The sequence below is a fragment of the Pelodiscus sinensis genome, chromosome 15 (assembly GCF_052426305.1).
Source record: "Pelodiscus sinensis isolate ZL-2025 chromosome 15, ASM5242630v1, whole genome shotgun sequence".
Taxonomy (NCBI): Eukaryota; Metazoa; Chordata; order Testudines; family Trionychidae; genus Pelodiscus; species Pelodiscus sinensis.
Window position 1 is genome coordinate 27,299,600 of NC_143066.1, and position 144,179 is coordinate 27,443,778.

General features: G+C 43.0%; 1 protein-coding gene across 2 annotated transcripts; it reads left to right on the forward strand.

Moving 5' to 3' along the window:
* Positions 1–8,063: 8,063 nt before the first annotated feature.
* Positions 8,064–112,636, forward strand: FAM20C (FAM20C golgi associated secretory pathway kinase). 2 transcript variants are annotated; one of them, XM_006112825.5, is made up of 11 exons: positions 8,064–8,759; positions 8,882–9,777; positions 12,054–12,232; positions 32,880–32,958; positions 89,723–89,815; positions 93,741–93,856; positions 105,598–105,778; positions 106,432–106,541; positions 108,648–108,729; positions 109,996–110,055; positions 111,511–112,636. In XM_006112825.5, the coding sequence occupies exons 2-11, from the start codon at positions 9,221–9,223 to the stop codon at positions 111,761–111,763; spliced, it is 1,710 nt and encodes a 569-aa protein (XP_006112887.1). In that variant the 5' UTR covers positions 8,064–8,759; positions 8,882–9,220; the 3' UTR covers positions 111,764–112,636. The 2 variants fall into 2 exon arrangements, with proteins under 2 accessions (XP_006112887.1, XP_075755645.1); XM_075899530.2 differs by having other exon boundaries at positions 8,064–9,777.
* The last annotated feature ends 31,543 nt before the right edge of the window (positions 112,637–144,179 follow it).

The following is a 144,179-nucleotide window of genomic DNA, read 5'->3' on the forward strand; positions in this document are numbered from 1 at the left end:
TTTAACCTCCCTGGACATTCAGTAATTGACTTAAAAGTAGCCATCCTCCTGAAAAAAATTTCAAAACCCAATTACAAAAGGAAACAGCTGAACTGCAATTCATTTTCAAATTCAATACAATCAAATTAGGACTGAATAAAGATTTAAACCAGTTAACACAGTACAAAGGCAATTTCCCCTCTCTTGATATTCACATCTCCCCATCAACTGCTGTGAGTAAGTCACATCTACCCTGACCTGATTAGTCTCTCTAAAGGTACATCTACACTGCAGAGCTATTTTGGGATACCAGAAGTATCCCGAAATAGCTATTACATATCTATTGAAGCAGCCTGTTATTTTGAAATAAATTTCGAAAAAATGGGCAGCTTATTCTGACATACGGGTAAACCTCATTCCATGAGGATTAAGGGGAATTTCAGAATAGCAAGTTATTTTGAAATGCAGTGTTGTGTAAACAGTGCCAAATTATGAAATAAACTATTTGGAAATAGCATCTAAATAAGCTGAGCAATTTGCGCAATAAACTAACAGGGCTACCCCACTGAGACTTTTCTGTTCATATTGCCGAAAACTTTAATTCCCAGTTTAAAAAAAAAAGTTGTAGATAGAAAATTTTCTACCAACCACCTTAGCTTGCAATCTTTCCCACTATGTTTGACATTGCAAGCTTGTAAAGAAGCCAGCAAAAAATCAAAACAGGCTTGATCCTCAAAGGTATTTAGGCACCTAACTCCTATTGAATCCAAAGGGAGTTAGGAGCCTAAATACCTTTGAGAATTGAAAACTTTGTGACTCAGTCTGTGTACTCTCAAAAAACTGTGCTTAACTATATTGCAGCCATTCTCATAGCTTAGTAATGGAAACAGATAAATGAGATGGATCAAGTTTCCCCTTCGACTTTATCAGCAACTGTTAATTCAGTCTCCAAACAAGAAGGAGGAAAATGCTATGATTTATGAAGATGATAGACCCCTGAATTTTAAATAAGAGCTGTTTGGTATTCATTCATGATAGATGATGCAAAACATATTGTATGCAAATCAATTGAACATCGCGATGTTAGGTATTTCATGTGACATTTCAATACAAATCAAACAATACTTCAGAGAAAGTAGAGGACTTCTCTTATTGAGAAATTCCCCCCACCCTAAAAAAAATTAAATGAAGATAATGGAAGGATGGAAGGGGACTCCAGTTCATTGAAATGATCTGCATGCAATAATGTATTAATGTCATAATATTCCATTAACAGCTCGTTATTTCCGTGTTTACATAATGCTAGGAATTATCCAGGGTAATGTTCCTCTAACAAGCAATACAGCAGAAATGAAGAGCTGCTGGCCCCGTACTAAAGTTCCATCTGCAGTCTTGGAGTTTAGACAGGGAGAAACATAAACAATTTTTTTGTACTGAGCTTTGCACCTCCAAAGTAAAATAAAAAAAATCAAGCCGCCCCGAAACAAACAATCTTAACAAATTTCTGATTTAAATTAGATTGGTCCTGTGGCTGTACATGGACCAGCTGTTTGCGCAAAGCCTGTTTGATGCATGAGTTTGAATGAGAGAACAGTAAATGCAATCTTAGTTTTCTCTCAGGCTATGTCTACACTACAAGTTTTCTCGGCAAAAAATATGCTAATGAGGGACTCATTTGCATGACAATCTCATTTCCATATTTTCTGCCAATCATTTTGCACTAGGAGTTTTTGCATGAAAACAAGTAGCGTGGACATTTTCTTTTTGCGCAAAACCCCTTTTTTCTGCAAAATTGGTATACCTCCTTTTTCAGCAGAAAATATACAAATCAGATCGCGACTCATGCAAATGAATCCCTCATTAGCATATTTTTGCCGAGAAAACTCGTAGTGTAGATGTAGCCTCAGTCCCATAGGCACAGGTATAGCAGACGCTTGGAATACAAACATAAGCCAAAGCCATACCTAGCCCTACACACCCACAGTGGACAGTGAGTGAGTGTAGGCAGCCCCCTCCGTGCCCAGCATAAGCTATTCACCCAAGAGGTTCCAGCTGTAGGGGGAAAGCAGCCCCTGGAAGAGCCGTTATGCTACCTCCTATGCATGGGAGGATGTTTCCCCATTGAATTAGAGCCTGCTGGACAAAGCCCAGGCAGAAAAGTAGGCAAGGGGCTTTTGGCTCCTTGGGTTTTCCAAGGAGTCTGGCCCTTAGCTGGTGCAGAGGGGGATTCATACTGTGTCCCTTTGAATAGCCCCTCCCTTTCCATGTAATAGAAAACGGCTCTTTTCCCAGGTCTTCCAGGTATCCTGTAACAACCAAACCCTGACCTTGTCTTAAGTTAGGAGAAGAGGAAGCTGATACCAAATTGGGTGGCCCTAGCTCTTACCGTATAATAGGAGTTCTTGAACAAATGGACTCACAGACAGACAGACGCAGACAGGTGCACTCTAAAATATAGAGATTAGAGACTACTTGAATACTAAGATATAATTTTGGAGTAAGAAAAGAGACCTGGAGAGAACTGTAACCCAGAGAGTCACAATTCCCCATTTGATCTGCTCCTGGGCAGGCCCAGCTAGGGACTGACTCTTACTCAGCCCAAAAGCCATCATTTAGCCCATAGAGTATTTGCTGATCACATTATTTGCCAGTCCTGTGTATTTAGTAGATAACCGTTTTGTTGGATCTATCAATCAACAACAGCCATCCATCTTGAACAACAAAGGCATAAACACCAAAGCAGTTCAGCTATCGTGTACCATGCTGCAGCTAGAAAGATCAATTTGCAAACAACAGTCCTTACTCCCTGTAATGCAATGTAGGCTACAGGCATGGAGCCAGAGGATGAAGCCAGCTCATGACATGTCCTTGAGACCTGCTGAGCTTCCTCTTTTCCTTTCCTCCCTCTCAGCCACCTCTCTTCAGTTCTTTACCTCCCCAGTGCAATACAGCCCCCTCAGCATGGCCTGTTCTAGCTGCATCTTCTTTCCAGCTTGTGACCTAAACCTAGGTTGGCTCATTGACCTTGGAACATCTTGAAGTTCTCTGTATACAAAACCCTTCAGAATGCATCCATCATCCATCCAGTGCATTGACTAACCTGGTGGAGAGGCCTGTATTTAAGAATAGTGGTCAGACTTGGCAATTTTGCTTTCTGAACTACTTTGGTGTCAGGCACTTTGGTTTCCCATGTGATGTTTAGAACGTGGCGAAGAACATGAGTGTGAAAGGTGCTTACACTTTTCTTGTACTTGCTGTTGGTGGTCCATGTCTTCTCACCTCAGTGCAGCGTGCTCACAATGCATGTTTGGTAGACCCGTATCTTTGTGTTCAGCATTAGTTTCCTCTTATTCCACATTTCTGGTCATTGTCCAAATGCAGAAGGCTGCCTGGCCCATCCAAGAATCCAGCCCATCTGCTAGAGATAAATGATTGTGATATAGATGATCCAAAGTAGCATAATTTGTGCACAACTTCTTGCAAGGTACTAGCTATGAAAACTTCTGATACTGCCCACACAACCTGTGCCATAATCATGGTCTCCTTTGAACAGATGGTGCATGCAAATGCATCACAAAGGTAAAGTTATTACAAAGTTGCTAGAGTTCCTTGCACTGTGTACAACAAGCATGACATCACTGGCTGCAAGAAGTTCGCTTAGCGTCAGGTGTTTAACTTTGATTAACTTTAGATGGACAATATTTAAGAGTTTTCCATCTGATCTCATAAGCATATGTACACTCTTGACACTAAATGAAAAACATGACCAAGCAGCAGAGAGAAAAATATACTAAAGACTGTTGGTGGCAAAATACATCCCTGTTTGCAACACTATGTATTTCAAAGCTATCACATAGGTCACCATCATAGTGGACTGTTATCTTCATGCTCTCTTGGAAGGATTGAATCAGACTGAGAAGTGGTGTTCTCTGTAAGCTGGGCGTTTGGGCGGCCACCTAGGAGAGACTGAAATGCTGCCCAGCTGACTAACAGAGTACCGTTAGCCACCCACAGCCAGGTGCATGTGTTTCTATTGGTGATACACATCTGTGCATACCTTGGTGCACATAACAAAATATATTCCACACATGGGTAAAAAATAGAGGGAACATTGCAGATAAGGCTTTGGGTGTAACCAGTTTTCTTAACAACTGGGAGAAACGCTTTCTGCTGACCAGGTCTGATCTGCGGAGAGAGGTTTTATTTGTTCTTGACACTTTTCTTGCAGTTGCCTTAGTGCAGGGGTGGGGAACCTTTCTTGGGTTGGGGGCTGCTGACCCACAGAAAAATCAGTCAAGGGCAGCACACAGAAAACCCTCACTGATGTGGTCCCCAAATGAGGAGAAAGACACTCCCCACATTCCCCTCACACACCAGAGCCTGGGAAGGGGGGGGGGGGCACAACCTAGTATATTTTATGTGCTCCAGCCCCATGGTGGGAAGCAGGGGGGTTGGAGTGCTAGCACAGACTCCCCAATGCAGGGGGGGCTCTGAGCCTCCGGGGTCAGATCCAAGCAAGCCCGGGGTCATCTGGCCCATGGACCTGAGGTTCCCCACCCCTGCCTTAGAGCAAAGACTATCTCAATAGTTCATCTATTAGCACAGATACCGCCCTGTTGTCTTTTGAGAATGACATCGACAAATGCCTTGTGAGTAACACAAAGGAGATGGGTTCCTCTCTGGATAGACAGGGTTCTGAGTATCATTGCCTGGGAACACCAAGAAACCCTTGACTTTTTTATCCATTTTATTCCATGGACTAAAGATACGAATTAAAGATCTCCTTTGGACAGCCCTGCTGAGTCATCCCAAAGATGAAAGATCTAAGCACGAAAGGCACAGAGCAGCTCAAAGGGGAAATGAGTGCACTCGGAGCCTATAGACTCCAAAAGGTGAAGGCGTAGTCCAGCACGTAGAATGGGGCCATGAACCAAGAGGAAGTAGTAGGTCCCCTAAAGGTCAGATGAAGCTGAGAAAGGCATGATGTCAGGGATGACGGATATCCTCCTTCCCTCATAAGAACAGCCCAGGACATACAGAAGTGAGTGAGATAAGCAGTAACTATCGGTATTTCCTTGTTCCTGAGGACAGCATTCCCTTTACTCTACCTCAGAATGAGCAGAAGCAGGGCTAAGCTACAACCATAAGGGACCTGAAGAATAGTGTTTAAAGAATCCCACCTCTCTGTTCTTATTCAAACCCATTAAAAGCGCCCACATTTAATTAGGAGTCTAAGATGAAGAGACTGTTGTCCATAGTGGGAACTCTCTTAAAGCAATTAGCAGTGGATTTAGTAAAATACAACCCTGCTGGAAGTTGCATCAGAAAGCTTCAAAGCAGAGGCTGCTTATGTTGGTGAAAATATTGATATCTCGATGGACCTGAGTCAACAAACACTTACACGTGGGTGTAATTTCAAGCATGTGGGATCTCACATAACTCACTACAGAACCGGGGCCTGTAACTGAAAGGTGATGAAAGAATTAAAACAGCTCTCTTTTTACTAATGACTCCAGAGAACGCTGGGCCTGTCAAGATCAGACTGAAATCAGAGGACTGCTGGAAACCTCAGTGAGTATTTAAAATAAAAGGAGTTCTGGCCCTAAACCGCTAAGTGGCAACAGATCACTTGAAAATCTTTTCCACTGAAGAGCAAAACACCCATGGCGGGAGATGATGAGCTGTCTAAGAGGAGCCCAAATGGAGCACCTCTGGGGCACTGGTGCCTTGAGTCACATTCTGGCACCTGCAGGCTGCAGAGACTAGAGAAGCCCATGGTGCTGAAGAGTCTGTTGCAGCTCATGATAGAGCTAAGGGAGAAGGGGAATCTTCATGCCCCACCATCCTCTGCAGGGTTGCACTCACGAGAAACACAAACCTTTCAAAGTATGGACATTCATATTCAGAGGCTGAGATAGCTCCGTTACCCTAACTCTCCTGCCATCGTGCTCCTGCCCTCCCCCTGCTCCCCAGTGCCTTTACTTACACCATGGGCTACAAATCACCAGATACTCATTTCAAAACATGATTTGCCATCATGGTCTGAGGGTGACAGACTCCACTGAATATCATGGAGATAATGTGATCCAGCTGGGCTTGTGGAGGGCAGCCTAAGGCAAGCCGTGGGCAGTGCCAGTGGAACTGTGGCTTAGCAGATCTAAAAGTAAATCCCAGGAGGTATAACCTGGATTCAGTTATTTAAACCCCATTACATCCCTGTGAGATAGGTAAGTACTATTTGTCCCCAGATGGCTAAATGAAGCATTGAGAGGTCTACGTGCTTTGCCCAACATCTCTGTGGCAAAGTTCAGGAATTCCAACTCTCAGTGGGAATTCTGCCTGAATGAGGACAGCACAGCAGGATGTAACCCAGAATGTATATCCCGTTTGTATTGTACTCGCTGTGTCAACTCCCCCCCACCCCCACACACACACCATGGCTTTAGGTATTGTTCTTTGAAAACTGATAATGCCCAGTTCCCAGCCTGAGTTCAATACGCTTGACTTCAATAAGATTTTCTGAAAGACCGATCTACCCTTGCCCGCATTTTGTAGCAACGGGGTGAACTGTCTACCAAACATTATGCTCCATACTCCACATGCAAAGTGAGAAATTGTCACGGCACAGCTGGTGATGTGGCAGCAAGGCATTAAAAACGTTCTATGCAAATGACGACTCCAGTTCTGCAAGAGGGTGCATGAGGCCAGACCACTGCCCTCACTCCAAGCCCACTGGCGTCAACAGGGTGATGCAAAAGCAGAGCAGCATGCCTGCCTTGAACAGCTTGCAGGATCAGGGCCTATATAGCCTTGCATTTTTCAGGGTCATTTACCACTTTTGAAAACAAAAGTGGCCATGTTGTGAAAGCACAGGTGTAAGTTTAATGCAAGCACAAAACATGACTGCAATATATCGTGACGGCTTAACAGTCTTACAATGAGGGTTCAGAGTGTGATGCATTTGTAGCACACATTGCAGGTCCAAATATGTAGGTACTGCTTTTATGCGTTCCTTGTAAAGACAATAAATGGGGGATATGGGTTTTAACTTATTACTATATTCATTACTTTTCAGTATCACCAGGAGCCTTCGACTAATATCAAGGCCCTGTTGTTCAACCCCGATTAAGAAACAGCCCCTACCCCCAAGACAAGGCAAGAAGAATATGATTATTTCCAGTTTATGCATGGAGAATAGAGGCAAAGAGAGAATGAAGACCCAGATCCTCCCAGGAACTTAAGCTAACTCCTAATGTTAATGGGATCTAAATGCCTGCATCAAAGTACTTGTCCTAATTGGCCTGCTAAAGCCAGGGTTGTGAGTTCAATCCTTGAGGGGGCTGTTTAGGCAAATCTGTCAGGGCTGGTACTTGGTCCTACTATGAGGGCAGGGGACTGGACTCCATGACCTTTCAAGGTCCTTTTCAGCTCTATGAGATGGTATGGTATATCTCCATATTAAAAGATATGAACAAAATCCACAGCAGAGCCATCAAGGGATCCCAAGTCTCAATCCAGTGCTTTAACCACTCTCCATCTCCTCTGAATTATCTGATTGGAAACTCTGGGTCAGTTTTCAGAATCTCTCCTGGCTGGAGGACAATATTGGCAGCCTAATCTCCTTTTTCATCCGGCTATATTGTAAGCATGTGCAGCTAATGTAACCAGACGGGTGGATTGTTACACTGCAACACCTTTAAAGATTGTTACGGTCGGCAGCATCCAGATTCAAAATCAAGATTATTCATCTGTTTCTTAGAAGGAAGAGAAGCCGAGTTTTACGTTTTGACCTTGTTATACACGGGTGACATGGGGAGGGAAAGCAGTAGATTTGCTTCCGAAAATGATCTCTCCTCTCCAGACAATGACATAGCAGAAATCATGTCCCTAAGCCTAGACAGCCAGACTGTACTAATACTTTGCAATGTTATTAGCATAGATTCCAACCCCCCCCCCCAAAAAAAACCCTTTGAGAAACAGACGCCCTCTCCTTGCCCCAGTTGGAGCTGCAGCCGAATGGGGAGGGGGTGGGAGGAAAGGGGAGACCGAAAGAAAGAAAAGCTTGTGGCTGAGGTTTTCCTGTTACTATCATTGTAACGTTTATTTAGCCAATCTCTTAACTATGACGTCTGGATCCATGGCTTGCTCATAATATTTAACACACCCACTAAAGGCTGGAGTTGCAGCGCTACTAGTCCAACCAGTCAGTGTAGCTGAAAGGGGTTTTCACTCTGCACCTGCCAAAGACCTTTCTCCCTCTTTCTCTGCCTCTCCCTTTCTCTCGCAAGGCAGATCTGTACGACCCCGCAGAGATCAAAGACAGCACCTCCCTCGCTAAGAAGAACCGCTGCTGTTTTGTGCTAGTTTCTTTCCTCTTCTCTCTCTCCTTCGGTGCGTGCTTTACCTTGCCGTAGCGCCATCGGGCAGTTTTGCAACCCCAAAACAAAACAAAATAACAAAAAGCCAAACCAAAACAACTCTCCCCTCCCCTCCCAAAAAAACCCCGCGGAGCCCCAGCCTGGATCCAGCCAGCACACTGAGTTGGACCCTAGTTGACTACTCATCTCTCCCCAGCGCTGGATGCGATGGATGAAGACTCTGGACACAGGCTAAGAAAAGCATTTTCCAGCCCATGTTTTTAAACAGTCTGGCGGAGGAGCGCGTGTGTCCCACGGCTGCATCACTGGTCAATTTCAAAGGATGGGGGGCAGCGTTTCCAGCACCTCGAAATATGATGGATGATTTTTGCTGCCGCTGAACGCCTTTCTCTCTTTAAACAGGTTTTATTATAATTTTTATTCCCCATCTTAATGCCCCCCCCCTTTCCCCATCAGAGCTTCAGAGGTTGGTTTCTCTTCAATCATCCCTTTTTCTTTCCCCTTGTGCTCCCTGTCATCATCAGCCTCAAGGAAAAGACCGGGGCAATTGGGCAGACGGGTTTAGACGCTGAACTGCTGCTGGCTTTGTGTTCCCATTGATGTGCAAAGCCTTGACTCCGTGCGGTGGGGATTTTCGTCTGGCCGAGTCCTGGATGAGACTCGACCAAGAGGAACGAGGACCGAGCGCTTGCAGAATATTTACTTTCTTCGCTTGCCGGGTTGATTTGTTCTCCGAGCAGGGGGGCAAAAAAGACAAAACACATCGAGACTCGAGCTTTTTCTGTGAAAGGGCTCCTTTAAATATTTAAATCACCCCTTTGCTTCCCCCCCCCCTTTATAATTTATTAGAAGCCCCCTTGACAATGAAGATGATTTTAGTGCGGAGATTCAGGGTGCTGATCCTGATGGTGTTTTTGATCGCCTGCACCATGCACATCATGATCGATCTGCTCCCCAAGCTGGAGAAGCGAGCGGCCAGGACCGAGGGCCAGGCGGGCTGCTCGTGCGCTCAGCCCCCGAGCGAGGAGGCGCAGGGCTGGGGGAAGCCGCGAGCGAAGGGCGGCTCGGAAGCCGGCTGGCCTAACAAGCACACGCTGCGGATCCTGCAGGATTTCAGCAGCGACCCCGGCTCCAACCTCACCTCGCACTCGCTGGAGAAGCTCGGCGCGGCCTCGGAGAAAGCCGAAGCTTTTAAGAGGCTGGAACAAAGCGCCAGGAGCCAGGATCTGGGGCACAAGCCGCTCATCCAAGATGGGAGCCCGGGCGCCCAGCCCCTGGGGAAGGGGTACTCCAAGCTGGCGGCTCTCTTCGAGCAGCCCCTGTACAAGATCGCCACGCCGGAGCTGGCGGAGGAGGATGTCTTGTTCAATGTCAACAGCGACATCCGATTTAACCCGAAAGCGGCCGAGAACCAGGACTGGTAAGTAGGGCAGGCGGGGGGAGGGGAGGCAGGGTGTGAGCCTCCACTCTGGGCCCCCAACGGGCTGTCACTGAGAGCAAAGGGGAGTCATGCCACCGGCCGCGCCCGCGACGAAACACAGCACCCCCGGAGAGCACGTTTCTCTCCCCAGACCCAGCAGCAAGGGGATTTGGGTTATGCTCATGTGGCATTCCCGTGAAGACTGGCAACACTGCTCTGGGTCTGGAGAGAGGTAACTAGCGAAGCGATGGATGCAGGAGCCACTGGCGTGGGACCAGTGGATCTGGGTTCTTCTTCTTAATTACAGTACATTTAAAAATATTATACAGTCTGCAGGAAACAGTGTGGCTGCTGCTTGCACACCGGGTTTGAAAAGGCACTGCAGCTCACTTTACATTTCAGCGTTAAAAAAGGAAATGACAGCTCTTGCCTGGATGCAGAATTATAAGTGAGATAAGCAGCTGTTATAAATAGTAGCCAATGTGTATGTTAAGACTTGGATTTTGGTGGTGGTTGTTTTTTAAATGACCACATATAGTTTAAGAAGCACCGCTGTTTCTTATTAAAACCCTGAAGAGAGTAGAAAGATCATTACATAGAAAACAAGAGATTATATGTGTCAATGGTGGTATGTCAAAGCCGGTAGCTGGAAATAAAATTAATATGTTTATGTCGGTAGAGGAATATAGGTTCTAACAAGTCATTTACAAGACTGGAGTAAGAGCTATGTTAGATTAAATGAAAGCTTCCGTGATATAATTCAGGTGTCACCAAGACAATAACAAAATAACATGTTTAAACTAGGCTTGTTATTTTCCCCCAAGCCAACAAAATAAAGAACACAAGACAGAGCAGTAAAATATTAACTTCTCTCAGAAGCAGAGAGATTGACTTCAAAGGTCATAAAACCGTCCATAATATACAGATATAAATGGGATTTCAACCTTCAGGGTCTGACTTTTGACACAGCATTTTCTGCTCTGAATTATTTTTTGACATTCTAAAGCCCAGTGCTTCTATCCTTAACTTTTAATGCATTTGGTTTCATCTATGAATTGCCTGCCCCCACTGCTTAGAAACTTGAATGGATGAAAAATCAAAAGGCTTGTCTCTAATACAACAGCACCCTCTTTCAAACACAGTGACACTGTAATGTTTAAACAGCTTCATTGTACCATGCAAAAACTCTGTCAAGCGATAGAGCAGCCAGCCTGGATTTGAATCTTTAATGATGTTGTATAAATGTTTTCATTTTCAACCTCAAGTTTCTATGAATCACAAAGACCCTTAATGTAGCATAATTAAAATCAAACTTAAAACTCACTAGCTTAGAAAACTTCCAATTTCTCTGGAAAATCTGTCATCAGTATATGTCAGTAACGTAGGGAATATACTCCAGAAATGGCTAAAGATACAATTGACTCCTGCAATCAAGGCATGTGATGGCAATGTGATCTACAATAGAACTGCTGATCTACTTGTTTCTACTAGTTACTGCCCACAAGATTTAAATAATTAAAATCAAATTTAGCAGTTTACATTAATTCATACAATTCTTTGTTATAACAATAGCTTAAAGCTAAGCAAACTTTCTTGCACACATGGGAAATAGAATTTCCATTTAGAAAGTAGTCAAAAGTTATTTCACTTCCTTTTGATCCCGTAGGAATAATAAAACAAACAGATTCTGAATGTAACATCACAATTATTAAATAATTTCAGGATCTGTTCATTGTTAAATAAAGATGTGGGGAACATTTTATTTTTGTTTCAAAATTGTCTAAGTTGTTTTTGACAACTCTAAAATAAATCTTAAAGACTGAGTTTTCTGAACATTGTACTCTGGATTTAAAAAAAAAAACAAAAAACAAAATGTGCACAGCTACCTTGAATTAAACCAACTTTTTTGGAGTTTTAGAACAGTGCTATGCAATGTAACACCGAGTTCAACATTTTTTTATATTTTATAAGGGTCAGATCCAATGTCTGTTGCAGTCAATGGGAGCTTTGCCACTGACTTTAGTGGTCTTTGGATCAAGTACTAATAATTTAGGTCACAATTCTGCTCCCATTGAGATCAACAGCAAAGCTACCAATGGCTTCTCTAGAAATGGAAGCAGGCCTTTAATCCACAGCAGGGACAAATGGAAAGCCTTCTCTCACATCTGTATTGTTTGCTTTTCATATCATTGCATTTCAAAGCCCTCTTTTAAGTTGCTTTGTGGAGAACCAGCAGAAAAAATATTAATACTTCTCTCTCTCTACTTTTGTGGTAGGCAAAATGAAGGTAATGAAGATGAGGAATTTTTACCCACTGGAGAAACATCTGTAGATTCCTACCCAAACTGGTTAAAATTCCACATTGGTATTAATCGCTATGAGTTGTATTCCAGACACAATCCTGTAATTGAGGCTTTGCTACAAGACCTGGTCTCCCAGAAGATAACCAGTGTTGGTAGGTTCAGATACATATTTTTATGACTATTTACTTATTCAAGTCCTCATTGCTGTTTTAATATTAATGACTATTTCCCATTACTTCTATCTGATGTTCCTAAAGCATTGCTTCCTGGCTACATTCAAGTCTGCATTTATTTTCCTTGTTAAATATGAAAGAGGGTTTATAAAGATACTTTGCCAGTTTCATGGTGCATGCATGTTTGAAAAGCCGTTTATATTTCTGTGGATGCTAGCAAGATTCTAGCAGCAAAAGCATATTAGGTCAGATTTATCCCTGAGGTAAATCTACTGACTTCTGAGGGGTTACAGTGACAACACACTAGAGTATTGCTTGTTAAAATGTAAAAAAAAAAATGATTTTTTCAAAAGTCTGATTTTTTGTATTTTAATTTTCTCAACAAAGAGTTTGCTGTTAAAAAAAAATCCAGAGTGGGGGGAGGGAATGAAGAGCAACATCTTCATCTGCAGAAGACATTTAAAGCATGAAGCCACACAATGCAGTGTCTCTATACATCTTATCAGACTGCACTGTGCTCCAGTACTGCTGTAGCTTTCAGCCCCAAAGCTGCAGTGGCTGTATTTGCAGGTCTACCACTGATTTCAAAGAGAGTGAAACAAGTATCAGGGTAGCAGGATAGGGTCCATAGTTCAACTCTGTTTATTCTGTTTATAAACCCATGATTGAGATGATACCATGTTGACCCCTCAGTACATGTAATGATCTGGAACACATGGAAGTATTTTCTACGAAGTCGATTTATGATAGTTTTAGGTACCCTTGCCTCTGGCTTTATAGTTACCAACAAAAGAAACCAAAAACAGGGCCCTGATGTTCTAAACCAGTTAATGTAATTTTATTTTGAGTGGCTGGCAACTGTAATTTGTCAGGACGTTTTTATGTGCCTTGAGGCACATACAGAATTAGGCAATTTCTATTACACCAACTTCCTAAGTAGTCTTCACCTTTTCACAAAGATGAAATCATAGAAGCTCTACAAAAGGGTTGATAATCAGTATCTCTATGAGCAGATTAGGTCTCCGGGCTTTGGCTCTGCAACTTTATTCAGTAAAAGCTTCAATGGGAATTTTGTCCAAGTAAATCAGCATCAATGGGCATAATGATTATATTTTCCAGCCTGTGAACCATAGATTTCTCCAAGCAGTGCTAGGATTAAGGGGTATTCTTGACCAGAAAGGATGGATTGATTCAGCTGGTCAAAACAGCAGGAGCCATGATTTGGGGAATGAATATTGGATGAAATTCAGCCCTATGCAGAGAAACATAAGTGGAACTTAAATGAGGCTTAGATATTGTGCTCTGCTTAGAGGGGAGTTTCACCTCAAGAGAACAGTTTTCAAACCATGTTGCTTTAACAAGCTGTCCAGATCCAATGTACTGGATGATCAAATTGAAGGTTAGGTGCATAAATGAATGCCAGTGGCATGAGCCTGTGTGCTGCTTTTCTGTTCCACCCCTAAACTGAGATGCTTTATTAAGGAGCCTAGATTGAGAATTGTGCTGTATATATGCCCACTTTAGATAACATCTAACATAATAGGAATCATGGTCATTGTCTTTAGACAATCACAAATGCTTTTCATCTGCCTGCAGTCTAGGCTTCAGAGAACAAGGATAATCTACAGTCAGTGGAACAGATTCTAGATGATTTTCATTATTTTGGGGTGGGAAATAAAAGTCCTCTTTCCTGATGCACTCACTCCGTCAAAAATGGCGTACGGAATATTCATCTTGCTATTGGACTGTGGAATGGAAACAGCTCTTTATTACGTTAATTTTAAGCACACTTCATTTATCTATCAGGAGATGGAAGAGAAAGAGATGTAAACTGTGCCCTCTCCTAGTCCTCCCACTTTGCATATGGACCATAGTGCCTTTTATATTGCACTGTTGAATAGCCACACTTCAAAATTTACTGAACTACTTTTATTTCTCCAAGATCAAACTACAGTGTATGTTGCTAATGCAGAGGAAAACCATTGCTTGCAGCATGCTCAGATGTGAACATTATGTAATGCTTATCAAATAGATGGTATAATAACATCTTAATAAGTTTGTCATAGTCTGTGGGCTAGTGGATGAAGGAGGGGAATGAGAATCAGAAGTACCCAGCCATGGACTTGTCCTGTACTCTTGGATATGTTGCTTTCTCTCAGCAAAATGGTTATACAAAATTCTGAGTGAAAAATCTCAGCTCCAGTGGAGCCAGTGGAAATTTTGCCATTGACTTCATGGAGGCCTTGATTTCCCCCTGTATATCTTAGAGATGTCTTGTAAAGCCTTAATTAATTAAGGTTTTGCTAAGGCTTTGGGATCCTCAGGGAAAAGTGCTAGAGAGGCACAACACCATATTTATTGTATTACGCATTTCATTTGAGATATTCTGTTTTATGCTTTTATAGTGTTTTCCACAATGGCGTTGGGGGCCTCTGGGTGAGGCTGCAGTAAAATTCTAAATAAGAGCAATTTACATCAATGATACCTTGCAATTTGAATGTACACACATGCTAAACAATGCATCTCATTAGATGTTCCTTAATCAAAGGGCTGTCTAAAAAGATAAATAAAGCTCAATTCCTAGAAATGAATTCAAGCTAGCCACTTAAAATGAGCTAATAAAAATCAGAGAGCCTGATCCTAGTTAGAGGATTGTCTGCATCAAAATGCCCAAACCACTGCCAATACAAGCCATGTTTGCTCCTCTGTGAACAGAGTTTTAGCAAAGTTTGACAAACTTTATATTATGTTATTAATTTTTTTGTAGAGTACAGTAGGTTTTGTTTTACACTGCAAACACTAAAGGCTTTTTTAAAAAATGAACATCTGCTCATTTTTCATGTGTAGTGTATAGGAGTAATAGGGACTTTAGAACTTTTAAATGGATGAATAAAGTCTGGCATGTATTATCAAAGGACACATGAATGATCACTACCTTGCCTCATATAATCCTGCCCATCTTCCAAGTTAATTGCCATGAGTCTTTTGCTGGTTTGCTTTTGAAAGGCAGTTATGGAGATGACTACAAGGTTAGAAATGTAAAACAAATTGAAATCTTCATACTGCCTGAGAATGATCATTTTATTTTGACACTCAGTGCAATTAAATATACAGAATCCTAGAAGTTAAATGGAAAAGACCCCTTCACTTGTCCAGTCCTTTTAATGCAAGGAATATTGTCTACAAGTTTTCTAATATTTTGGTATCTTCAGTATAGGTTTTAATAGGCTTGTATAGTTTTGATATGCAAGTTTTGATATCTGGAAGTGGAACTGTAGCTAAACCATCTTCCTAACTAGGTCAGATTTATCTTCTTAATTTTATTATTAATTGGTAAGTGTCACATCCAAAAAGACCACCCTTGATCAATCAAAACTGCTTTCAAGATTCTGTAACCCAGACAGTTACCTTACATGAAAATAGCGAGAGAAGCAATTACTGCTAAGTTCATAAGAGCAGAGGGCATTAAGGTGACATTTTCTTGAGGTTAAAGTTTAAATGGAACAAATCCATTGATGATGGCACTATGGAAAAGGGAACATGAACATTACAATTAGTTCCCACAGCGACACCCAGAGGTGGCCTTGAAAAGGACAGGGTTAAGAATAACTAAGCCAAATACACGTCCAAACTCCTGTGATTGATATTTTTTCAATTCAGTGCAAAGGGCTCAATCCTGTTCTCATTGAATTCAATGCAAAATGTATGATGCCTTAAAAGGGAGCAGGACTGGTTAATGTTTTCTAATGAATATTGAAGCCCATTTTTCAGAAAAGGTGGGTGCACGTATGCATGCGTAACTACACACCTGCCTTGCATTCAGAATTACCCTCACTTCCTGCACCAATTACCGTAATTAGCCTTTCTCTTGAACATTTAGGTATGTGCATAATCACAGCAGCAGCGTGAGCAGTTTAACTAGAAGTGCTGTATGGCATAGAGCAGTTAGATACATCAGTTCAGTAGCGGTGAGCCTAATCCCACTTTCAACAGGAATTTTGCCACTGGCTTGCATGTGAGCAAATCAAGCTTCTGTGGCTTTTTTTTTTTTTTTTTTTTTTTTTAATTCCCTGGCTGAAAGGCCCTGGGAACATTACCTGATTCAGTTCATTTCTAAAGTCTATGATGCATTCAATTTGTGCAGGCAATAATTAGAAAGCTAGAGCACAAAATTACTGATGTGGTAGATAAATGGTACAATTAACGAAGGTAGACACTGGCTAAACAGCAAAATAAAAGACAGTGCTCTGAATACTGAACTGAGATGCTGGTTCTCAATAAAATGATAAATATCTTGTCAAAAAGCAAGGACAGAAGGTGTGAGTAACATGATGTAATGTAGCACCACTGATTTACTTTATAAGAAAACAGTGAATCTGCCAAGAATCAACAGATTGATTAAATTTATGGGCCTAAATGGGGCTGAGGGACAGGGTGGCTGGGGGGAAGCGGGGAGGGAGGCGAAGACCTTAAAAATATACAACAAAGATTTTGGATGTTTTAACAGATCTCTTCACCTTTTAAAATTGCATTTATCATCTTGAAGACCTTCAAAAATGAGTTAGCAGCAGTGGGTGAGCAAGAAAAATTTAGTAAGTGATTGGGGCTTGCATTTGTTTTGACATTTGTTCTGAATGACAGCTTGTATGGAAACAAGCATCTAGGTTATGCAGACTAGTATCTGCTCATGAAATTGAGGTGTTTATGTCAGACTTAGGTCTGATTTACAAGTTGGAATCTAGATCTGGATTTGAACTTACCCTAGTTCTGATATCCTATAACAGATTTTTGCTCAGTCTCAACTCTCTCCTATATCAGCAGCACATAGGTATATGGTGTATTGTATGTCAGACCAGGGGAGCTGACAGGATTGCTAATCCCCTAGGCAGCATAGGGAACCGATTCTGGCTCCGTCTTCCTGGGAGGGGTGGGGCTTCAGACAGAAGGGTGGAGCTAAGACAGCCAGTGCACAGCACCACCTGGAAAGCATTGCCTCTCCCTCTTCCCCATCCTCTCGCCAGCCCTCAGGGCCAGCTGGAGTGCCTGGTGTGGGGCTCTGCAGCACATGGTGTGGCGTTCCCATAGTGATTCTAAAGGCCCTGAGGTTCTGGCTGCCAGAGCCTTTAGAATTGCTGGGCTCCAGGATAATTGCCCCTTTTCCCCTCCTGTCAGCAAGCCTGTGTCAGATATTGTCAAAAGAAAGGAAGTTCAGACATAATGCTAACACTCTGCCCTTTTTACAGAGGGGTTGCTCTGTTAGACTGTTTCAGCAAAAACAACAAGGAGCCCTGTGGCACCTTAAAGAAAAATTTAGTCTTTAAAGTGCCCATGAAAGCTTATGTCCAAATAAATGTGTTAGTCTTTAAAGTGCTAAAGAGCTCCTCATTGTTTTTATTCTGTCCTATTGCTATTACAAAAGATTATGGAAAATATCTTAACTTGATATTCAGGGACCTGCCATTCTCATTGTTTAAAATAGTCATGATGATTATTATTATTTAAAACAGGGGTGCGGAACTGGTTTTTGATCGGGGGTCACTGACCCACAGAAAAATCACTCGAGAGCCACACAGAAGTGAGAAGCAAAAAAACCCTAAAAAAAACACCTGTAACCCTCACTGATGTGGCCCCCCCGACTGGGAAGGAGAAAACCACTCCCCACAGTCCCCTCACACATAAGAGTCTAGGGGGGCCCAGGCTAGTTCCCCATCCCTGATTTAAAAAATCACCAGTAGTACACACTTTACAAAGACAAGTACCCCCAACAGAAGATCTTACAGTCTAAGGGTATGTCTATACCACAGGACAAAGTAGAATAAGATACACAACTTGCACTACATAATAGCTTAACTCAGCTTTTGGCACTGTCTACACTCTTCCTTCAACTTCCCTTAGTCCTCATAAAAGCAGGACTACAGACATTGACTGGAGTGTCCGTCTCACTTCGAATTAGCTGTCTTAACTAGACTAATAATTTGAACCCTGGAAGATTGACAGCAGAAGTTTCTCTCTTCCTCTGTAGTGTAGACATGCCCTAAGTGGGTTGGAAGGCTAAAGGCTAGTTTGCAACGAAAGCTAGGAAATTATATATTAGGTCACATCTGCTGTTCATCCAGTTTAATTGCCCTTAGAGGATGGTAAAACAAACCAATATGGACAGCTATAAAAATCATAGACTCATAGAACACTAGAACTGGAAGAGACCTCAAGAGGTCATTGAGTCCAGTCCCCTGCCCTCATGGCAGGACCCAGTACTGTCTAGACCATCCCTGATATAGGTCTGTCTAACCTGCTCTTAAATATCTCCAGAGATGGGGATTCCACAGCCTCCGTAGGCAACTTATTCCAGTGATTAACCACCCTGACAGTTACGAAGTTTTTCCTAATGTTCAACCTAAACCTCCCTTACTGCAGTTTAAGCCCATTGCTTCTTGTCCTATTCTCAGGGGCTAAGGAGAACAATTTTTCTCTCTCCTCCTTGTGACACCCTTTTAGATATCTGAACTGCTATTATGTCCGTGCTCAGTCTTCTCCTTTCCAAACTTAACAAGCCCAATTCTTTCAGTCTGACTTCATAGGTCATGTTCTCTAGACCTTTAATCATTCTTGGTGCTCTTTTCTGGACCTTCTCCAGTTTCTCCACATTTTTCTTCATATGTGGTGCCCAGAACTGAAGCCTAATCAGCGCAGAGTAGGGCAGAAGAATGATAGAGTGATCATGGTGACTTACATCTCACAAGTTCCATAGAGGGGTTCACTATTTTAACTCTTCAGAGGGATGGTGTAGGGTTTGCAGAAAACATGGACATGTGTTTTCAGAACGCACTAGCAGAGGAGAGGTTGGAGGCATTGCTGACTGGGGACACCAGAGGCACATGGGAGAGAGATGACTGGTGAGCATGGGAGAAGATCATTGCAAGCTTAATCCAAAGCCTACAAGAATCAGTGGAAAGATGCTCATGGATCAGGCTCTGAGTCACCAAATGCCAACAGTAAAGTCAACCTCACTGAGCCTCTTGAAATTTTGAAAGTGAGGCCTTAAAAATCTAGTAATACCTTAGATCAGGGATGGGCAAATTATGTCCCATGAGTCACGTCTACCTCAGGATTATCAGTCTATCAGCCCAATGGGGCAAAACTAGGCTTCCCCCTGGCTCTGGCCCCATTCTGCTCTTAGAGGCAGCTGGTACATCCCTGCAGCCCCAGAGAGGGGAGGAGAAGAGGGCTCTGCACACTGCCCTCACTGGCAGGTACCATCCCCACAGCTCCCTTTGGCCGGGAATGAGGAACCCAGCAACGGATGCTGCAGGGGCATTGCCTGCAGGCAAGGGCATAGCATGGAACCGCCTATCCCTCCTCCCACCAGGAGGATACTTCGAATTAGCTTCAAACTCCTGCCCCAGTCGCACATTCATAATGTACCCACCCCCCAGCTCCCTGCCATATAGTTTCCCTATCCAAATGTGGCCCTCAGGTCCAAAAGTTTGACCACCACTGTCTTAGATGAAAGAGGATGTTAAGGATGGAATGTATTAAAATAGAGCTTTCAATTTCTTTCTTTGATAATTTGAATTGCCTAAATATTACATGAAATCTTGGTATTAGAATTTACTTTTACCATTATATAAATATCCCTAAGAACTGTTGAACTTAAGACGTATTATATGACTTAAGATGTGTTATATGGTGTCAGCAAGTTTTTAAGAACTTTTCCAGAGCTGCTCATCATCTGTAACTTATTCAGACACTTTAAAAATGTGGATTCTGACCCTGGCTGAAAGACACCTTTGGAGTTAGAACAGCCTTATACTTTAAGGCCTTCTTAGGACTGTCTTAGTATGCTCATCATAGACGTGGCAGCCTGTAATGGCTTAGTGTCATTACATGTTCTTCTCTCAATACTGTATCTTCTAATCCAGTGTATTATAAATCCTTATGAAATTTTTATTTGGGTAGCAGCTAAAGTCTCAAGGGCATCGCCAAACAAGCAAACAAGGCTTTAGAACATGATTGGACTCTTATTCTTTGGCATCATAGAAAGAGAAACATGTCTGAACTGAGAAACGTAAGTGGAAAGGAGAATTTTGCTTGTCAGATTCATATGTGTCAGAAAATGAAAAGAAGCCAGCAAGCAGGCTTGAGATTAAAGGGAGGAAAAAAACCTCTAGGTCTAATGTTCAGACAGAATCACCATGCATTTGGGAGTCCTGCTTTAGACATACACTACCACATAGGTACATGCAAATCAAGGCTTTTTCATATGCACCCGATGCCAGAGTTAGGCTCATATGTCACTAAGTGCCAGGTCAAGATCTTTGACTGAAGTGCACTCTCACCTGTGCCATGTCATACACAACTACCACATTGTACCATTAATGCTCAGGAGCCTCACTTTTGCATATGAAGGTGGGCTCCTGGACGTACAGCCTTTGGGTTAAAAGTGTTGGGTGCTGTAGTCAGGGACAGTGTGGAGCTGCATAGCTTCTGAAGCACCTAGGCAGATTATTCGCTGGCAAGGCACAGTGCCTCCAAAAGCAAGGGGGAAGTGTGGTTGCTGGACCACCCTCCCTATGTGTAGCATGTGTCTATCCAGCCTGCCCCCCTCATGGGAGGCATAAAGTCCTACATCTAAACCCAAGAATGGCACAAAACTCCAAACATCCATCTGCTCCAGAGTGTTACTGCAACCAATTCAGCTTGTACTGACAATAATCTGAGTGTGACCTGGCTAGAGGGATCCTTTAATTTTCTCAGGGGTGGGATGGACAGGTTCTGTCTTGTATGTGTAACTAATCCAAGCAATTTTTCACAAACCTTTCATAAAGTTTTCCCCTTTCCAGTTGCTAAAGTCATTGTCCAGTGAGATAGCTAGCCAAATAACAATCTGTTGTGCTGCTTTCACATACTGTGCATCCTAGTAAATTTAGATTAATCCAAGGTGTGAATTTAGAAACTGGTGTGAGGGAAACACCTCTTTTTCTGCCATCTCCGCACCCTTTTGGTCTTGAACAATCTCCCTTTCCCAATCAATATAGGCTCTCCTGATCCTGTAGCTGCACAATGTAACCCACATGCCTTCTGGGTGTGGTGCACTGTCCCAATCGGTGGCACCAAAACCACTTACAGAGAGACTAATGAGTCTGCTCTATAGCCTTAGCTGAGCACCAGCTGGCTTTCAGCTCATGCAGTAGAGGTTCATGTATGAAGCTCCAGAGGTTCCCAGGTTCAGTTCTGCCTGCCAGTGTTACAAGTGCTAAGGGTGTAGAGTGTACTCATTACTCTCTTCGGGTATGTCTACACTACCCCCCTAGTTCGAACTAGGGGGGGTAATGTAGTCATACGGAGTTGCAAATGAAGCCCGGGATTTGAATTTCCCGGGCTTCATTTGCATAAAGCCGGCCGGCGCCATTTTTAAATGCCGGCTAGGTCGGACCCCGTGCCGCGCGGCTACACGCGGCACGGACTAGCTAGTTCGGATAGCTAGTTCGGATAGGCGTACTAGCTAGTTCGTGCCGCGTGTAGCCACGTGGCACGGGGTCCAACCTAGCCGGCATTTAAAAATGGCGCCGGCCAGCTTTATGCAAATGAAGCCCGGGAAATTCAAATCCCGGGCTTCATTTGCAACTCCGTATGACTACATTACCCCCCCAGTTCGAACTAGGGGGGTAGTGTAGACATACCCTTAGTAAGTGGCCTCAGTGACGCTAGATGGGACACGAAACCACACACAAAGGTGTATTGTTTACAAATGAAATTATTGGTTGTATGAGCTCCAGGTCATGCCAGTGTCGAACCCTGAATTTTTTAAAAAAGGGAATGTTCTGTTGAAATAGTGCAAAATCAGCTTTATGTGGAGGACTATGAAACTAGACACTGATTTTAATAGGTAGCAGGTTTAAAACAAACAAAAGGAAGTATTTCTTTATGCGATGCACAGCCAACCTGTGGAACTCCTCGCCAGAGGATTTTGTGAAGGCCAGGACTTTAACAGCATTCAAAAAAGAGCTAGATAAATTCATGGTGGATAGTTCAATCAAATGACTATTAGCCAGGATGTCCCTAGTCTCTGTTTGTCAGAGGCTGGGAATGGGTGACAGACGTGGGATCGCTTGATGATTCCCTGTTCTGTTCATTACCTCTGGGGACACCTGGCATTGGCCACTGTTGGAAGACAGGATACTGGGCTAAATGGACCTTTGGTCTGACCCAGTATGGCCGTTGGTATGTGTTCAAACACTGATTTTGCTTTGTGCGTAACATTTCCATATTGTATTTGATGCCTTGTCCACAGCCTCTTTTGGCTAAAGAATTTTTAATATGTCCTGTATGCCAATTAAATCAATATTTTTTAGATAAAGTTGGGAACAAGTGGTGGGGTAGTTTCTTTTATTGTTTGTTTTTGTTTTTGTTTTGGAGGGGGGTTGTTGATTGTTTGGTTGTGTTTTTTTGTTTGTTTGGGGCGGGTTGGGTTTTTATTTTTTTTTTTTTTTTGAAAATACATTGTTGTATGACAACCTCATTAAAATCAACAGGGAGTAATTAGTCTCAACACTGCTGATGTCTCAACACTGCTCCTAGAGTGAAAGTCTAAATCCTACCAAAATTAATTGGAGAACACTCTCATTGATTATAATAGAAATGAAGAGTGAGTAGAGCTGCAGCAATTGTCCCCACATTTGTATGTGTAGGAAGAAGACAAATGTTGAAAATTTTAGCAGCTAGGGGCCAGCTCCTCCATGAGTGTAAATCCATGTAGCTTTGCTGATGACAAAGGCACTAGGCTGATTTACAGCAGCTGAGGATCCAAGTTTAATGAGGCAATTCTGATCTTTGTTGCTCAAAGCAAGGCCATTGGCTTCAATGGAGAGACTGAATGGAAAGAATACTTAGTCCCTGCCATGAATGCAGGGGTCTGGGCTTGCTGACCTCCTGAGGGTCCTTCCAGTCCTATCACTCCATGATTCTGGATTTAAACCCATGTATGTGTTGAATCAAAGGCCTCTCTCTGTTTTGGCAGCTAACAAACAGCTTTATTGATCAATGAGGCAAAGTGAGTCAAACGTGACCCCAGCAGAGCCGGGCCCAGTAAGGCTGGCTAATACAATCAGTCCTAGTATTTTATACCCTTAACCAAACAAGTCTGACGTCAGGACAAGAAATCAAAGCGAACTTCAAAGAAGAATTATTATCAGCAAAGAAAGAAACAGGTTTTTAGGAAGTATGAGCTTCAGCTCAAAATAATTCATTAACACATTCCAATAGCCCATCCTCCTGGCCTTTCTCACATTGGTGAAGGCCAGTTCACTCCCTCTAGTATACGTGCAGACACAAGAAACTGAAATGGCTTTTGTTATACAGAATGGCTTCTAGCTATATATGAAATGGTTTCCACAACTCCCCCCTTTTAGCTTTTTAAAGGGTAACTTTGAAGCCATTTCATGCTTCCATTTTTAGCAGAGTATATATGTAAATTTTTTTGTTCCTTTCTTTGTTCATCATATTTTAACATCATTACTTCCACATTCACTTTAGTAAGGGTCTGTCTTGTGTTTTCCAAAATACAAGAAATACAGCATTCGATTAACAAGAAACAGCAATAAGCACAAAAGAATTTAGCCAATACTAGAACTACACCTTGCAAAATCCAAGTTCCCAAATGTACAAACGAGCCTCCCAACCAACCCCAGAGGGTCCAGCTTCCTCCTGTCTTAGGATCTCCACAGTTCTTTCAATCTCTGAGGCATCTTCCTCTACTTCCTTGCTGGTATCAGTAATATACACACAGCATTCTCTTTCCACTAAGGCACAAACCCCACCCTTACTTGCTAGGACATAGTCTAGGGCCTTTCGGTTTTGGCTTTTTCCCACCCTGTCTCCTGAACCATTACATGTCCAGCAGTACTCTCCAATTGGGGTCAGGGCTAGCCGGATATACCCTAGGTTAGTGAACCCTTTATCCTGCCAAGTAACATTTGGCTTTAGTTCACTAAACAGTGCGCCATTCATTTGAGTGTTGTTTAGTGGGACTGGAATCATTGGGATGTCTCCTTCTGAATGTACAGGACTGTGAGCACATAGCCAGCAACCTGTGGAATTAAATTCTTGGGAAACTTGGTTCATTAAAAGCATAAACACATTTGAACCATATAGGTTGTAACAGCAAGGTATTAAAAACAAAATTAAGCATAAGTTTAACATGAATTGTTTGTCCAGCCTCATGCTGGCTGTTCTTCAGGACTTCATAGTTTGCTTCACCTATCGCTGGCAGGTTCTTCTGGGCCGCAGCTGGTACCTTGGCCTCGGTCTCTCAGGATTGTCTGCTTCTGGGCCTGGATTGCCAGTACCAGGCCTGCGCTGATCCCTGTCTACTTCTGGAATTGGGTTTCTGGTACCAGGTCTGCGGTGATCCCCGTCTGCTTCTGGACCTGGGTCTCTGGTACCAGGTCTGCGGTGCTCCTGGGTGGGGCCAACCACTGTAGGCGCTAGAACCGGTTTGCAGTGGGACACGTGAATCCAGTTGGGAAATCCCTCGCACTTTACAGCAGTATGGGTGGTCAGAAGGACTTGGTAGGGACCCTTCCACCTGGGTTCCAGGGCAGTCTTCTGCTGGTGAACCTTCATGCAAACCCAGTCTCCTGGTTGTAGTTTATGGCACAGCCCAGTCGGGGACTCCTGGAAGGCGTCCTTAACCTGTGAATGATAGGAATGTACACAACTCATAAGTTCCTGACAATACTTAACTATGCTTCCTTTAACAAGTGTGGCATCAGCCAGGTCAATTTCTGGGCTGCTCAACAGTCTCATAGGCTGGCCACATGCAATTTCATGTGAACTAAGTCCAGTTTTCCAATTAGGAGTGGCTCTCATGCTCATTAGGACAATCGGGAGTGCTTCTACCCATATTAAGCCAAAGTCCTCACATATTTTAGCAAGTTTGTTCTTTAAAATCCCGTTTCGTCTCTCTACTGCTTCTGCACTCTCCGGGTGTCGCGGGCAGTGCAGTGCTTATCTGATAGAGTAGTACTTTGCCAGTTTTTGAACAATTTGTCCAATAAAGTGGGTACCTCTATCACTGGAGATCACAAGGTGTATTCCACATAACAGGATGTAATGATTTAGAATTCTTTGCCACTGTGATGGCATCAGCTTTCCTGCAGGGATGAGCTTCTACCCATCCTGAAAACAAAGAAACAATAACCAGCACATATTCAAAGGATTGACATTTAGGCACTTGAATAAAGTCCATCTGTAAATTCAGAAATGGTCCCAAAGGCGGAGGCCTGGTTGCTGGAACTGTCTTTCCAGGTTTACACATTGTGAGCTTGGCAGACAGGGCAAGCCAGACAGTAATCTTTGGCTGCTTGGGAGAATTTGGGAGCAAACCAATTTTGTTTACGGTTTCTACCATCCCCCCTTTGCCAACGTGCGACAATCCATGAAGCACGGAGGCAAGGTGAAGTAGCAAGACCACTGGGGCAACAATGCGGCCGTCAGAGCTGCACCACAAGTGGTCTGGGTGCAAGATGCACCCTGCCAGTCTCCACTCTTGCATTTCCGATTCTGGGGCTTGGTTTTGCAGGAGCACCAGTTCCAAAAGAGACGGCATAGGAGATTGCAAACAGTCATGAGGCTCCCCTTACTCCAACAGCCGTCCGTCACTCCAATTCCCAAGCCTTCACCAGGAGATTTCATAACAGGTATCCCCTTGCCTTCTATTGAGCTCTCTGAGAGGTTTGGAGGTGGAGTGGCGGTCCGTCCATATGGGCAAGTGGCGCGTTAGGAATCTCGGTGGAACCTCCAAATTGAAGCAAAGGCCTCTCTCTGTTTTGGCAGCTAACAAACAGCTTTATTGATCAATGAGGCAAAGTGAGCCAAATGTGACCCCAGCAGAACTGGGCCCAGTAAGGCTGGCTAATACAATCAATCCTAGTATTTTATACCCATACATAAGAACATAAGAACGGCCGTACTGGGGCAGATCAACGGTCCATCTAGCCCAATATCCTGTCTACCGACAGTGGCCAGCACCAGGTGCCCCAGAGAGGGTGGACCAAAGACAATGATCAAGCGATTTGTCTCATGCCATCCCTCTCCAGCCTCTGACAAACAGAAGCCAAGGACACCATTTTATCCCCTGGCTAAAAGCCTTTTATGGACCTAACCTCCATGAAATTATCTAGCTTCTCTTTAAACTCTGTTATAGTCCTAGCCTTCACAGCCTCCTCTGGCAAGGAGTTTCACAGGTTGACTACATGCTGTGTGAAGAAGAACTTTCTTTTATTCGTTTTAAACCTGCTACCCATTAATTTCATTTGGTGTCCTCTAGTTCTTCTATTATAGGAACTAATAAATAACTTTTCTTTATCGGCCCTCTCCACACCACTCATGATTTTATAGACCTCTATCATATCCCCCCTTGGTCTCCTCTTTTCTAAACTGAAAAGTCCCAGTCGCTTTAACCTCTCCTCATATGGGACCCGTTCCAAACCCCTAATCATTTTAGTTGCCCTTTTCTGGACCCTTTCCAAGGTCAAAATATCTTTTTTGAGGTGAGGAGACCACATCTGTACACAATATTCAAGATGTGGGCATACCATTGTTTTATACAGGGGCAGTAAGATATTCTGGGTCTTTTCTATCCCTTTCTTAATAATTCCTAGCATCCTATTTGCCTTTTTGACCGCCGCTGCACACTGTGTGGAAGTTTTCAGAAAACTGTCCACGATAACTCCAAGATCTCTTTCCTGATTTGTCGTAGCCAAATTAGCCCCCATCATACTGTACATATAGTTGGGGTTATTTTTCCCGATGTGCATTACTTTACACTTATCCACATTATATTTAATTTGCCATTTTGTTGCCCAGTCACTCAGTTTGGTGAGATCTTCTTGGAGTCCCTCACAGTCTGCTTCTGTCTTGACTATCCTAAACAGTTTGGTATCATCTGCAAACTTTACCACCTCACTGCTTACCCCTTTCTCCAGATCATTTATGAATAAGTTGAACAGGACTGGTCCTAGGACTGACCCTTGGGGGACACCACTAGTTACCCCTCTCCAGTCTGAAAATTTACCATTTATTCCTACCCTTTGTTTCCTGTCTTTTAACCAGTTCTCAATCCATGAAAGGACCTTCCCTCTTATCCCATGGCCATGTAATTTACACAAGAGCCTTTGGTGAGAGACCTTGTCAAAGGCTTTCTGAAAATCTAAGTATACTATATCTACTGGATCCCCCTTGTCCGCATGTTTGTTAACCCCTTCAAAGAACTCTCAGGGTATGTCTACACTACAAAGTTAATTCGAACTAACGGACGTTAGTTCGAATTAACTTTGATAGGCGCTACACTAGTGCTCCGCTAGTTCGAACTTAATTCGAACTAGCGGAGCACTTACTTCAAACTAGGTAAACCTCATTCTACGAGGACTAAGCCTAGTTCGAACTTACTAGTTTGAATTGAGGGGTGTGTAGCCCCTTAATTCGAACTAGTAGGAGGCTAGACCTCCCCAGCTTTCCCTGGTGGCCACTCTGGCCAACACCAGGGAAACTCTACTGCCCCCCTCCCGGACCCGGACCCCTTAAAGGGGAACGGGCTGGCTACGATGCCCGTGCCAGGTGCAAGCCTGCCAGCACCCAGCTAGCAGACCCTGCACCTGGCACGGCTCGAGCAGCCACCCGATGCCCCCCAGCACTCCCCCTCTTCCTGGGACCAGGCTGGTGGCTCCTGGGAGCTTGCCCAGGACCGCAAGAGGTGGGCATCCGCCTGGTCTAGTGCGGACATTGTGGACCTCGTCCACGATCTCCGCACTAGGCACAGGAAAGCGGCCGGCTAGGGCAGGAGAGCTGCCAGCCTGGCCACCCAGGAGCAGGTGTGCATGAAAATCAAGGTGGTCCACTGAAACCCCCGACCCTGAGCCCTGAGCTTATAATGGCCGTACTGGGTCAGACGAAAGGTCCATCTAGCCCAGTAGCCTGTCTGCCGACAGTGGCCAACCCTAGGGACCCTTGAGGGGATGGACCGAAGACAGTGACCAAGCCATTTGTCTCGTGCCACCCCTCTCCAGTCTTCCACAAACTTTGGGCAGGGACACCACTCCTACCCCCTGGCTAATACCACTCCATGGAACCAATCTCCATCACTTTATCTCACTTCTCTTTAAACTCTATTCTAGTTCTAGCCTTCACAGCCTCCTGCAGCAAGGAATTCCACAGGTTGACTCTTTGCTTTGTGAAGAAGAACTTTCTGTTACTAGTTTGAAGCCTGCTACCCATTCCTTTCCTTTGGTGTCCTCTAGTCCTTCTATTATGGGAACTAATGAAGAACTTTTCCTGATGCACGCTCTCCGCACCACTCATGCTTTTATAGACCTCTATCATATCCCCCCTCAGTCTCCTCTTTTCTAAGCTGAAAAGTCCCAGTCTCTTTAGCCTCTCTTCATATGGGATGTGTTATGTCGTGGGGAGTTTCAGAGTATAGGAAGAAATCAGTGGAAAGGCAGAGAGCTGGAGTAGGTGCAAGTGTCCATTTTATTGCATAGCACAGAACTCACCAGAACAAGCCCAGACTAGCTGGGCTGACCCCAGTGACCTACTCAGTTACCATAACAACAAGATCTATATCTACAACCCAATATACAACAGGACCTGTTCCCAACCCCTGATCATTTTAGTTGCCCTCCCCTCTCCCAGCCTCTCTCTTCACCTCTCCCACCTCCTTTTCCCAGTCTCCCCGAGTTTTGTTCAATAAAGGGAGATTCTATTTTTGACCACACGTTTTCTTTATTTTGTACATCAGGAAGGGGGGCTAGGGAGGGGTAAGTGGAAGGAGGTGAGGGAGGAATGGGGTACGAGCCCCCGATGGGGAGGACTGGGCTGGCTCTGCTGGCTTCTGGGGGTGGAAGCTCTCCTGCAGCCCCCCAATTGCCCCCTCTCCCAAGATGGCAGCCTGCAGCAAGTGCAGCCGGTCTGATGGCCGAGTGCTGTGATGTGCCCAGTGTGGGCACTCAGGGCACTCCAAGCCAGGACTGCTTTGCAAGCGGGGCACCCTTGAGAACTGTCTGTCCGGGGTGTGGGTTGGGTCCCTTTAAGCACAGCCCTCGGCTAGCCTGAGGCAGCAGCTCCACGCTCTAAGTCCTCATCTGATGCCCTGCCGGCACTGCTTCCGGCCATCCTTAACCCCGGTTCAGGGTCCACTTAATGTGGACATGCTAGTTCGAATTAGCAAAACGCTAATTCGAACTAGTTTTTTAGTCTGGCTCCGTTAGTTCGAATTAGCTTAGCTCGAATTAACTAATTTGAACTGAGTTAGTTCGAATTTGCGCTGTAGTGTAGACATACCCTAATAGATTAGTAAGACAGGATTTCCCTTTACAGAAACCATGTTGACTTTTGTCCAGCCAATTATGTTCTTCTACATGCTTCACAATTTTATTCTTTACTATTGTTTCAACTAATTTGCTCGGTACTGAAGTTAGACTTACCTGTCTGTAATTGCCAGGATCGCCTCTAGAGCCCTTTTTAAATATTGGTGTCATGTTGGCTACCTTCCAGTCATTAGGTACGGAAGCCGATTTAAAGGATAGGTTACAAACCACAGATAATAGTTCAGCAATTTCCCATTTGAGTTCTTTTAGAACTTAACCAAACAAGTCTGACGTCAGGACAAGAAATCAAAGCGAACTTCAAAGAAGAATTATTATCAGCAAAGAAAGAAACAGGTTTTTAGGGAGTATGAGCTTCAGCTCAAAATAGTTCATTAACACATTCCAACAGCCCATCCTCCTGGCCTTTCTCATATTGATTAAGGCTAGTTCACTCCCTCTAGTATACGTGCAGACACAAGAAACTGAAATGGCTTTTGTTATACAGAATGGCTTCTAGCTAAATATGAAATGGTTTCCACATATGTGACAACAGAACTTGGCCAATGAGAGTCACAGCCTTGACCCATTCTGTGTTCGTGACACTATTCTGGCAGTGAAAATGTGATGGAAGGCTAGTGTAAACAGCTCTGTGGGGATTCCTAGTTGCTAGGTGAACTCCTGGGTGGAGTAAAGGTGGGGTGGTTAATTATCTACCATCTGCTTTTAGCCACTCAGTATAGATGACAATCTAGGTGTGTAGCAGAGCTATTCCCAGGGCAAGGTGTGCGCCAGTGACCCTGCAATGTTACTGACAACAAATATTACAGTAGCCTGAGGTTGCTCTAATTTATGCTGGGGGCTGAACGGCTGCCATTGTCCCCAGGATTCAAGGCGTTTGTGGGTGGAAAACCATTCCTTCGGGTGTACAGGAGGTTCTGACCTACTCCGTGCAGCAGAATGAGCCTAATATATGAAAACCCCATGTTTCTGATATACCTGTTCTGTGTGTGTTGTTTAATGCCCCTTAATTTCTAATTATTTATTTGTTCCATTGGGATAGCCGAGTAATGCAATAAAAAGCAGGGGTCAGCAAAGTAGCAATGCAGGAGGGATTTTCTTCCAGAGGAAGAATAATTAAACTGACCAGATTTGCATAGCATTTTGTTGCAAAAATATATGGATTACAGGTACTGAAAGAGAGCTGGTGACCCATCGGTAATATGGCACAGAGAAGAATAATTAATAGGACTTGTAGCTCATGGTATTGGTTAGAGAAGGCAAATGTAGATATTGGGCAGGTCAAACAAGCCTAGCTCTGAGGCAAAATTTATGAAAAAGATAACATGACATTTTACGTAGTTCTTAAATTTATACCTTTTTTGTCTGATTTCTAAAGAAGGGGATTATCTGATCAGTCAAAGGAAGCATTAAAAAGACTAAATTGCACACACTGAGATGACTGACATGACCATCATCACACAATGCAGAAGTGAATTAAAAAGCTTGGGTGTAGGACATTTCATTTACTCAAAGTGTTTTTGGCTGGTGTAAGTGAGCAGATGGTTTGCAGAAGCATATATTTACCTCCCTTGACTAACCATATCATCAGATAAGATGCACTCTTTGAGACCTCCTCTACTCATGTTAATGCTTGTTTTTTAAGTGGCATTTTTCCCCACTTTTACACACACACACATATACACACACACATATACACACACACACACACACACAATTAGTCCCGGTTCATAAAAACAATAATCTGCCTGTTAAAGTGATATTGTACAAATGGTGCAGTTTGCTAGGAATAAATGTCAGTTTAACAGTAATTCACCATCACAGAGTATTTGAGAGTCAAGCAAAAATGGTCTGCAATGTGCAGCATGAGTTGAATTTCAGTCCCTACTCAGTCCTCTTGCTTCTGTACTTTTCGCCTAAAGCAGGGCCTGATCCAAAGCCCAGTGAAATCAATGCATAGACAGCCATTGACGTCAATGACTTTGGATCATACCCATGGCCACTGGAGAAATGGAGAATAGATTTTATATTTCCCATGGGATCAATGGATGTCTATGCATTAGTTTAAGTATTTATTATTCCATATCACATGTGTACAGGACACTCCTAAACAGGGAGCAAGCACAAAAACACCACGGGCTTCAGGGCTGGCCTTACCATGAGACAAACTGAGGCGGCCACCCAGGGGCGGCTCGAAATGAGCTGCCAGCAACTGGCACCCCAGGCGGAATGCGCGATCAGCGCCTCCGCCTCTGAGATAAGCTGACGGCATCTGAAGTTCTAGGCGGAATGCGCAATCGGTGTTCCCGCATCCAAAGCCCTCAACGGCGGTGCGTCATCATTGGGCTCTCTGTTTAACGTGGTGCCCTAGGCGACTGCCTAGTCTGCCTATATGCACAGGCCGCCCCTGCAGCCACCTCAGGTACCAGACTGTGGGGGGGAGGCACCACCAGGACCAGAGTGTAGAAAATTGTGTCTGCTGTTGATGCATATGTAGGTAGCAGAGCAGTACCATAAGAGGAGTAGAACAGGAAGAAGGCAGAATTGAGACTTTTCAAAGTTTTGACCCAAGCCAGGGGAATGGGGGCATCATTTGAGCTCCCAGCCTCAGGTGCCAAAGTGTTGTGGGCCGGCCCTGATGGGCTTATATATACACACACTGTATATGGAATAATAACTACTTAAACTAATCACAGCACAGTATAGGAGTTGCAATTGTATCTGTTCATGGCTTTATTACTGGCAGCAACTCACCCATTTGTCCAGCCAACGTTCTGGTATTCTCCAAGACACACTCAATCCCTTTTTCCATCATGCACCCTTTTCATGGTTGCAAGTCGAAAGAACATAAGGAATAAAGTAAATGAGAATTTAGGGGACCTGTACTAACATATGCTTAGCATTCCCAACTCCCACTGAAGCCAGTGGTGTTTCTGTGCTTGTGGGAATGGGCCAGTTGTGGAGAAGCTGACGCAGGATGCATGATTTCCTTTCTAATCCAGTTCAATGAGTTTGAGCAGCTACTCTAGACTGCATTTCCCCTGTGCATCCACTAATTCATTCTTTATCCCTGTTTCAAAGTGCCTTGTACACATATATGTAGATGCTCAGAGCCTGCCATGTTGAGCACTTTATAAAAGCTCAGATAGAGAGACAGAGAGAAATGTGCTCTTTCTGTTTAAGACTGCTGATTGGATGTACAAATGCACACAGTGATTTTGAATTGTTTTATTTTTCTCCCACAGCAATGAAATCAGGAGGCACCCAGCTAAAGCTGATCATGACATTCCAAAATTATGGACAAGCACTTTTTAAACCAATGAAGTAAGTAAGAAATGTTTTGGTACATTTTAAAGCTGAATTACACAGCCTTGGCATGTTACCTTCTTGACAGCTATTAAAAAATCACTTCAAAGTTTGTGGTGCTTATTTATCTGAGCTTCCCACTAAAAGTAAATTGTAGACATAGTAAGAGGAGGAGGCATATTAAAGCATGAGGAGTTTAAGCCGTATTCGAGCCTGATCCACATGAAATCAATGGAAGTCTTTGAATTGCTACAGTGGGATTTGGATTAGATCCTTAGATGACACCAGATATATTGTGGTTTTATAAGAAATGTCATGCAAACAGTTCCCGGTGAATTCTTCCACTCACAAAAATACAGTATGTGCACAAAGTTCCTTTCTTATGTGGACCTTTATTCAAAACAAACTTGCTCCAACATTTTGTATTTTATGTTGCATAACTTGTTTTGGAAATGTTACCAGACAAGAGATGTGGTCAGGTTTTCAGAATAGATTTATTAGAGAGAAAGACATTAATAGTGTTTGTCTGATGACTTATAACTTCATCCTTTCACTTATTGCTCCTGGTATTAGAGTTGTATTCTGATGTATCTTAGCTACGTCTGCATTACAGCATTGAAAAGAAGTTTCTTTGAGAAGATTATATCAGGAAAATGAAGGATGAATGAGGAGAATGACTTTGGTGGAACAGGAATGATTTTGTTCTAACGTACACCTGCATAAATCAGGAATTGAGGTCAGCTGGAGTTACACAGGTTTAAAACTGATATAAGGGCATGTCTACACTCGGAAATTATTTCAAAATAAGTTATTTTGAAATAATAACTCCCAAAATAACTATGTTGAAATAGTGTGTCCACACTACAGGGAAGCCTTGAAATTAGCCTGAGACAGGTTCCCTTAATATGGACACCATACCTCAATGTAGAGCCCCACGAAGCACTGGGGAGTAATTACTTTGAATGACTCTGGGGAGTAGTTATTTTGAAATAGCAGCAGTGGAGCATCCACATTACCGTTATTTTGAAATAACTATTTCAAAATAAGTGTTATTCCTCATGGAAAGCAGGAGTTATTATTTTGAAATAACCAGCCCCTTATTTTGAACTAACGGGTTTGGTAGTGTGCACATTCCACTTGTTTTTTTTTTAATAAGTGTAGACAGGGCTAAGTGAGCTCTGAACCAGACCCAATATGTGTACTATAATAACAAAAATCATAGTGTGCTTAGTGTACAGGGTTTAGTAAAATCCTTTGAGGCTGTAGAATGTTTAATGAAGCTACTCACTGACTGTGTCAGGGTATCACTGGAATAATAAACTCATTTCCTTTCTTTGTTCCCCATATAAGGATGTTCACTTGTTTTCCTTTAAGGTGGTCTGTAAACAAATATCATCGAATAAGTGCCATTTGTTTTGTATTGTACATGCGAACAGGAAGGAGGTTCCAGTGGGTTCAATTTCCTGCTCTGTTACAGACTTCCTATGTGACCTTGGGCATTTCAGTTAATATCTCTGTGCCTCTGTTCCCCATTTGTAACATGGGGATAATAAAGGAAGGTACCTTACCTCACAGGGATATTGGGATAATACATATATTAGAGACTGTGAAATGCTCAGATTACTACAATAACAGAGGGCAGATAAGTGCCTAAGGCAGATCAGGCCTTACAGGGACTTCAGAAAGAAGAGGTAACCGAGTATCCTTCACATCAACCTCTTTGTTCACACATGTACTGAGGAAATCCCATGGATCTCAGAGCACAGAAACCCAAGGGGTTTGTACAAAGGCCTGGCCCTCCAAAGGGGGGTGGGTGGGAAAGGGAGCAATTGCACCAGGGAGTTCCAAAGGGCCTGGGGTTTCCGGCTGACCGATACTATGGCAGTGGTGGTGGCTGAAGCCTTGGGTCCTTTGAATCACTGCCAGGGCACTGGATGGGAAGCACCATGCAGTATGGTATTTGGTCCTGCTGTGAAGGCAGGCGACTGGACTTAATGACCTTTCAAGGTCCCTTCCAGTTCTAGGAGATAGGCATCTCCATTATAGTATTAAAGGGTTGGCTGGGGGAGGCTCGTCCCCCATCCCACCCCTTCTGCCCAAGGCCCCACCCCTTCTGTGAGCACAGAGCTGGCCCCCCAACTTGCCTAGGGGCCCAGTAAATTGTGTCAGCCCCCATGGTCCAATGTTATTCTCAAATTCCTCCCATTCAGGCTGGCTTCCTCTGGATTCACATTCTTCTTAGTTCCCTTGTGGGGGTGGGAAGCTCAGCTCTCTCAGAGCACATCTAAACTACGGGCTTTTTTCAACAGAGGATATGCAAATCCGATCGCTTTTCAAAAGCAGGTCTTCCCAAAGTGAAAGTAGTTTGGATGTGTTTTTTTCGGGGGGAAAAAAAAACCCTTTTTCGAAAAATCGCTCTTCCTTTAAAAAGGAGGTTTATGTGGTTTTTCATAAAAGGGGTTTTTCTTCCAAAAAACCCCACGTCCAGACTACTTTCACTTTCGAAAGACCCGCTTTCGAAAAAGCAGTCGGAAGAAGATATGTAAATTCCTGCGGAATTTGCATTTCCTCTTTCAAAAAACCCCTGTAGTTTAGACGTACCCTGAGAGGGAGTCTACGTAAGATTATGTAGACAATTCTGGAGGGAGATGTTGCTAAAGAATGCTGTAAATGGACCATCCCCAAACCACCAGAACTAGAAAAGCAATGACCACTGGTTTGGATGATACCACAGAGGCTCAACTCCTTCCTCCTCTTCCTTTCCTGCACATTTTATCGGACCCAGGTTATCCCTATTCCAAATCATTCTGACCCTCCCTGGGAAATTTCTGAGACCGTGACAGGGCCTAGCTGTCTTTAATTACTAGGTAAAAGAGTGATGGACTTGGTGGCTTTCCACATTGCATAAAATTCCCTTTGTCTCTATTCAGGCTGCCAAGAGAGAGGGAGTGGGAGAGGGCAACTGCCCCAGGGCCAGGCAATTCAAAAGGGCCTGGGGCTGCCAGCCACCACTGCTGCTACTGCCTCAGCGGTGGTGGCCAGAGGCCTGGGCCCTTTAAATTGTCACTGGAGCTCAGGGCAGCACTGAAGAGCTGGCTGGGGGGAAGCTAGCTCCCAGCCTTACCTCTTCCACCCAAGGCCCCACCCCATTCCAGAGCCATCCATCCACTTTGCCCAGGGTCCTGACAATTCTATCGCCTCCCCCCCTCCCCCGCCTCCATTTAGCTACGTGTAAGTATTTAAAATCATTATCGTTGCTGTACCATTGTAGTTCTGGGCATGCTAATGAGGTTAAATCAAAAGTTTACCATGTGTACTGCTTTATATACACCACTGGCAAGATGATGGATGGCAATGGATCAGTTTCCTATACAGAAGCAATTACCGCCATCTACGGGGACAGTCACAGAAAATAACTCTATCTTATTCATCCCTTCAGCTTGATTTTGAGGGTGTTAAAATGCAATTTTCTAACTGATTTTGCATTAAATACATGTTTAGAAAAAGAACCACTACAGCATTCCTCAACTGTGTTCCCAAATCCTGCCTCTTATAGCAGCTACGCTACAGATGATCACTGCAGAATATGTTAATATTTTTATTAGGGACATTTGTGAATATTTGATTTCGTTATGAACAGGGAGCCAGATGCTAACCTGGTGTAAATTAGTGTAGCACTATTGAGTTCAATGGGATTCTATTCATTTCCTCCAGTTTATGATCTATTTCCCATGAGTTGTTTGGTGAACTGCGCAGAGAAATTTCTTTCCAAAGAATTGAACATTCTAAAATTGTAAAAATACAAGTAGTTAAATCTCCTGGATTCCCAGGGAAAGGCCTTATCCTGTGAAAAGGAGCCATCTTTACATTTAAGCTGCACACCCTTTTGGGAAGATATCACTTTGAGTTCAATTTTATGGAGCCACCCAATCCTGACACCTTCCCTGGAAAGGGCATCGTATGGCAATGATACTCATGTGGATAATGTCAAAGGATGTCCATCATGTTCTCAGGGCATGCTAAGGCTAATGCAGTGGGCGGATTCCTCCCCACCTTAGGCACAGCCAGGGAAGACCTTGAAAGACGTCTTATGGACCTTAAAAAATCTCCCTAGCTCTCAGCTCTGGACTGGCAAGCTGAAGAGGCTCTCACTTGACCAGTCAGGAAAGTCACCTGCACTGTGGGCCCTAGCTCTCTTCTTCCATGATTGTAGTACCAACTCCATGCCAGCACAACACGTAGGAGGCATATGAACTACACAAGAAGTCCCATAGGTCATCCAGGACCCTTTCTTCTTCTATTTGTGGAGTTTTTTTAGCCTCTAGGAAATCCTGTGGGATGCATATTCCCAGCAGCAGAGATGGAACACAGGAAGGGCCATTGACACATTTGTCTCCATCTGAGCGGCTATGTTTTTCCCTATGGAACAGCCTTGCTTCTAGCCCAGTGTGAACCACAGCTCAGTAATGGAGCATTTCTGTCTTGTGAATTCATATTACGACCTCAATTCAAGCCGTCCAGTAAAAAGATGAAGTCAGTGAAGTTGCAGCTCCTTATCTGAAATTTGAACTGAGCTACTCTTGAACCTGCTAGAGGGGACTGGAGCCAGCAGGATAATGAACTTGATTCTTTAAAAAAAAAAATCATGCTCAAAAGTGTCCCTATCTATCCATTATTCTAGTTGGTTTAAAACAAAATCCCTTATTTCTGTAGGACTCAGATTCAGGTAGTGTGAGGGAATAATCCCCAGCCAGCACTTGATTCCATTTGTCACAGAAGTGAACCTTTCTTGACACATGTACACTCACTCAGTATTCTTCAGAGTTGCAATTATATTGGTGCAAATAAGGAGGAAGGAAAAGAACATGCTAACTCTTTACTGATGCAGACAGTTATCTGTTAACTAAATGGATATTCCATAGCACTTCAGAGATGGCTTCTGCAGCGGCGTTACAGTGAAATGTATTCTCTGGCAAATTGTTCTAACTCCTGGAGAATTCATGAGCAGGACTTGGTTAGTTCTCATTTCACAACTGAAGAATTCTTTGTTGATTAAATCTATAAAGTGAGCCAGCTCATGAAAGAATCCTTCAGCACAACCACTATTTGGAAATGGAGAAACCAGAATCTCTTCTTGGCGGTCCCCTGTGCTAAATGTTTGACATTGCCTTACAAATCTTATACCATTGGGTCATTTATTTAGGCAAGCAGAGCAAAATCAGAAAAGAGGAATTTAATTGCCAAGAGAATGTTATTGTGATAAATAAAGTCTGATCGTTTACAATTATTTTATTCATTTGGGGCTCTGCATCTTCTACTGTGAAATAATTGCACATAAAGCGGTACAAGGTGAGCCAATTCTATGTATAAATCCCATGGCCAAATGTAAGTTCCAAAGCTAATTCCAAAGGAATCAGTGAAGTCATAGAAATGAATCACAGTGCCTACTAAAACATAAGGGAAGTGTGAATGTGCTTGTAATGTGTCTAGAAGTTAATATGTAACTTTGTTCAGCCTCTTACTTATTTGTACTATACAATATACTGTATTACAGCCATTGTCACAAAACCTCAAAATGGCACCAGTCTGCTAATTTGTGTTACGATATTAGCTCTCTGTAAGCAATGCTAATTTGTGTTACGATATTAGCTCTCTGTAAACAAAATTTATTGAGATGCCCAACAATGTCTCAAGTCAAAATTATTTATATCCTTTATTCTGATAGAGAGAAGGAGCAGTCATAAATGTAAAAGTTTTGGGTTTTTTTGCTTATCTCGCTAAAACTACCCTTTTTATATTTGTATTTATTTATTTTATTTTTGCTATTGTTAACGGGGGTGGAGTGAAACAGCTGGCTTAGCAATGAAAGGGTGAGGTTTTTTCTCTTGCAAGCGCTTTTTTTTTTTTTTTGAAGGGCGAAATCCTGCTTTATCAAAGTCAATGGCAAAATTCTCAGATACAACGGAACATAAAATATCTTTTCTATAGTTTTTGGAGCCATCCTATAGAATTTAATAGAGAATTATATCTTTCCTGTACAATTTTACAGGTAGTTTCTACAATACCTATACAAAGGGCATGTGACAGATTTCACCGGGCCCTCAGCAATGTTGGGGGGAGCTCAGCTCTGGGACCCCCAGAAGGGGTGGGGCACTGGGTAGAAAGGTGGAGCTAGGGCAGCCATCCCTCTGTACCATAAGGACAGCGTTGCCCCTTCCCTAACCAGCCCTGAGCACCGTCGGGACCATGCAGGACTCTGGCGGCAATTTAAAGGGCTCAGCACCCCACACCCTTTTAAATCACCCAGCCTCGGGACAACTGCCCCCTTTGCTCTGTCCCTGTCATCAGCCCCCATTCACTATGAAATCTATGAATTTTAGAATAAAATCAGTAAAACTCTATTCTTTGGTTTCATCCAGAGAAATGCTTTAGAAATCAGTAGTCACTCTGGTTTTAAACTTGGATAAAACCAGAATCTTATTCCAGATTTACAGTGGTGCAAGGAAGTTGAAATCAAGCCTTTTATGCTTTTTATACATATTTTTCTTATAAGTAGATCATTTTGTAAGAACTAATGCAGGATAGATAAAAAGTGCATTGTTTTTGTAAGTACCAGTACAGTACAGTCATCCATAAAACGGAGGAGTTAATCAGCGTCCATTACTCTCATTTTCTCCAAGTGCAAGGATTTTATTATTTTTAATTATTTACTTATTCCAATTTGACAACTTAAATAGCAGTCCTGGAGTCTAAGCATTTTTTTCTTTACTGGAAAAATTGTGCCAGGTTAGAGATCTGTAAAGTAACATAATTTAACTAGCACTTTAACATAATTCATTTTCTCATTTTAGACAAGCGCTAAGCCCTGGTCTACAAAATAACTCCCCTTATTTCAAAATAACAAGTGGAGTGTCCACACCACCAAGCCTATTATTTTGAAATAAGGGGCTGGTTATTTCCAAATAATAACTCCTGCTTTCCACTCGCAAAAATGCTTATTTTGAAATTGTTATTTCGAAATAGCGGTAGTGTGGACGCTCCAGTGCTGCTATTTTGAAATAAGTACTCCCCAAAGTCATTCAGAGTAATTTCCCTCCAGTGCTTCCTGGGGCTCTAAGTTGAGGTAGCACATCCACATTAAGGGAGTCTGCCTTAGACTAGTTTTGAGGCTACCCTGTAGTGTGGACACACTATTTCAAAACAGTTATTTCGGGAGTTATTATTTTGAAATAAGTTATTCTGAAATAATTTCCTAGTGTAGACATGCCCCAAATAACTTTGCATTAATTAAAGAAACTATCTGTAACAACAGATGAAATAAAATGATGGGAGCTCCCACAGAAGAAAAAAATAACCAGGTAGAAATAATAAAATAAAATAAAATAAAATAAAATAAAATAAAATAAAATAAATGCATATTCATATTCCTTAGAAAGGCTACCTTATCAGACCTCCTCTGTTTCCTTTCATTGAATGGGGGTTTGCACCATTGTCTGATGGTCACTAAATTTAGGTTATTTCAGACAAAGTAGTAGAGAAATGAATATTTTTGTTGTAGCTGGCAAAGGACAGCTATTTTACTGGTTTCTAAATTGCATACAAGTAGCAATAAACAATTAGCAACATTCTTTAAATTTCTCTTTCATCTGCCCTTTGAGAGTTCTGTATGAATACCGAATTTTATGATAGTGGCATTATATAGGACATAAAAACACTCTAACCAAAATAACTGTTTATTGCTTTAATTTTCTTCAATTATGTCCAGTTTTTGAAGTTGCAGTGTGACTACTTACCTGTGAAATACAGCCTTTAGGCTTGATTATGTTTTCATTTACGCTGGTGTAACTCTATTGATTTCACTGTCATTACTTCTGCTTTACACTGGCATATGTGAACTTCAGAATTAGGGCCAATTGTTGATACACACCTCATGATTGGTTTGGCTTACTACATTGCACATATTGCTGTTGCAAACCTGTTGTGTTTCAGCTGGCAGGCATCCAATATAAGCATAGTGTTACAGGGGCTTGTCTACCCACTGCAATTGTTGTGAACACAGACCTTCTTGGCCCCAGGACCAAGGTGGCAGAGGGTGAGGTGGGAAGGAAAGTAAGCTCCAGGAGTAATGGAGAGCAAGCAAGCTCCTCCTGGCTGGAGGCTGCAGGAGGGGCAGAGAAGAAGCCCCTCCAAAAGGTGTCAAATTTAAAATCCTGTGCATGTCCCTGTATTATTATAAATCAACATAGCAATTAGATCAAATTGCAGTAGGGTTTTTTTTCTTAGCAGCTACATAAGTAAAATATGCATGCAGTAGCTGCTTTCCTCTCTGCCTATCAGGATTATCACTCTGGCAGATTGGAATGCATCCCATAAAGACCTACTAAGCAATCCATGACCTAGGCACAAACAAACCACGCTGCTTGGTGAATCTGCTCAGAGCAATTTTTACTGTGGCTGTCACTGTAGAAATCCAGCATCACGTAAGGTGGTGTTGCTTCAGATGGAAAGAGTGACAAAGTGATATGAAAGGTTGAAACTGATAATCACAATATGCAACACTCATCTACCTACTTCGAATAAACAGGCATCACATCTCACACCGTTATGAAAAGGAAGCACCTCTTTTTGTGCATACAAGTATCAGATAATAAACTGATATTTCAAGGGCCTCATACAGGTTATTACTGGCTCTCTGGTGACAAATCCTACTGTTCTTACCTCTCCAGTCCCTGGTGGGACTTTTACCTGAGTATGGACTGATATGACTGTGGACTGATTCTAATCTCACTTGCACCAGTGTAAATCTAGAGGCATCTAAGGGGGTTATGCTAAATTTACACTAGTGCAAGGGGGATGTGACTATGACTTTGAGTAAGGACAGCAGGATTTGGCCCCTGGCTTGTCAATTTTCCAACACTCGTAATAGCATAAAACAAAGCTTCTACCTGTACAGCCTGCATACCATATATCAAGGGCATGTCTACACTAGGGAGAAGATCAGTCCTCTGGAGGTTGATCTTCTAGTGCAGGCCTGCACAGCATATGGCCTGTGGGCTGCATGTGGCCCATAGGGGCTCACTGTGCAGCCCGTGCTGACTACGGGCAGCGCAGCCCCATCCGATCCGCTGTCCGGGCAGAGGAGCGGAGCGCCAGCAGAGAGGGGGAAGTGTCATGATTCTCGCTGCTGGGCTGCCTGCATGCAGCTGCAGCGCGAGGAGGCAGGGCGCGAGCCAGAGGGTGGGATGCCAGCAGACGCCAGGACGCTGGTGTGATGTGGCGTTGTGACATCACGGCCGGCAACCGCCAGATTAAAAAAGGCTCCGGCAGCCCTGCAAACTGGAAGGCAGAAGCTTTCCGAGTTGTGCAGGCCTGTTGTAGTGTTTGATTTAGCAGGTCTAATGTAGACCTGTAAATCGAATACAGAGGGCAACTTCTGTCAGCGTCCGTTACTCCTCATTCTGCAAGGAGTAAGGGAAGCTGACAGGAGTGTGTGCTCCCATCAGCCACCTGCTGTGTGGATGCCACCACAGCTCGGTTTATGGTAAGCTGACTCCAGCCACATATTTTGCGTAGCTGGAGTTGCACACTTAAAATAGACACGCCTGGTGTTGTGTAGAACAGGCCTTAAGTTACTTTCTCTCTCTATGATATCTTCATCAGATTGTACTTGTTCCATATAAAACATCATCTGAGAACAAATTTTAAATGGATTTAGCAATCATGAGGGAACCCAATCCAAGGACCATAAAAGCCAACTGGGGAATTTCCAATATTTTCAGTGGAACTGGAGAATATCCATCATTTTCAATGAGAGTTTGATGACTACCCAAGTTGACAGCCCCGTTCAGACAAAATTCTTCTCACTCAGAGTACGCATAGCATTGCAGAGAGGAATGTAGTGTCCTCCATATTGTCCATTTAGTGTATCCATATTGTTCATTTAGTGGAGACTGACCTCTGAAAATGAAAGTCTTGGTTGGTGTATAGACCCATACAGTCACAGTGCAATTTGTTCTAAGATTTTTAGAAATCTCATTAGCTCTTTACTCCCATGTAAGCATTTTTCTACTCAAGTTAACTGAGTGGAGGATTATTCAGTGCAGTCAGATGACCTTCAAGAGAACATTCTGGATGTTTATTTTTCACTGTAATGTCATCACGATGTAATACCGAGATCCATCTGTTCTTTTTGAGCATCATAAGGAAGGGTTTTCATTGTAATGTTCTTCTGTGGAGGAATGACATCACAGCACATATATTTTCTGTTATGAGTCGTAGTCACAGCACCATAGCACCTAGGGTCTAAATGAGATCAGAGCCCCATTGGTTAAGATCCTCTTGGCAAGATCAGAGCTGGACCATTTCACTTGGCTGGTGTCCCTGAAAAGGAAAATGGGACACTTTTTCCTGGCTCTCCACACCTCCAATATTGTGTTCAACCCATGCTGGCATTATTCAGGAACATACTACAAGTCATTCCGGCTGACTGTTTTAACGATCACTCAGGGAGTGTGTTTTTTCAGCAAGTGGATAGTTTTCTGTTGAACACTAGCAATTTCTTTCTCTTGCATCTTGCTTCCTTCTGGCAACCTTTGCAGTATAATGAGCGCTACTTGACAAAGGTGGGCGTAACGGCAGACAGCAAGAGGTAGAAGTAAAATGTTGGCCTGATGCATCTTTGCAACTTAGGCAGGTGGCAGGGGAATTAATAGCATCTGCAAAGTCAAGGCTGGAATGCGCCTGTGTGAGGAGTGTGCCTGTGTGCAAGGCTTTTCCTGATTAATTATTATGATTATTAATTATTTATTCTTCGTAATTATCATAGCCCTTAGGAACCCTAGTCTTGGACAAGGATACCTTGCTTTTGAGTGGGGTCTTCTGGGGTTACAAATGTTTATGTCCTCAGGATAAGCACTTCATTTGCTAACTGTCTGCCCCTCAGCTTCATAGGGATTTAGAGGATGCAGGATTACAATGTATATGTATCCCCAAAGTGATGGTCTTCTCACACCATAAAGGTTTTTTCAAAATGATCTATCCTGAAATGTGCCTTGTACAGTGCCCACAGCAAATCTGAGGTTCACCCTAGTCCCTCTAGCAAGCTTAGAAAGATCTGTTAATTGTTGAGGAACACCGAGGAACCCTACAACACCTATTTCTTGCTCTTGTGTAGCACCAATCACTATAGTATTAAATAACTGATAGTAGCTGCTTGCCTTCTGGTTTGTAACTAAACGGGTAGCCTAGTTTTACACTGTAGCATGCCTTTGGCCTTTTTTAGGACTCCATTGATTAGCTCTCTCCATCACAGGTGTTTATAGACTCTAATTAATTAGTCTTTGGTAGTGAAGAGGTAATGGTGTTTGCTACTTGCTTTCCTTGCTGCTTTGAATGACAGTTTTACTGTCAGGAATTAAGATCCTAACTAATTAACTCCATGTTGTTACAGGGTTACCAACCTTCCAGGCTTGGCCTGGTGTCTCCAGGAATTAAAGATTAGTCATTAATTAAAATTATGTCGTATGATTAAGTCCCGAAGAATTTGTCCGACCATAATTGGCACTTTTACTTCATGAAAGGTGAGTGTGTGCTCTAGCTACTAGGCCACACTGCATCCACAATTCATACTGACATGCAGGGAATCCTTATGGAGCAGTGCTTGCAGGTACAGGCACCCTTTCACAGAATCTATAAATCTACCATTGCTGTCTCCATCCTGTCCCTTCACACAATAGAACTGCACTGATTCAACTGCATGTGGGACTGCGGTGGAGGAGGTGAATGGGGCGGTTGGGGAGGTAGGTCTCTGAATTGCTTATTTTAGCCTCTTGTTTGTGCCTTAAACTTTCATCTTCCGTGATACATTTTCCATTTCTGCATTTTTATTTAGTAACAGTCAGTACCCTGCATGTGGCTTTTCAAAAGAGGAAAAGGGGAGGGGAGATGGGAAAGCAGTCAGCGCAGCAGGGATGAGACAGCATCTATAGGTTCTGGAGATCCGGGTTCAAAGGTCAGGAGCCAGATGAGTTTATTTGACATAGTCCCAGTCTGGCTGGTAACACAAAAAACAACCTGCAATTGTGGCATGAGTGGTAGCTTCCGCTCAGGAGAGACCCGGATCTGAAATAAGAGGGTGACATAGGTTAGGGATGTTAAATATCGGTTAAGTGAATAGTCGAGTAACCTCATGAATTCTTATTGGTTAGTCGACTATTCTATAGTCCCCGGGGGCGGGGCCGGCAGCCAATGTGCTGCAGCCTCACTCCTGAGGAGCCCCCTGCCATTCTGCCTGTATCAGAGGCAGCAGTGCAGGGTGCCAAGGGGGAGCTGGTCCGCTAGGGAAGCCAATTTAAAAATCAGCTCCCCTTGTGGACCAGCTGCCTATCACCCTGTGTTGCTAACTCTGATAAAGAGGTAGTGGAGGTCTGTGCTCCTGGACCCAGTGAGAGCTGGAACTGAACCGGGCTGACTGCCCACCCAGCTCCTAATACACTTTAAATGCATAACTGCAGCAGGGGTAGGTCCCGAACACATTTCAAGCCAGGACTGAGCCAGACTGCTGGCCAGATTGCTAAAAAATTTACTGGCAAGTGCGTGGCAGAATGCGTGTAGTTTATAGCATTAACCTATAAGCTTTTGATTATCGGTTCATTGGTTAATCGACTACACTATTACATCCCTAATATAAGTCAAGATAGCAGGGCTTTGGCAGAGCTAAGAAGCTGAGAGAGCTTGACAGTGCCTGCCCAAATTATGCTGCCAGTGACTCTCATAACAAAAATGTTCATTTAATAATCTCACTAAGTAATAGGTTAAAATATATCTTTAAGACTTTCTGGACATTTTTGTCATGTTAATAGTCTGTCTCAATAATGATAGTAAATTTTTGTTTACAATTTGCCACTCTGTGATAATGTTCTGCATATAGGTGAGAAAACTGAAAAGGCCTGAAAACCAATTTGCAGGCAAGAATAAAAATCCCTACGTAATTTTTCTGTGTGCACATGAACAGTTGTAAATAAATGTTGTGTATTTGGCTGTATCATGCCATATGAATGATAAAATATCTCACATTGGCACTCAAGGCAAACAGTACTCATAGAAGTAGAATCAGGATGTTCCTTTTTGTAAACCTGGCTAATCCGGGATCCAACTTCCAACTGCAGTGGTAATCATCTGGTCAGTGGAATACTAAGGAGATGAGTCAGAGGGGACATATATAAAAGTTGGCAGAAATACTTACTTTAGAAATAATTGAATTTGTCAGTATAGCCATAGCTTTTATTTTGGACCTATTTGGTATGCTGCCACAGAAAAAGGGGATGAAAATACTATATTAATTCTCTCATTTAGAGGCAAATCTAATAACTATTACATTTTCTTTAGTTTGTAGCCTTTGTCTTGATGTATTACACAGGGGGTTTTTTGTGATGCAAGGTAAGAACATTTCACATCCAGCTTATTATTGTTGCCATGTTACCCACTCATTACCCTCATGTCCAAAAGGAAATATAATATATTGTCAGTTACATTACTATGTATAGAGAACCATATGATTTGGCTAAGCCCCAACGAGTAGTCCTGTGGCACCTCAGAGACTAACAAAAATATATGTAGTACCATGAGGTTTCATGGGCATCCTCATGGATAGACCTCAGATGAGGTTGAGTGGAGAAAAAGGGGGGAGGTCCAGAATTTGTATCAGAAAAAGAAGAGAGAGAAAAAATACCTGTCAGATGTAGTTCCAGTGCTAATGAGGCTAACTAAGTGGGCTGGAAGTGTTCCATACTTAGCTTTTGATATCATTGAGGTATTAAATGTAAGGAAGGCTGGTTTTATATCGGGCCATCCAGTTAATGTCTTTGTTCAGGCTCAGAGTAACAGTGTCAAATTTGCATATGAAGATCAATTCTGCACTCTCTTTCTGTAATTGGCTTGTGAAATTCCTTTGTAGAAAAATGGCTACTTTAAAATAAGTGCCCAGACAGGTTAAAATGTTCCCCTACAGGCTTGTGTGTGTTACCATTTCTGATATCTGACTTGTGTCCATTTATCCTTTGTCATAGAGATTGTCCACTTTGGCCAATATAATTGGCAGATGGACATTGCTGACACTTGATGGCATAGATCAAGGATACTTTTGGATAAGGATACTTTTCATCTTATTCTTTAGAGCTTTATTCTGCAGAAAATCTGATTCTTGTCATTTAAGCCACAGAGTTTACACAGAGTGTCAGACTTCAAGCCAAGTTACATTTAGGAGCTAAATGTTTCCCAGCACAACTTTAAGCTGAACATTTAAGTTTTGGCATCTCCACCAAAAAGGAGGCCATGCTTTCCCCCAGACCTAGATATAGAAAGAAGACCCATGTGGTGCCATCATGAGCTTTCAACAGAGTGTGCTCAGAAAGAGAACAGTGCTGTCAGTCTTCTGGGTTCTGACCTTTTGCTATGCCTCCAACTATCAGTGTTGTTTCTTCTCTAGAATCAAGGGGCCTGATTTTCTGATATGGTAAGGCCTTTTTTAGGACTCTGTCCATGTAAACCAAAGGGCACAAGCAGCGCCTCCTCCCTACCAAGAATTCCCCATGCACAGAGGCTTCTGATAGCACAGAGCTGGCATAAGGCTCTAAGACATCTCTGTTCCCAGTCCCAGGTAGAGGGGGTGAAATAGAGGTGTGCTGTCTACAAGTTGAAGGTGTGGCGAGAGTGCACTGCATTATAGCTGTGCTGTTTCTCAAAGCTCACAGAGGGATGTAGTATGCAGAGCAACATTTACAGCAGCACTGAGGCTGGTCTAACATGAATGGTAGAGGTGCTGAGTGAGATCCTGTGCAGCCCCAGAATTCCGGGAGCTCAAATGTCTTAAAATCATTTTACTGAAGGCAAAGGTCGAATTAAGATACACAACTCCAGCTATGTTAATTTCATTGCTGGAGTCGGCAGCACGTAATTTGAGTTTCCCCACAGCAGGACAATGGAAGCAAATGTTCCCATCAACTTCCCTTACTCCTCACAGGAGCAGGAGTACCAGCCGCCAATGGGGTGCCCTCTGAGTTCGAATTGGCGCGTCTTAACTAGACTTGCTAAATCAAACCCTGGAAGATCGATAGCAGCAGTGTTGAACTTCCACTTAGTGAAGAGATGGCTAGATAGCATGAAGAGTTGGTGTTACCTGCCCTACTTTGTGTTTTAACATTTAGCTGCTCCTTATCTACTACTGTGGCACTAGCTACAGACTTGCTATTTTGGCAGGTAGAAGAAGGTGCAAAGTCTCTGCATTTACTGTTCCAGTACCATGGGCCTGCGTCTCCTCTTATACCAGTGTAAAGCGACAGTAATACCATAAGCATAAGGAGGCGTGTTTTCTGCCAATGTTTCTGTCCCGTTAGAGACACGGGGCTCTGTGCAGAAGCGATGGCTCTTGCAATGTATTCTGGCTACCTATACAAATCCATGCTCTTCTGGCACCCATTAAAGCGTCTGACAACTTGTGAGCAGGCACAATGCCATGCAAACAGATGGGCATGAATGTATTGGCTGCCAAGAGACCGTTCATGCTCATCTTGTGTGGGTAATGAGGGCAGAATTTCTAGCTGTGACTGTCCAAATGGCTGTCCATCTTTAGGTTATATGTCTTTAGTTATATAGGAAGAGGAATGGAAGGAAATAAGGACAGCTTAAATCCACTTTGGACACAGAGTATATTGGGCTTATTTATTTTGGTTTTCCCTTTGGCAGCATAGATGGCACTATAGTGCCAAGCATATAATTTCAGGCACAGGCATGATAACATTTCACAAACACTAGTTAAACATGTCCTGTAACCAATCTGAATGATTTGTAAACTAAATAAAATAGGGTATGTCTACACTACAAAGTTAGTTCGAACTAACTTAGTTCGAATTAGTTAATTCGAACTAAGCTAGTTCGAACTAACGCGTCTAGAACTAAAAACTAGTTCGAACTAGCGTTTTGCTAGTTCGAACTAGTAAGTCCACATTGAGTGGACTCTGAACAGGGCTTAAGGATGGCCGGAAGCAGTGCCGGCAGGGCATAAAAGGAGGACTTAGAGCATGGAGATGCTGTCTCAGGCTAGCCGAGGGCTGCGCTTAAAGGGTCCCGACCCCCACCCCGGACACACAGTTCTAAGGGGTGCCCCGCTTGCAAAGAAGTTCTGGCTTGGAGTGCCCTGAGTGCCCACACTGGGCACATCACGCCACTCGGCCATCAGCCCAGCTGCACTTGCCGCAGGCTGCCATCTGGGGAGAGGGAGTAATTGGGGGGCTGCAGGAGAGCTTCCACCCCCAGAAGCCCGCAGAGCCAGCCCAGTCCTCCCCATCGGGGGCTCATACCCCATTCCTCCCTCACCTCCTTCCACTTACCCTTCCTTAGCCCCCCTTCTTATTGATGTACAAAATAAAGATAACGTTTCTTCCAACATTGACTCTGTCTTTATTGAAAAAAAACTGGGGGAGACTGGGAAAAGGAGGTGGGAGAGGGGAAGAGAAAGGCTGGGAGAGGGGAGGGCAACTAACATGATCAGGGGTTGGGAACAGGTCCCAGATGAAGAAAGGCTAGAGAGACTGGGACTGTTCAGCTTAGAAAAGAGGAGACGGAGGGGGACAGGATAGTGGTCTCTAAAAGCAGGGGTTGGGTGGAGAGGGTGCATTCAGAAAAGTTCTTCCTGAGTTCCCATAAAGAAGGACTAGAGGACACCAAAGGAAAGGAATGGGTAGCAGGCTTGAAACTAGTAAGAGAAAGTTGTTCTTCTTCACAAAGCAAATAGTTAACCTGTGGAACTCCTTGCTGCAGGAGGCTGTGAAGGCTACAACTAGAACAGAGTTTAAAGGGAAGTGAGATAAAGTGATGGAGGTTGGGTCCATGGAGTGGTATTAGCCAGGGGGTAGGAGTGGTGTCCCTGCCCAAAGTTTGTGGAAGGCTGGAGAGGGATGGCGCGAGACAAATGGCTTGGTCATTGTCTTCGGTCCATCCCCTCCAGGGTCCCTAGGGTTGGCCTCTGTCGGCAGACAGGCTACTGGGCTAGATGGACCTTTGGTCTGACCCAGGACGGCCATTGTAAGCTCAGGGCTCAGTGTCGGGGGTCTCAGTGGACCCCCTTGATTTTCATGCACACCTGGTCCTGGGTGGCCAGGCTGGCAGCTCTCCTGCCCTAGACGGCCACTTTCCTGTGCCTAGTGCGGAGATCGTGGACGAGGTCCACGATGTCCGCACTAGCCCAGGAAGGTGCCCGCCTCTTGCGGTCCAGGGCAAGCTCCCGGGAGCCGCCAGCCTGGTCCCGGCAAGAGGGGGTGGGCTGGGGGGCATCGGGTGGGTGGCTCTGTGCCGTGCCAGGTGCAGGGTCTGCTAGCTGGGTGCTGGCAGGCTTGCACCTGGCACGGGCACCATAGCCAGCCCGTGCCCCTTTAAGGGGTCCGGGGCCGGGAGGGGGGCATAGAGTTTCCCTGGTGTTGGCCAGAGTGGCCACCAGGGAAACCTGGGGAGGGCTAGCCTCCCACTAGTTCGAACTAAAGGGCTACACAGCCCTTAGTTCGAACTAGCTAGTTCGAACTAGGCGTTAGTCCTCGTAAAATGAGGTTTACCTAGTTCGAACTAAGCGCTCCGCTAGTTCGATTCAAATTCGAACTAGCGGAGCGCTAGTGTAGCACCTATTAAAGTTAGTTCGAACTAACGTCCGTTAGTTCGAACTAACTTTGTAGTGTAGACATACCCATAGAGATTCAGGTGTTGACTTGGATCTACCAGCTCTGTGTTCAGGAAGAACATTCAAGCATTCATGGTCACAAGGTGTTTGTCTCCTGCCATTGATTCACTGCTCAGGACAAAAGTAACAAGTCCTGGGGCTTTCTAGCTAATCAAACTAGAGGGAGAGTACAGGACTGTCCCTTTAAGAGATGGGTGAATGCCCGCACTGGGAAGTGAAGCTTTCTAGATCTAGGTGTAGTCCATGAAGCAGGGAAGGAACTTTCTGGGTTGTGTGTCTATGCTAGCTGTGTGCAGATCTAATTATATAGGGTTGCTGATTTTCCCATCTGCATGAACAGGACACAATTGCCATGAATAGTGTCAGATTCAGCCAGTCAGGAAAGTTGGCAACCCTAGATATCATACAGGACGTACTACAGAGAATTCTCTTCTCCCTCCCTTTGACCCTCCTGTTGGCATACTTTCTAAATTTTCCACCACACCTTCCCCACTGTCTCCCTCTCTACTGCGGAAAACTGATTTTTCCTCTTTTGTGCTCTATGGGGAGAGCCTCTTAGGAGAGATTCCCTCCCCCCACAGAAATGAGTTTTCCTTTATTTTTCCCGTTTTTTTTTTTACTGAAGTATTTTGCACTGAAAAATCAGCTAGTGCTTGTGGCTGCTTCTTTTAGGATTAGCTGTTTCTCCCAGCATGCACTAGTCCAGAGCAGCTCCACACCCGTTTTCAGTCAGAGGCATGGCTGCCTTCCATTTTGATGCCCAATGGATTGGAGACCATCCAGGAGGCTCAGCTACACAGTGCACAACTGACACCAGCCTGCCTGTCTCTGCAGATCTGCCCAAGGACCTGCGGCTCAGCAGCGTTTGACTTCATACTGCCAAGGCAGCTCCCTACCACAACCTGCTTCACTGCCCAGTGCCTGCAATTAAGTTAGGCTCTGAGTGGGGCCTGTCAAAGACACCAACCAAACAGCTACTTTAGGCTCAGTTAGGGTATGTCTACACTACAAAGTTAGTTCGAACTAATGGACGTTAGTTCGAACTAACTTTGATAGGCGCTACACTAGCGCTCCGCTAGTTCGAATTTAATTCGAACTAACGGAGCGCTTAGTTCGAACTAGGTAATCCTCATTCCACGAAGATTAAGCCTAGTTCGAATTTACTAGTTCGAATTAAGGGGTGTGTAGCCCCTTAATTTGAACTAGTGGGAGGCTAGCCCTCCCCAGGTTTCCCTGGTGGCCACTCTGGCCAACACCAGGGAAACTCGTCTGCCCCCCTCCCGGCCCCGGACCCTTTAAAGGGGCACGGGCTGGCTACGGTGCCCATGCCAGGTGCAAGCCTGCCAGCACCCAGCCAGCAGACCCTGCACCTGGCACGGCTCGAGCCACCCACCCGATGCCCCCCAGCCCACCCCCTCTTCCCGGGACCAGGCTGACGGCTCCCGGGAGCTTGCCCGGGACCGCAAGAGGTGGGCACCCGCCTGGGTTAGTGCGGACATCGTGGACCTCGTCCATGACCTCTGCACTAGGCACAGGAAAGTGGCCGTCTAGGGCAGGAGAGCTGCCAGCCTGGCCACCCAGGAGCAGGTGTGCATGAAAATCAAGGTGGTCCACTGAGACCCCCGACCCTGAGCCCTGAGCTTACAATGGCCGTCCTGGGTCAGACCAAAGGTCCATCTAGCCCAGTAGCCTGTCTGCCGACAGCGGCCAACCCTAGGAACCCTGGAGGGGATGGACCGAAGACAGTGACCAAGCCATTTGTCTCGTGCCATCCCTCTCTAGCCTTCCACAAACCTTGGGCAGGGACACCACTCCTACCCCCTGGCTAATACCACTCCATGGACCCAACCTCCATGACTTGATCTCACATCCCTTTAAACTCTGTTCTAGTTCTAGCCTTCACAGCCTCCTGCAGCAAGGAGTTCCACAGGTTGACTCTTTGCTTTGTGAAGAACAACTTTCTGTTACTAGTTTGAAGCCTGCTACCCATTCCTTTCCTTTGGTGTCCTCTAGTCCTTCTTTATGGGAACTAATGAAGAACTTTTCTGTATGCACCCTGTCCACCCAACTCCTGCTTTTAGAGACCTCTATCCTGTCCCCCCTCAGTCTCCTCTTTTCTAAGCTGAAAAGTCCCAGTCTCTTTAGCCTCTCTTCATATGGGACCTGTTCCCAACCCCTGATCATTTTAGTTGCCCTCCCCTCTCCCAGCCTCTCTCTTCCCCTCTCCCACCTCCTTTTCCCAGTCTCCCCCAGTTCTGTTCAATAAAGACAGATTCCATTTTTGAACACAATTGTCCTTTATTTTGTACATCAAGAAGAGGGGCTAGGGAAGGGTAAGTGGAAGGAGGTGAGGGAGGAATGGGGCACGAGCCCCCGATGGGGAGGACTGGGCTGGCTCTGCAGGCTTCTGGGGGTAGAAGCTCTCCTGCAGTCCCCCAATTGCCCCCTCTCCCCAGATGGCAGCCTGCGGCAATTGCAGCCGGGCTGATGGCCGAGTGCTGTGATGTGCCCAGTGTGGGTACTCCGGGCAATCCAAGCCAGGACTGCTTTGCAAGCGGGGCACCCCTGAGGACTGTCTGTCCGGGGTGGGGGTCGGGACCCTTTAAGCGCAGCCCTCGGCTAGCCTGAGACAGCATCTCCACGCTCTAAGTCCTCCTCTGATGCCCTGCCGGCACTGCTTCCGGCCATCCTTAAGCCTGGTTCAGGGTCCACTTAATGTGGACATGCTAGTTTGAATTAGCAAAACGCTAATTCGAACTAGTTTTTTAGTCTGGATCCGTTAGTTCGAATTAGCTTAGTTCGAATTAACTAATTCGAACTAACTTAGTTCGAATTAACGTTGTAGTGTAGACATACCCTTAGTTACTCCCACCCACACATTATGTGCTGTCTGTGCTGACTGACAGCTGACTAATTGGCTTTCGTCCAGTCAGGAAGGGTTGGGAGAGCACATAACTTCTTGTGGTTGTTGGCCTGGACTCCACAGTTCCTTTCTACCCAGGAGTCTGTTTGCTCTTTACCATGTCATGTCATGTCCTTTGGACCAAAGGCGCTCATAAAGAGGGCAGAGCTGGTATGCAAACCTTTTATAGCCCCTCTCTTCTGCCACATTCATCTCTATACAAACAGATGATTTTGTGCCCATGCAAATAATGTATATATTTGTATCCGTGGTTGGTGACAGACTACTGGGGCCCTGGACAAGGTGTGTGTGGGGGGGCTCAGTTCCTTAGAAGAGGCGGGGCCTCATATGGAAGGGGTGGAGCTGGAGGCTAGCCTCCCCCAACTAGCTCTCAGTGCCATCTGGACCATGCTACTTGAGGTACCAGTGGTGATTTAAAGGAATTGGGGCTCCACCTGCTGCTGAAGCTGTGGTGGGAGTTGGGAGCCCCGAGCACTTTTAAATCACCCCAGGCTTTGGGACAACTGCTCTATTTGCTCCCCCCGGGACATACCTTTGAGGTTGGTGAGGATGACTCATTGAAAAACTCCTTTATCACTTGAGATTCAGGTTTTAGATCAGTGAGCAGGAAGGGTTCCAGCTACACTACAAAACTGGTTCTGAATAAGCATGGTCACTAGCAATAAGAGGACCTGGCTCTTTGACTGAGCAGCTTCCAATGTGCTTGGCATAGGAGCTAAGTACTATTATCCCCATTTTATACCTGGGGAAGTTGAGGCACAGAGAGGTCACCCAGCATATATATATATCCCTGAGTTTAGTAGGGTGGACACATTAAACCCTCTCATCTAACTGTATCGCTCTTGTATTTATTAGCTTCTCTATCCTCAGAAAAAAGAACCACCTCTTTAAAACCATTATCTTACACTGTTTCTTCATAGCAGTGGCTCATTAAATCTGAATACCTGCTGGCCTGCAAGGTGTTTTGGTGTTACCAGATCCATTTTCATATCTGTGATCATGTGGCAGGAATTTTCTGGCCCTCTGAGCCCTAAAGAACTAAACACAACAGCCCTGAATTTCAAACACTGCTCTGACTGCGAGGGATCTGAATCCAACTCCAGGAGCAGGATTTTAATTAGCTTGCTTTTGAAAGATTCTATAGAAATCTAAAATTACTTTGTAGGGTGAAAAGAAGCCCCTAGTTTTATCTGTGAAGAGGTTTTAATTCTGATGAACAAAGTAAGCAGCGGCTGCAATAATGTAAGATTCCCCCTAACTGTGTGACTATTCCTTCAGCTGTAGCCTGCTGGGAGTTGATCCTGTAGCAACGAGATGTTTCAGTTCATCACACATTATACATAGCAATTGATGAAACAGGTGGTGACTAGAATTTGTGCTTCTGTTAAGTTAGCTGTTAAAAATGAGACCACCTGAATTCCTTTTCAATGTGACCTTCTTTAGTTGGTCCTATGCTGTTTTCTATGTGATATGATCTGATTTTAAGGCCAACCAAAAGGCTAACAGTTCTTTAAAACATAATAATACCTATTCCCTTGCTCTGCAGCTTTTTTATGGAGAAAATCAAAAGCTTTGCAGGCGTTTCTATGTCTGGTTAAATGTATCCTCAGGGAAGACGGGAAAATATTACTTCTCTTGTTTAGGAGAGAAGTAAATGAGTCACTTTTTCCAAAATTGTTTTGAAAGGGATATCAGAAGTTGTTTGTATTGTGCAGTTGATATTACAATAGATCTCATGTGTATTTTAAAATTTTACAGCATTACAAAAGGGAACCAGATTAAGCAGAGCAACAAGACAGACTCTAAACATTATCATTGCTCTGGTGAGGGAATGAAAATTTAGAGATGCATAATAACTTTACAGTCGGCCTTGCGTCAGGGGCAGGGCATAAATGGGCCAATCCAGGACCAGACAAGGGTGCAAACTGAGACTGGGAAAGTGAGTTCCTCCCCAGCCGCTCCCCCCTCTTTAATTTGAAGAGGGAGTAGATTACTTAAGATATTTCTCATAAACAGTTTTTCTCCCACTGCAGGCACTCAGACAGGTGAGCTGGAAGAGGGAGAGGGCAGTGGATTCAGGGGTTCTCTCACTCCTTACACCTCCACCCCTTCTCTTCTGACATGCTTGTAGGAGGCGTGGGGAGAAGGGGAATAGAAGGAGCAGGTCTTTTCTCCTTATCATGACCAAAGTTGCAATCTGAAGCAGGGGCCTTACTCCTCCTTTAGTCACCAGAATGTAAAGGCTGTGACAATCAGGGATTTGGGAACGGACCCAGCTCCCTTTGAAAACGGTGGATGGATTCTCTTGGATTTCAACAGGCGCTATCTGGAAAGCCAAAGTTGATAACATCTGTTATATTTACTCATAGGCAACCTTGTAAGATTGGGCCCAATCCCGCAAGAATCCGCTCCACCTGCCTGAAGTCCAAGTTGTCGGACTCTATATTGATGGAGTACAGAATAAGAGAAATCTACCAACTCAAAGCTAGCATCAGTATTTGAGTCTATTACACAGCTCCTTTTCCCTCTTCTGACCCATCGCCAGGGTGGTTTGCCATCCTGGCCTACAAGTGACCAGTAGAAAGACTGATTCTTCAACATATAAAGGGTGTGTAAGAATGTCTATGTGATCATTTAGTGAATGGATTTATGAACAGGCCCTATGCAGAGTTCAAGTATTGTAGAGGACCAGCTGTCCCCATCTAGGTAAATGTCGCCATACTTAAGCAAAGCTTTTCAGAAGATTTGTCTGACAGTAATACAAACAAGAAGCAAGTGTAACTCAGAATTCCAAATGGTTCTCTAATGGAAGCAAATAGCTTGTTTTTAGCGTATCAATGCAAATACATCTTTAGCTAAATATTAACACTTTTACCTTGCCATGCCATTGGAGAAAAGAAAAAGCTGGTATTTTTAAAAGATTTAATTGTATAGTTAAACTAAATAAAAAGTAATTAAAAATACACCTGAAATTCAACATTTATGTTTTTAATGTCCAGGTTTTGCCATAAAAATATTTTAGTGGTGCCTTGTCTATTTAGTGTGTAAATATGAAAACATTTTAAAATACAAGAGGCTTTATGCTGAGAAATTTTTTAAAAAAATATTTGCACATGTAAGCCTGAACATTAAAGTAGTTTAAATGGTGATTATTCTGTTCCTTCTTGCATAACCACAAATTTTAAATACATCTTAAATAATTATTTTTAAATTGATTTTCTTCAAATTGACCATAACAAGCTAGATAAATCTCTTCAGAAATAATTTTCCACATAGCTGAAGAAATTAGCTATTCCCTTCTCCCTCCCACCTAGAAACAGCATTAGAATGGTTACCTAGATACCCTGCTTGTAAAGGATGTGTATGCCGAAGCAATTTAAATAGTGTGATTTGTCATCTAAATGCAGACATCATTAGCAAAGCGCTATTTAGCTGGAACCTTGTCAGTTGAGCACTGATAACTTTCTCAGTGCTGAAGAGAGAGATTTATTTTAACCAACTTATGGGAAAATGTTGCTTGCCTAGGGTGAAATTCTACAAAGACGGCTGGCACAAGAACTGCATTCCTTATGTCTCGCTTACGACCTACTATGAGGACTTGTATGGGATTTAAGGCTTTCATAGGTCTTCTGTTAGCTATCTGTACAACGGTGAATTTCATCCAATATTGACAACCTTTAGCATACAAAAATCCTGGGTCAGCTCCACTCCCAAATTCATGAAATTGTGTTAAAAGCCATGAGGGTTTTTGAAAAATACATTTTTGGTTCTTTTTGTTTGACTTTTGGCTCTGAGCCTTCAGAGTGCACTGTGTTCTTAAGATTTTCTCTGCAGCCATGAGGACTAGAAACGTACTTACAAAAATAAAAGAAAACTGAGATTTTCATGTAGGCCAAGTTTCACATGGAGAAGGCTGAATTAAGATACGCAACTCCAGCTACCACATTGCTGGAGTTGGCATCCTCTAATTCAAGTTTCCACACAGTTTCCACAGCAGGAGACCAATGGGAACAAATACTCCCATTAGCTGTCCTTACTCCTTGCAAGGAGCAGGAGTACCAGCGCTGACAGGAGTAGTAGCAGGTCTTTACTAAACCACTAAATTGAACTCCAGAGGATCGATCGCAGCAGTGTTGATCTTGCCCGTGGTGAAGACATGGCCATAATCTCTTCATTCCAGACAGCGGGGCTGTAAGAAATCAGCAAATATCACAAGACTCATGATGAATACTCTGCAGTTATCAATACTAACATCTCCTTTTATGATTAGTCCCACTGGCTATGTCTAGACAGCGATGCTATTTCAGGATACTCGAAACACCCCGAAATAGCTATTCTGCGTCTTTAAATGTGCTCTTATTTTGAAATAGAATTCAAAATAATGAGTGTGCTATTCCGGTGTCCCTGGAACCGTCATTCCATGAGGGCTAAGGCGCATTTTGAAACAGCTCTTTATAGTGTAGACAGTACCAAATTTCAAATAAGCTCTTTCGAAATTAGATCAAAATAAGACATGCAATTGCATGGCTCAAATTGTGTATCTTATTTTGACATACAGGTGCAGTGGAGATTCACTCATTACGTCAATGGCTTTATTTCTGTGAGAAAGACAAGCACAATTTGACCCTTAATTTAGGGGTGAGGGAAAGGGGTCTCTCTTTCTCTCGCTCTTTTATGTTTAGTAACGTACTTTTTTCCTCCTGCTCTCAGTTTTTCTTCTCACCTCTGAATTTTTAAAATGACAGGCACTTCAGAACAGATTACTAAGAGGAACACCTAAGAGTACGGTTGTAAAATAGTCTGATAAAATTACATCACTGCCCTGAAATTCAGGGTCGTTTCTGTTTGATGGTGAAAACTAAAAAATGGCCACTTCTTCTGATGAATGCTGTAGCATATAATCTGTTAGGTCAGATAGCAATATGGCTACTTAGCATGGGATCTAGCTGTTTGGCATTGTCAAGATGGCCGCTCTGGTCTGGGGTGGTAAGGATTGGAAGGCTCATGTATTTGAGGTTCAGGAAAAAGGTATCCTCTCAATTATCAGATCTCTTGTTATGGCCAGATTGCATATAGCTGACTGGCTCAGAACCTGATCCAAAGCCCACTGAAGTCAATAGAAATGTTTCCGTTGGTTTCAGTAGGCTTTGGTGGAGGACCTCAGAAGTTCACTCAGTGCCTGTTCTAACAAATCACCGGTATTAGCCAGAGTAGAACCCAAATGGAACTTGCACCCAAACTCCAAGCTAATCATGTATCCTCCCAAGTGCATTACAGGATTACCACCATTAAGAAACTGCCAGTTATAAATTTGTGAACATCCTTCTCAAAAGTGCTCCCAGATCATATACAGGAAACCCTGCTTTTAAATCAAGCACAGTACCAAAATATTCTGCTGATCCATGATAAAGCTCTCCTTTCCCTTCATCTTTAATTGGTGTTACAAAATAGTTTATAGTTCTTGTCATTAATATTCCCAACTGGTAAGGCCGACAATTCATTTCAAACTGTAAAAATGCTGAGAATTTTCTACTGATTAGCAACACCGGTGGGATATACTGCTCAAGCTATCAGCATGTTTTTTTTTTTTTTTTCTATTCTGGATGGGTACGGGTTCTTGTGCACCTGAATTAGAAAGTGTCTTATCACAACTTTTGTTGCTACAAATCTAGTGAACTGGAGATATTTTCTTGATAGTAATTACATTCATTCGGTGACATGCAGTATATTACATGAAAGGCTCTGGCGTAATGAATATATTTATCTTCCAGGAAATCTACAATATTTTCTAGCCATTTGTAGGACTCCATCTATAAATAATGCAAAGCATGCTGTGCTGCTTTTCAGTTCTTCCTAGGATATTATGCTATTAAAAATCCCAGGGTTCCTTCTGCTATACGCACACAGCAGGTAAAAATAATGTTCATGTGATGAACAGTGACAGAAGCAGCATCAGCTAATACATAAGCCACAATTCAGTGAAATACAATGAAATTGTTTGCAGTAATTATTGCAAGGAATGAGATTGGCATTTAACTTAATACATGGTGGTTTAAATATAAATTGTGATCCATCAACACAGGCATTGCATTGCATTTATAAACCCAGTACTGGGATTTGGAGAGGTAAAATAAGCAGAGATGTTTATTTATATCCTAAACCAAACATAGTCTCTGCTTTCCCTACTACATTCCAAATACATACAATTGATAGCCACATTAACCAATGCATATAGGTTATATACACACACTGCATCAATAAGTATTATGCAGATGATGTCTGTGTGTGTATTGGGTAATTTTGATAAATGATTCTATGCATACATATTCTTACACATGTATGCTAAGGTATATATCTTACAATGCCCCAGATTAAATATAGAGCAGCACTTGGTTTAAGCAAGTACAAAAACAGTCAAAAGTTAGATGGATGAGTGTTATGAAACAAATATACAATCTGGTGCCATGAAATAAGGTAAGATATATGAATGCTTTGTAGTAGGAAATATCATAGCGCTTAGGCTACTTCTACACTGCAACAATATTTTAGGATATCGGAGTACCCCGAAATAGCTATCCCACATCTTCACAGCAAGCCCATTATTTTGGGCTTGCTATTCCAATGTCCCTGTAAACCCCATTCTATGAGGAGTAAGGAACATGTCAGAATAGTGCCAAATGACGAAATAAGCTATTTTGAAATAGCATTGAAATAAAATACATAATTTGCATAACTCAAAGTGTGTATCTTATTTCGAATTACGGTGCAATGTAGATGCACCCTTAACATTGAAATTTAATTTTCCAGCAAGAGATGGGAGAGTACAGGGAGGCACCAAAGACAAAGCTGGCATAAGCTGGCATAGTGAAATGTAAACTTTAAGTAATGTGAACAGTGATCTGTAACTTATAAAGGGCAGTGCTATCAAAGATAGCTAGTTTAAGAGGGCAATTGGGAAGCATGTCTTCTACATAAGGTAAAGAGAACACACTGCAAGACTCCTCTTCCTGGGAAGGACTGGTGATGCACTAACTCTTTCTCTCCTGTATCATATTGCTTTCCTTTAGACAATAACTTTGGCTGACCTTGGTACCTGGTTGCTTGGCCATTCTTCATGTTGAAGGCAAGTATAGTCAGTTAGTTGGCTATATCTTTTAGTCAGTAGCCATGATAAGAATGACAGTCTATGTCTACACTACAATGATCTATCAGAAAAAGGTACGCAAATTGTGATCCGCAATTTGCATACCTTTTTCTGATCGTTTGTTCGGAAGAGGCTTTTCTGAAATGTGGCCCATCTACACTGGGCCAAATTTCAGAAAAGCATCCTCTTTTGGAAGAGCCCTTCTTCCTAATGGGAGGAGGAAAACAGGGATTCCAAAAGAGCGTGTCTGTCCTTCCGCAAAAAAATGGGGGATGAGCAGATGTATTCTTGGGATATGGCAGGATATTCCCGTAATGTAGACATAGGCTCAGAGTACACTATTTTTTAATTAATTGGTCATGATGAATTCATCACAGACATACTTGTTTCTGGAAAAACTTTTAAAACAACAAATAGTCTAGTAGTGCCTTAAAGACTAACAAAACATGTAGATGGTATCATGAGCTTTCGTGGGCACAATCCACTTCTGTCTTTGTTTAGGAACACATCTTGCAATTAAAACCTCGTCCTTCCCCTATTAACTACATGCAAATTTTTTTCACAACAGAATTGCTAATTGTTTCAGTGTGAAGAAGACAAAGATCAACACATAAAGATAAAGTTGTGCCCTGAATGTCTTATTTGTTAGTTGGGGATAGAAAGGAACTGAGTGTCTATAATACATGTGCACTACTTACACATGAGCAGAGTTGAAATGCATGTTGCAAATAGAAAATAAATGCATTATGTAGCTAACTTGTTATCTGCCTATTTATGGGATGATCAACTCTGGGTTAGAATGGACAGCTATTTTTAGTTCAATAACAATACCGGAGCTGCATTTATGAAGAAGTGGCAGTCTTCCTTTATGGCCCTCTCATACAAAGCAATTCCCTGAGATTTCTTGGTCCCACCATTTTCAAAATCCAGGTCACATTCTATTTCCTGTATTCTGACGATCATTTGGCTACATATTTATTCTTGTACAAGGCGATGAGGTTCAGTGATCCACTTAAAACCCTCACAGGACAGATAAATGTATCTATGTGCCTTGCTTATTCCATCAGTAATGTGGAGCAGCTTACTTGGATGCTGTGCAAAGAGCACTTTAACCAGTTTTGCCAATCTGGACATACTTATTCTGGTTGTAAGTGGACCATGTCCACTTTTTGGAAGCTTTTTCTTTTTTTTTTTCTTTTCAGTCCTGGATGTGTGATTTTGCAAGCTGTTTTTGTAACAGACCCATTTTTATAGCGTGAGCAGAACTTAGTTAGTACATAAACCCTATGTCAATCCTTTACTCAGGGGTGACAAAAGGAGGTTTTGAGGACCTCTTTAATTTTTACTGTTGTTTCAAGAGTTTCTGCTGATCTGGCAGAATGACTCCAGAAGCCCAAAAGACTTGCTAATTTTTTTAAAAGGCGTCTGATATTTCATTTTTCTTTTTCTAATTCAAATCAATTACTTCAGTCACTTGCTCTTGGATGACTTTCGCAGACAAAGGTTTCAAAAACAAAAGAAATGTGCATGCAATATTGTCTTGATTTTCATTAACAATGCATTGTAGCTAACTTCTGCTTTCAAATGGAAAAGCACAAGGGCGAGGGAAACAATCAGAAGCATAAAATTAAAAGGCAAAAGTAAATAATTTAGTATGACCAAGTCTTTGGAACTGCATAATATGCAGTAATAATCATTTGTTTCAGCAGGGAGCCTCCATCCCTCTAGCAAGTAACTTGTTTTGCAAGCACTGTCTGCCTTTTCAATAATTTGGAACAACGTTTTAATTAAACTTCATGAAGCTATATCACATTAATCACCAGAAAAAAATTCTACCCTTATTTGAAGAGGCAACTCTTATATCAGTCAATAGAAGCTCTGTGTGAATTTTTAAGGGCAGAATTTAGCCTATAGGGTTGCATTAAAAACAGATGTGCAATTTTCCCAGTAACTTGACTTAGCAGCTTACCATACTGTAACAAATGAAATCTGATGTTAGAAACAGTTTCAAGAATCACCATACGTTGGGCTGGAAAGGTTATGTCTGGAAATGTTACCTTAAAAGATCTTCACAGTACATGAAAATGAATAGAAATCAATAGGGAGCATTTTGTTCAGATACACTAATTCACACTGGACTGCACAGTTTAAGAAATAACTTTATTGAAAGGGAGTTTCTGAAGACTGACCCTTTGGGGCCATCACTCTGGAATGCTTGCTGGTAAATTATAGAGGGGTTTGAATTAGTGCATAACAGCAGGGAGTCTTGACTTCAGCAATGGGCAGTGCTGTTCTTTTTGATTCGATGTAGGTTCTTATAACCACCCTCCGCCTTATAATATCTGAACACCATCCAGTAGTGCATTAAGCATCATGTGTGGTTCATTTTTGCTTCCTCATCCTCTCCACCGAAGAATGGTGAATGCAGCTGTTTTGGTAGGGCAGTGTTTCTCAAACTGTGCTCCGTGGAGTCCCATGGGCTCCGCAAGACATCTCCAGGGGTTCCGCAAGGTTGACAAACTGGAAACATCGATAGGTACAACACATCCAATCAGTGGACCGCTGGGGCTCCGCATAAGTGCAACACATCCAATCAGTGGACCGCTGGGGCTCCGCATAAGTGCAACACATCCAATCAGTGGACCGCTGGGGCATGTAAAGGGCTCCGGAGCCCAAAAAAGTTTGAGAACCGCTGTGGTAGGGTTTTGTTTTGTGAGTGTTTTGTTGTTGGGTTTTTTTTCATGTATACGTGGCTCTATGTTTGTTCTAGAGAGGGGAGGTTGAGGAGCAGGTGACAAAGTCCTTAGTGCCACGGTCCCAAGCCAAGCTCTGGTAGAGTAGGAATTTAAATTAAATAACGTTAAAAACCTTTCTGAAGGTTTTACTGTTGGCTCAGCTGGTTTCTTACTCTATTGCAGGAGTCTGGCCATTCAAATCAGGTGATCTTGGACTTTCATCTATATCCATAGAATGTACTAAGTCAGTGTTTCTCAATCTTTTTTATAAAGTACCCCCCTTTTTAAAAAAAGTACCCCCAGTACCTACAGTTTTCAGACACACATTTTTTTCTACCATTGCAACACATTTGTTTAAACAACTTAATCGTAGCTGAGCAAGTGATGAAATTTTTGGGTAATAAAGCGCTGTAAAACTTAACACAAAAATTCAGTTTTCTCCAATTTCAGTTTTGTTGATATATGCCCCAGACTTCTCTTGAGTACCCCAAAAGGTACTCATACCACTAGTTGAGAAACACTGTACTAAGTCATCCTTCAGCCAGGCTCAAACTCGTTCACGGAGAGGGGAAGCTCTGGCAGGCAGTGCAATCAAGGAGAAACTGTCAGAGAAAGGTGGGTAAATTGATCTGTGGAGCCCCATCTAGGCCTTGGAGAAGGACCATAGACTAGGTAGTGTGTGAAGAAGGGCTCAAGACATGCTCCGAAGGGTGGATGATAATATGCAGTGGATAATTTTCTCAATGAGTTTAGCCTCTTTTTCTATTTGCAATTTGACAGTAAGCAGATTACAGCTTTGAGGAGTTTGTTATTGAAAGATTATTTGCCAGATAGTTTCCCTGAATACACCTCAGTCTGTTAGAGTGGACATGAACAATTTGTTCTGAAAGCCTGCTGTTCAAAAGTTGAAATGCGATGGTTAGTTCTGACTGGAGCAGATCATGTGGTATCATTCTCGCCTCCTGACTGGATGAGAGTTCTCCTAAAACCAGATGTGCAAAGCAAATACTCAGTATTTACAAACATGTAATTTACTTTCCAAGTAAGTTGTCTAATGTTTGCTTAAATGTCATTGTTTCCTTGAATATTCCTGCCAGCAAATTCATTGGCAAGAAAGTGATAGAAATGTAGCTGTGTTAGTCTGGTGTAGCTGAAATTGTATCCTTTGGTATATATGGTTGTGACTATTTTCTTCCACTATTTGATCTGAGGAAGTGGGTCTGGCCCACGAAAGCTCATCATCTAATAAACCATCTTGTTAGTCTTTAAAGTGCTACATAGTCCTGTATTTTGTTTCATTGGCAAGAAAGTTCCTGGAAAACAAAGCATCCAGAGCAAATTCAGTGGTTTATTAAAACAAATATTAATGCTAAACTTAAGATATTCACCCAGCTCTAATGGAATTAGCCAGGGCAGTTGTGTGAAGGAGACTATTGGAGTGAGTGACCTGTTAGAAGTCACATACATACAAATTGTGGATTATTTTTTAGTCCACAGAGCTCAGCCTTAAAAATGCCTGATGCATTGTGAGACAGGGCCTAAGTTCCAGTTTTAATTGTTATATGAGAATCAATTTAATGCCTCTTATTTACGTTTCACTTTAACAGCATACAGCCTGTTAGTTAGTAGGATCTAATAATTATTTGTGTAATAATCAAATTTATATTAGTCACTTAATGGTCCCTGCGTATGACCATGTTTGATCATGGGCACAGAGCCATATTTGAATTGTATTTATATATTGTTTACTTTCATGAGTAGTTTCATTGAATTAAGTAAGTGCCAGATAGGGTTGCTAACTTTCTACTCCCTGAAAACTGAACATCTTTGCCCATCCCTGCCTTGCCCCTCCTATGAGGCCCCACCTGTCCCTCACTCATGCACTTGCTCATTTTCATCTATCTGTGGTAAGGGTTTGGGTGTGGGGAGGTGAGGGCTCCGGTTGAGCTATAGATGAGGGATTTAGGGTGCAGGAGGGGCTCTGGACTAGGGCCTAGGAGTTTGGAGGGTGGGAGGGGGTAATGTTCCCTCTAATGTTCTCCACACCTGAGCAGAATGAATTTTCTTTATATGCACCTATATGTAAGTGCTGTGTGACACATCATCTTCATACTGGTGCCCATAACAAAATTCATGTGACAGGAGACGGGCCAAGGGCTTCTGAGTGTGGAAGGACAGAGGACTGAGGTGCAGGAGTTTGAGAGCTCTGGCTGAGGTTGTAGGTTCTAGGGTGAGGCTGTGGGGGGCAGGGGCTCAGGGCTGGGATGGAGGGATGAGGTGCCAGGGCTCTGGCGGGGATGTGGGCTCTGAGGCAGGGCTGAGGATGAGGTTCCTGACCAATGGGAGCTGCAAAGCCAGCATTTGAGGACAGGGCAGCGTGTGGAACCCCTTGGCATGAGTCTCTATCACATGAGCTAAAAGCCAGTTGGCTCTGAGCTAAGGCTGTAGAGCAGACTCATTATTCCTCTGTAGGTAGTTTCTGTGTCACTTGATGGGACAGTGCACCAGGCCCAGAAGGTATATGGGTTACACTCGCTGTTATTGAAAAGCAGTGCATATTGTAAATCTGCTCACTACAAAAATGCTGGCAACAATGGCATACCAGGCATTTTACTTAAAAATGTTTTACTACACAACTTTAACGAACTGGGTGTATACAGCCTGCCTAACACTTTGATCTGGCCTGCAGACTGCAACTGGCCACTTACTATTTATGTTCTGCTATCCAGGACACTGAATTTCCAGGAGATGGCTCAGACAGCAGGACCCTGTTTAAAGGGCTGGTGGCTCCCAGTGCTACCTCAGCAGGGGCTGGAGCTGGGAGCCTTTGAAATAGCTGCAGCAACCCTGGGCAGTGGCCAGGCAATGTGGTAGGGGCACAGCTGGGAGCCACGAGCCCTTGCTGCTTTTTTATTTCAAAGCATCTCAACTAGGCAATGCTGGGGGGAGACTAGAGCCCAAGCCCACCCCTTGCACCTGAGGCGATGCCCTTTCAGGGGGCCCTGAAGCCAGCCCTTTACCGTGTACCAAAATTAATAAAGTGCCCCCCTCCCCCGCGTAAATTATTACCCACCCCCAATCTATACTGGAGCACTTTAATTTTAAATTGGCCTAACCTGATTTTAACTCTCATTAAAACCAGAGCACTGGTATCATGTTTTACATTTATGGACCTCAGTCATCTCCGTGTAAGTATCTGCCCTCTTTCCCCCACTCTTCTTAAGCTTTGCTTGAGGACTAGGTGTAGACATTTTGTGATCCATGGAGCATGAATAAATATACTACTGTGCACTTTGAGAATGGGAGTTCACTGAACACATTCTCAGTTGCTGGCAGATATTTATATAAAATAGCAATCGCCTCAAGAGTTCCTGCTGAAACACAGGAAGAAAGATTATTTCTTCCTACCTAGTGTTGCTTGGCAGTGATTCTGGCATCCTGCTGCTCTTTATTCTTTATAGGGTAAGATTTTTAAGGGTTTCAGTCGTTTTTCCACTGACTTCAATGGGGACAAAATTAGGCTAACACTGAGCACCTTTGGAATATCCAACCTCTGGGATCCTTCTAATAAGAAAAGGATTGTAGCTCCTTACATTTTTTTTCCACCTTCACATTCAATTGACTAATGGAGGCAATGTCCTCTAACTAGGATTAAATGTACAAAGCCATACCATCTTAGATTCCAAGGCCACAAGGGCCCTCTGTCATCATCTAGTCTGTTTATACAGGCCACAGGACTTCCTCCAAATAATTCCTAGATTATCTTTTAGAAAAACACTCAATCTTGATTTAAAAGTGCTCCAGTGACCCTTGGAAAACTGTTCTGTTTGGTGAACTAGGAAAGTACTAACTCACCCCACCAATGTTCCCTCTATTTTTTTCCATCCATGTGTAAAATAAATTTTGTTACAGGCACCAAGATTTGTGTGTATGTGCACCACCAATAAAAACTCTTGCTTCCAGCTGTAGGAAGCTTTGGGCACACTTCTAATCAGCTAGGCAGCATTTGAATCTCTCCTGGGCAGATACCCAAGCACTTAGCTTACAGGGAACACTGTTGCAGTCTTCAAAGAAGTCACAATACCCCAGTGGAAAATCAAAGGAGTTTGTGTTGCCAAAACTGCCTGAATTTCTCTGAAGAGTGCTTCTTCATATGGCAAAGGCCCTTGCAGGTACAAGGAGGTGTAAAGGCCAGCAGAGGGTGATCCAGCCCTTTATACAGAGAATATAAAACTGAAAGCATTTTTAGTACAGTTTCCAGTCTAATTTGTAAGTTATGTGACTCACCTGATTTACAATAGCAGTGGCATTTATGCTAGCCTGGAACAGATAGGATGTGGGGTGGGATTGTCAAAAGCACATTACACCCAGATCCTTAAAGGTTCCTAGGCACTTAAATACCTCTGAGGGGGATTACATGATTTAGGAGCGCAAGGCTTTGGAGGTCAGTCAGATTTGTGCTCCTAAATCAGTAATGCTTCAAATGACAAATTAGCGAGGTCATGAGATACTCCTGAACATGTAACACTGTGAACAGAATGGCTTAGCCCTGGTAGATGATGTGTGTTATCATCCATGGCTGGTCCTAACCACTTGGCAGCCCCGGGCAACCGCCCGGCTTGCCCATAGGGTTGCCAGATGGTTTAAAAAAAATACTGGACAAAAATTTGTCAAGCAAAAACACAAAAAATGGTTGGGGAGTAACCAGGGAAACCTGTCGGGAGGATTCGGGAGGTCAAGTTGAAATGCCCTAAGACTGGCTCTGTCGGCAGCCCCTTGAAAATGGTGGCCCTGGGCAACTGCTCGGCTCACCTGTCCCTAAGACCGGCTCTGTTACCATCCATTAAACAAACACAGCTCTCTAAAAGATCAATAGCACTTTCTTTTCAATAGCAAGAGATGACCAAGGCACTTACAAGTATTTAAAGCTCTGTGGAAGTTTCATGCTTCTGCTGAGATTCGGCCTGACTTTAGAATCAACCCTCCTGGACATGAGAAGTAATGAACTAAAGGGGGCGCTAGACCACATTCCTCAATGAGAAGTGGAAGAGATGGAGATTTGCCCTGAATCACAGAGTGAGTCAAAAGCACAGAAAAGGGTGGATACTCTTTGCAGAGATCACATCTGCTGCAAGGCAGAAGAACAGCAATAGCACAGCAGACTTAAAGTAACAATAAAAAGAGGGCGGTGGAACAGTTTGTTTTATTAGAGTAATGAAATATCACACCATATCAAAGCAATTCCCATTTCTTTTGTAATCACGAGGGAGTCTGAAACAGGCAATTACATCTTCTTTCCAGCTCAGAGAGGCACATCACCCTTTGCCACACATTAAAGCATGTTAATAAAGCAAGTTCAAGGGTGTGTGTGCTTTATTGGGCAATCACACCTCTGAAGAATTAGAAACGCTTAGCCCTAGGGAGTGATTATCTTGCAGTAACTGCAGGCCTGCTCTCATCTATGGCATAATTATTGAAGATTTTTCTGCATGTGGTACAAAGACAACCTTGAAAAGAAAAACTTGCAATTCTGTAAGGGTGAAATTCGCCCCTGGGCAAATGACCAGCACTAGGACCGTGTGCTACCCCAGTCTCACTTGAGCTCTATTTAAGGATTTAAAGAGGACTTAAATGCCAACATGGCTTAGTGGATGGAATACTGGAGTGAGCATCCAAAGATCTGGTCTCTAGTTCTTGCTGTGGCCAATTGAGTAACTTTGGGGGAATCATTCTCATGCCTTAGTTTCCCCAGCTGTAAAAGGGGGATAACAATACTAACAACCTCTGTAAAGCACTTTCAGATCTGTAGCTAAAAAAGCACTACACAAGCAGTGTGCATTACTAGTAGGTGGCAAATAAACCTTGGGTAGGCATTCTTCACAAAGGAGAATTGTAATTGTATATCGGTCGATTTTACTGTATATTCAGGCTAGGACAGGACAGGACATTCAGTTTCACACTGATAGGCTACATCTACACTGGCATGATCTTGCGCAAGAACTCTTTTGTGGAAGAGTTCTTGTGCAAAAACTCTTCCAAAAGAGAGTGTCTACACTGGCATGTGCGTTTGCGCAAGAGATGTGCTTTTGCACAAGAGCATCCATGCCAGTGTAGATGCTCTCTTGCTCAAGAAAGCTCTGATGGCCATTTTAACCATAGGACTTTCTTGCGCAAGAAATTCATGTTGCCTGTCTACACGCACCTCTTGTGCAAGAACAGTTGCGCAAGAGGGCTTATTCCTGAGCAGGAGCATCAGAGTTCTTGCACAAGAAGCACTGATTTCATACATTAGAATGTCAGTGTACTTGCGCAAGAACTCACACCAATGTAGACACAGCAATAATGTTTCATCACAGAGATATTTGCAAAATCTCAGGCACTTGGTTTTTGTCAGAATAAATATCATAGCTCAATACAACACAATTACCAGCTAGCTCTGCCGGAAACTATAAATACCAACTACTCACCTAGAGGCCCAGCATATTCTGGTTTGCAAAATATTCAGCTGATGGAACTCAGACTATGTCTAGACTGAAAGCTTCTTTTGGAAGAGATCTTCTGGAAAAGCTTATTTCGAAAGAGAGGCTATGTCTAGACTACATCCCTCTGTCAGAAGAGGGATGTAAATGAAGCACTTTGAAAGTGCAAAAAATGAGGTTTAGAGGATCTTTCGAAAAAGTGCCCTGTTTTCAAAAGAACCGCATCTAGACAGCGGTTTTACTTTCGAAATGGCGCTTTTTTGAAAGAGCACCATTACGTGATTATGCAAATGAAGCGTGGGATATTTAAATCCCCGCTTCATTTGCACTTTCAAAGTGTTTCATTTACATCCCTCTGCCAACAGAGGGATGTAGTCTAGACGTAGCCAGAGCGTCCACACAGCAAAAGAGCAACGAAAAAACGATGTGCTTTTTCAAAAGATAGCATCCACATTGATTGGACGCTATCTCGCATTTAAATTGTGATTAGTCTGGATGGAGTGGGCAGCAGGGCACCTGTGTTATTTCCTGGAAGACTCTTCTTTCAAAAGAACTCCCTCTTCAGCGTTCACACACGCCTTTTTCTGAAAAAGCTTTTTTGGAAAAATGCTTCTTCCTCATAGAATGAGGTTACTGCCGTCGGGAAAAATCCTCCTTTCTTCGACCTTCTGTCGAAAGAACTCAATGGCAGTGTGGTCGCAAGTTTTGTTTTTCCGGAAAACAGCTGGTTTTCCAGAAAAATGCTACAGTGTAGATGCACCCTGTCACTGAGAATGGGAACATACCTGGTGCAGCTGTTTGTTGGTCTATGATGGACGTACCATGTAGTAGGAGAGATGGATATTGTACTACTAATCCGGGATCTGAGGGTCTTTTTTTTATGGATCGATTTTGCAATGATACCATAAAAGGTAACTTTGAGATTCTCATTGCATGTTGCAGCTCATAGAGACAGAAATCTGTTCTTATTAGACCTTATCCAAAAGATACAAGCACTCAGAATTACAAGCACTTCATCTGATACGTCTACAGTGAGAGACAGAGTGAGGTAGAAATTCTGACTTTGAGCTATATCTTGAAATACACCCCAAAAGCTGTGGCCATGGATGCTGACTCTGTAGCTACTCCATGGCTGGCACACCCATGGGAAAAATTAGTGGGTGCACAGCACCCACCATGGCCAAACCCCTCTCCACCCATGCCTCTTGTCCCCACTGATGTGCTACTCCCCTGCCCTCCTAGTGCTTCCATAGCACCACGAACAGCTGATTTGTGGGATTTAGGAAACTTCGGTAGAGAGGGGAGGAGCAGGGACAGGGTACACTCCAGGTGGGAGGCAGGGCAAGGGTGGGTGATTGGGGCAGGGTGTATGAGGTCAAGGCTTGAGGCGGAATGTGGGTTGGCTCAGGCCAATAGGAGTCATACAGTATAAATACTGTTTCCCACTTCTGCTTTCTCCAACACTTGTTTCATGGAATTTCTGTGTGTCAGGCTGCAGAGGCATTTGCTTGAGCTTACTGGTTAGGGCTATTTTCCATGTCCTTGTGCTACACCCTATTCACCTGCGGTGTCTACATGTCTCTAGCACTCAGAGGACAGTGTAGCGATTTTATGGGCCATTGTAATGATAATATGTATCCCTCCATGAGACAGCATGGGAGCCAGGAGTTTACTCTTCTATATGGCCAAATCCTGCTCACCTTACTTGCACAAGCCGTCATAATAACGTTGCTGAAGAGGAATTTTGTGAGCACGCAATTATTCTGATTTTACTGAGTGTTTGGGTTTATCGTGTGCAGGGTAGAGTTCCTGCACAAAAACCTGAATGAAATCTAAATGGTGAAATCCTGGCAAAAAATACCATTGACTTTCATGCGTTTGCAGGATTTCACCCAAAATATTGGTTATCACCCATAAGAAAATATGGCCCGTGCTTAATTCTAAGGAATGAGTTTAGTCCCACTGCCTACTCAGGTGCTTACAGTTAAGTATGAGTTTAGGTGCTTTTCTAAATTAGGTTACTCATAGCAGAATTGAGTCCTTAATTATCTCTGTGCTTCAGTTCTTTGCCTGTAAAATAATAATAGCACTTTTCTGTCTCACAAAGGCATTTTGAAGATAAGTTCATTATTATTTGTGACAGTGTAAGATGAGATGGGGGCTACTTGAGGGGCTTCATAAATAGGTTGACAGAAGTTATATATCTTATGTATCTGTGGCACATACATTATTCTGCAAAAATAAAAATATCTCCCACTTTTTGTCAAAGGAAACGAGCTATTTGATATTTCTAATTCATTTAATGTTTTTCTTCCTTTAAATCTTTACCCCTGAGTGACCCGGACAACATTATTATACAACATTTGTTGTGCTGAAGGACAGCTTTAAACTTCTGATTTTGTAAGTGCTTTTCTTCTAAACATGCCAGAGTACACAAATGTTTAAATATTCAAACTCCCTTCTTTGTACAAAATATTCTATATTTCCTTATCTGAAGGAAGTCTGAGACTGCATAAGCACAAACTAAGCTTATGTTTGCACTGGCAATTTTTTGCAAAGCACTTTTTTTTGCAGCTATATCATTTTTCATGTTAGCTGTTTATGGTGAGCAGACAATATATAACTAGGGCCTCCAAGGGATGGCTTGGCAGAAAGGGGAGTAGAAATGACAGATTTCATAGGCTAGTCATGGCAAAAATGCACACACCACCCTCTTCATAAAATGAAATCATCTAAAAGAGAAAGCCAATTATATAGGCAAAAAGGATTTGCATATGTTACAATTTCCTAATAGAAATGCATTGAATAGATGTACAAAATATCATTTACATCCCCTCATTAATGATCTCTCCTGCTTATTTAATTGCTACGAGACTCTTTTCTCCCTGCTGTGGCAACAACATTGACCATATTAATGTGGTTACAGAGAACTGTTTTGTAGTGCTGTCAAGTGCCTCTTAATCTTCTTACTCCTGTGTGTGTGAAGCCAGGTTTCTATCTCAAAGATTCATCAAATGCTATTTCTGGGTTAAGGTTTTTCTTATCCACAAAGTAAATTAGTGACAGGAGCTTCCCAGTACTTGTCTTTCTTTTCATACCACGAGTCCTTCATTTTCTATACAAGCACTGTAGTTTATGGCTGATGCCTAAGAATCCTTTATGTCTAATGCATAGCCAGTTAGACTGTGTGACTTTGATACCACTTGATCCTCTTTCCCCCATCCATCTAAAACAGGAAGATGAAAGAGAATTTGCAGTAAATCGCTATGCATACACTCTTTTGTCGGTAAGAACAGACACCATTTAAGTGTGTACATATAAGCTGTTGGTGTGTTAGGCATCACCTTCTGTGCCTGATGAAAGGAGGATATGGGTATGTTACAACTCTCATCCTGAGAGTTTAACTCAAGCTGTAGAGCAGCAATGAGCAACTTAGGCTAGTGAATGGGTTGCATGAGTGGCCCTCCTTCATCTCAGTGAGCTGAAAGATTGTCACAACCAAGACAGTCTCTCAGAATAGGGTAATTGTGCTAACTGCACTTACATACCTAGTGTTTGTGAGGTGTGCCAATTGAACTGTAGCATCTCTTTGATTGGCTGCAGAAGGAGTGCATGCAGTGTTCCCGCTAAGATTTTCCAACCATGAGGGGAGTGAGTTTTGGCTTCTGCACCCATATTAAGGTCACGTGCGCTGGTTCGGATGTGTGCCATCATGGCACCCAATTTATTAACACACACACGTTTCCGACCACTGGAGCAGACCCCCTGCTCTCTCCCCCCGCACCATGCAGCATGTCCTGTTCCCCGCCGAGAGACCAGACCTCCCCATCCCGCCACGTGGCAGCTCCCAATCCCAGCTGCCAGAGCGCGCGCGCACACACACACACACACACACACACACACACACACACCTGCCATGTTCCTGGCCCCAGCTGTCAGAATAGACCCCAGCCCTCTCACCTATGTGGAAGCCCCAGTCACTGGAACAGGCCTCCCCACCCTACCACACAGCTGTGGCAGGTCTCAGCCCCCCCATCCCAATGGCACCCTCACCACACTGTCTCAGCCGGCCCCACCCGCTGGAGCAGCCATCTGCTGTGCAAGTATTGCTGTGCAGCTTTCCAGAGGAGCTGGGCGGGGGGAAGAATTTCTTGCCCAGGCTGGGCGGGGCTTATGAAGCAGCTGCACAGCCATTCTATCGTGCAGCTTAGAGGGAATCTTGGTAACTACTGGTCCCTGTATAATGTGATGGGATAAATAACACTTCTAGGGTTGCCAGGTGTCCGGTTCTTACCCAGATAGTCCGGTATTTGTGGCCCCTGTCCAGTAAAAAAACCCAGAAAATATGAGGAAGCGCAATTTTTTTTTAAACTCAACAAGTTTGTGGTTTTTTTTTTTTTTTGCTCAACCAATTTTTTTTCCCTGCCATGTTCGGGATTTTTTGTGAAAGCATCTGGCAACCCTAGACTTCTATCATATACCCCCTTAATTATCTCTGTTCCTAGCTGAACTGTACCAGTCTTTTTAATCGCTCCTTGTACAGTATCCGTTTTATACCTTTAATAATTTTTGTAGGCCTTCTCTGTACCTTTTCCATTTCTAATTTATGTCTTGTTTTGGTGACCAAAACTTCAGTGAGTATTCAAGATGTGGGTGTATCATAGATTTATCCAGTAGCATTATGATGTTTACTGTCTTATTATCTATCCCTTTCCTAATGATTCATAACATTCTATTAGCTTTTATGACTGCCATTGCTCATTGAGCAGATGTTTTCAGAGAACTATCTATAGTGAGTCAAGATCTCTTTCTTGAGTAGTATGAGCTAATTTAGATCCAATCATTTTGTGTGTTTGAGTTATATTTTCTATTCTGAATTACTTTACATTTGTTAACATTGAATTTAATCTGCCATTTTAATGCCCTCTCACCTTTTGTGAGATCCCTTTGTAGTTCTTTGTAGTCTGCTTTGGTGTTAAGTTTCTTAAATAATTTTGTATTGTCTGCAACCTCTGCCATTTCACTGTTTAGCCCTTTTTCCAGATTATATATGAATATATTCAAAAGCACTGGTCTCAGGACAAATCCCTGGGGAAACTTGCTATTTGCAATTTCCATAATGTTAACTAACAATTTATTCCTACACTTTATTTCCATTCTTTTAAACAATTACTGATCCATGAAAGGATCTTCCCTCTTATCCCAGGACTGCTTATAGAATCATAGAACTATAGAGCTGGAAGAGACCTTAGAAGGCCATCAAGTCCAGCCCCCTGCTCTAGGCAGGACCAATCCCAACTAAATCAACTCAGCCAGGATTTTTTCAAGCTGAGACTTAAACACCTCTAGGGATGGAGACTCCTCTACTTCCCTAGGTAACCCATTCCAGTGCTTCACCACCCTCCTAGTGAAATAGTTTTTCCTAATATCCAACCTGGACCTCTCCCACCACAACTTGAGACCATTGCTCCTTGTTCTGCCATCCATCACTACTGTGAACAGCCTTTCTCCATCCTCTTTGGAACCTCCCTTCAGGAAGTTGAAGGCTGCTATCAAATCCCCCCTCACTCTTCGCTTCTGCAGACTAAATAGACCCAACTCCCTCAGCCTCTCCTCGTAGGTCATATGCTCCAGCCCCCTAGTCATTTTGGTTGCCCTCCGCTGGACCCTCTCCAACACATCCACATCCTTCCTGTAATTGGGGACCCAGAACTAGATGCAATACTCCAGATGTGGCCTCAGCAGAGCCAAGTAAAGAGGAATAAACACATCTCTGGATCGACTGACAATGCTCCTCTTAATGCAACCTAGTATGCCCAGGTGGGACTGCACAGGGGAGGTCCCCACACACCGCTGCTTTCCCCACCTCAGCAGGCTGCAGTGCCACGGAGCACCGCATGCACACGACACTACCTGCGCCTTGCTGTGCCTACATGGGGTGGGCAGGCCTCCCTGCACCTCCCCAGCCACCGGGGATAGAGTTAGGCTGGGAAAAGGGGGGCTTAGTTTTGGGGGGAGAGAAAGGGCCAGAGTTGGTGGGGGGCATAGGGGAAAGAAAGGGCCCAGGCTGGTGGGGGTGGAAGTGACAAGGGATCCTGGCTCTCCGAGGAGGAGAGGGAGATGGGCCCGGGCTGGCGGGGAGGGGTGTGTGTGGAGAAAGGGCCTGGACTGGCAGGGAGGAAGGGAGAAGGGGCCCAGGCTGGCGGGGTGGGAGGGGATGGAGAAGGAGCCTGGGCTGGCAAGGGGGGGTGGAGAAGGGGCCTGGACTGGCAAGGGGGGAGGGAGAAGGGACCTGGGCTGGCACAGCTGCAGCCTAGCCCTTCCTGGTGGCTGAGGAGGGAAAGATAGGGTTGCCTTTCCCCACAAGAGGGGGATTGGTGAGTGCAGCAAGCAGGGGGCACAGCCCCTAGTACCACTTAAAAAAAGAGTGGCTCACATGTTGTGGGAATCTCCCTCCCCTCCTCAGCAGTGAAGATGGATGCAAAGGATTTTTTAGCTTCTCTGAAATGGCCTTATCTTCCTGGAGTGCTCTTTTAGCCCTTCAGTCATGCTGTGGCCTGATTGTTTGGCAGGCCTCCTGCTTCACAGATACTTAACAAAAAATTCTGTTAGTTTGTGACTCTTTTACTCTTCTCTTCAAATCCTTTTTCGACCTACCTAATTATTGTTTTACACTTGGCTTATGCTCCTTTCTATTTCCTTGAGTATGATTTGATTTCCAATTTTTAGAGGATGCCATTTTACTTGTAACCACCACTTTTACTCTGTTGTTTAGGCCTGGGGGCATATTTTTGCTCTTCTTCCTTTTCCTTTTTTTTTTTAAAAAATTTGAGCATACGTTTTATTATGGTGTTTGTATATAATGAGGTCTAATTCTAAGATGTATGTATGTACATTAGCTGTATACACTTCCTGTACAACAAGATCATATACTCTGTATTCCTTGGTGGTTCCAACTATGTATGAGTGGAACACAGAGAGTAATATGGGAGGGTGAAGTAGACAGACATGAAGGTAGAGATGCACCAAAGGGGAAAGTCCTGGGGACCTTTAAAAGTAAGGAAATCAGCCTCTATTATGGTGTTTTATATATGTCTATATAACTACAAAATAGTAATTTAAAAAAGCACTGGACCAAATATTGGTCTCAGTCAGGGAAGATGACAGATTCGCCAGGACCCTGGGCAAAGTGGGGAGGGGCGTTCCCAGAAGGGGCCGGGCCTTGGGTGGAAGGAGTGGAGGCCAGGGCAAACAAAATTCAGTGCCACCTAGACTGCCTCCTCCACCCCTCGTCTGGAGTGCAGCGCACCTGCTCTCAGTCATAGCAGTCGTGAACAGAAGTCCACTCTTGTAATAATAACCCAGGGCAGACTCTAGACCATGACATTGGAAAAACTCACTTCACCTCAACTGTTTCAACTTGCATGCGTGGTTAAACACTGTATGCCTGACTGAGATTTGAAATCTTTGCTGCAGAAAAGAAGGGTGGTATAGACAAATGATCTAAGAAATAGATGTACGTGTCTGAGCATATTATGTCAGAAGCTACCACAGAACACAGTGTATTTGGTTTTGTGGTACACGCAGTGTGTACAGCTAATGTTTACACATACGTCGGCATAGAGTTAGGCATCATGATATTCCATTAGTTTTCCCCATAATTGCTTAGTATGCAGCCTAAGTAGTTTGCAACTTCCTTTGGGAGGAGGGGAATCCATTTTAGTTAGTTTCTGAATTTAAAATCTCACCGACCTGTCAATATATTTTCCATCAAGCTAACTTTTTGTTTTGGCTTTAAAATCTTGCTGGTGTGTACACTAGTATCAGGTGAGTTCCAGAAAGAGTCAGAGTGGAAGATTGCCATGCTAATACCCAAAAGTAACATATTAGACATCTTCACTGAATGCACTTAATACTATTATTTTACTATTGTTTTTGCCATGAGGAAGTGCAGCTATTTGTTTGGCAGATCTTGAAATAGAAGGGCATGTTCAAAACAGGTCACATGTCATGCTTCTTATTCTGATCAAAAATTCCCTTCCTGTTCCATGTATCTGAAAGCAATGTAGAATGAATGGAAAAACTGCCCAGTCTCACAGAATTATCTTCTGCTTTAATGACCCTTTTTTTATAAAGTACAGAGGATTTTACCCTAGAGATTGTATGCCAAATTTGGGCTCTGATTTTATATGCTCCGCGATCCCATAAAGTCAGTAGAATGCACGGGGTATAAATCAGAGAAGGATTGGGCACCAAATCTAGAACATTGCAAGCAAAAATAAAAATCTCATGTGTGGAAAAATGTACATCATGGTTTTTTCAGTGATTTATTGGAGATACTTAAGTAACATTACATTGCTTTTCTGACATTGAAACACATTAGTAACCTTGACTATATGTGCAGTTATATTTTATAGGGTTTTACAATCACAGTTCTATTTAGCACAGTTCTATTTGTCTACACTACAAAGTTAGTTCGAACTAACGGATGTTAGTTCGAACTAACTTTAATAGGCGCTACACTAGCGCTCCGCTAGTTCGAATTTAATTCGAACTAGCGGAGCGCTTAGTTCGAACTAGGAAAACCTCATTGTACGAGGACTAAGCCTAGTTCGAACTAGCTAGTTCGAATTAAGGGGTGTGTAGCCCCTTAATTCGAACTAGTGGGAGGCTAGCCCTCCCCAGGTTTCTCTGGTGGCCACTCTGGCCAACACCAGGAAAACTCGTATGCCCCCCTCCCGGCCCCGGACTCCTTAAAGGGGCACGGGCTGGCTACGGTGCCCGTGCCAGATGCGAGCCTGCCAGCACCCAGCCAGCAGACCCTGCACCTGGCACGGATCGAGCCACCCACCCGATGCCCCCCAGCCCTCCCCCTCTTCCCGGGACCAGGCTGGCGGCTCCCAGGAGTTGCCCGGGACCGCAAGAGGCGGGCACCCGCCTGGGCTAGTGCGGACATCGTGGACCTCGTCCACGACCTCGGCACTAGGCACAGGAAAGTGGCCGGCTAGGGCAGGATAGTTGCCAGCCTGGCCACCAAGGAGCAGGTGTGCAAGAGAATCAAGGGGGTCCACTAAGACCCCCGACCCTGAGCCCTGAGCTTACAATGGCCGTCCTGGGTCAGACCAAAGGTCCATCTAGCCCAGTAGCCTGTCTGCCGACAGCGGCCAACACTAGGAACCCTGGAGGGGATGGACCGAAGACAGTGACCAAGCCATTTGTCTCGTGCCATCCCTCTCCAGCCTTCCACAAACCTTGGGCAGGGACACCACTCCTACCCCCTGGCTAATACCACTCCATGGACCCAACCTCCATGACTTGATCTCACTTCCCTTTAAACTCTGTTCTAGTTCTAGCCTTCACAGCCTCCTGCAGCAAGGAGTTTCACAGGTTGACTATTTGCTTTGTGAAGAACAACTTTCTGTTACTAGTTTGAAGCCTGCTACCCATTCATTTCCTTTGGTGTCCTCTAGTCCTTCTTTATGGGAACTTTTCTGTATGTACCCTCTTCACCCAACTCCTGCTTTTAGAGACCTCTATCCTGTCCCCCCTCCGTCTCCTCTTTTCTAAGCTGAAAAGTCCCAGTCTCTTTAGCCTCTCTTCATATTGGACCTGTTCCCAACCCCTGATCATTGTAGTTGCCCTCCCCTCTCCCACCCTCTCTCTTCCCCTCTCCCACCTCCTTTTCCCAGTCTCCCCCAGTTTTGTTCAATAAAGACAGATTCCATTTTGGAACACAATTGTCCTTTATTTTGTACATCAAGAAGAGGGGCTAGGGAAGGGTAAGTGGAAGGAGGTGAGGGAGGAATGGGGTACGCGCCCCCGATGGGGAGGACTGGGCTGGCTCTGTGGGCTTCCGGGGGTGGAAGCTCTCCTGCAGCCCTCCAATTGCCCCCTCTCCCCAGATGGCAGCCTGCGGCAAGTGCAGCCGGGCTGATGGCTGAGTGCTGTGATGTGCCCAGTGTGGGTACTCCGGGCAATCCAAGCCAGGACTGCTTTGCAAGCGGGGCACCCCTGAGAACTGTCTGTCTGGGGTGGGGGTCGGGTCCCTTTAAGCACAGCCCTCGGCTAGCCTGAGACAGCATCTCCACGCTCTAAGTCCTCCTCTGATGCCCTGCCGGCACTGCTTCCGGCCATCCTTAAGCCTGGTTCAGGGTCCATTTAATGTGGACATGCTAGTTCGAATTAGCAAAACGCTAATTCGAACTAGTTTTTTAGTCTGGATCCGTTAGTTCGAATTAGCTTAGTTCGAATTAACGTTGTAGTGTAGATGTACCCCATAATATTTGTAGGTTGGGGTTTTCTGGTTTGTTAGGTTTTGTTTGTTGGTTTGTTTGTTGCTGTTCTATTGGGTAAGATTCGAGTAACATTTTACTACTACTGGCCTGTGGACACAAGTGCTGAATTTGAGATTTCCTGGAGTGGGGTGCTTGACCCCTGCTCTATCCTAGGCCTTGCCCCCACTCCACTCTTTTCTCCAGGCTCCCACCCCCAACCTGCTTCTCCTGGACCCTTTCCTGCCTCCTCCAACTTCATTCTGCCCCCTCCCTGAACATGCCCTGCCCCCGCTTCTCCTCTTCCCCCCAGTGCCTCATGTATGCTACTGAGCAACCGATTACCTGTGGGTAGGAGGCACTGGAGGAGTGGGGAGAAGAAGGACCTGACTGGCAGGTGGGAGTCACGGAGGGTATGTCTATACATCAAAGTTAATTTGAAATAACAGACGTTATTTCAAATTAACTTTACTAGTGTCTACACAGCCAAACCGCTATTTCGAAATAAATTCGAAATAGTGGAGCACTTAATAGTGGAGCAACGTGTCCATGAGAAGCACCAGAGTGCCCATGGGCAGCTCTGGCTCCTTGTTGCAGAGTGCTGTGGTGTCCCGAGTGAGAGCAACCAGAGCATGCAGAGACAAAATGCTTTGCTGTCCCTCATCAATATAGGCAAGCAAGCAGGGAAACCTGAGAACCAGCTACCCATGGGGAGAAGGGGGGGGGGGTCTATGCCCTTTAAGCACAGACCTCAGATAGCCTCAGGCAGCAGCCACACAAAGTAACTCCTGACCTTAAATGCTATTCAGAGTCCACTCAGTGTGGACGCGCTATTTCAAAATAGCAAAACACTATTTCGAAATGCATTTTGTATGTAGATGCGTTATTTCGAAAGAGCTTATTTCGAAATAACTATTTTGAAATAAGATATTTCAAAATAACACTGTAGTGTAGACGTACCCTGAGAAGGAAGGGAGGACCAGATCGGCCTGGCTGCCGGTGGATGCTAAACACTCTCCTTTTTTTTATGACTGCTTCAGCCCCGGAGCGTCCACTGGACTCAGTGCCTATGCCCGAGGAGGTATGGATATTGCGAAACCTCCTGGGTTGCATTTTGGTTCTGTATACCCAAATCAGGGCTTGCTTGCATCTGGATTCCACATTATCCCAACCACTAACATCTGGAGAGAAGGAAGGGCAAATGTAAATGGTCCTGGCTTTGTCCCAGTTCTGATATTTTTGTAATGTTCTAATGAACAAAACAAAACACCCAGTGGCTTAATATGTAGACAGGACACCCCGTATGCACAGCTCTGTACAGTGACTGAACCACTGCTAAAGAATGAGCGTGGCCCTGCTCTGAAATGTTTGCAGTCTCCAAGGTGGTGAGTACCCCAGTCCCACTTTGGCAATGGGAGCTGATGCTGCTCAGCCCAGTGGCCTTGGAACAATTTTTAGGGTTGGAGAGCAAAGCTGAACCCCATCCCACCTTATCCCATCCCCTCCCCTCACTGCTTGAGGCTGGGGCCACAGCTGGGGGAAGCTGTGGAGCCATGAGTGTAGGGCCAACAGTTGGGTCCCCAAGACCTGCAGCAGAAGTGCCGGGAACATGAGTGGCAGTAGAGCCCCCAGTACCTGAGACACTGGGACTGATAGTAGGGCCAGTGGCGAGGACCTCTTGGAGCTGGACCTCAGGCAGCAGCAGGGCCCTGAGGTGCAGGCTGGTGTCTGGAACCCCAGCACAAGGTGAAAAATCTTAAGAGGTGTTGCACCCCTACTTCCATTTGGCTCAGCACCTTGAAAGATCAAGTCCAAATATTGCAGAGCACAGAACACAAGGAGAGAAACACATGGGCCTTAACTAGAATGCTTCCTATGACAGGTTAGTTTCTATAACTTCTTTTGGATGTTTTTCTTCTTCCTATAACCATAAGGATTCTATATACAATTTTCTCTTACTTCTTAGCTGGACACCATTCATCTGATTGCAGATCTACTATTCATGTTAAGTTAGCTAGTCTGAGCATGTGTTGCAGTTAAGCTTTCCTTTTCTGTATACTTAAAAAAAAAGACACCTAGTATGCAGTTGCATGGTCTTGGTATTTATACTTCTAAGAGTTTATTATTTACTCCTGTACTGTTGCATCCCTGTGTACATTTCTGTCTTTCTGCCATGGTAAATATTCTTCCATTTTTCTAGGCATAAAACTACAGTGAGATGAAAAAATCCCAAACATCTTGCAAAAGTCCTATTGTCATTTGGATGTGAACAACCGAATGGGCCAAACATCCTTTCTGCAGTACATTAAATTGCATGTCTTTGCATTTCTGGATTGAACATTCATTTTCTGGACCATATTCTGTTCTTGTAAACAGCTCAGATAGTCCCTAAGAGTGCTTTTTGTATCCAAATGCTTTGATAAAGCCAAAGCTATCAGCTGCCAAGATTCCATGAGGAGCTAGAAATAGGCGCCAGATATCTTTGCTACTGTAGATGTCAATGCATTAGCAACATCATTTATCTTCCTAAAGACATACTAAGCCCCTAAAATGTATTATAAAATTAAGTGGCATTTTTTCCACCTGTTTCAGCTGATGCCAAATGCTGATAGAAAGCTCTCCCTGGTGATAGGACTCTGCATGCAAAATTTAAGTGCCCTACTAAGGACTACAGCTGCCTCAGAGACATCCTTTTTTCTATCGGCTGCCTCCTTCACTTAGAATAATAAGCTTTAGATTATCTCAGGGCACTTTAGATTCCAGTGCTATACAATCCAATTTGACATAACAACAACAAAAAAAGAAAAAGAAAAGAAAAAACTGCAAGCCATCATTGGACTTCCATTCAGTTTCTTCAGCTAGTAAGAAGAGTTAAGATCCTGAAAAATAGTAACATTTCACATATGTCCATTTTTGTGGTAAGACGCTAGGGGCTTTATCTGGCAAATAAGAAGGGCAAATGCCATCGCCCTTGCAATCTGAAAGGTAGTATAGTTAGCAGTAAGCTAGAATTAAGTGGCTCATTTTAGTATTCTGTATTTTATCGCTTTATTTAGTGTATTTATGTTATGCCAAAGTGACTGCCGCCAAGAGGAAACAAGATTTCACAGGGAATGAGAATAGACAAAGGAGCATTGCTTTTTAAAAGGAGAACAGTAGCAAAGTGATACCTGTGGGTGCACCCTGATAATCTCCAGTTATCCATTAGAAAGCCCAAACTGCTTTCTTATTAATGCTCATTGGTTTGTGGAATTTCTTACAAGTCCTGCTGCTGTAAAATTAATACCATTCCCTTCACGCAGTCCTATTCTCTGCTGCCAAAATACTTATTGTTGTCATGTGTGTTGTGATCATGTCCGGTCAGGGCCAGGGCTAGGGCTAGACATAGTTGCTGCCCTCCCGGAGCTCAGGCACACAAAAGGAGATAGGTATCTGTTTACTGTACTCATCCACTCAGCCATACTGATACCTTGTGGTTTTATGCTGTTGTAATCCACTGGTCCTTGCAATCCTTTTAGTTGGTTCTTCTGATCCCGGTTGGGTGTTCCTTTAAAACAACAAGTTGGAAGCATGGTCAACTTAAAAATAGTAGAGTCCACAATAATTGAGTCCACAATAATTAACCAATGACAAGTCCTTTGATTGCTTTGGCTAAAATACAGCTGCTTGGATATGAAGATGCTTCTGAAATATCTCTGGATCTCCAACAAGTATGCCTGCCTGCCTGCCTGTCTGTCTGTCTATCTAACTTGCTTTTGGAGTGCTATGCATATGATTTGAAACTAATGGAAGTATACTATCTACAACAAATTATATGGAGAGGCAAGGAGGAACTCAGGCATGCTATGTTTTAGTTCTACTGATAACAGGCAGGTGTTGAAGAGAGGTCCTGGAAACTAACCATAGTTTACCAGGTTAAAGGCTTGATTTCTCTAGCAGGATCCTCTGAAGTACTCTAAGTTCTATGCCAATTAGCCAGGGACAGCTTTATGATCTTACTATGTGGATGAGATTCATGAATTGCCAGTAATGAACAGGAAACAATGAACACCACAGTTAAATTAAAAAATTATGAACCAAAAAATGATTATGCGAACGTTGTAGAAATTTGGGGGGAGCTGCAAATATTTTCACACATAAATTGTCATGTTCAATGTCAAAATGTTCTTGAATACCAAATCACATGGCAATAATAGTAAAAATGGAGTTAGCACTCTGATTATCCCAGAAACCATTCATTAATTTGAATAGTTATTCCCTACTTTAGTGTGAATTGCTGTTATAACAGAAGTTCAGATCATGGATAAAACTCATCTTATGTAAAATCATATGTGTTCCCATTACGTTAAAATTCCACTTTTTGCTTTCCTCTTATTTTTCTCACAGATATATTCAGGATTCTCAGTGGCTTTGTTTTTTTCATGATATTTCTTTTTTCTCCAATACAAATGTTGCTAGTTCTGATTTGTCTTCTCCTAGTGTTGTGATTTGTCTGGTCTAGTGCCACTGAACAAATTGTAACTGCACGCAGTATAAGCAAAACTCCATCTGTCTCTCTTCCAGAACTTTCCTTTTGGTCATTACAGAAATCTGCCAGATCTTCCCCCAAAGAGAGGAATACTAGATTCCAACTGTTTGCAAAACAGAACGATCAGCCATAAATTCTCTCTCACCCTCTGCAACCAGTAGATCCTGAAATAGTGAATGGAGTGTGATTTTATTGCTGGCACTGAGTAGCTTCTGTGGGAGTTTTAATTTATTATCAGTCAAAGGTCTACATTTCTGCTGTGGTCTTATCTTCTTGGTCTGTTTGCTCAAATTCCTAATTGCTTTTGTTGTTTTATTAGCTAGTCTTTGTTCAATAACCATCACTTAATAAACTAGAAACAACATACTTTTTTCTTTTATTTTAAGATGCAATTTTGCTTTAAAACCTGCTACAGGAGGGATTAAGTCCAGTGTGGTTTCATGTAATGTTCTAATTGATCTGGAATGGATTCAGAAATCAGGACTCCTTTTCTCAGCCCTTTAGTTAGAGATTGTGCAACAAATTAAGTTCTCATGTACAACTATCTAAAGCCAGAGCAAATCCATAGGGCTAAATGGGATCTCATCAGTGAACTGAGCGCTGAATTTGATCCTTTGACTCTACACTTGTATAAAACCAGATAGAATTTGGCCCAGAGATTTCGTATGTAACCATGCTGCCAAGTAATTTGAATGCACACACCAGATACTAGTTAGACAGTTTTGGGTTTTGAATTGTCGGTAAAATAAATTCAAATATGAATACATATAAACCTGGATAGGCAGAATATTTAAATTCTGGGCCCTCTTGATTTTTGTGCCTTCCTAAAATAGATAAATGCAGTCTCTGGGCACTGACCATTGTTTCTTAAGCAGAGCCGGCCCAAGCTATGCGCTGACTGGGCTACCGCCCGGGGCACCCCATTGTAGGGGGCGCCGCGCAGGGCTGCCGGGCCGGGAGAGGGCAGCACCACGCATTCTCCGTGCGCCCAGGGCGGCGCCATGCATGCACTGGGTGCCAGGGGACGGGGCCACGCATGCACTGAGTGCCCGGGGGCAAGGGGTGCCGTGCGCCTGGGGGCGGGGTCGCACAGGCATCACACTCCCGGGGGCGCCACTGCACTCCCGGGACCCGGGGAGCACGAATGGCTCCGGCTGGCCCTGTTCTTAAGAAAGCATTCTCAGAAAACTGTGCCAGGTCCAAGCAGCTTTTAAAATTGTGTAGTTTACCTAGTATCATGCACATCATACCTCCTCTTACACCTTTTCTGTAGGGCTCGTCACCGCTACATGGTGGATTCATGCCGCAGCGATTGATTCACCGGTGGTTGATTTATCGTGTTTGCTTAAAACACGATAAATCAACCTCCAAGAGCTCTCCTGTCGACTCTGGTACTCCTCCAGGATGAGAAGAGTAGACAGAGTCGATGGGAGAACATCAACTACCAATCTTACCGCATGGAAGACACAATGGTCTATGTACGTCAACTTAGCTGTGCTATTCACATAGCTGAAGTTGCTTATCTTAAATCAACAGAGTCATATAGATTAGGCCATAGAGTGGCATCTAGCTCATTGGTGGCTGAGGAGATGTCAACACATCTTTCAGCCACTAGAATGAACTTCAGTTAGCTGTAAACCCTTGTTTAATAAAAGTGATTCATATCAAAATCAGCTCAACAGTCTGTTTACAATATGAATTGTAGTTATTCCCTTCTTATGGATCAGTAGTCAGTTCTTACCATAGGACATTATAATAGGTCACCAGAGATGAAGGACTCAAGATGCCAGGTGGGTTCTAGATTGGGGTCAGGCCCCAAAGGATGCTGGGTTTTTTAAAAGTGATTTCCAGCTTGGGTCATAAAGCTCTAGTACAGGTGTGGCCAACCTGAGCCCGTTTACCAATGTACATTGCCAAAGAGCTATAGTAATTTGTGAGCAGTCCCCATCAGGTGCCTCCACTCCTGTCTCCAGCATCTTTTGCCCACCAGCGGCCCCAACGATCAGTGCCTCCTCTTCCCTTCCCGCGCCTCCTGCCCACTGCAATCAGCTGTTTCATGGCACTCAGGGGCTCTGTGGGGGAGAGAAGGCGCGAGGGCACAATACTCTTGGAGGAGGAGGTGGAGCCAGGAGTTGAGCACTGGAAAGTTGGCACCTATAGCTACAGGTCCACAGTCAGTCCCTGAGCAAGGAGCCACATATTAACTTCAGAAGAGCCACAGGTGGCTCCAGAGCCAGAGGTTGGCCACCCCTGCTCTCGTAGGTCACTAGAGAATGCTAGCATCTTGGGGAGACTCTGATGCTAGGGAACACACAGGTGGCTTGAAAACCCTTCTGAAGTTGTTTGGAAGATTTTCATTCTAAGGCCCTTAACTGGGGTCTTCTATGTTTGCCCCAACTTGGCTTGCATAGCTTTGCAAAAATTCTGGGATTAATGTGGAATTCTGATTGATATTGAATCAGGACCTAATTCAAAATGCACCCAATGTTTCTCTCTGTGAAAACACAGGAAGAGGATAGGTGTGCTGGTCACATGTACTGATGAGGTATTTTTCTAGAGTAGAATAGGTGAGTTGGATGATCAACAAGATTTTAAATAATTGGCATCTGTAGTTCATTTCTGACATCGAGTCAAGATTTAGAAGGTTGTCTTTTGAGGATTTCCAAGCATGTCTTGCTTATCTACATAAGTAAGTTCATGGCCTTTTAGGTCAGTGCATTGCCATTTGAACACATATAATGACAGTACAGAACCCCATAAAAGCAAGGTTAAGCCTACAGGAGGAAAGGTACTGATTTTACAATTAATAATCTTCCTTACCTTTGCTTGGAGCTTCACGGAGCCAATAGAAAAGTGAAATTGGAGAGCATATATTATTCCTGTAGCTATGTAATGAATTGGCTTCCCCGTATGTCAGATATGCAATAGTAAGGATAGTTGCATTTTCAAGATTAAGATCTACCCCTTATTTGGAACTCATGTTCTTGATCAAGATGATTTTTCTTGTTTGTTTTTGGCAAGGAACAACTATGATGTCTTTAAACTCTCTAGAAGATAAAAAGCAGATGGTACTGATTAGCTAATTAATAATATTTTCTAAGCTTATCAGCTGCATTGAGTGAATGATGCAAAATACTGGAGATATTTTTTCTTTGAATTAGTTACCAACATTTATTAAAATTGTGGGGAAAAAACCTTTATCTACCTAATAGAAATATGTTAATTTCCTTCTCCTGGGAATTAACAGTCAAAACTCCTTTCTCTAGTTCTGAAATTACAGTATACACTGACATGAAACTGTACAATGAGGCTGCAGCTAGCCTGGCTGTTTTTTCTTCATTACATACTGTACAATATGCTGGCACAACTTTATCCATCACTGGCGATTCCACCTTTTTCTTTGTTCCTATCTGGAAAACATTAATTTCATTTTCCCCTGGTCTCACTTCTAGCTTCTATCCTTTACTGCCTTTTTGCAACAACAGGAGCAAATGGAAAGCTGTGATTGCTTATTTGATTGCTACACCACAGCAGTTCTGCTAAGCAGGGGACCACATGTGTGAAAATTACAATTGCAGTGCTAAGTATTGTACCCTCAGTAGGCGTGTTGATGGCCCCCAAAGAGCCACAATTTGAACTGCACATGACAAGAAAATAAATATGTTGATGGTCTCAGTGTGTCTACAATTACATAGATGTGGGAGCTAATGGCATAGGAGATGCTGGAGCACTCCCGGGCTCCTGGCCTAGGACTTGAGGTCTCAGCCACTGCCCCACATACCACATGCTCTGCTGCTGGCCCCCTGCCCAGAGACTCAGCTGGTGCCCTAGGCTCCAGGGGCTCTGTGGTGGCACTGCACCTGGGGTTCTGGCTGCCAGCCCTGTGCCGCAGATCCCAGCTGCCGGCCTCACACACCAAGGCTCTACTCTTGGACTTAGCAAGGGGCAGTGTTCCCTGAAAGCTGTACACTTTTTCAGCCAGTCAGAAGAGATTCAAATGCCACCCAGCTGATGAACAGAGTTCCACAACCAGCAACATGTGTTTCTACTAGTGGTACACATCCACACATGCCTTGGGGCACATCACAAAATTTATTCTGCATACGGATCGAAAATATTTTGAGAGAACATTGATAAGGGGAGTAGAACAGGGGTAAGAGGGAGGTGTCAGCACCCCCCTCTGAAAAATATTGCCACACCACTGTGCAAGTATACTTCATTTTGCTGGTCAACTGCACAGGGTTTCATCCCAAGGACAGTTCCTGGATACACTGAAGTTCATTCAAAACTCCCATTGACTTCACAAGGTCTGGAGATTGCCCCTATGTTACATGTAAAGATCGTTCCATTTTTGGCAGAGTTTGATACTTGAGCTTTCTTTTTCTATTTAAAAAAACCTTTATCTGTGCTTAAACTGTAGGAACAACAAATTATTGACACTTCTCTGGAGTCTTGTTAATGCTCTCTGAAATGTGACATATGTCACTGCAGTCAGACTGGAATGGTTCCATTTCTTTGGAAGTGAAGAAAACACGTCATTGTTGGATCCAAGTAATACAAAAGAAGAGTCATATTTTAGATGGCAGCTCCACAACTGCCAAGGATGAAAGAGAAATTTTATTACTTTTGGAAATTTTATAATTACAGTTAATGGTAATTTAATGAAATGACATTCTCTTCACTGCTATCACTAATGAAATGTTTGAGTGATAAAACAGATCTTATTAAATAGAGCGAGCATCTTGAGTGGAACTTGTGACAGCAGCCTTCATGCATGAGGATGGGCTTAGAATTCACAATTTTGTGACAGAAGTAAGAAAGATCAAATTAATGTATGGTGAATAATTCACACGTGAAGTATTTTAAGGGCCTTTGATTAAGCAACCAATACCGAGCTGTTGAATAAGGGGCTTGATTTTTGCGCATCGCTCATTATAAATACAAACCCTTATTTGTTGTGCCTGTTTCTCTTTGCAGGCAAACCAGAGAACAGGAAACTCCACCTGACTTCTTTTATTTCTCAGACTATGAAAGGCATAATGCAGAAATAGCAGCATTTCATTTGGACAGGTAAGTAAAATGAAATAATATATTAAAGAAAAAATAAATATGACGTGGATGTTATTTCCTCCTTCCCTGCAAAAATTGAGTTACTTTAAAAATAGAAAACAATATAAAAACGGTGAGCAAGCAACATGAACAAATGAGTGGAACAGAATGAAGCTGGTGAATAATAATTAGAAACAAAGGTTTATTTTGGGAGGAAGATACCTGAAAAGAAGTAACAGTCAAAAAGAATTAGAGGTGATATTAAAGAGATTGAGTGCACAGGGAGAAGGAAGGCCAGAAGAAAAGAGGGAAGGACGTGTAGTGATGGGTGCAATGTATATGAGGGCTGAAGAATGGATTGATCATGGTGATTAAAGAGAAGCTTCTAATGCTATACATGACAATGTGATCTTGAGTTGCAAATGGAGAGGTTTTATGGCATGAGGAACGCATAACATTGGTATGACTAAATCTGTCCTACTATAGTTAGATCTAGGCATATGAATATGAGATAGATATCAATAAACAGGAGAGCACTCAGAGAAGAGTAAAATATATGACAAACAGAGAGGAGAGAAGAGATGGTGGTTGGCAGGTGAAGGCACAAAATTGAGAGTTAGGATCACAGCTAGGCCCACTGGTTGGGAGAGAACAGGATTAGGTCTGGAGCCTGAGGGGCTGTGTGTGTGTGGGTAGCCTTTGGAATGGAGCCCATTCAGCCTCCCGTGCAGAGATTATGGGTGAATTTACAGGGGGCTCATCTACACTGGCCCCTTTTCCGGAAGGGGCATGTAAATTTCATGAGTCGTAGTAGGGAAATGCACGGGGAATTTAAATATCCCCCGCGGCATTTAAATAAAAATGTCCGCCGCTTTTTTCCGGCTTTTAAAAAAGCCGGAAAAGAGTGTCTACACTGGCCCCGATCCTCCGGAAAAAGCGCCCTTTTCCGGAGGCTCTTATTCCTACTTCAAAGTAGGATATGGATTCCTTTTTTAAAAGCCGGAAAAAAGCGGCGGACATTTTTATTTAAATGCCGCGGGGGATATTTAAATCCCCCGCGCATTTCCCTACTACGACGTAGCCAGGGAGTTTAGGATTACAGTTAGAGACCATGGAATCGTCTGGGTTAGGATTAGGGTTTCAGATTCTTGCACATTCTCGGTTAGGGCCAGAGTTGCAGGCCATGAAACATCTTTAGCTAAGTGGGGGAGCCACTTGATAATTCATAATAGAGCTAGAGTAGAGACCTGTAGGGAATCCTGAGAAAGGGTTACAGTCGGATCAAATGAGACGCCTCAGACTAGCGTTAAAGTTCAGATATGAGTGAGAATTATAGCTAAAATGATGGTTTGATACCATTTGGATACCACGGCTTATACTAGGCTTGGGGCCAGAGAGTCATCCTAGGCTAACGTCAGGATTGAAGCCCATACGGCATCTCAAGTTAGAGTAATGGTTGGAGCCAGTTGGACTTCCAGATCAGTGTTTAAGATTGAATCTCTTGAGCTGCCAGCCTCAGATTAAGGGTAGGATCCATATACAGAGTTGGATTGGGGCCTTTTGGGAGTCTAAAGTTATAGTTAGGGCGGGGAGCTATAGGGCCACCCACTTAAGGCCTGTAGGGTTTCCTGGCCTAGGGTTAGGGTTGCCAGGCCTGTAGGGTTTCCTGGACTAGGGTTAGGGTTGCCAGGCCTGTAGGGTTTCCTGGACTAGGGTTAGGGTTGCCAGGACAGTCTGGTATTTGTGCCTTCTGTCTGGTAAAGAAAAGGAGAAAATATCGGACATAAAAAATGGTGCCCAATGGATATGCGGCGGGGGTGGGAGGAGTAGGAGGGGAGCAGCACAGCAATTAAAGGGCCCATGACTGCATTTTGGCGGCCCGGCAGATTTTTTTTCCCCCCAACAAAATTTTCCCAGCTTCTTTTTTTTAATTAGGGGGGGGTCCAGAATTTTTGGTGAAACCATCTGGTAACCCTACCTAGGGTTTGAGTCAGGACTGGTAAAGTATTGGAGTTAAATCTGGAAACACTATCCATCCTAGGGCTAGGGTTGAAATATATAGGCTTCCTGGCCTAAGATTAAAGTAGTGGATGGTAGGGATTAGGGACAAGTTGAGGACCATAAGACTTCTAGGCCTAAAGCTGGCTTCTCCAGTAAGGGACAGGGTTGGAATCCATAGGGCTCTGAGACCTAGGGCTAGGATTGGATCTGATGGGCTCCACAACCCCAATAAGAGGTATAACCCCCTGACCTAGTCTAAGGGTTGGGGCTCATTTTGCTTCCCAACCCTGAATTTGCATTGGATCCTGGAATTAGGGTTGGGGTCCCTAGGAATCCATGCAGTAAGAATAGGATTGAGATCCATATGGCAAGACTACGTTTAGGGCCCCAACGCATATGTCAACAGTGCATCTGGAGCAAACCTCTCAGTCCAATAAAGAAACTTGCACTAATGGAACCAACACTAGCAAGCTAAAAGTAGCAGTGGGGATGTTGCAACCACAACGCAGGCTTGATCTGCCCATCCAAGCTCAAGCCTACCCTGCACGCTGAATCTGCGCTCGGGTGGGTAGCCTAAGCCATCACTGGTGCTTCTGTTACCACACAGCTATTTTTAGTGTCCTAGCAAGACCCCGGCTAGCTCAAATCTACCAGACTGGGAGAGTTCCTCCAAGCTGCAGTGTGGACCTACCCTAAGACTAATTAATTTAGAATTAGGATTGGTGCCTATGGGACTGTTCTTTTAGAGTTTAGTTTGGGGCACTTAGGCTACGTCTACATTACAAGGTTTTTGTGCAAAAACAGCCATTTTTACGCAAAAACCTGTGGAGCGTCCACACCTCAAGCGTGTTTTTGCACAAGAAAATTTACAGTAAAATGGCAGAACAGAGGGCTTTTTGCGATGTAGGTATACCTCTTTCTACAGGGAATAACTCCTTTTCATTCAAGAGTTTTTGCGCAAAAAGGTGTGTGTGGATGCTCAACAGGGGTTTCTTGCGAAAAAGCACAGGTGCTCTGATGGCCATTCATAGAATGGCCAGCAGAGATTTCTTGCGCAAGAGAGTCTATACTGTGTGGACGCTCTCTTGCGCAAAAGCGCATCAATTTTGCAATGCGCTTTTTTAGTGTAGACGCACTTTTACACAAAAAGTTTTTGCGGAAGATCTCTTCTACAGAAAGCTTCTTACGCAAAAAGCCTGTAGTGTAGATGTAGCCTTAAGGATCTACAGCCTCGTGTAAAACATAGGTCCTTGTCTTAGAGTTAGGTTTGATGCTTTTAGGGATATCCAACCAGGAGTTAGGGTTGGAGTCTTATCTGAGAGATAAGAGACCTGATTGCTAATCCAGGTCAACTCCTCACCAATGCAGAGCTGTTCTCTAAAGTATATTATCCATTGCTTCGACTAAAGGTAATTTTATGTCTAGGCATACATTGATACTTTGGTTGCATGCTAGGGTCAGGGCTTAATTCCTCTGGTTATCCCAGAATGGGGACAATAGGTCATCAATGGAAGACACTGAAACTTTACATCTTGGGAATGAAAAAGCAGTGGCTAATATACTTTAGAGAACAGCTCTGCATTGGTGAGGAGTTGAGCTGGATTAGCAAGCAGGTCTTTTATCTCTCAGATTTCTAGGAATTTACATTCCATAATGTTTTTCATGAAACTCTATTTGCCCCTGCTTTTACACTGTAAAGCTAATTCAGGACTTGTATTTAAAAATTATTTATTTAGCATGGATGATCTGTTAAACTTGATGAGACTTTTTGAACTATAAAGGCCACAGATAAATTTAGTTGTTGCCTTCTAGGAATAATGTACCTCTTTAGTTTCCATCACTATTACATATTTAGGAGTAAGAATTATCAGAGGGTTGGCTGCTGCTCTGTTGTTGTTGTTTAAAAATTTTTAAAGATAAACTGCCCCTTTTATTTCACTTCCAGGATCTTGGATTTTCGTCGTGTTCCACCTGTTGCCGGTAGATTGGTTAATATGACCAGGGAAATTAGAGATGTTACTCGTGACAAGAAATTGTGGAGGACATTTTTCATTTCACCAGGTAATTTTATGCATTACATTGCCCTCTTCCTAGGTCACGAGAGACATCTGTTGTTTAATTTTATATCATTTTAAATAATAACAAATATGGTTTGTCTGGGGAATTGCTGGATCAGGTCATGCTCTACTGACGGCAAACCATCTCTTGCATTGAACAGAGTGTCTTTTTTCAACATTGTTGAAACTGAGTTGGTTCTAGGATATGAGAGACACAATGTAATGAGGTAATATCTGTTATTGGACCAGCTTTTGGTGGTGTAAGGTGCAACCTTTCCAGCTATACAAAGCTCTTCTTCTATTCTCTGCTTCCTCAGAAAGCTTGTACCTTTTCCCAACAGCAGCTGGTCCAGTAAAGGATATAACCTCACCCCCCTTAGTCCTTTGGCCTGTCACATATCCAGTGAGTTTGATTTGTGGGCATTAGTTTGTAAATACCAGTTATTCAACTAGGGTTTTATGTAAAGCATTTTCATCAGTTATTTGTAGATTATTCAAAACAGTTGTCACTTAGCACATTTGCTATTTATTATGCTTGGCTATTGGTGCTACGTGATTGATTTCCACTATAGGTTACAGGCTATCATTTCTGCTCTCTGATGGGATGACTGAATCCTTTATAAGTGGGAGGGAAGCTTAATAAATCATGTCAGTCCCAAATGTTCTCATGGACAAGTACTTACATCAGTATCCATAACAAGGCAATGTGATGCTTGAGCAAATATGTATGAAGGACACTCCTTCCAGGTGAAATCCAGCTGTGTTCTGAAGGCTATTCCAAGGCCTAGACAGCACTTAAATCCTACATATATGCCCAGAATAAGGCTTACTTGTGATACAGACAATGCATAGCCCTTGTTCTGGCCCCCTGGGCCAGAGAGAATATTAACCTCCATAAATATTTTTGTAGATAATAAAATTGCATATTGAGAATAACCAATAAAAGGGGACTATCACTGCAATGAATCTGTGGGTGTTATTCACGGTATGATTCAGAATGCTTTCTTCAGTATTTGCCCACCTCTAGTTGCCTCATAAAATGCAACGTTTGAATTTTCAAAGGCTCATTTTTAAGAATTTAATAATCCACATTCCCCATATGGCTACTCTCTGCACAAACACAGAGTAAGAAGCATGTGCTTAATTCCCACTGACTTTATGTTATGTTACATGATGTACAGTGTGCTGGAGTGTTTTTCTGATCTGAGGGTATGTAATTTGCCTAAGGTCATTCAGGAAATCTGTGACAGAGCTGAGAATCGAACCAGGATTTCTTCAGTCCCAGTCCCAAATCTTAATCACAAAAGAATCCTTCCTCTCTGTTTCTATGAACATAATTGTTACATGCCTGCATCAAATGGAAAACATAACTCTTCATTTGAGGTTTTTATAACAAAAATAGCTATTTATTGTCCGTTGCATTTCTGCACATAAAATCACCAATAGAGTCATTTGTGAGTCTACATTTTGAGATAATGAAATACTCTCAATATTGTTCTAAGTACATTTTTAGCATACAGATATTTATAGCAGTAACTTTACTTGTAAGATAAATTGCATAATTGCAAAGCATTAAATCTGCCCCCAAGTTTTGAATGCCCAATTTTGCATATACAAGTAATCGACTATGCTCACAAAATAATGTATGCTGCCACTTTGTGCATGCACACAGAAATATGGGTACTCCAGTTAAGCATTTGAGTGACAAATGTGAATTTTCATGGACAAAATATGTGCACAATCACTGCATCAATTATGGATGTAAATACTGTGGGTAAAATTTAAAGATAAGACCCAGGCTGAATATCTGGTGGATAATGCTAAATTAAAGTTTGCTTTGCTCACTTGAAATGTTAACTACTGTATTCCCGTGTTTGTGAACAAGATATGGAAGGGCGGTATAGTCCTTTTTAAAAAAAAATTCCAGTTTACATACCAAGGTTTTAAGGGAAACCTTGTATAAATTCTGGAAGTAGAATCATAAAACAATGATACAATATCTGAGCAGTTTAAAGCAACTGAAGCAATGAAATTCAGAAATAAGACTTTGAGTTAAGATAAAGATCTTTGTCTCATCATGATACAATTTTGGACATTCAAAGGAAGGTCCAAACATAATCCTTAATCTACATCTATTATGTGATTCAGATAAATCCAATTAAAATATTTGATTAACCGTGAATCAGGCTTTGTTGGAGAATAAAATGCTTAACCTGTGTGTTTTTGCATTATAGATTTTCTAAATAAAAAATCAATATACCTTTCTTACAGCATGTTGGTGAATTGCAAAACCATTCTCTGCAAATCCCTTGTTTAATTAGCCAGACTCGCATTACTGTAAGAAAAGCCTGCATCTTGTATTTCATACTGACCTTAAAAGGCATTCATTAATTAATGTGGGATCCAGAAGTAATAATGGTCTTACATTAAGTATTGTTGGATAAATCCAGGGACCTAACACCGAGCCCAAACAGCAGGCTAAAGATCTCCCATTTGATCCCACAGACTTCAGTGCTAGCTTCACAAGTGGAAATCCTCAGGTGTCATCTGGGGCTAACACAGCCCTGATGCACACCTGCTGCAGCATTCATGATGTGGTAAAACATTTGACCATATCAAAGCCATCTCTCAGATTGCCCAATTGGAAATTCCCCATCTCTGCTCTCAGGGGTTATCTCTACAGAAGCATGGGTGGGGGGCTTGATTTACCTCTAGAAGGGTCTCCCTTGCCGCATTTTGTGCTAAACTGACTAGATTCAGTACATACAACACAGGCATAATAAGGAACCACAGAATAGTTCACATCTCTGAGTCACATTGAGTCTTCAAGATCTCATGGGATTCCCTCAGTAGTTGAATGTTAGAGAGTATATTGTCTCTGCAGCAGTGCATGGGGAGAGTAAAGGGTTGTGGCGACTCATACCGTGCATCTAGACTGGCAAGATTTTGCGCAACTGCAGTTGCTTTTGCACAAAAACTTGCCAGCTGTCTACACTGGCCACTTGAATTTGTGCAAGAGCACTGATGTTCTAATGTAAGAATTCAGTGCTTTTTGCCCAAATACTTTGACACTCCTGCTCAGGGATAAGCCCTCTTGCACAAGAATACTTGCACAAGAGGGCCAGTGTAGACAAGCACCTTAATTTTTTGCGCAAGAAAGCCCGATGGCTAAAATGGCCATCAGAGCTTTCTTGCACAAAAGCGCGTCTATGCTGGGCACGGATGCTTTTGCGCAAAAGCCCGTTTTGTGCAAAAGCATCCGTGCCAATCTAGATGCTCTTTTGCGGAAATACTTTTAACGGAAAAACTTTTCCGTTAAAAGTATTTCTGCAAAATCATGCCAGTCTAGATGCAGCCATAGTGTCTCCTCCATACATATAACTTCCAAGTCCCTACATACATCCCTTAAAGTCACTGCAGCAGTAGTTGCATTAATTTTGCACAAAGCTTCCACCAAATAAAGAAATTACCCCAGAAAGGGGAATCTCCGGCTGTGTGGATCCAATGGACCCATACTTCCAGCCAGCTACAGGAGTGTGGAGAAAGCTACAGAGCCTCAAATGGCCCTGTACCACATGAAGCTATATGGCTTGTGATCACACCAAAAGATGTTAGGGCCAAATCCTCAGTTTATTCTATGATGTGTGGAGTGAGCAAATCTCAGTCCCTGCAATGGAATAATTTATGGGAAAGAACCTCACAGAGTTTTATTACCTGAGTGATGTCTCATGGGACAGGGCTCTCTGGCCTTCATATGCCAATAACTGGCAGGCACCTCTTGTTTGGAACTACACACCAGGAAAACTCTGAGAAATGCAAAACCCTGAAACTGGATGGCTGCAGGGTTAGTCACTATGTTGTGTGACATTCCAAGAGAAATCATATTGCAGAAAAAGTGCACTTGCAGGCATTTTGGACTAAACATAAGACATGGAAATAGATAAATAATCATTTAAATTAATTATACATCCTTTGTAACAGAGGCGGCTATGGAAACTCTAGTGCTCTTTCAAATGAATAGTAACTTACTATCAAAAAGAGAAAGTGGGCGAGGTAATATTTTTGATTGGACCTTGTCTGTTGGTGAGAGAGAGAAGCTTTCAAGCCTATATAGCAGTGTTTCTTAAACTTTTTAAGTCCGAGGAACACCAAGCAATATTTTTTTATGAGGAACACCAACGATTTTTGGTTGAGCAAAAAATTAAAAAAACAAACATACGTCAAAGGAAAAGCATTGGGGAAACGTTATTAAGGAAAAAAAAGTTGCCTGTCCCTTTAAGGGTGGCCATTTTGGATTCTGTTGTTCTCCGCAGCATACCTCCGACTGCCTTGCGGTACACTGGTATGCCATGGAACACAGTTTAAGAAACACTGCTATAGAGAGCTCTTATTCACGTAGCCAGAAGAGACATATTAATGTTGTCAGCCACAGTTTTAGGAGGGATTGGGGCAGCAGTTTAAGGAAATCCTTGTTACACAGCTAACAACCATTAGTGCTTTCATTCCAGGGGATTGTGGATTTTTTTTCCAGCAAACAATAGCAAATCTGAGCCCATTATTATTCTGAATGGGTAGATTAATTCCTGTGCTGCTTTAATAAGTATTCAGGATTATATCCTCTTTCAAAACTTGTGATTGCTAAGGGACAGCTAAATGCACAGTGTTAAAACTAACTCTACTTTCAGTGAAATACTGATACAGCCAAGACATTTGATTTTAAAGAATCTTGACACGTTGCTTTTCTACCTGAGTAGAATTATTGTTCCGCTTACATTATGAAAACGACAGATGAATGGATAGATGCAGACGCCTTTTGGGTTTTAATTGTAATTTTCGGGCCAAACCCTTACTATTCCTACTTTTCTATCACTTGATTATGATTGCAAGACATGCTATCAGATCTTGTCAATTCATATTCATATGCCTCAACTGTAGGGAAAATGTACTGCAGTATCTCCGTGAGCCCTTCAAAACATTGCTGCTCATGGTCTTTGGCAATTCAGTGGAAGTTTACACATTGGTACATGACATACTACAAGTGTTCCAGTGCACTTGCCCAGCCGAAATACCCCCTCCCTTTCCAGCATGCAGTCTTCTAGGCTTTGTCTACACTGCAGAGTTTTGCGCAAAAGCGCAACTTCTTGCACAAAAGTGCATCCACGCCTCAAAAGTGCATCGCAAAAGTGATCTACTTTTGTGCAAGAGAGTGTCCACATTGCTGTGCTTTTTCTGATAGGCTCTTTTTGCGCAAGAAACCCCCACAGAGTGTCGACACATACTTTTTTGCACAAGAGCTGTAGCGCAAAAAGGAGTGATTCCTCATGAGGAGAAGAATAACTCTACTGGGAAAAGCCCTCTGTCCTGTCGAGTTACTGGGTTTTTTTTTTTTTTTTTTTGCACAAAAACGTGTCTGAGGTGTGGACGCTCCGCTGGTTTTTGCGTAAAAATGGCCGTTTTTGCGCTAAAAACGTGTAGTGTAGACATAGTCCTCATGTTGATGTGTCCACCATCCTTTGCACTAGGAAAGAGCAAGCAGCTTGCCCCAGGGTGGCATCCTTTGCAGATGTGCTCCCCTATGTCTGCATCCCCCCACAAGGATATCCATAAATTGGTCCTTTTGGTATAAAGAGGTGTCATAATATATTATTAAACCAAATACTGCCCTTGGTCCCCACATGGGGCTATTTCTGATGTCCTGTATAAGCTATGAACATGGCCTTGGTCTATCCATGTGTCATGGCAGAATGCAGTTGATCTACTTTCATTTAAAAGAGACTTTTTTAAAAAATTGAATTTATCTTACCTGGGCTTGTGGATTTTTACAAATATTCGGCATCGGTGATTTTGATTTTTTTGGCTAAGAAATTATTTGGAAGAATGCAATTGAAAGAGATAGACCCCCATAATAATACAAGCTGCCCTCAATCCCTGCGTGCAGGAATTGGTAGGAATATTTTTAAGGGCATAACACCCATTCATAAGAAATATGCACACCCCATTTCTCTCATTTCAATGATGCCCAAATGTGAGCTACAGTGCCCAAATCCTTCAGTCTTCTGTATAATCCTATTGAAGCCAATAGGACGCCAGGCCACATGTCTGGGCCAACAGAGCATGCAGCTGGCAGCAGTAAAGGCCTTGTTATTGACTGTAACTTATCACCAAGAAATACTCTTGTGGGTTTGCTTCAGATTTGTTGTCCTAACAACAGGACATATCTGGCCATCCTTCAATGCGTGGGACCACTCAAGTCAATGGGAGTTCTGTGTAAAAATCAATAGCTGGATATGCCCCAATAAGAACAATGATTAATTGGAAAGCACAGTGCAGCCAGCACATATCATGTTAGCTCTGTCATCCCCTACCACAGCTGATGTGATTGTGGTGTTGTGCCATAAAACTTTTGCCGTGGGTTTATTTAGATACTATTATGTGACGAATGCCAAATTATTAGTTCCGGGTGCTTTCACTAACTGTATGGAAAGCCCTCACTGCTTTCTGTTGATTCCAAGTCAGAAACAAACTATTGCTCCCACTTAGCCAGAGGTACAAAGTGCTGCATTTAATGTCATTCCTTTCTAAAAAAGGTGAAATGTACAGTGGACATGACAACAGACCAGTGTCACTGGTGTGTGTTTTGCTCTTTACAAAACAGTTTTGGCTCAGGATAGTGAACTTCCTCCCGCCAGGTGTAAACAGATTCAAAGAGATTTAAAGAGAAACTGTCTCGAATTGTCAAGACAAATAGCAGTGGATCATCCACCTCTGCAAATGAACAGGCAATACCAGCACTTGACTACATTAAAGTATGTGGGCTAGATGGCAGTTTTACTATCTGCCCCAAATATGGGGCAACATGCAATTTTGCTGACCCCGGAGAAGAGCACAGATGTGAAGCTAGGCCATTGGGATCCCTACATGGGAATTTTATGAAGGGGGGGCCCTTATTCACCCTTTTAGATACCTGAAAACTGCTATCATGTCCCCTCTCAGTCTTCTCCTTTCCAAACTAAACAAACTCAGTTCTTTCAGACTTTCTTCGTAGGTCATGTTCTCTAGACCTTTAATCATTCTTGTTGCTCTTCTCTGGACCTTCTCCAATTTCTCCACATCTTTCTTGAAATGTGGTGCTCAGAACTGGTCACAATACTCCAACTGAGGCATAATCAGCACAGAGGAGAGCGGAAGAATGACTTCTTGTGTTTTGCTCACAACACTCCTGTTAATGCATCCCAGAATCATGTTTGCTTTTTTTGCAACAGCGTCACACTGTTGACTCATATTTAGTTTGTGATCCACTCTGACCCCTGGATCCCTTTCTGCAGTACTCCTTCCTAGGCAGTCATTCCCGATTCTGTATGTATGGAATGGATTATTCCTTCCTAAGTGGAGTAGTTTGTATTTGTCCTTATTAAATTTCATCCTATTTACCTCAGACCATTTCTCCAGTTTGTCCAGATAATTTTGAATTATGACCCTTTCCTCCAAAGCACTTGCAATCCCTCCCAGCTTCATATCATCTGCAGACTTAATAAGTGTACTATCTATGTCAATATCTAAATCGTTGATGAAGATATTGAACAGAACCGGTCCCCTGCGGAACCCCACTTGGTTTGCCCTTCCAACATATACCAACACATACAAATACACTTGTTAAAAAGTCCATGTTAAATAACATGGGGGCTACGTCTACACTGGCCCCTTTTCCGGAAGGGGCATGTAAATTTCACCAGTCGTCGTAGGGAAATCCGCGGGGGATTTAAATATCCCCCGCGGCATTTAAATAAAAATGTCCGCCGCTTTTTTCCGGCTTTTAAAAAAGCCGGAAAAGAGCGTCTACACTGGCCCCGATCCTCCGGAAAAAGTGCCCTTTTCCGGAGGGTCTTATTCCTACTTCGAAGTAGGAATAAGACCCTTCGGAAAAGGGCACTTTTTCCGGAGGATCGGGGCCAGTGTAGACGCTCTTTTCCGGCTTTTTTAAAAGCCGGAAAAAAGCGGCGGACATTTTTATTTAAATGCCGCGGGGGATATTTAAATCCCCCGCGGATTTCCCTACGACGACTGGTGAAATTTACATGCCCCTTCCGGAAAAGGGGCCAGTGTAGACGTAGCCGAAGGGTATGGGCAGGAGAAAAGTAATATTACAACAGGGCCCCCTTAATCTGCTTGGGGCCCTAAGAAATTGCTTAGTCTGATTTTGCCCAGCACTACATCTTAGAGCGCAGACATCAGATGTGCCAAGGCTCCACCTCATCCCTCCTACAGATTTCCCCACTCCGCACCCACCCGTACAGGATGAGGAGCAATGGTTAGAAGGTAGCTGCTCTTCCCACTGCCCTGTCCCCTTCAATATGGGTAGGAAGCCTGGGGAAGGGAAGTGGTCTTTTTAGTCCCCTCACTCCCCTATTTTATCCTGCAGCTAGTATCACAATCTGACCCTGTGTGTGATTTTATATAAATCTTCCTTTGTGTTTAGCCTGGAGTCTATTGCACTGTTTTGTCTAGCTAAATTTCTTTCAAAGGCATAATGTCAAATGTTTTTCCTCAGGAGTTATTGTCTAATAGTACCACTGCTTAGTACAAGGCGATAATCCAGGTTCCCTATAAACTGCAGCTTACCATAGCATTCAGCCAAAGTGCAGCCCACATCCCCCTTCATTATGGATTATGAGACAGGTTCAGATGGATGAATGAAACCCTCCTGATTTAACAGTTGTGATCAAAGACAAAGCTGAAAAGCTTCAGTTCTTGCATAGTCTTGTGGGAAATGGCAGACAGACTTGGGCTACTATGACTGTTTGGAGAAGAACCTTGAGAGGAAATAAAAACCCCTACACATTTCAGACTGAGGAGTCCTGGATTTATAGCCAATAATAGTTTATTTTTAAACTAAACTGTAGGTAGTAAGTAAGTAAGTAGATAGATAAATAGACAAATAGATAGAGTTGTTTTCCTATGCAATTTGAAAGATGTTTTCTAAAGGTGACAGTATAAACATGAGTTACAGGAATGTTCCAAGTTATTTAAAGGATAAATTGAGTGTGTTTCCTGTTTAAAATCCAATAATCATATCCTTAGTTGAACAAACACCAAGACTGAAGGCTGAGGTGATTATAAGAAAAATCAATACAAGTGGTTTATCAGCCACGGATATGGCTATTTTTCTGAGTTATGGGAAATCTCCTGAAGTTATCATTCTTATCCTAAAAATGTGGAGGCAATGCTCACATTTTAAATGAAAAGAAACATTTTTTAAAGGGAGTTTGCTCAAATTGCCATAAGATTATGATGATGATGATTAATTATTATTATTATTATTATTATTATTATTTAAAGTTCAAAACTTCTTTTTGGTCCTTCTTTTCCCCCTATTATAATTTCTCCTCTTCATGTTTTTCTTTTGCTGTTTTTTTGTCTCTCTCATTCTCCTGGTCAAAATGGCTCTTGCTCCCAGGATAAAAGTAATATATATTTGTTTGCATTGCATTTTGGAACCAGATCAGGAGCCTGTGTAAGTAAGCATTGAACACACAAATGTCTTGTACCCTCATTGGGTAATAATAGTTACCAGCCTATCAGAGTACAAGGATTTGCATGCTCTGTGGCCACTGAATAATAACCATAGAAATAATGCACAAATCAGATGCCCATGTCCAAAGTACAGGGAAATAAATAACTAGGAAAAACTCTAAAGTAATAATCCCTCAACCCTGCGCTTTGATTGTTTGAGACAATTTCATGGTAATCAGTCTGCCCTCTAAATAATAGACCTGAGCCATTCCAATCAGTAAAAAGCATCATCACAGCTTACTGCACTTTCATATGCTCCTGAATTTAACAGTACATCCAACCATCCTTTACAAAAGGACACATCAGCACCATTGTAGCTTATGCCTGTGTCTGAAGGAGTATCCTCTTTACACATGCAATATGAGAGCACTGTACTGTCAAGGACCATTCTTCCGCCCCATCTTTTCTCCTCAACGCAGCACCTGCCTAATTGGTATACACTGTTCTGTTTCCATTTGGGATGCTTCTTTTGCTCTGAGCTAAATCATGCTGTTAGCATGGAGCTCAAATGAAACAGTTAAGCATAGCTGCACCACCCCAGAGCAAGCACCAAGAAGCCTTTGGCTTTGGAGACCTTGAGCTGTCCTATTGCACGAGGGGAAAAGCAACTAGCCACACTTCCTTACATTGTTGCATGGTGCTGTCCATGCAGACGGCAAGTTCTGCAGGTCAGCCAGTGAAAGGGTGTGTGCTGAGCCATGGCTTCACCCCTCCCTGCCACATTCCCAATGATTTTCTTCCCAGGAAGAGCAACTCGGTACGCAGCACTCAAGCACAGCTGTGGCTACTCTGCATGGCCTTGGGGGGAGCAGTGCTGAGTGGAGTTTTTACTCCTTGTCCCTGTGGCACAGTAGTATAAGGAGAAGACACAATCTGGCACAACTTATATTTTACACGTTTGTGCAAAGCAAATGTTTAAAAGCCCTATAGTAATACCATAATAGGAACTTCTCTCTGCTTTTCATCTTAATAACCTGCTTTCTTCAGTGGGATGAAGTATTCATCCTTCAGCCTTCTAAAGTATTCACTTGGGCAGTGGATTGGAGCTGGTAAAACAGCTTGGCATTTCTAATACCAATACGTTATGGTGGTTGTGAGACTGTGATGTAATAGACCCTGTACAATATGAGAAGTGGCTGTTGAGGCATTCGGTTTGTTGGCTAATGGAATAATACAGCACGCGGAGAGGAAATGTGTATATAAGATATCTACCGCCAGAGCTAGCTCCATGATTCCCTGGAACAATTGGGTGTGTATCAAAAACAATTCTCCTTTGCAAAAAAGAAAACATCTTATACCCAGAAAAGGCCATCCGTGCTGAAAGAATTCTAAAAAGTGACTATTGATTGTGACAACTTTAATTTCTGAGTTCCCAACTTGAGACATATCAAAGGGACACAGTTTTCAGAAAGTGCTGAGCAAACTCCTCACAATATTAGTCATTGTCTAACAGGCCTGCCAACGGGGGAGAGGCGGGACAAAGGAAGCAACTGCCCTGAGGCCCAATGATTCATAGGAACTGTGGCCTCTAGCCCCATTTGAATCACTGCTGGAGCACTGCACGGCATAGTCCAAGTGTCCTTTTGTGCTGCCTGGCGAGGCAGGGGTGCTGCATGATGCACTCAAGGCAGTCCTGGTTAGGGGGCTGGCTGCCCTCGGTCCTGCCCCTTCTACATGAGGCTCTGCCCCTTCCAGGAATGCAGAGCCAGGAACCCCTTCCACCTTGCCCAGCAGCCCAACATGGCTGTCAGCTCCCCTGTTGTCTAATGATCAGGTTTTGCATTTAGGAGAGCTATGTTAACTCTAGAACTTACCATCAGTGTCTGTAGGGTTCAGAACAACAAATATATGCTCTCAAGATACATTGATGATAGAAAAGTGTGGCAGAAACCCTCTTTTATTTCACTTGAGTATATATAAACTGGAAATATTCACAGAGGACCTGCTCCAAACCCACCGAAATCAATAGCAACCTTTCCATTGACTTGAGTGGACCCTACTAAATCAGGCCCTTTTAGCTCATTGAAGGCAATGGAAAGACTTTCACAGCCATCCGTGGACTTTGAGTCAAGATCATCTATCTGTTCATAGTTGTTTGTATATTTCTGTGTGTTTTACTGGCTCTAAAACAGGAATAAAAGAGAAAGTTTTCAAATATTTCCCTTCCTTTGCCAGCAAACAACATCTGTTTCTACGGCGAGTGCTCATACTATTGCTCAACCGAGCATGCTCTTTGTGGAAAGCCAGATCAGATTGAAGGGTCCCTCGCTGCTTTCCTACCTGACCTGTCTTTAGCTAAAAGGAAAACCTGGAGAAATCCATGGCGGCGCTCCTACCATAAACGCAAGAAAGCAGAGTGAGTAGTGGAGACCAAAGGGCTTTCCAATAGCAGAGCTCATGTATTGCTGGGTAGAATATGAGCAGAAGTTAATTTAAAACATCCACAAACTCTGCAGGGGTCTAAAAAAGCCCATTGAAATCAGTGGGAGCCTTTTCATTGCCTTCAGTGGGCATCAAATCAGCCCCCTATGTAATGAGGTACTTGGAAAAAAATATTTAAAATGCGGAAGAAACATGTGATTGCTGAATGGGCTTTCAGTGGGACTATGCCACTATGTCTAAAAACAAGCACTTGCACGAGTCTTTTCAGTATTAAGACCTGTAACAGCTTTTGGGTAGGATAAAACTGAGCAATATCTCTGTCCAGTAGAGACACAGTCAGTCCTAAACAAGTGTAGAATAGTTTAGCTATCTGGCCATGTAATTACTTAGAAGGCACAGCTCATCTCCCAGTTTTTGGTCACATATTTTCCTTAAACTCGTGATCCTTCCAGAAATTCTAGAAAATTCATCAGGCCCCACCTTTATCACAATTTGTATTGCTTGAAACAGCCTGTAAAGTTGATTGTGCATGTGCTAAACCTAACCCACTGCAGTACAAGTACATTTCTGAAATCTCTGAGTAACCTTTCAATCGGATATAAGCCATCTACAATATCTCTTTTCCAGATGGGAAGTTGATCCAGATTATTGTGAGGAGGTTAAACAAACACCACCCTATGACAGTGGGACCAGAATTTTGGATATCATGGATATGACAATTTTTGATTTTCTAATGGGTATGTTTCAGATGTTTTTAAATTAAATGCAATGTTTAATTACAATAAGAATCAGTTCTCTATACAGTGCATTGTGTAGTTCAGCAATTTTCTGATGCACAGCTGCAATTGCAGATAGTGTATGTGCAATTTGGGTAACTGAAAAATTGCACTTTTGTTTGGACATAAATTTGCATCAGAGCAGATTAGAAGAACAAAATTTTATAGGAAGAATATACTGTAAATAAGCACAGCAATGAATGTCCTTCTTGTTAGTTCCCTGAAATGTTCTTCACGGAAATTCAGAGCTTCTGCAATATAGTTTACAGTGAATGTCACTCCGTTGTAAATGGATGCTTTTTAATGTACATCTCCAGACTATACACGATTGGCAAAGCTACGATTTAGTCATGGGTATTTATAGCAAAAGTCATGCACAGGTCACAGGCAGTAAGCAAAAATTCATGGTCTGTGATCCACCCATGACTCACTATAAATACCCTGACTGAATCTTGTGGTGGGGTTGCTGCTGGGCCAGGATGCCCCGCTGGGAGCACTGCTCTTAAGGGAGGGGCACGGGCCAGTGACACCAGTTGCCAAAGGCTGCCGACAGTAGCTTCTCCATCTGCCCCAGGACCCCTGATGGGGGCCACCAAAAGCCACTGTTTCAGCCACCCTGGAACAGCTGCAGAACACACTTAGAAACAGTATTTTTTATGTGTTCAGAAATAAAATAGTTAGTTACAAACATGAGACAAGAGTAAGAAATCTTAGGCCTACTGTAATGGACTGACCGTGTGGCTACAGCTTGAGACCACTTGGAAACTGAAGCCAGTGTAAACTGCAGCTGCTCACTGAGTGCAAGATGTTAGGAAATATGCTAAGTAACATGTTTAACTAGCATGACATTAAATATTATTTCACACTTATAATAGATAAGGACACTGGATTTAACTGGCAATGGTAAATGCTGGACGCTAAGTTGTGTTTAATAACACGTTAGTTAAGTCATATTAGATAATGACTTTTCTAACAAGATCCATTTTGCCCAATGCAAACACAGGGCTCCTTGAGCAGAGCTTCATGCCACTGACACCAAAAGAATACAATATTGGTGCTTTGTGAACTGACTGGATGCCTGGGAGGTGGAGTATCACGGCCTATTTTTCCTATGGGCTGGATGGACAGGCAGTGATAGCTCCATTGGGAGGTAAATTTATCATAGAATCATAGAATACTAGATCTGGAGGGTCATCGAGTCCAGTCCCCTGTCCTTATGGTAGGACCCTGTACTGTCTAGGCCATCCCTGATAGATGTCTACCTAACCTGCTCTTAAATATCTCCAGAGATGGAGATTCCACAACCTCTCTAGGCAATTTATTCCAGTGTTTCACCACCCTGACAGTTAGGAACTTTTTCCTAATGTCCAACTTAAACCTCCCTTGCTGCAGTTTAAGCCCATTGCTTACTGTTCTATCCTCAGAGGCTAAGGAGAACAATATTTTTCCCTCCTCCTTGTGACACCCTTTTAGATACCTGAAAACTGCTATCATGTCCCCTCTCAGTCTTCTCCTTTCCAAACTAAACAAACCCAGTTCTTTCAGTCTTCCTTCATAGGTCATGTTCTCTACACCTTTAATCATTCTTGTTGTTCTTCTCTGGACTTTCTCCAATTTCTCCATAGCTTTCTTGAAATGTGGTGCCCAGAACTGGACACAATACTCCAAATGAGGCCTAATCAGTGCAGAGTAGAGCAGAAGAATAGTGATATTTTTAATAAATCAAAAGAAATAAATATTAAAAAGGTCCCAATTGTGCAAAGTCCACAGTTGGAAGATATTATAGAATCAAGCTAAAAATTATTGAATACGAATATATTCTGTAATTTGCCACATATTTTAGCATTTTTCTGAGCAAATAATGACTAACTATAACAATTTTTCATAGATAACTAAGAAAATCAGAAACATTTTAATCTTGGTCAAAATAAGCAATTTCTGAACTACTTTCTGATTTGCATTTGCAGCAACAAAACTTTAGGAATAATAGTGTAGAATTTTGTTGTTTTGATTTATTCTGTCATCATTATATTATATTATTAATATTATTATTTATTTATTCTCTAGGAAACATGGATCGACATCACTATGAAACCTTTGAAAAGTTTGGAAATGAAACATTTATTATCCACTTAGATAATGGAAGAGGGTAAATATGCTAATAATTTTATTGATCAATGAAATAATTTTGGCCACGCTAACTTCATGACAATACATCTACGGAAATACTTTATATGTTTCAATATATACATTATTAATTATTAGTATTTATTAATATTACAGCAGTGTTGAGAAGCCCTAACTGAAATCAAGGATCCATAGGATAAGACACTGTATGAACACAGATATAAAACTGTCCGGCTGCGTCTAGACTGGCATGATTTTCTGGAAATGCTTTTAACAGAAAACTTTTCCGTTAAAAGCATTTTCGGAAAAGAGTGTCTAGATTGGCATGGACGCTTTTCCGCAAAAGCACTTTTTGCGGAAAAGCATCCATGGCCAATCTAGACATGCTTTTCCGCAAAAAAGCCCCGATCGCTATTTTGGCAATTGTGGCTTTTTTGCGGAAAATAAATCTCAGCTGTCTACACTGGCCCTTTTGCGCAAAAGTTTTGCACAAAAGGGACTTTTGCCTGAATGGGAGCAGCATAATATTTCTGCAAAAAGCACTGATTTCTTACAGTAGGAAGTCAGTGCTTTTGCGGAAATTCAAGCAGCTAGTGTAGACAGCTGGCAAGTTTTTCCGGAAAAGTGGCTGATTTTCCAGAAAAACTGGCCAGTCTAGACACAGCCACTCAGTTTAAAGAGCTTTGAATATTTATAGATAAGACAAAGAGTGTGAGAAAGGAAGTATTATTATCCCCATTTCACAGATGGGTAACTGAGACCAAGAGAGATTATATGAATTACCTGAGCTGACGGGGAAGGCTTTGGTAGAGGTGGAATCGAATCCAGATGTCCTTAGCCTCAATTCTGTTCATTAATCACAAAACCATTCTTCTGTTCTGGTAATATAATTTACCCACATTCAATTTTAACCCAGCATAATAAATCCCCATCAATTTAAGACACAATCTTTGTTTTGTTCTTTTGACTTGAAAAGGCTTGTAGAGAGAAATGTGAAGCCCGGGTGCATTATTTGCTGAGGCCCCAGCCCCTCCCACTTCACTCAGATTTTACCCCATTTACAGTGAGTGGGGGTGTTAAGATCAGGAACATGGTACATTATCTACTCTTTTCCCCCTTCTTATCTGCTCTGAGCTTGATCATACACCCAGTGGCAAACCTTCCATTGCCTGAATTGATCAGGCCCAAGATTTCTAAAGATCTTTTTTAATTTTCTGGAATCAAAAATCACAGACGCACATTAGTCTCTGAGATACTCTTTGTCATTTCATCTTTTATTTTTCAATAGATTTGGAAAATATTCCCATGATGAGCTCTCCATATTGGTGCCTTTAAACCAGTGCTGCAGGTATGTTTTATTTTGGTATTTATTCCTAATTTGTAATGAGCCCTGTTTTTAAAGGTGCCAGGAGTGAAATGTTTAGTAGCCATGCACTGCATAAATCATTCATTTAAAGTGCCTTGTATATTGTTGGATGTCTGCTGTTGACCAACACAATCTGTTTGTTTAATTGGTGCTTGCAAAGCTAAGGAAGTGACCACAGTCAAATGTGGTGAAAACAGATGCAATAGAGGGCTTTTGTCTATGGATTTCCTGTCTAGAGGTATACCATGCTGAGCTCAAACTAGAAAAGGAGATTTCATGCAGATTGTATGTACATCATTGCATGTGTACTGCATATCTCTCCGGCTTAATTGTTTTTTGGGGGAGGGGTTAATGCTAGGTTATTGGACATAGAAATTGTCTCTAAATGTTGTTTCCTGTCTTCCATAAATACCACTAAAAAAGACGGGTGGTATACAGTATTCTTGCTTAGAAAGTTCTGCACTTAAGGCACTTAGGAGCATAAATTTCACTGATTTTGGAGAGAGTTAGGCACCCAATTCCCTTTTGAAAATGGGACTTGGGCTCTGATGTCATTTAAGCACTATAAAATGTTATTCAACAGGTTTTTTCATGTACATACCCGATTTGCATCTGCAGAAAGAGACTTTCAGGAAAACTGTTTCAACTGCTTACAGTTGATTTCTTCAAAGAAACCTGACAATCATAAAAATCAACCTAAGTAACATTTGACAAATGGGACATAGGATCCTAACTCACTTAGATGGTTTTGAAAATTTTATCTTTAATATCACTGGCCGAGAATTTCAGATGAGACTAGTGATATTTGGTGCCTTAATTTTTGCATGCCCAACCTGAGAAACTGGAAAGAGGACTAATTTTCAGATGGTGGGTTCTCAGCACTTTCTGAAAATCAGGCCTTTTAATATATCTTAGGAAGGTATTTAAAAACTGAGCCACATAAACCCACTGATGAGTTCTGAAAATTTTGGCCATTTGTTAAGAATATCTGCACATGTTACATATGTACCATGTTTCCTTATGTTAATATCTTCCATGTTATCATGAAAAGGACTCTGGGTATGGCTAGACTACACTCTGGTATCCTGGGAAAAATCTTTCACATCCAGGGACGAGTTTGCTCTTTCGTTATTTTTTCCGGAAGAGAAAATGCACTCTTTCGGAAGCCCCTGTATTCCTCTTTCTACAAGGAATAAGGGAGCTTCTGAAAGAAGGGTTTTCTTCATCATTTGGCCAAGTCTAGATGGGCCTAATATCAGAAAAGCCTCTTCTGACAAAAGTATAGAAAAAAGCCATGCAAAATGCATAGCACATTTTGTGTAGCTTTTTTCGAAAAAAGTGGCAGTGTAGCTGTACCCTAATTCAGTTTAGTCTTTTATGCCACATGTAATGGAGCATAATTCAAATACTGATTTACTCCTTTTCCTTTACTCCTAGAATAAGGAAGTCTACCTATCTGCGATTACAGTTATTAGCCAAGGAGGAGTACAAACTAAGTCACTTGATGGAAGAATCTTTACTAAAAGATAAAGTTGCACCCATCCTTTACCAGCTGCACCTAGAGGCAATGGACCGAAGGCTACGGATTGTTCTCAAAGCTGTTAGTGACTGTATAGAAAAGGATGGTTATGATAATGTGGTTGAAAATGACTTTGACAATGAGGTTAACACTCTTACAACCAAGAGGTAGTGAAATCACATGAATGCATTTTTACTAGCTAAGTAAAGAAGATAAAAAGTCTTGCAAAAGACTGTGTATGCAACTTCGTGAATTCAGTGAATTCAAAAATGAGATATAATTGTTTCCAAAGTAGGTAAAGTGTAGAATCTGTGAAGGATTAGTTAATTAAGAAAAATAAGTCTAATGTGATGCTTTTAAATAGTTCTTAAATGAGAATATGAAAAGGTTTGGAATATATTGAGATCACTGACAAGCGACTCTAGTCTGGTGGCAAAACACTTCCTGCTCTTTTTGTATAGACAGGAGGCCTTTATTTAATATTTTGTATTTATATATGATATATCTATGAAAACCACAGACCTACCTACCAAATTTAACAAAAAAAGGACAGCATAGTTTTGTGACTCACAATTTATTCTTGGTGACGGTCCACTTGGTATTTTGTGTTAACCCTTTAAGTGCTCTCATTCACTGTACCTAATTTAAATTGACTGCTTTGTTTTTCAGCTACTCGGCATTTAAAGGGTTAAGACACATGAACTTTTAAAAGCAAAAATAACAACAATAATAATAAATACAGTGTTTAGCTGAAAGGGGATTTTGATAATTGTGCATTGACAAGAATACTTGAATGTTGGTTTTACAGAGTGATGTAAAATGACAAGTTGTACTATTTATCCATAAGAAAGCAGCAGCTCTGATCTTTCTAGACTATTGTAGTAGGGCTGTTACTTTTCCAACGTTGCTTTTGATAGTTTTGTGTAAATATATACATATATGGGTAAAAGCTGCTTTGGGCAGCTTCTAGGCTTACTTTTGCAGCATTTTTGTGGAATCGTTTGCAATGTGGTAAAAGTGCAATAAAGATATGGCAAATGTGTAGCCAGAGTGTCGGAATGGATTCATTTAAATTGGAAATGTATTTCAAAAGAAAAATGTATACTGACTAAATATCCCAGAAGTAGATGTTTAATCTGTGATCACATTTGGCAGGTCTAAATAGAGATGGTTGTGCCAGAGAAGGCCACTGATGGGTACTGTACATGGAAATGCTGTAACAATTTTGCTACTATGTGGGCAATTGTAATATTTAGCCACAGTCCTGAGTACAGGGGGCAAGCAGGGGCTTACTACCCCAGGAAGAGCTCTGGGAGCTAACATGACTCTTAGAAACACTATGCTTCTTTGATTTTCCTAATTCCCCTTGATATAGCTCAGCTGCTTTCCCTTCTGGACTGGGTTAGCTGTCTAGACTGGAAAAGAAGTTTTGGCAAAGCTATATTCCCCCCTATTCCTGTATAGAAGCTTGTTCTTCCCAAGCACAAAATACCAATAGCCACAAAGTGAGTGAGGTACAGAAGGCTCCATGTCCCCTTTCCCTGGACCTATTATTTGCCTGTGGAAATTCAAATCCTCCAATGAGTGCACCCACAGGCTATGTCTACATTCGTGGCATCTTGTGCCAGAAATATGCAAATGAGGCTAAGCATAGAATATCACCATGCCTCATTTGCATACCTAATGAGCTGCCATTTTGCAGAAGAGGCTCTTGCGCCAGAAGGAACTGTCTACATTGCCCCTTCTTGTGCAAAAAAACCCTCTTGCACAATGCCATTACACTGATTATTTTCAGGAATAACGGCATTGTGCAAGAGGGATTTTCTTGCACAAGAAGGGGCAGTGTAGATAGCTCTTTCTGGCACAAGAGCCTTTTCTGCAAAAATGGTGGCTCATTAGGTATGTAAATGAGGCTCAGTGATATTGCACGCTTAGCCTCATTTGCATATTTCTGGCAGAAGAAACCACAAGTGTACACATAGCCACAAAGTATATTTTGATTGTTATTTTATTCTTTGCCTTCTCTGAATTGCCTTTATCCTGAAAAAACAGAGATGTAAGGAATGTATCAGTGAGATTTACCTGGGGGAGAAACTTCAGTGTTTGTTGTTAGCTGTGAGACTCCATTTTGAATCAGGTGGAGGAACCCAAATGGCTAGCACCTGGGCCTAAGAGACTATAAAGTCTGCTCCATGGGGGAAGAGCTGATTTGATTTACAGAGCTGTGTCTGGTTAGAGTGCTGGTTCAGTTCAGTGAGGTTTCTTCAGTATAGGAGCTCAGCTGTGTTAGAAGTCTGCTTTGGTCCTTTAAAAAAAAGCTGATTCCTGCTTGTGAGAGTTTAGTGTACCTCAAGAGTTTAGTTTAGCCTGGGAGAATAGAATAACTGAGAAGGTCTTTTCTTCCTGAAAGTGTGGAGTAGCTTAGGCACCTACTACAGTTCTGTGAGCTGGTAGAGTCTAGTTAAGGGCTTCTATTAAAAGGTTTTATTATGTGTATGAGGTGGGAGAGAAAAATCTATGAAGGCAGGTTTTACTTTTCATGAAGATGAAGCAGCTTACTGGTCTGTAAGTTAAACTAATAGCTTTCCTCTCTTACTTCTATCCTCTCTTAAACTAAGCTAAAATTCACTGCTTATTGCTGTATGTCAGTGGTCTCCTGACTCCTTACTCTGTTTCCTTCCCTACATTTTGACCATATAGTATGATCACAGTGAGACAATTCTGCAATGCTGCGATTTCACCTGATTCATGCATTCCTATGTTTAAAAAACAAAACAGAAAGAGGGTATGGAGGGGAGGGCTTTCCTTCCAAATCTATTATGCTTACAAAAACCAGAAGTGCTTCCACCTTCAGAATAGCGTTGCTTGTTGAGGATACACATATCAATTAACCAATTGAAAGAAAAGCTAGTCCATGGGCAGGTGGACAGGCTAAGACTTTAGATACCAGGGTTCAAGTTCCTGCTCTGCTAGGCTACATCTATACTGCACTGTTTTGCACAAGAAATATGCAAATGAGGCAAAGTGTGGAATATTGCTGCACCTCATTTGCATAATTAATGAGCAGCTGCTTTTTGCACAGAACCTCCCTCTTGCGCAAGAGCCGTTCTTCCTGAAAAAAGGGGGAAGAAGGGCTCTTGCGCAAGTGGGCTCCTTTTTGCAGAGAAAGCGGCTGCTCATTAATTATGCAAATGAGGCATGGCAATATTCCATGTTTTGCCTCATTTGCATATTTCTTGCGCACTAGAGTGCAGTATAGACATAGCCTTACTGTTTTTTCCTTGTATTTTGGCCAGTCATTTAGGCTACAGCTACACTGCAGGGTTTTTACATAAGAAGTCTTTTGAGGAAGAGTTCTTGCGCAAAAGCGTGTCCACACCACACACATTGCTTTTGTGATGCACTTTTGCACAAGAGAGCATCCACACTGCATTGGTGCTCTTGTGCAAGAAAGCTCTGATTGGCAATCAGAGCACCTGTGCTTTTTTGGATAGGCTTTTTCTGAACAAGAAACCCCTGTGGAGCGTCCACACATGCCTTTTTGCACAAGAGCTGTAGTGCTAAAAGGAGTTATACCTCGTAGAAAGAGGCATACCTATACCGCATAAAGCCCTCTGTTCTGTTGATTGACTGTAGATTTTCTTGCACAAAAACATACTTGAGGTGTGGATGCTCCATGGGTTTTTGTGCAAAACCTTTGTAATGTAGACATAGCCTTAGTTTCTTTATGCCTTAATTTCTTATCAAACAGGTGTTACAGCACTGCCCTTCTGCTTAAAGGTATTGTGAGAATAAGCACATTAAAAATTGTGTGATACGCAAACACTCTGGTAGTGGAAGACATATAAATACCTCAGCTAGAGTTCTGCAAACTATGGAGCACCTTCAACTTTGTTTCAGTGGCAATTGTGGGCACTCATGACTCAAGCTAAAGCACATTGATGTCACTGGCAAGACTCTTATTAATTAACTGCAATGGCCTTCAGATGAGTTCTTCAGCCTGTGTCTTACAAAAAGCTCTCATCAGTGTGCAGGAGCTTGGGCTACGAACTAGAATTTCAGCCTGTGTATTAGAATTTTAGCCTACTTCTAGGTATCTGTGAGGGAAATTGTACACACACCTGGGGGGAGGGATGTGATTCAAAGCCACCTTTCTGTTATCCAGATGCTCAGGCCCACAGCAGTGCCCTGAATATTTCAGGGCAGCCTGCTAGGTCAGATCTGTGCCTCTTTTCTGGTGGTGCAAAGCAGACGGAGGTTTGGGTTCCCTATCTTTCGACACTGAAAATACATTAGGATTTTTTTTCTCCATTCAGACAAAGGGATTTGCTGTGTTGCTGTGAAATCTGCCCCCACGCAGAGAGCCAGCACAAGGTCTATGAACCGCTTAAATCCCATTTAAAGTTATTTTGGGGACTTAACTGGCCTTGTGCTGTCCCTTTGTACAGGATGGGTTTCTCCATGGTTGGTCTTGTGTAGCTACTGTTAACGTTGAAGAAAGTTATACACGCTCATTGTATGGAGGCTGTTCACCTTACCAACACGTGTGACAGCCAGATTAATGCGATGAGATGCAATGGCTCTGAAGGGGCTGTCATTGTTGATTAGGTCAATAATCCATGAACTAAGGAGGATTAACATGATAGAGCGGAACATTTCTTTTGGAATCCTGCACATCTACTGGGCCAAACATCCACTGCAGGAAAAAAAGTGCTGGAATGCAGTTTTACTCAAAATACCCTACGTTAGTATGTGCAACAAGATATGTGCAGAATACACTCAAAGAAACCGCAACTGTCTATGGAGGACGTAATGCATTCAGCAAAATGCTCTTGGTATTCACAGTAAATATTTGATCAGATAAATAACATGGCTTTAAGTAACAAGGTAAATAGCAAGGCTTGTGGGTTCCAGTCCCAACAACCCCCCATCCATCCTGGGAATGGAGCAGCAGAGTTAAGGCCAGGGCTGGCCCACAACACTTTGGCACCTGAGGCGGGGAGCTCAAATGATGCCCCCGTATCCCTTTGTTTGGGCCAAAACTTTGAAAGGTCTCAACTCTGCCTTCTTCCTGTTCTACTCCTCTTATGGCACTCCACCATCTCTGTGCATCTAGAGCAGAGAGAATACATATGCACCAGCAGCAGACACAATTTTCTACATTCTGGGTCCTAGTGGTGTGCCCCCCCCCCAGTCTGACACCTGAGGCGGCCACCTCAGTTTGCCTCACAGTAAGGCTAGCCCTGGTTAAGGCAGGCTTATTCCTACCCTGGCTGGCACCACTCCTGAATGCAGCTGGTATGTAAGGCAGTGGCTCTATGGTTCCTTGTGCTGCCCCTCATCTACAGGTCCCAACCCCACAGCTTCTACTGGCTACGGTTCTTAGTTATTGATTAATGGGAGCTGCAGGAGTGGTGTCCGCAGGCAAGGACAGCATGTGGAGACCCCCTGCTCTGACTTTCTCGGGCTGAGAAATTTAACTGCAAATGTACCTGACAGCCTGGAAAAGGGATGCTGTTTCCTTGAGTAATCAAGATATGAGAGACTTGTTTGTTATTTAATCACCCAAGGAAATTCAGAAATCAACTGTTCTAATATGAATTATGTGTCGTATGCTGTCAATCTGGTCAGCACTGACTCAATCGGCACAAAACGTTTTACATGTTGGAAGTAAACACTGTTTGGACATGAGAGGTAACTCTGGGGATTTTTTTTCCCGTCTTCCATTGGATGAGCCGGCAGGAGCGGAGCTCAAGTCAGGCTTGTCCTTATGTAAGAGATGAAGAGAAAGAGGAGTATTAAACAGACACCATGAGCACTCTCGTTGCTGTGACTGGAGACCTCAGTATGTGTTGCAGTCCCCAAGTGATGTCAATGCATTGCCTCACTTGATCAAAGTTAGCTACATGCTTACGGACCTTCCTGCACTGGGGGCTAACTCAGTGTAATTCTTCGCATCAGATTTCCAGGGCTAACATATTTGCAGATTTTTAAAGAATCACTTCCTATGAATTTTTTCCCAATGTCACCTTAAACTCTTCAGCGTCTGTGAACTCTCCTGTCAGTGTGCTCGTCTGCTTGGCAGTCACAGACCTAGTCGAAACAAACTTGTTTCAAAATGCAAAATGAATCCTGGAGGAAACTCGTTAGCAGCACAGCGCAAGTTAGCATCGGGGTCTTCGATTTTATGCCTATTAGATGCTTCCAGAGCTACTTGCAAGTATTGTCACACATGGAAATGTGCCTGTAAGAGGGGCACATCGATAGCTTGCAGCCATGGCACCTCAGGCTGTGGACTTGTCAGACTGAATTAGCTATTGGATTCTGTCTTTGCATCTCTAAAACACCCATCCACGACTCTGGGAACTGTGTGGAAAAATTACAAGCAATTCAGCCTGATAGGTCAAAAGAACTAAGCTGGGTCAGGGCTTGGTTAGACAGCCTCCAGGGGAAAAATCTGTGTGCAAGCAGGCATTGGTGGTGTTGATTCACTGACTATCACTCTTCCCTCCAATACTGAACCAATATGCCAGCCTGGTACTGTACTTGGGCACAGGTGGCCAAATTCTGTTCTGGGGGCCACTTGTCTTCAGAGAGCTGGGTAGTACCATTTTACTGGTTCTGCTTTATTTCCAACTGCTAAATTGCATTAAAATGTTAACTATTTTCCTGTTTTGTTTTGTTTTTCATTCATGTAGCTGACATAGTTGCTCCATGAATGCTAGAAACTGGGAAGGGAGGAAGGCCTACTAGACAGTGTCTGTATTCAAATGTATTCCATGCTGTGGAAACAGTTAGGAACACTTGTGTTAAAGGGCCAGCAGGTGGCTAGAGGTGCTGTCTTTCAGCCAAGCTTTATTGCTTAAACCTTGATTAGTTGCAGGGATAGCCTTAGGATTTATGGGGTCCTAAGCAGTACTATTAAACCGCATCCCCAGGGGGAATGACAATTTTTTAGAGATGTGATTTTATAGTCTTCAGCAACACAGTAACAAAATATTTTAAAGCAAGTTTTAAATGTAGGTCCTGTGGACGAACACAGTAAATTCAGATACCGACAACATACAGCTAGGGTTGGCAAATGTCTGTTAAATGGCTTCATTGCCTTGTGACAGGCTCTTTCACAGGGTCCGTGTTATGCTCAAAGGTCTGGCAGGATTTTTCACTTTTAAGTTAGCCAGATACTTTCCAGAGGAAGTGAAGCTACAGAACAAGGCCAGGAAGAGGCAAGTGGGTGGACATTAAGATCCAGTGGTTCCCCAGATTTTTGGGTGCTCCATGCAACTGCATATTCTAGATATGGGTAAGGATGGTCCTGATTAGCTATGGTCAGCAAAGTTCCAAATACATTGAACACAAGAACAGGATAGTTAACCAGTGGGGTCTTTGCTAAAGATAGACCCAGGCTCAAAATCTCAGCTCTGGATCCAGGTTCAGATTGGAGTTGGTAGCTTGGGTTACCGTCTGGTCATTTGGAAACTTTGGAAAGCATCAGATTTGGTTCTGAAATTTCCACGAGTATGACTGGTGTGATCTGGGAGTTTAACTTATGTTTGTGTCTTAGCCACACTCCTGCTACAACAGAAGTATTTGGCTTACTTATATTCCCCTTCCAGATAGAAGATACTTATTGATGACTATATTAGATGTATAGATGCTACAATGCTACAAAGGATGCCACCCCATGTATTTGTGGTAACCCGAATGTAGCTTAAAAATACATAGTAAAAGCAGTGCAATTAACGTAACCTGCTACCACTCCAGAGACGGCTCCATATCTGAAATGGAACAAGCTCTCTCTATATATAATTCTGAGATGCACCTGTATATTTGCAACAGGCTCCATATATCACTTAATACCTCCACTCTGTGTGCATCTTCAGTCCTCTGTGCATAGTTCAAAGGATGAATAGCGCATAGTGGACAAAAGATGAATGCTAAAGCTGTCAGCAGCCCAGAAGATATACAGCTGTGGAAGATCGAGCAGAAATAAAAACTAGTATAGCAAGCTCATTCAAGAATCTTTATTACAGGCTGCTGTATAAGCCAGGAACACAGCTTGATGTCCTGATGTCAGACTCAGCCCTGGCAGTTGGAAACAAATCTTGTTTTGACTTGTAAATTGAGCAAATTTGATCAGCAAGTCATTGCTGAAGAATAAATGTGAAATACCAAGGTGTCAGGTTTCATGGTGTTGTTTCTCTAGCCTTAGACACGCTGCATAGAAGCTAAAAAATAAATGCATATTTTTGTCAGAGATTGGCTTTATAAAATATTCTTTCCAGAACTGGGAACAGCCTTCCTTAAAGAGCAGTGTTTTCTTTAGAGCCTCCCGGAATGGAGAGAGGATTGGAAGGTTTATCCTTGTACCCAGAGTCTTTGCAATTAGGGGAATTTTACAAATAACTGAGATAAACATCTCTTGGTGTCAGTCCATAGTGATGTTTGTACCATTCTCCATATAAAGGGCCCGACTCCTGATTGTAAATCATTTCTTCTTAATCAGTAAAGTCAATGGCAGTTTATGGAAGCAGGATTAGGCCCAATTTCCTCATTGGCTGCCTATTTACAGATGAATGATTATGGACTTCTTAGCTGTATGCCTAAAGATTTTATTATTGTTTGTCTTTTCTATATATCCTTGGATACTTGTATAGGTTAAACCTCCTAAATCCAGGATTCTTTGATTTGGCCACATCCATAGCCTAGAAGGCTCAATGATGTTGCTGGACCAGAGAGTCTTGGGGCTGGGAGTGCGAGCCAGCAGGAAGCCCCACCAGCAGGGCCAGATGCAGCTGGGAACCCTGTCCCTGGGGAGCTCCGGCTGCATGGGGTTGCAAGAGGACCTGCGAGTTCCATCCTCAGTGAGCCCTGGCTGGGTGGTGCTACAGCAAGGCTGCCAGTAGCCAGTAAGCCCCAGCCCAGAGGACCATAGGCCAGGCAGGGCAGCAGCAGGGCAGCCAAGCTTCATTGCTAGGGAGCCCTGGCAGGGTTCAGCCACAGTGGGGCAGTCGGCAAGCCCCGGCCCCGAGGAGTCCCAGCCAGCCCACTGCACCCGAGATCGTAGGTCTACAGCCCAATGGAGCAGAGCTAGCCACAAGGAGGGCTAGGAGGCTGGTGGCAGGGGACTACCCCTGATCTGGCAAATTCCCTCATTTAGGATGGGTCAGGTCCTGGTGCCAGACCAGAGAGGTCCAACCCGTACTCCTGTTTGCTTCACTTCATTGCACAGGTTGCCTTTCTTAAAGGGGCTTTTTTGGTTTGGTGTGTTTCTTAGGCCTGAATAAATTTTCCTAAAGGTATTATTTATAAATCAAGGCATCCACGGCTGAGCCCCTGCATTGTAATTGCAACTTCATGTAAAGGACGACAATTATAGTGAAATGAAATTAGTCACAAGTTTCTCTATCTTGATCCTATATCAGTGCTGAGCAACCTAGGCTAGCAAGTGGGCTGCATGAGTGGCCCTCCTTCATCTCAGTGAGCCACAAGACTGTCATAACCATGATGGTCTTCCAGGAGAGGGTAGTTTTGCTAACTGCACCTGCACAATTAGAATTTGCGGAGGGTACCAATTGAACCATAGCAGCACTTTGATTGAATGAGAGGGTGCTTCCACATTCAATGTTCTGTGCAATCAGCATGCACCTCACTTGACGTGCCCTTATTCTACTTGCATGTCACTTTAGCAACACTGATAGGGAAAAAACCCTACTTGGACAGAAACCAGTGGAATCTAGCAACCCTTCATGTGAGCAAAAATAAAATGTGTTTCGGGCCAGACACAGAACCCCGATGGGCCGCGTGTGATCCACTACTGTCCTGTATTCAAAAGAAGTCACTTTTTCATAAGTTGATTAGATCTCCCTTACAGTAGAAAAAGTCTGGATATAATTGTGCCCCTCTACTGCCTTCTGGTTAAGATTCCCAAAGAACCTGCTATTAATGAAATGAGCCTCTCAAAAGCTCTCTGAGGTAGAGAAATCTTATTAGAACTGAATGTATCAAAAATGTATCTGATCAATCGATCAGCAAATGCCATAAGTGATTTATCCAGGCCAGAATTTACAGTAACACCACATAGAACAGGCTAAAGCCTCAGAGAGAATTACAGGGCCTGTAAAAGGGTTGATGGTCGTGACAGCAGTTTATTTGCTCTTGCGTTTCTCTCTGTAGTTACAAGTGGAAAAATAACCTGTTAGTGATTTGTATGGGGTCCAAAGTGCTCCAGAAGTGAGAATAAATAAAATAGGTATCAAGCAATGAGGCCAAGAAGTCAGAGGAAAAATACATAGGGCATCTAGTCTTGTCTAGTGTGGAGAAAGAATACAAACCAACTAACTGGCTACTGCATATTTATTAGAGCATTGCACATGTCCTCTCTCTTATTACAGAACCCTAACTCCGACCTGTCATGTTTGATTAGCATTTTAAAAGCTTCAGACATTTATTTATCCGGTCTCCACCCTTTGTGCCACAAAATGGCTAATTCAGACATTCAGTGTAGAGGACTCATGGGTATGTTTCCTGTCTAACAACATCCCACGCCAGCATGACAGCCTCGTTATTATGCATTCATCTATTTTGCTATAAATTGTGCTGAATTGACTCATTAAGCACCGTTCCTTTCAGACAACACACTTCTTGTTTATCTCTCAATTGTTCAGTGGACAAACTCCCTGGAGTAGCCTAAGTCAACGTGACACAGCCTGATGTATGTCATTCTGGGGGGTATTGTTCACATCTCTTGGGTCTCCTGTCCAGTCCCTCGGCCTTCTATTCTTAACGTCGGCCACCCAAGAAGTAATGATCTTACAATATAACAAAGGAAATAATGGTGGCCCTCTAAAAAACTCGGTTTAAATAATTTTAAACAATTAAACCACCTGTAATCAATTAGAATATATTTTAGAATAGTGCCATCCTTTAAATTAAGAAAAATTGAGTTAATTTTTTAAAATATCAAGAACCTAGCAATATAGAAACTCTTTTTGGCCACTGTATCAAAACCTTTCCCTCCACATCACTGCACCCTCATTGCAGCAATAATAGGGCCCATTAATTTAGTAGTCATCATGCATTTGGCCTGCCTAGAAGATGGACCAGAAGAGGCATATCATACTGGAGCATGCAAAAGGACACACACAGCCCTCAATACACAATGGCGCCCGATGATTACGTCACAGCCATTGATGGCCATGCAGGCGGGGGTGCCAATTGCGCCTTCCACCTGGGACGCCAGCTGCTGCAGGCGGCCTAGGGCTGTTCCTGCTTCAAAGCAGCAGCACTGCTTGGAGCCTGGAGCCAAACTTCCAGGCTCCATGGCGCTGCCACTTTGAAACGCCGCGTGTAGCCCAGGGCTAGCGGGGATGTCCCCAGGCTGTGCCCAGTGTTTCAAAGCGGCAGCACCGTGTAGAGCCCGGGATCAGCTGAAGACTCGCCCACTGACCCCGGGCTCCATGCAGCGCTGCAGCTTTGAAGTACTGGGTCAGTGAGGCACCCTATTGACTAATCAAATAGTCGATGCAAAAATACATTGACTATTTGATTAGTCAATTACTTGATATTTCAGGGTATGTCTACACTACCACCCTAGTTCGAACTAGGGTGGTAATGTAGGCAACCGGAGTCGCAAATGAAGCCCGGGATTTGAATTTCCCGGGCTTCATTTGCATATTGCCAGGCACCTCCATTTTTAAATGTCCACTAGTGCGGACTCCGTGCCCCGCGGCTACACGCGGTATGGACTAGGTAGTTCGGATTAGGCTACCACGAGGAGTAACGGTAGTTCGGAATAGGAAGCCTAATCCGAACTACCTAGTCCGTGCCGCGTGTAGCCGCGGGGCACGGAGTCCGCACTAGCGGACATTTAAAAATGGCGGCGCCCAGCAATATGCAAATGAAGCCTGGGAAATTCAAATCCCGGGCTTCATTTGCAACTCCGGTTGCCTACATTACCACCCTAGTTCAAACTAGGGTGGTAGTGTAGACATACCCTAACATCCCTAGTCTGAAATACTGTTCTTTCCTCCATGGCCAAGACTTTATCTTATAGATAGGGTCAAGGAAACTGTCTCATGAGAGAGACTTTAGGAGCAGACATGGAGTGCACTTGACTAAGATTCCTATGAAATGACGTTCCCTATCATCAGAGTCCCCTGTGTGCCCCAGCCTTATTAATCCATTAAAAACTCCATATTTGCCACCCATGACTGTACACTTGCCAGTGATCTCGCCAATGATGGGAGAAACTGTGGTTAGCTCACATATCATCATGTCTGTTAGCTAATGCAGGTTTTATATCTGTAGAATATGGCATAAGAACATTCTTGCCCCAGCCTCTTCCGGATAACAGAACTAAAAGATGTGGCGTTATTTTTCCTAGAAGTGTGCCAATAATCTGAGGCCATTCGGACGGAGATCCAGCTAACAGGAGACTGGAGTCCTCATAGGAGGATAATGATAGGATCTATGCTGTGATGCACTGGCTAAGGAATGGGCTGGCTTTGAAAGCCTAGGCCTTATTTTTGGATCTTGTCCATATTCCTAGTAGAAGGCATGTGCTCTCTTATTCAGGCATATGGTGCTGTAGGAGCAGGCGCGCTCAAAATACAGAAAAAATCCACTAACCCTGGAACCCCAGAAGAGTAAATCCAACCCATGGGAAGCCCTGAACCTCAGTCCTCCCTGCCCCTCCCCCCTCTCTCTCTCCCTCACCCGGTGGGACTGGAGCACCAGAGAGGTGAGCTGTCTCAGTTGGGGGCCACATCAGTGAGGGTTGGGGGGTTTTGGAGGAGTTTTTTGGCTTCTCACTTGTGTGGTCCCCAACTGATTTTTCTATGGGTCAGCGGCCCCTGATCCAAAAAAGATTCCCCACCCCTGCCATAATTAAAGAAAACATTGAAACCTTTTGTGCTGGACATAAATAAATATTTTACTTTATGTTCTTATGTTCTAAGGGAGGAGAATGTCTGAATGAGGAGGTTCCTGATTTGAGTGTGTTGGTCAGAAGCAAAGGGTGCTGAACAGGAATGGGTACCTCTGTGTGAAGCTTTCTCGAAAGCCAACTGTGGGGAAGTGGCTTTGCAGCCCCTCAGAAGGCAAACCTCAAAGTGGGAGGCTTAAAAAAGTGAAATCGATGTTGGGTCACCAGATGGCTTGGGGCAAAACGTGCCTCTGCTTTCATGCAGCTTCTGGGCCTGATACTGGCAAGTCAGTCTTCACACGCATTCAGTTCAAGGACACAACTTTTCAAAGGCTAGGATTAAAGCCATGAGGCCCATTGCCACATTGGTGAAGGGCGATCACAGAATGAGTTTTGGGGGAGGTGAGCCCTGGAGCCATGCACCACCATTTCAGGCAATATAGTTCTGCACACAAACGTAGATGCAACATCCTGTGTCAGGACGGTACCAGGGCCATGACACTCAACTCATCAGAATGCAGGATCTTCTAATCGCCTTGTATCCTTTTAGCTAACTTGGAAAATAACCTTTGGGACTGTTTTGTGCTGACTAGAAATAAAGATGATGACTTCTCGAGAGTGAGCCAAGTTCTTTTCCTTACATGCGAGGATCGTGTGTGTGTCCCAGATATGAATGCCGATGTTGATTATGTCAAGCAAGCTTATTGCTGCCATGCTGATCTCAGCTTGATGTAACAAATCAGGACAGGGCAAAATGTGTTTGGAGCTGCCCCTAGCAGCATCTCATCTTGATGTAGCAACGATAGAGGGGGATCTTCCTACATTCCCTCTATTGTGTTTCACCAGGCTACCATCCTTAGTATTTACTCTCTCTCTTTCTCTCTCTCTCTTAGAATGTATAACCCTTAAGAAACTGGGAGTTTCATTTTCTCCTTGCTTTGAAAAACTGTTCTAATTTATGGGATAAGATGTGTGGTAATTGAGTTCACAACCGAAAGCCAAGTCTTTTCTTATCCCCTGGGGTGTTCCTGGGAACTAGATGTACATCCCAGTATGTTTCAAGTGCAAAAATAATGAATGAATAAATAAATACATGAATAACAGCATGCTTCATTTTGTTTATCTCATGGCGAGAGAGCGAGGAAGCTAATTTTTAAGTATCAGGAATGTGCTCATTATGCAAAAATGGCAAAGCAGATGCAAATATTCATAATAAATATATTAGAAATCTTGTTTTAGCTCCTAGAGGACAACTGCAACAGCAAAACTGGGTATGATTATAATTTTTCTTCCTCCCCCGATGGTGTCTTCTTATTTGAATATGTATCTGTTTGATTTGGCTGTATCTACAAGCATCAAGTCTATTGTAAGTGGAAAAACAAACTATTAAAGCTATATTCTTCGACATTTCAAATTTGGAGACTGATCCAAAACCCATTGCAGTCAATGGAAAGGCTCCCATTGACTTCAAAAGGCTTTGGATCAAATTCTAAAATTCGTTGCTAATCTCATGACCATTGGCTGCGAAGTGTGGGATTTTGCTCAGTTACATTTTACGTTTTTGTAGCACTATCCATCTGAGGACCTCAAAGAAAATGACAAGGGGCCTGGCATACATTATAAATAGGGCTATTCATCATTACCACCATTTAATCAAGACTAAAATGATGCATTGATAATTAGATGTCTTTCTAATGATTGCATGGTGCCTAGAGCACCAGATAGGAGCCTTTCATACCCTGAAATAAATCAAAGACGTATTCTACTGTGGAGAAAGAGGTCAATTTTAATTTCAGCATGAATAATGCTGAAAATAAGGGTTGGTCATGATAGAGTCATTCCTTGCCTTGTTGTGGTAATCTGTGCAGTGTTTGTAGATAGGAAAAAAATCAGTCTTTTACACTCTAATGGAAAAATCCTGATGGCCCTCAAAGCTGTGCAAATTATTTCAGTATAAATAACCCTCCATCAAACTGCAATGGGAAGACTCTGGCTATGCCCATGACTACCTCTTTTATTGGCAATTTTGAATCCATCCTTCACACTCCTATCCCAGTTCCAATATTGAAAATAAAGAGCTAGGGAACAGGTGAGGACATAGGATAGAAACTGAAAGGGTGGATAGGTGGGAACATTGACAAGGTCAGAAAAATGCATGAAACGTGATCCAGGTGTCCACATTCTGCTGAAGATGTGGTGGATGTGTGGGGGGGACTTTGCAATGGGAGCTCAGTGGTACAGATGAACTCTTCCCCCCCCCCCCCCACCCCCAACAGCTATAATTCCAAAATCCATTTTATCTCTTTTTTTAAATGCGTTTTGATATTGCTCAATCCCATCCTGTCACCATCCTACTCCAAACTGGCAAGGAAGCTCTCTGGAAGCATAACTCCAAAATGAAATGAAGAATGAAAATCAAAAGTCAAAATCGCAAATAAAAAAGTAAAACCACAGTTTCATCAAAAACCAGAAAATGTCGAGACGTATTTACAAAAATGTCTCTGCTCATGAAATGGCCGTGTCATTACAATTTTTGTCCTTCAACTGAAAAATGTCAACCAGTTCTGCTCAGCAAGTTATTTTATTCTCTTCTATTCTGTTCAGGTTCTTATACTGCCTCATCTCCACAGTATCTGAGCACCTCCCAGCAATGCATGATGTGATGTGAGTAACATCTGTCTTGTGTGGCTCATTCTCTCCCCAAGGGGAGAATTATCTGAGCAGTGGAGTGTTTTATTTGGGTAGGATTTGGGTATAGGAATTTTTTAAGTGTTCATGTTGCGCTCTGTTTATACTGCAGAAGGCAGAGTCACAAACAGGCACCTGGCATGGAGCTGTGGTCCTTGGTTCCTGTACAAGTTCATTCCATAGGATGGTCCCCAAGAAGGCTCTGTCTCCTAGAATGCCAAGCTCTACCATTGTGTTAGAAAGTTTTATTTTCCCAGGGAATTGGAGGGAGTAGTCTTGGTTTTCGAAGGCAGCGTGACAATATGCACCAGCTGAATAGCTGCCTCCAAGTATCTGTGATTCAGGATCTCACTGGAAAACAACTTCACATTGTAGGTTTCCAACTTGTCCAAGATTTTCAGACATACACATATATGTAATCCATAACCAGGATGTTCTTTTTTGCAGTAACATAATGAATCGTTCTCTGCCAGACACACAAATGATGTATGCAGCTATGGTATCAGTAAAATTGACTAATAATTCCTTATTTTTGAATATTTTTTTAGAAACATAAATGTGAAAAGATAGCAAAACACACTCATTGAGACTAAAAGTAGACAAAACAAGATTTGGCATGACACACTGTGCAGAATAAAGGCCTACTCGAGATCCTCAAGAGGTATTTAGACCCTGATGATGTACCTCATAAAAAAAACTGAACAGCAGCATTAATTAATCATATGAGTGCAAGAGCCTGTTTATGCAAAATACTAGTTGCAGTGCTTAAAAGAGAAGCCTATGTACAAAAAAGAAGAAAAAATGTCAATTGTGTCTTTACAAGAATCGTATTTTTTCCTATAAGCAAGACTTTCTTGGAAGCTCATTCATCCTCTCAAACTTGTCAGAGGAAAGGTCCTTCTGCTTTCTAATATTTAATGAGCAACTTTTTTTTTGTATAGCACAATGGTCTTATAGACACTATAATGAATCAAGGCCAGAATGAAATCATCTGCTTCTAAATGCTGAAAAGATAGATCTTAGATAAGGGTATAGTGTGACACTTTGACACCTATTCTTCTTAGAATGCCCTGAGAGAAGTAATTGGGATCTAGAACTCTGTGGAGAAAAACATCTGCTCTGTCCAATACTGTGTTTAAAGGTTTGGGGGTTTGGGTCAGATCTTCAGTGTGGTTCCCATTGTATATGCTGGACCGAATTCTACCCTGGCTTACATTTGTGCAACTCTATTCTCCTCATGAGTATGTATGTGGGGAGAGCTTGTCACAATAAGAGGAGTATGCTTTCAAGTATCAGACCAAGAATTTGTTATTTAACCAAAGACAGGAGGAGAGGGCAGTGCAATTTAAATCACTGTTCTACTGGAGATTACAGGAGAGCATACCTCATTTGCATTTTCCTGATTTAGCAGGAGTCTGATGGTTCATAATGGAGAATGTGACATTAATTTGAACTAAAGCAAGATGACCTAAGTTTTCAGTTCAATCGCCTGTGTGAGAGACACACTCCAACTGAGCTAAACAGAGCTTTATCCATAAGTAGGACAGAAAATTGCCAGAAGGGAGTATGAAGGAAGGGGAGAGAGAGAGGAAATGGAAAGGTCTAAAATTGCCACATAAAACTAACAGGAAAATGCTATTTTGTGGAACCTCAGCATGCCAGGAAACCAAAGGAAGACAGAAGAGAGATTTATCAGTGATCAGTCCAAGTATCTCCATTTTTAAAGAATGTGCAACCTCTCTTGTGATGTGGGTCTCCCATATGATGTACGTGGTGTGGCAGGTCTTTGTCTTTGTTAGAAAACCCTGTGTTTATACCAACCCAAACAACATTGAAACGTGATTGCTCATTACCAAAACTCTTTTGCTGGTATTGTAAATGGAACCAGACTGACTGGGAATGAGCATCTCTGAATGATGGACTGGGAGCCAGGAACTCTTGGCTACGTCTACACTGGCATGATTTTATGAAAATGCTTTTAACGGAAAAGTTTTCCATTAAAACATTTTCGGAAAAGCGCGTCTAGATTGGCAGGATGCTTTTCCGCAAAAGCACTTTTTGCGGAAAAGCGTCTGTGGCCAATCTAGACGCGGTTTTCCACAAAAAAGCCCCGATCGCCATTTTCGCGATCAGGGCTTTTTTGCGGAAAACACTACTGTGCTGTCTACACTGTCTACTGTGCTGTCTACACTGTGCTGTCTACAAAGACTTTTGCCCGAACGGGAGCAGCATAGTATTTCCGGAAAAGCACTGACAATCTTACATGAGATCGTCAGTGCTTTTCCGGAAATTCAAGCGGCCAGTGTAGACAGCTGGCAAGTTTTTCCAGAAAAGCAGATGATTTTCCGGAAAAACTTGCCAGTCTAGACACAGCCCTTGAGTTTTTGAGGTCATGTGGATATCAGCTGAGCCTGAGCTTCCAGAATGACTCTGCAGCCAAAACAGTTATAGTGATCCTGAGATGTGTAAGCAGGGGGAATCTCAAGTAGGAGTAGAGTGAAAACAGTAAGGAGTCCAGTTGCATCTGACAATGTGGGTCTTTGCCCATGAAAGTTTATGTCCAAATAAATGTGTTTGGCCTTTGAGATGCCACAGGACTCTATGTTGTTTTTGCAGAGACAGACTAACACGGCTACCCCTCTGATAGAAGTAGAGTTGTTATTTTACCTCTGTATTTTGTGCTGGCGCAACTGCTTCTGGATGACGGCATCTCTAGTTCTGGCGCCCACTAGTCAAGAAGGATGCTGATAGATTGGAGAAAGTTCAGCGAAGAGCCATCAGAATAATTAACATGCCTTATACTTATAGACTCAAGGAGCTCAATCTATTTAGTTCAGTGGTCACCAACCAGTAGATTGGGATCTACTAGTAGATCTTGAAGCCTCTGACAAGTGATCCTGACAGGTTTGGCCAGGAAGCTATCAAACACTGACACTTCACTTGCCCCTCCACCCACTGTCCTGCTGCTTCTTCCCTCTGCCTTGTAGCTGTTCCCCTGGGAGTCTCCTGCTTGCTGTGCAGGGTGTGGGAGGGACTGTCAGAGTGTTTCCCCTCCCCTCACTCTCCACACAGAAACTCTGCCTTAACCCACTGCTCCACCACCTGCAAGCTGTCTCAGTTAAATAATGTCCAGCCAGAGTCTGCTTCCTGAACCCCTGTCCCCTGTCCTGAACCTCCTCCTGCACCCAACCCCCTGCCTCACACATGAGACCCGCTGCACCCAAACTCTTCTCTAGAGCTTGCACCTGGGTCCCTTCTTGACCCCAAAACACCACCCTGGGCTAAGCCTGGAGCCCTTTCCACACTCCAAACCCCTTGGCCCAAGACCAGAGCCTGCACCCAGCCCTCTATTCCAGCCTGGTGAAAGTGAGTGAGGATGGGGGAAGGAAGGGAGATGGAGTAAGCAGGGGTAGAGCAGAGGCAGGCCCTCAAAGAAGGGACGGGAAGGAAGTGGGGCCAAGGGATTTAGGTCTGAGATAGATTTTACATTGCACTTAAATTGAAAAAGTGATCTTGTGGTTAAAAAGGTTGGAGACCACTGATTTAGTTTAAGAAAGAGATGGTTCAGGAGTGACTTGACAGTAGTCCATAAGTACATGCATGGAGAACAATATTGAATAATGGACTTTTCAATCCAGTAGAGAAAGGTGTAGCAAGGTATAACGGCCAAAAGTTGAAACCAGGCACGTTCAGACTAGAATTAAGGTGTGCATTTTAAAGAGTGAGAGCAATTAACTGTAGGAACAATTTACTAAGTGTTATGTTGGATTCTTGATCACTGACGAATTCTAAAACCAAGATTGGGTATTTTATCTGAAAATATCATCTAGAAATGATTCTGGGGAAACTCTCTGGCTTATGCTAGACAGAGGTCACACTAAGCAATCGCGGTGTTCCCTTCTGGCCTTGGAATCTACTCATCTGTGAGTTCTGTTTGACGAGTCTCACCCCCACTCCTTCTCTGGCCTTGTCATTTAACTTCTATGCTCATCAATGGAATGGGGATTATATTTGAAGTACTTGTCTGCTGGGGAATAGGGAGAAATAATTAGTTAAAGCTTGGGCAGTGCTCTGTAGCTGCAAAGCCTCATGTGAATGTTAAGAAGTATTGTCACGTTGGCTATTCTGAAAATTAAAGTTAATTAAAGCCAAGGTTAGCAGGACCCACAAGACTTGAACAGAGCCCAAGAACAAAAGGAAATATCTAAAGCCAAAAGATGGGAGCTCACATGCTTGGACTCAGGCTCTTTCAAATGCATGTTGGGGGGGGGCGGGAACGTATCTTGGATGATATCTGAAAGGAAAATAAACAGCTTCCCCCAGCCAGATACATTCAATCTTCTACTTATCTGCAGACTTTTGCAGTGGTACGCCATCCTTTGAAATATGCTGCTCTCCATCAAACGTTTCTTTCTTTGGCATTTTCTGTGATATCAGTAGGAAATCAGGAAAACAATTAATAAATATAAACATCAATCAAGCCTGAAAACAGGCCAAGAGCATTTGATCCTTCGAGGGTATGAAGCTGGCTTTCATCGTTAAGCTCTAGACAATGCCTAAAGGATGGGGCAAAAATGAGCAGCACAGAAAAAGAACACATTCTGGTTTGGAGCTTTAAGCGGAACCAGCTTTTTTACACGCAATCCCTCCAGTTGTCCTCAATTGCACTGCGATGTGTTCGCGCCTGTTGCCCCAACAAAGAAAAGAAACTTGATTGTGGCTAAGACTGTAAACCCGAGCAGTGTAACATGGGCCATTGAGCACTCACTCTTTGCTTTCCTACATGGCACCTTAGGTCCAGACTATGCAATATTAGCCACCCACTTTTCACTGAGCCCAGCCAAACTGGAATGCCTTTCATAGCTTTATGAAGCTTTACCCTATGTGCACAACTCCTGTAAGCAACAGCTAATGTACATAATCAAACACCCCAAGGCCTCCCACAGGACAGAAGGATAAAACTACAGCCCCCCAATGTACTGATGAGAACCAATGATACAGAACTAATTATATATTTAAACCCGAGGAGAAAAGGGAAAGGAACTTCAGCGAGTCAAATCTCTCTCAATTAGTAGTTCTCTCCAGCAGTTTGTCTGATTAATGGCTGCACCTCACACTGTGGCTATATAATAGGTACAGGGAAGGTGCTTTCATAGTACTTTACTGCTAATTATGTGGGGGCTGGAACAATGGGGCTCTCTTTGAAAAGTAAACATCTCTCACACACACACGCACGCACACGCACATGCACGTATTTATAAGCAGGGCTACAGCTAGGCCTGGATGGTTTGAACAATGATAGTGTACACCACTCTAGATTGGATATGCTCCTATCAGCCAGACTTCATGTTACAGGACTGAGTTCAGAAGACATAGCCATAACTCTGTGCTGATATCGCTGAAACATCATCACATCGGAGTTCATGCCACAGCCTGAGAAAGACCCTAGCATCCCGGGAGCTGATCTCCTAGGCACAGAGCCGACAGCCTTGCTGGAACCCTGGGCAAGGTAGAGGCAGCTCTGTGGTCCTGGAAGGGGTGTGGCATTGGGCAGAAAAGGCGGGGCCAGGGCAGCCAGCCCACTATACCTCTTGGACCACCCAGCCCACAGTGCCCAGGGCTCCCTTGGTGATTTTAAAGGGTCCACGGCTCTGGCCGTGTAGCGCCAAATGCAGGTGGGAGCCCTAGGCCCTCTTGAATCACCGGGCCTCCAGGGTAACTGTCCCCTGTGTCCCCCACCCCATTATCACACCTGCCTAGGCATGGATGACAGCAAAGGGACTGGCCATTTGCCCACCAGGTTGACCCCACACTTCCACAAACACACCATTCACAAGGCAGATGGTCTGCTGAGTGGATATGATGTATTAAAGTTTGCAACACTCCGGGTGGGACCCATGTCCTGCTTAGACTATAGAGCTGTTCCTGACTCCACTAATGACCGTGGCTTTGGATAAATCAGGGTATGTCTTCACTGCAGAGTTCACTCAGGTGATCAGCACATAATCTGGATGCCCAAGTTAGCATAGCCTGTGTGAGAGCAACGTGCTACCCAAGTTATGGCCACCTCGTTGGTGCTGCATTCCTCTGCAGGTGCTGCAAGGATTTTGGAGGACGTATCACACCTATTTTGTTTTTCAGTTAGAGGAATTGTGCTACGATTCCTTCCCAGCGATTTGTGGAAGAACTTGTCTATCCTTGACACACAGGGGGAATTATGGGAATACACCAATGGACTTGCAGCACTCAAGTAAGGCAGCCAGGGTCCTCACTACATACTGGGCAGGTTGTTGGCATGAGCATATGCTCATTTGGGTTTTAGCCTCAGCCACACCAGCAGGTGGGTTGAAGTCATGAATAAACTTAGATGAGGGATTTTTGAGAGGGGAAGGGGAGGAGATCAGAGACCAAGTTAGCTCTGCAGTGACTCAAGACAGATCTATAGTCTCTCTGGGGGAAGTTAATTCAGAGCTGAGCCCAGCCAACTCAAAAATTAATTGCATTTTTAAAATTTGTGGTTAATCGCCGTTTTAATAGCACTGTATGTTAAATATTTTTGGATGGTTTCCCACATTTTCAAATATATTGATTTCAGTTACAATACAGAATGCAAAGAGTACAGTGCTCACTTTATAGTATTTTTATTGCAAATATTTGCACTATAAAAATGATAAACAAAAGTATTTTTCAGTGAGCCTCACACAGTTGCTGTAGTGCAAATTTCTTATCAAGAAAGTGAACTTACAAAGGTGGGAGGGTTGTTACATAACAGTGATAAAAAACAAAACAATGGAAAATTGCAGAGCCTACAAGTCCATGCAGTCCTACTTCTTGTTCAGCCAACCACTAAGACAAACAAAGTTGTTTACATTCACGGGAGATAATACTTCTTATTACTTCACCCTTCTTATTTAAAATTGCACCTGAAAGTGATATTCACATGGCACCTTTGTAGCCAGCATTGCAAAGTGTTTATGTGCCAAAGATCTTAAACATTCATGTGCCCTTTCATTCTTTGGCTGCCATTCCAGATGACATGCTTCCATGCTGAAGATGGTCACTAAAAAATAATGCATACATTACATTTGTGAGTGAAGTGCTTGGGGAAGAGCTGTGCATTTCCTGCTCTGTTTTATCTGCATTCTGCCATATATTACATGTTTTAGTAGTCTTGGATAATCACCTGGTACATTTTCATTTTAAGAACACTTTCCCAGCAGATCTGACAAATGCAAAGAAGGTACCAATGTGAGATTTCTAAAGATAGCTATAGCACCCGACTCAGAGTTTAAGAATCAGAAGTGCCTTCCAAAATCTGAGAGGAACAAAGCGTTGGGCATACCGTCAGAAGTCTTAAAAGAACAACAGTCCCACGAGGAATTGTTTGGGCATCCAAAAAAGATGCATCCCAAAAAGAAAATCAGTCTTCTGATGGTGATTTCTAACTCAGATGATGAAAATGAACATGCATTAGACCTCACTGCATTGCAGTGTTAATGAGCAGAATCTTTCATCAGCATGTATGCATGTTCTCTGGACTGGTGGTTGAAACATGAAAGAACATATGAATCTTTGGTGTATCTGGCATGTAAACATCTTTCAAGACCTGCTGCAATAGCTCTATGTAAACACCTATTCTCACTTTCATGTGACATTTGTAAATAAGAATGGACAGCATTTTCTCCTGCAAAGGTAAACAAATTTGTTTGTCTGAGCAACTGCTAAACAAGAAATAAAACTGAGTTGACTTGTAGACTCAGCTTTACATTGTTCTATTTTTAATGCAGTTTTTTGGCACCTAATTCTATAGTTGTAAGTTCAACTTTCATGATAAATAGATTGCAATACCATATTTGTAAAGGTGAATGGAAAAATATTATTTATTTTGTTTTTACCATGAAAATATTTATAATAAAAATAAATGTAAAGTGAACACTATTCACTTTGTATTCTGTGTTGTAATTGAAATTCATATATTTGAAATTGTAGAAAACATCCACAAATATTTAAATAAATGGTATTTCTATTATTGTTTAAAAGCTCAATTAATCCTGTTTAAATTTTAATCATGATTAATTTTTTTAATTGACAGCCCTACAAAATATATAGTTAAACTATGGGGCCAAATATAGCAAATTTTGCACACCCTTGGTTAAGCTACAAAAAACTCATTGGTCCCTACCTGCCTGAGGGAGTTCTCCTTGCAGACACTCTGTTTTCGGGTAAGCTCAGAAAATCTTATATTCACTGTAAACTGAAGAATGGATCCAATCTACATTTAACTTGTAAAAATATTAAATCTTCTTTTGGAAATGAGCATGGGTGAATTATGAATGAGGGAACACAGAGTGGAGCACCTCTACTTATCCATTTTTAAAAGCAGCCTTTCACTCCTGATAACACACTTTTAAACCCACTAGACTGAAGTCTATGATCTATTGCAAAAACAACCAAATGCTTGGCTACTGCATTCCCTGATCTGAAGCAATTCCCAGCTGCTTTGGCGAAATAATTCCTCTCACCATGTCTCTTCCAGGATGAACATAGTTCAGATAGATCCAGGCTGAGGTCAGGTCACTGGAAGGGCAAGAAGAGAACACTCTTTTGCTTGGCATATCATCACATCTACAAGGAATTGTGTTTTCAGGAGCTTAATCTCAGGCCAGGTCTACCCTGGTAGAGAAAATCGATGAAATATGCAACTCCAGCTACATGAATTGCATAGCTCTAGTTCACATACCTTTCATCGATTTTTGGGGGGGGGGGGGCAGCCCCATAGGGGGAGGTCAATGGGAGAAATGCTCTGATTGACTTCCTTTACTCGTGAAGTGAGGAATACCGGCCAAATGGGGCACCTTCAGCATTCGATTTGGTGAATCCTTACTAGACCCACGAAATTGAACCCCGGAGGACTAATCACCACAGCATAGATCCTCTGGCAAGTGGAGACATGGCCAAAGACTATCACAGCAACAAAGCTCCACCAGGTAGCCTGAGGCACTCCTCTTGGGACAGATCGTAAGCTGATATAAATAGGTTTAATTCTGTTGAAGCCAGGATATGGCCTTCCACTTAATTTTAATTTTCATTAATGCTAATATCTGACATTCCTTCCAAGGATCTCACATCACTGTAATCTATTTCAGCCTTATAGCACCTTTGTGAGTTACATACATATTATTGAAGGGGAAAGTGAGGCAGAGAGCTGTCAAGCAACTTGCCCAAAAATGCACAAAAAGTTAGCAGCAGACCTGGGAATAGAACCTAACTCTCATGACTCCCCAGTCAATTATGCAGCCTTAAACATTATCATACTATGAGGCATATATTACCTTCTAGCACCTCCTAGTGAATCATCATAGACTTCATGTAAAAATATCAGGGTTTTCACAGTACCATGATAGCATGTCAGAAGAGAGTTAGAAATGTGCCAGACCTGAGTTTGGTAGCATCTAAATTCAAACTTCATGTGCAAAGTAAATTTCTGATTTATCTGACCTATCTTGTTGGGCACAACCATTATCTCTCCCCTTCTTTCTTCAGAGATGTCAGCGGTTTTCCTTTTCTGTAATACCAAATGCCCCAATTTTTCCAAGACATCATCTATTTATTGCCCGTTGTGTTTGGAACAACAGCAATTCCTAGTCCAAAGGTGAAACAACTTCTGGATGTTCCTGATGTGACTGACCGATGGGATCGCTGAAAAACCTTAGAAATCTGTGGCAGGTTTTTAAGGATACTGCAAAAGGAGGAGCCTGATTTTGACATCAGAAAGTAAATCCTGATTTGAATTTTGCTAAGAAGTTTTGCTTCATAGGACTTCCGATAGACTATGTGGCCATTTTTCATTTTATGATTTTACAGCTGGATAAACGTTGCTTTAACTATATATAGAATTGGGGGGGGGCATAAAAAACTGGTGAAAATTCAAATCTGTGCATGACACGATTCAAAATCTATTTTCACCTGCAAACTGGATCCAGCTTTGTTTTAAAAAAAATCCTTTACATTTGTGATATTTTCCAACTGGCCCTTCAGAAGGGTTCTCCAACTGTGAGAGAAATTCTGAGCATTCAAACTCTCAACGTGAAAAACCATCACTAGGGGAGAAACTTGGGTATGCAAAATAGTTTAAGGTTCAATGCAGTTTAATGCGTCGTGTCTTAAGAAATGTTCTTTAATAAGATACAGAGTCTGGTTCTCATTCTAACGAGGAATTTTGCAACATAACAGCATTTCTACTCCTCAGCTCTTAACAATATTTCCTTCTGCCCCTGCAAATGAAAGCCTCTCTCTCTGCACACACACCAATTCATGTTTTGTAATATAGAGGCCTCCATTGAATTTTTAGTCAGAGTGCACCATCTAGAGAGGAATAAAAGAATGGCATGACTTTCGCACAAATCTGGGCTCCTACTGCAATACATTCTCGCTACGTCTAGACTGGCCCCTTCTCTGGAAGAGGCATGCAAATTTCTCACTTTGGAATAGGGAAATCCGCGGGGGATTTAAATATCCCCCGTGGGATTTAAATAAACATGTCCGCCGCTTTTTTTCCGGCTTGGGGAAAAGCTGGAAAAAAGCGTCTAGACTGGCGCGATCCTCCGGAATAAAGCCCTTTTCCGGAGGATCTCTTATTCCTACCTTCAGGAAAAGCCGGAAAAAAGCATCTAGACTGGCGCGATCCTCCGGAATAAAGCCCTTTTCCGGAGGATCTCTTATTCCTACCTGAAGGTAGGAATAAGAGATCCTCCGGAAAAGGGCTTTATTCCGGAGGATCGCGCCAGTCTAGGTGCTTTTTTCCAGCTTTTCCCCAAGCTGGAAAAAAAGCGGCAGACATGTTTATTTAAATCCCGCGGGGGATATTTAAATCCCATGCGGATTTCCCTATTCCAAAGTGAGAAATTTGCATGCCTCTTCCGGAGAAGGGGCCAGTCTAGACGTAGCCTCTAAGTGTTGAACTGGTATCAATCTAATACATACATCAGAATGTTTGTAGGTTTGTGTGCTAATAACTTGGGCAATATAAGAGCTACCACAGCCAAACTTTGCATGGGGTAACCTTTCCTCCAGGAGAAGGTTTTAAGGTACTTTTGACAGTGCAAGGAGTAGCGGCTTCCCGGAGGAAGCAGTGGGGACAGTCACTCACTAAGGCCGGCAGCGGAGGTGCGAGGGGAGGGGAGGGGTGGCGTGCCGAGCGGCAGCTTCCCCACTTGCCTCTACCAGGTCATTGTACTGCACAGGTACATCCGGAGCAGGGGAGCCCCCTCCTCCCTCCCGCCCGGGATGTCACTCGGCCCAAGTCCCTCCCCTCTGGCAGTGGCCGAGAGTTGCCGAGTGGTGGGCTGGAGCTCGCGGTCGCCGCTAGGGGGCGGTTGTGGGCACAGCGGGGCGAGCCCAGCGGGGAGGTGGTGGCAGCAGTGCTGGGAGCAGCCCGGGGTCCAGCACAGCTTCCTGGTCGTGTGGTGGGGAGCCCAGCACCACCTTGCCGTGGCCTGCAAGAGAGGGAAGCCCCCAGCATGGCCCCATGGTGCAGCAGATAGCGGGGCAAAATTTTCGGGGCGGGCGGTGGGGTCATTGCCTCCCATGGCACCTGCAGCCTCAGGCGCAAGCTGGGCCACCCCACCCTAGATCCCGTGCTCACCCCCTCTCACCCACTCCTCACACAGGGCACCCCTGGCAGGACCCCACCGCCTGCCCTGAGCAACACCAGGTAACTCCAGCTAGTATAAATATAAATCACTGTTTAAAAACAGATTAGAATCATTTGGATTCTACTGCACCTGTTTTGAAAGTATGTAAACACAGAAAATATGCTATTTACAGAATATTACTGTCTTCCTGTTCTATTTGGGGCAATAATATTACTGAGCATTCATCAGCTTCAAAATAATGTGTACATTTCAGAAGACTTTACTGCCATGACAGCGATGTAAGTGTTTCTGAACTGTATAAAGTCATAAACTCCATCTAGGGATCACACAAAGTTAAGACTTCACATATGGGTTGATGTTCATATTTTTGTTCTGTTCTGATTAAATCACAAGTTTCACTATGGCCGGAAACTCTGGGCCACGGGCAGGTTCCGGCTTCTGGCTAAATGTGATCAAGCCCACAGCAGGTGGTGTGCCAGAAACCCCAAGTCTCCATTTTATTTTATTTTATTTTATTTTACTATCTTGGGAGCACATGAGCAGTGTTCTTGTGTTGGTTTGTTTTGCTTTTTTTCTTCTCATTTGGGAGCGGGTGAGTAGTGAGGGGTTTTGGTTTTGTTTATATTTTGCTTCTCTGTGGCCTTCAACCAGTGTTCCCTCTAATCTTTTCCATCCATGTGTGGAATAATTTTATGTGCACCAAGGCATATGCGAATGTGCACCATCAACAAACACAAATCTAGCTGTGGGTGCTTGGCTAATCACCTGAGTGGCATTTGACGCTCTCCTGCGTGACCTCACCAGCACACATCTTTCAAGGCACACTATCCTTGACTCGTTTTTCTGTTCAGGGGGCCCTGACCAAAATAAGGTTTCCCACGCCTGCTCTATAGTATGCTTCTCTTCTTGTTATTTCTTTTCTTTCTCCTTGGCTATGTCTACATTGACAAGATTTTGTGCAAAAGTGGCTGCTTTTGCGCAAAAGCTTGCCACCTGTTTACACTGGCCACGAGTTCTTGTGCAAGAACAGTGATGTTCTAATGTAAGAAATCAGTGCTTCTTGCACAAGAACTATGACACTCCTGCTCAGGAATAAGCCCTCTTGTGCAAATGTTCTTGCACAAGAGGCCAGTGTAGACAGGCAACATGAATTTCTTGTGCAAGACAGCCTGATGGCTAAAATGGCTATTGGAGCTTTCTTGTGCAAGAGAGAGTCTACACTGGCATGGATGCTTTTGTGCAAAAGCACATCTCTTGCACAAAAGCACATGCCCGTGTAGACGCTCTCTTGCGCAAATACTTTAATGCAAAAACTCTTGTGTTAAAAGTATTTGCGCAAAATCTTGCCAATGTAGACGTAGCCCTTGTGTTTTGTGGTTTTTCTTTGTAATATTTACATAAAGAGTTAGATCATTTCACTTGCCTTTCATAGATTCCAAGGCCAGGCGGGCCCAGGGTGAACATCTCATCTAACTTCCCGTTTAGCACAGGCCAATGAAGTTCACTGAAATTGTTCCTCTTTGACATAGAGCAAATATTTTAGGGGAAAACTACAATTGGGGATTAAAAATTTCCAATGATGGCCAATACATGCCAAATTGCTCCAATATTTAAAATTATTTAAAATAGAAGAACTAGAGGACACCAAATGAAATTAATGGGTAGCAGGTTTAAAACTAATAAAAGAAAGTTCTTCTTCACACAGCGCATAGTCAACCTGTGGAACTCCTTGCCAGAGGAGGCTGTGAAGACTAGGACTATAACAGAGTTTAAAGAGAAGCTAGATAATTTCATGGAGGTTAGGTCAATAAAAGGCTATTAGCCAGGGGATAGAAATGGTGTCCTTGGCCTCTGTTTGTCAGAGGCTGGAGATGCATGGCACAAGACAAATCGCTTGATCATTGTCTTTGGTCCACCCCCTCTGGGGCACCTGGTGCTGAAAACTGTCAGCAGACAGGCTACTGGGCTAGATGGACCTTTGGTCTGACCCAGGGTACATCTAGACTACATGCCTCTGTCACCAGAGGCATGTAGATTAGGCTACCAGACATAGGAAATAAAGCGGTGATTTAAATAATCGCCGCTTCATTTAAATTTACATGGCTGCCGCGCTGAGCCGACAAACAGCTGATCAGCTGTTTGTCGGCTCAGCGCGGCAGCCATGTAAATTTAAATGAAGCAGCAATTATTTAAATCGCCGCTTCATTTTCCTATGTCTGGTAGCCTAATCTACATGCCTCTGGCGACAGAGGCATGTAGCCTAGACGTACCCCCAGTATGGCCATTCTTATGTTCTTATATTCCATTCCTCTCATTGTTAAAATCTCAGCCTTATTTCCAGTCTGAATGTCTCTAGCTTCATCTTCCAACCATTTGATTATGCTATGCTTTTGTCTGAAGAAATGTATTTCTCACATTCCTGCATATTTGGGGCATAGTGCTAAAATGGACTTGTCGTTTTTCATCTTTCCTTAAACACTTGTTGCAAAATCAATTTCCGCTGACTTTGCACTGTAGTGTGTGGATCCACATCTAGCTTGTGGTCACTGATTCCCCACTGAGTAAGAGGCCATTTTATTTTCGAAAGGTAGTACAGTAGCCTGAAGGTTCTACGTATGAATCTGGTTCAGACTAGTCTTTTAAAAAAAATCTATTCCTGCCAGTAGATCATGTTTCTGCTTGAAGACTGTTTCTGTTCTGGACAAGGTGCTTTAATCTACTGTATATTTGAGACTGTATGTGTGTTTGTGTGTGTGTGTGTGTGCTTGTTAGTTCAAGAACTCCTCTGACTAGGACCACCAAATTCAGTATGCAGCTTTCTCTTATCATAATGTAAAACAAAGTAAGAGCTTGGTTGTGCCAGAAAAATGGGATGTTCCTGGAAAGGGTGGAGGGTCTGCTACCAATGACAGTTGAACTGTAGTATGACCATAAGGAGTCCAGCAAGGGGCCAGAGATGGGCACTGGGACATCTCTACCCCCAATGGGCCAGCAGGGGGCAGGAGTAGAGAAAGGGACAGCTATCTACTATATATTTAAGAAAGTCTGTCTGTGTGTCTTTTTGTCTGTGTGTCTGTCTAGGGCTGGTCCTAAGCAATTGGTGGCCCTGAGCGACCACCTGGCTTGCCCGTAGGGTTGCCAGATGGTTTAAAAAAATACTGGACAAAAATTTGTCAAGCAAAAAAAAAAACAAAAACCAGTTGGGGAGTAACCAGGAGGGACGATTTGGGAGGTTGGGCTGAAATGCGGTCATGGCCCCTAAAACCGGCTTTGTCGGCGGCCCCTTGAAAATGGCAGCCCCAGGTGACCGCCTGTCTCACCCACCCCTAAGACCAGCTCTGTGTCTGTCTGTCTGTCCCCCAGCTAGGAGACATGCATTCCCTCCCCCAGCTGTGCCTGCTGCAGCTGCAATGGCCATGGACAGGTGCTTCTCACCTGGCCCCAAGCTGTTGCGGTAACAGAAGACTGGGGTTTTCCTCTCTCCCAGGGGCAACCTGCACACTGAACCCCTCATCCCCAGCCCCACCCCAGAACACAGATTTAAATGAAGAAAAACAAAAATTATTTGAGTTAAGGACCTGAGCAACACTAGATAAATTCTTTTGCAATAATTAAGAACACCTAGCTCTTATCTTTTCATAGCTCAGGGTGCTTTACAAAGGAATCAATAGCATTATCCCTATTAAACAACAGTACAGGGGAAACTGAGGCATAGAGAGGGAAATTAATTGGCACAAAGTCACTCAGCAAGCCTGGGACAAAGCAAGAAATGAAACCCAGATCTCCTGGGTGCTGCTCTAGTGCCCGATGCACTAGGCAAAACTACTTCCATTAATAGCGAGAAAAGCTGCCTCGTTAATTGAGCAACACATTTCTCCTAGAAGGCCCAAGCAGCATTGCTGTGCATGCAGAATAGATAAATCTTCATTTTATAGGCCAGTGACAGGTTGGTTGAAGCAGAAAAGACTTCTGTTTTTTTACCTTGAAGCTAGCTCATTGTCCGGGGAGGGAGGAGGTATTACTAAGAATGATTTCTTGCCAAAAATCAAAGTTAACGGGTGGCTGGTTTCAATCAAGTACAAAGCAAAGATCTCACATGAGGTTCATTTCAGCTTAACGCCACCCGCCTCAGCAGCCAGAACCTCCCACCACCCCTGTTACCTTCCTAGAAAGATCCATCCTCCTTGCTCTTCACAGCCCTGCTTCCAGCAAGCCATCTCTCTCAAAGAACCCAGTGGGGAAATTTGATTCATTTCCCACAGAAGGTCCAACTATGGCACTTTGGAGAAGACCCTTTACTTAGGCCAAACAACTGTGTTCCTTCCTACACCCAGGGCAGGCTGGGGTTTAACCCTGTCCTTGCCAGTCTCTTAACGACACAACCCAACACAAGACTTTTCCAGCTTAATTATTGTATTTGAGTAGACAGAAATGGAGCCAGTGCTTGCATGCAAATCCTTGTGCCTACTTATTGAATATTAATGTTTCAGCTGAAGAGCAACCTTTAAATCAGTAGGGAAACATTTCTCTGTGCAGTGTGACAACAGGTGAATCACGCTGTTCATCCATTTATTACTAGGCTATTTGCATCTGGAAAAGTAAAGCGATTAGCTTAGGAATGAAGCTGAGTGTCTTGAAAACAAGTGTATTTAGCACCATGTTGTACGGATGTGAGACATGGGTGATAACAAAAGGTTCGAAGAGAAGGACATTGGCATGTTAGAGGAGTTGTTATAGAAAGATCCTGAGAACAGGATGGCTACAGAAGGTCACCAATGAGGAATTATATAGGAAGATACAGCCGAAAGAGAACCTACTGCAAAAGGTTATACAATGCAAGTTCCAGCTATTCGGGCATGTCTGCAGAATGAACGACGAGCAAGAAGTTAAGACCCTGGTATTCAGCATAATGGATGGTCCGAATAGGAGAGGCAAACCCCACAGAGAATGGGTAGATGATATAGTAGATTGGTGCAGAGTTAGTCTACAGAAACTAAGCCATTCCACACTGGACAGGGAAAAGATGGAAGGAAATAGTGAGGGAAGCATCGGACACCAACGGGCATTGAGTCCATCATTATTGTTGATGATGATGATGATATTTGCATTGGCTACTTTATTAAAAAGTGTGCTCTTCAGCTGAGGGACAAGGGGAGAACCAGGATATCTTGGATAAAGCTTGAGGCCATTTGTGAATCAGGGAATACCACAAGTGCTGGCACAGCACAACAATGTTCAGAATACAAAGAGGGAAATCTAGTTCCCACACCATGGATCACGCAGCTGAGCTGAACACTGGGAAACTCAATGGGGCAATGAG

What these genes read in the sequence shown, in the direction of transcription:
- FAM20C (XM_075899530.2), top strand. Translation starts at nt 9,221, where the DNA reads ATGAAGATGATTTTAGTGCGGAGATTCAGGGTGCTGATCCTGATGGTG. An exon ending in CCAGAAGATAACCAGTGTTG is followed by an intron (nt 12,233 to 32,879) that starts GTAGGTTCAGAT and finishes TTTCTCCCACAG; the next exon opens with CAATGAAATCAGGAGGCACC. An exon ending in CATAAACGCAAGAAAGCAGA is followed by an intron (nt 105,779 to 106,431) that starts GTGAGTAGTGGA and finishes TCTCTTTTCCAG; the next exon opens with ATGGGAAGTTGATCCAGATT.